Here is a 144179-nt window from a genome sequence, read left to right as displayed (position 1 = left end):
TTTCCATCAGTGTGCATTGGTCAGTTCACCATGCCGCTCATTGCGGCTGGGGTCCCAACATTGACCGTGCCACAAAACGCTACACAAGTGAATGCCCCGCTCCCTCCAGTGGTGGGCGCAACCTTCGCTGAACCGTCTGTGGTTCCCCACGGAGTCGGGCAATCCCAGTTCGACGACCTGGTACACTGCATGCGGACAATTCAGGTCCAAATGCAGCAAGTCCAGCAGTTCCAGCAATACCGGCAGCATGTGTTCTACCAGTACTACTAGCAGCAGTTCCCTCCACTGCCGCAAAGCCAGCAGTCGGTTCCACCCTGGCACCCAGCAACTCAGCAGAACCGACCTCGCGTGCAGAACCTCACTCGATCTCCCCACCAAGGTGAGGAGACTTTCCAGGTCCCACTTCCTCTCGGGAGCCAAGTCTCACCTCGTGGCAGGAGAGACGGACAGATCACCCCGCCTGCTTCACAAGGCAACACCGGAAACAGGTCCGGGGACACTTAGCCCAACAGAGCCATTCTTCCTCGGCGTTCGCATCAAGAAGGCAGATCACTCGCAGGTAACCGGTTCGGGGTTCTGGCCGCAAACTCAAGGCAAGGTCTTTCCATCTGCGACAGCCAGCCCCAAGATCCCACAAGGAACCAGGAGATACCTCGCGACAAAATAGTACCAGATCATACAGAGGTTAGCAGCATCAATGCAGAGCCGATGAAGAAGCAGCAATGAAGGCATCGCAAGGAACGCTGAACTTCAGTCCAGAACAGCCAGCTCACGAGACCAAACCAACAGGAACAGGTTAAAGGTAAAGAAGAGGCGAGTTCGGTAGCTACAAAGATCGCTCCTCTACTCTCCGGGTCGTCCCCTCTGTCTCCCGAGCTCTTGGCGACCCCGATGCCCAAGGACTTCAAGATGCCTCCCCTCGATAAGGATGATGGATACTTTGATCCTAACGACCACGTAGACTCCTTCCAGTCCCAGATGCACCTAGCTGGGGTTGACGAGTCCTGCATGTGCGTAGCTTTCTCTACCACATTCAAAGGAGTAGCTCGCACATGGTATCGTAAGCTCGCGCCGGGAACAATCAAGAGTTGGGCGTAGTTTGTGGAGTTATTCACCTCGCACTTCATCACCAGCAAGAAGTGTCCGAGGTCCCAAGAGAGTCTCCTTAATGTAGTTCAAAGAGAAGGGGAGTCCATCAGAAGCTACATCAAGCGCTTCAATGACACCTACCTATAGATCCCCAACCTAGACCCAGCGATGAGACTCACGGTAGCAAAAACGGGCATAACTCACAGGGAATTCAAATGGCATGTGGTGGCCAAAAAGCTGAAAGACATCACAGAATTCCTCAAGCTCGCCGACCAGTTCATCGGAACCGAGGAAGAGATGAACCCGAAGACCGACAATCCAGCTAAGAAAAGAAAAAGAGACGATGACAATACCGGTAACGACAGTCACAAGAGAAGAAAGAGCAAGTCCCCGAGCAGGGGAGGAAACAAGTCTGGGAGTCGATCTCCTTCGCGATCTCACAAGTCAGATCAGCGCTCCAAAACCCCACCTGTTGAAAGGACAAGCTACACACCCCTCAACGCTAAGCGAGGTGAAATCCTGATGGCCATCAAAGACTCCTCCTTTGTCAAGTGGCCACCTAGGTTGAGGGGAGATCCTGCAACCAAAAACCGGAACGTCTACTATCACTTTCACAGAGACCACGGATACAGTACGGAGAACTGTAGAAACCTCCGCGACGAGATAGAAGAGCTCATCCGCCGCGGGTATTTGAAAAACTTCATACAACGAGAGGGAAGAAGCTAAGCAGACCGCCAACCAGACCGGTAGGGGGACCAGAGAAAGAATGCCCCCAAGTCCAGCAGTAGACAGAGCGAGCAGCCGCCATGGCAGTTGCCCGAGGAAAGGCCGATCCGCGGAGTAATCAATATGATTACTGGCGGGTCCATCATCGTGGGGTGCACTCCAGCAGCAAGTCAAACTTCAGCCCGTGAACTAGAAGATGAGAAGCAGAACACGCCGAAGCGACCTAGAATTGAGGAGCCGATTTATTTCACGGAGGATGATGCACGCGGGATCCAGTATCCTCACGACAACGCCCTGGTGATAAATCTAAGGCTCAACGACTTCGAAGTCAAGCGCGTCCTAGTGGACTCAGGTAGCTCGACCGACATACTGTTCAAAGACGTCTTCGACAAGCTGCAGCCTCAAGAAAGCGACCTAAAGCCGACAGATACTCCCCTGGTAGGCTTCAGTGGCGAGGAGGTCAGACCCCCAAGGCGAGTTTCAGTACCCGTGGAGGTCGGCACGTGGCCAAACATAGCGAGGTTCGAGCACACGTTTCTGGTAGTCGCAACTCCATCTCCTTACAATGCCATAGTAGGTCGGCCCATTACACACGGCCTACGTGTGGTAGTATCCACCTACTACTTGGCAATGAAGTTCCCTACGGACTATGGAGTAGGAGTTGTGTGAGGAGATCAACTCAAATCTCGCAAATGCTACATAGCCGCCCTCAAGAGGAAAGCCAAACTAGCGGCTGACATCGAGTTCGAGTGACCTATGGAGTATGCCGAGGAGCGAGCTACACCGACAGAGGAGACGATTCACATTCTGGTCTCGACTAATGATCTAGCTAAGACCCTCTAGATTGGCGCTTTGATCGAGGAGCCACTTCGTTCTTAGCTGGTAAGCTTTTTACTTCAAAATTTAGATATATTTGCTTGGTTTGCGGCAGAAATGCCCGGAATAGACTCTAAAATTATAACTCACAAGTTAAATACCGATCCCTTAGTCATGGTAGTTAGACAGAAAAAGCGCAATCTCGCCCCGCAACGCTGGAGGATAGTCGATGAAGAGGTCGGGAAGCTCTTAGTGGTAGACTTCATCAGAGAAGTCCATTACCCGAGCTGGGTAGCTAACCCAGTTCTGGTAAAAAAGGCCAATGGTAAATGGCGCATGTGTGTCAATTATACCGATCTAAATAGGGCCTGCCCAAAAGACTGTTTCCCGCTGCCCAAGATCGACCGCCTAGTGGATGCGACCTCAGAGCATGAGTTGTTGAGCTTTCTGGATGCATACTCTGGTTACAACTAGATCAGAATGGACCCCACCGATGAAGAAAAGACAACCTTTATAACTGAGCTCAGATTGTACTACTATAAGGTTATGCCCTTCGGACTAAAAAATGCCGGGGAAACTTTTCAAAAACTTGTAAATAAGATTTTTGAGCCGTTAATCGGCAATAAAGTTGAATGTTATGTAGATGACATGGTCGTTAAGACCCAATTTTCAAAATTTTTATTAAATGATTTGCAAAATGTTTTCAAAATTTTACGAAAGTATAACATGAAATTAAATCCCAACAAGTGTATTTTCGGGGTCACCTCAGGTAAATTCTTGGGCTACATAATCAACCGACGTGGCATTGAAGCCAACCCCGAAAAAATAAAGGCCATCTTAGATATGAGACCACCCTGCAAACTGAAAGAGGTTCAGAGGCTGAATGGTCGGATAATCGCTCTGAGCCGTTTTAGGTCTAAGTTGGTAGATCGCTGCCTACCTTTCTTTAAGGCTATAAAGAAGAGTAAAGACTTCAAGTGGATCGCGGAGTGTCAGCTTGACTTCGACGAGCTAAAAAGATACTTAGCTAGTACCTCGGTTTTGACCCGACCTGAGGAAGGGGATATTTTAAAGCTGTACCACTCCACGAGTGACGAGGTGGTCAGCTCAGTACTGATCAAAGAGGTAGATCGGGTCCAACGACCCATCTACTATGTTAGCAAGGTTTTGTAGGATGCTGAAACAAGGTATCCGGAGATCGAGAAACTGGCGTACGCGCTAGTCATAGCAGCTCGGAAGCTTCATCCGTACTTCCAAGCCCACACCATCGTTGTCCTCACCAACAAGCCTCTGAGACAGATCCTGCTCAAGCCCGAGATGTCTGGTAGATTGACAAAATGGGCTATCGAACTCAGCGAGTACGACATCCGATACGAACCTCGGATGGCAATTAAATCCCAAGCCTTGGCCGATTTCATGGCAGAATGTATGTTCAGTACTACAACTCCCGATCTAGTCGAGCTCGAGCACACAGTGGAAGCTTCAACCAGTGCGGCACCAGTCCCGGTTGGAGCAGGTCCGACCTGGGACGAGGAGCCCTAGATCCTCCACATTGATGACTCATCCAATCAACAAGGAAGCGGTGTGAGAATAATTCTGTACGGTCCAAGTGGGGTGAAGCTGGAATACGCGCTTCGATTCAGGTTCGCAGCATCGAACAACGAAGCACTAGTCACCGAGCTCACTCTAGAAAACGAAGTGAAGGCTAAGCATCTTGTCATATGCAGTGATTCCCAGCTCGTGGTCAACCAAGTCAGCGGCGAATACGAAGCCCATGACACCACCATGGCAGCTTATTTGGCCAAAGTCAGGGAAATACTGTGCGACTTCATCTCCTACTTCATTAGGAAAATCCCGAGATCCGAGAACACTGAGGCCGACGCCTTGTCCCGGTTAGCTATCACAAGCAGCAACAAGCAGAGCCGGGGGGGTAGGAGAGGTCTCTCCTATAGCACAAGCAGAGCCGAGCTGGATTGACCCGCTCGTGAGTTATTTGCTTCACGGGACCCTCCCTGCAAAACGCAATGCGGCCCAAAGGGTAGAGCGCCAGTCGACTAAGTATGTCATCATAGACGAACAGCTGTACAGGAGATCTTTCACGCTTCCCTACTTGCGCTGCTTGTGACCCTTAGAGGCCAAGCTCGTTCTCTGCAATACCCAGGAAGGTTTGTGCGACAAACACTTGGGGGGGCAGGGCTTTCGCCCAAAAGGCATTGCGACAAGGTTACTACTGGCCCACGATGAAGGCAGACGCACTCGAGCTCGTTAAAAAGTGCGACAAGTGTCAGAGGCACGCCAACATCCACCACCGACCTACTACCGACCTCAAATACCTCATCAACCCATGGCCCTTTGCACAGTGGGGAATCGACATACATGACCCATTTTCACCAGCGACTGGTCAAAGGAGATTTCTGGTCGTAGCAGTGGACTATTTTATGAAGTGGGTGGAAGCGGAACCCCTAACAACGATCACAACCCGCAACATACAAAACTTCTTTTGGAGGAACATAGTGTGTCGCTTCGGACTACCTCGAGTACTCATCTCCGACAATGGGAAGCAATTCAAGGATGTCAAGTTTCAGAATTGGTGTTCTGAGATGGGAATTCAGCAAAATTTCACCTCGGTAGCACCCCCAGGCGAACGGGCAAGCGGAAGTCACCAACAGAGACATACTCCGTGGACTGAATGCTCGCATAGCTCGAGCCAAAGTGTTGTGGGTAAACAAACTGGCCAGTGTGCTCTGGGCGTACCGAACCACTATCAAGACTGCCACGTGTGAGACTCCTTTTAACCTCACTTACGATATAGAGGCGGTGATCCTAGCAGAAATCAAGGTGCCTACACTACGCTTGGAGGCCTACGACGAGGAGACAAATAATGACGAGCTCCGTACCAACCTAGACCTGGTGGAAGAAGTACGAGACCTAGCATAACGCCCGGGTCAAGAAATGACACTTCCGTGTTGGTGACCTAGTTCTTCGGAAGGTTATGGTACCTGAGCCCGGTGTTGGTAAGCTCGGACCGAACTGGAAAGGTTCGTGCCAAGTAAGATGGGTATTTGGGGAAGGTACGTACGAGCTTGAGACCTTGGAAGGGAAGCAAGTACCTCGAGTGTGGAACGTCGGCAACCTGAGAAGATACTACTTGTGATCGCCGAACTGGAGAGAGGACTGCGAGTCACTCCCAGAAGCCGAAGGGCCACAATGCCGAGCTGATATATGACCTCGGCACTACGAACAAATCCCAGTCGCCTCTTCGGCATGAGTAGACAAGTCCTAGTCGCCTCTTCGGCATGGGCAAACAAGTCCTAGTCGCCTCTTCGGCGTAGGCAAATCAGCCCTCATGCCAAGGCATAGACAGTTCAGGTATAAACCTCACAACGTCTAGCCCATCTTGGCATAGAACAACAGGTTGATCCCAATTGCTCTAAGGGACAACCGACACCTAAACGAGTAGCCCGTGCGCAAACAGGTCGGGTATATACCCTACAATGTCCACCCACCTCGGCGTATAATATATGAAGTTACCCTTACTCTTAGTCTAGCTCATTAGCTCGATAGTTTGGGGTAACCTACACTTAGAAAAATTTTATTTCGGTTATCCCTACTTGTAGTCTAGCTCGGTAGCTCGACAATTCGGGGTAACCTACACATTACTCCTACTTGGTTTAGTTCGCCGGTTCGGGAGTTATGTACACAGAACATTTTTGTACAAAGATTGTCAAAATGTTTGTATTTCATTGATGAAAAGTTTTTGAGTACAAGCAAAAAAAAAGGGGAAATTTCCACTATGGACCGAGCTCGGAGGCTCAGGGTATACAGTATAGAAGATTGGGGGGTTTCTAGTCGTCTCGGGGCTCCTTTCCCTTGTCTGAGGCTTCAGCAGGAGGGTCCTTCATACAACTCTCATTAGCCCCGGTCTCCTCGATGTCATCGAGCAGGTCGCTGTCGCTTTCCGCTTCGGAGTCCGAATCCTGAGTAGCTTCGGCGGCCATTTCTTTCGTAATCCTCGAGGTGGTAATGGTATTGAGATCGAGCTGGGGGAACTCACGTTGGGTCAACCACCTACTAAGCTTAAAGCCTTTGCGATAGCTCGCGGTTCTCACTTCGATCATCTCTCGCCGGTACTCCTCCGAGGCCTTGTATTCCTCGATGGCCTTGACCTTGGCCTCCTCCATTGTTTGAAGGAGTATCTTAGTCCGCTCCTTTACGTGGGCCTCGAGGTTCTCCACCTCCCTCTTCAGCGCTGCCTTTTGCTCCGCGAGCTCCTCCTTCTCAGACATCAGTAGCGTGATCAGCTCCTTCTTAGCCCGCACATCCTTCTTCAGCTAGTTAACTTCATTGCGGGCCAAGTTTAGCTCGGCGTGAGCCTCGCGGGAAGAAGACTCAGCTGCGAGAGCCCGCTTCAAATGCACCTCGGATTGGTAAGTCAAGGCGTGGATAGCGGAATTCACCTGCCAAGAGAAAAGAACAAGAGTTAGCACAAGAGAAGCTAAGTACAAAATCGAAGAAGTTAAAGTCAGAAAACCTACCACCATGCAGTGGGTAGTCGCTCGTGCTCCGAGCTAAACGACCGGTAGTTCGACCCAGCTAGCAACCTCCTCGGCATACACTGCGCTTTGGCTCTTGAGAAGGCTATATTTCGGAGTCAGAATACTCCGAGCTGCTTCATCGCTGCCTAAAGAAGCGGAAGCTACAGGGGCAGGCTCCGAAGACATTGCCTCCTCGAGCGCGCTGGGCGGGGAGAGCTTTCCGGATTCCTCCTCGACTAGGTCGATCACGGGAGGTTGCTCGGCGGATGAGGGCTGTTCGGGCTCTGGAACGGCAGCATGCAGAGACTCAACGTGAGCTCTTTTCGAAGCTCCCTTGTTCTTCCCCTTCTTCATACTTCCAAAAAGCTCGGTTGCGGGGATGTCCATGACAGCTGCAACCAAAGCACAGTTAGAAACAATACCAAGATAAAGCAAAGGAAATACAACAAATGACGACCTACCAGGACTCAGACCGGCCTGCACGAGCTTGTCCTTGGTCACGTAGTCCACAAACTTCAGACCGAGCTCCGCCCAAGATCAGAGCACTTCCCTTGTCTTCAGGTCCAACTTGACACCGGGGTCTTGGATGACCGCCCTCCAGTGGGTCGGGAAAGTCCACCACTCAGTGTTGCGGACCACAAAGTAACGCTTTTTCCAGGTCGGGACCTTGTTTGGGAGCTCGTGCAAGAGTTTGTAGCCTGGACATGGGGACAGGTAGTAAGTTTGCCTGTGTTCGGGCAGAACACAGGACAAATTCTTCTTTATAGAAAGAATGGAAGTGAAGATATCAAGATCGAGAGGAAGGTTGTAGTCGTGGAAAAGGGAGATGGTTCCTACTACATTACGAATGGAGTTCGGGTGTAGCTGGTCAATGGTAATGTTGAAAAGCTTTATGACTTCGACTATCAAGGGGTGAAGTGGAAGATGAAGACCAACTACGAGGTGCTCCTCGAAGATCACTATCTCGTCGTGACCATGCTCCCAAGGAAAGTTGCCTAGGGGGATACTATAGACTAAGTTGTTCGGAAGTCTATATCAAGCTACTAGGGACAGTAGCTTGTCCACCGTCATTGTCGACGGGCCAAAGTTATCTTGCTGCCGACCTCGATGTGAGGTGGACGCCAGATCACCTGAGGCCTCTCGCTCCCCCTGGGGTGATTCCACCTCAGGAAGATCGCGGACCACATCTTGACCCGAAGTAACTTCTTTGGTATGGCGATCTATGACTTGAGCCGAGGTACCTACCTCGGCCCCAGCAGATCCACCACACCCATCTAAAAGACTATCAAAACTAAAGCTAGACATGGAAAGACACGGAATCGAAAAGGAGAGCTAGGGAAGAGTCACCAAAGAGAAACCAAACTAAAGGAAGACGACCCCGGGAAGACACCGAGCTAAAGAACTTGAGTGCGACCTCAGACCGAAGGCTAGCGAATTTTTGGCGAAGCAAATGAGTCTCGGGTCCCCTATTTATAGCCGCTGTGTCCGAGAATCAATGGTCGAGATCGAAGTGATCCAACGGCTCATAGGAAAACCGGTTGCGTGACCCCCGAGGTTGAAATCGGTTTAGCGCGTGTTTTAACGTCTGCGGAGTTTATAGATCGTGTGACGTCCGCGCGTAGACTAGACGCGACCTGGGTTATTCTTGGTTGAGTCGGGTGGCCAAATAGGTCCGACCAACGATTCGCCCGACAAGCCGCTTGGACCTCGTGCCAAATCCACCTGGACTCGTCATGAACTCCCCGCACCGAGTCGGGACCCTTGGCTCGGGGAGTGGGGGGCAATTGATGAAGGGTGATTTGGCCCGACTTAGTAAAAAGGGGACATGTGGACACAACCTGATCAAAAGATGCCAACTTAGCCTGACAAGTTCAGTTCACAACAATGGAGCTCGCGTATTCAGTCACCTCGGCACAAAGGCCACCTTGGCTTAAGGATCACCTCAGAGCAGGGCCACCTCGATGCAGGTCTCACCTCGGCATCGAAGTACCTCGGTATTCAAGCTAGTTCGGGACTAAAAGGCCGAAGTACCAGTTCGGAACCAACAACTCTAATCGACACATAACCGACTCCCGTGTAACCAACTCCAGAGGTCTCTCCAATGAATCCCGAATCCCTCGAGATCACGATAAGTTAACAGACCCCGACTTTCTGAGATCACGATAAGGACTTATCCTGACTCCGCCGAAATTGGTAGTGGAATGAGATAAACCTTACCTGTATGCTGCTCCTTCGGAAGCGGAGTGAACTCTATCTCCACATCCCTGATATCCCGAAACTCTTTCATGTGCCCCACGAATACTCAACTTTATAAAGACTCCAACCCCAATGGCATAAGGTACGCATGATTTTTCTGCTCTCTAGCTCTCTACACTCCCAAAGCTATTCAGCTTGCATCAGATTACTAACTTAAGCATCAGAGCGACCTTGCCGGGATAGCCACCCCGGGTTCTCTGATCTTGTTTAGCAGATTTACTTAGCTCGCCATCCGACTGGAAGCCGAATCATCCTCCAGCAGGGAGCAGTCAGATTGCGCAACATCACTATGCTATGGAAAATTCCTCTCATTATCATTCTAGTTATATTATATAAATAGTATTCATACAAATCATTCCAAGACTGACTGGTTGATGTATTAGCTGGTTATTCCAGCGTTGATGTGAAATCAAATTCTGCAACCAGCATTTTTGAAAAAAAAAAAGTCTGGGGAAGTTATTAATAAAAAATAGTATGCATACTTAGCAAGGTAGTATGACATTAGATGAATAAGCCATGCGATAATATAGGTTCGACTATGACATAAAAAAGATATGATATCTGAAAATTTTCTGATCAATTAACTGGAATCATAAAAATGGTAACCAATCAGATGTTATTTATCAAAATTCATGGATGGATTTTGATTGATCAAAACTCTTCCCATACCATATCTTTTCCACATCATAGATTTTCCCGATAACATATGATATATATTTTTTGTATATATGTTCATAGTGCAAAGAATGTTAAAGGCTTATAGCCTCATAGGACATGGGCTAATAGCATCTAAGGACTAGCTATATCATCTGATGTAAGTGGTTTGGAATATCATGATGTACCTCCAGACTGGATGAGAAATTTATTTTGCACTCACCTATTCCCGGAGGAGCTTTGTAATCTCTTCAAGTATGAAAATTCTTTTTTGTTTTTTCCCGAAAAAAGAAGTCCCAAGTTCTGAGATAGTCGACCTATTGATTCTGTTGAACATTCTAAGTTGCTCAAAAGATATACAGGTTTAACTCAAACATGTCCATGTGAGTATAAGTTGATTTTGTTTTTTTGGTAAAGATAATAAGTCCATCGAAACGTGATTGGTGTATGTGTTCTTTGTATTATATGTTATATGTAGGGGTGATGCCAAGTCGATTCGAGCTTAATATTTGGCTTAATATGAGGTTCATCGAATATTCGAGTGCAATTCGAGCTTAATATTTGGTTCAACAGAAAAAAAATGAGGTTCATTGAGATTTGATTCGAGTTCGATTCGAGCTATAAATATGTAAAACATTATAATTTATACATATAAATAGCAAAAATATTATACATAATATGAGTTCAATTAAACTTGTAAATTTCACAAGTCGAGTTTCATTGGATTCAAGTTCAGCTCAAATAGCGGACAAGCCTATATATTGGGTTTGAGTTCAGTATGAAGCTTAGTTTAGACCAAATTGAATCAAGCTTTTCATGAACCAAACTTGAATATTTCATGAAAATCTTGATTGGTGTAAAATATTTTTATATTTTACCAAAAAAGGATAAATTGCAGATTAATACACTATACATTGAGGATAGTCTTACTTTAGTACCCAAATTTTAAAATGCACCAATATAGTATTTGAACTCCTGAAAATTACCACTTTAGGGTGTGTTGTTAGTACTCCGTCAATTGTCTAATGCATGCGATGTCACATGTGACTTGAAACTTTCAAAATCCCAAAATTACCTTTTAAAAGAAACACTTTTCATTGTCTTCTTTTGAGATTAAACCAAATTAGTGGTGGGCAGAACCCTAAGTGGTTGTTTGGCATTATTGCCGTTTCCTGGAACAACGGCACCACACCGGTGCCACATAGGAAAAAATGGTGCTTCAGGGAACAATCATCTATTTGGAACCGTTTTTTCATAGAAAACGGTGCTCCAAGCCACACCTTAGAAATCGGGAAGGCTTGGCTTGGAGCAACGTCAAATTTGGCATTTCCTAGAACTGCAGCTCGTTGCTGCCAATAAGGACAATGATGTGGCAGTGATGTAGCATTAGATAATGGGTAGAAGTGCAGAAAACGTTTCCTGGAGCATTGATACCAAACAGAAAAAGTTGTTGGTACTCCAAGAAACATCCTACCTGGCAGCAACAATTCCAAACAAATAAAAGACACCATTTTTTGAGAAAACGATGCTTCCAATCCACAGCTGCAACTGTAGCATCGATTCCAAACATATACTAAAAATCTCATCCTAGTCTACTTCCTCTCGAAGATGCTTTGATGCCATCTCGAAATCATAGTGAAGAATTCCTTGACCCGGGATGAAAGCAAATGAGTCCCCTTGATACAGGTAGCATGTGAAAGGGACTAAGTTTTCAATGACCTGCCAAATACGAGGGCACTCCATGCTCCTCATCTGCCAGCATATGAAATAGACTAATTTGTATATAGGTCTATAAATGTATTTGATTGTATATAACAGTAAAGGGCATTTTGATAATTTTACTACCCACTGGAATGGCCATTAACGATAATTGAGTAAAGTACCAATTTTCAGGATTTCAGGTACTATAATCTATAGTGGTGCATTTAAATGGGGTATTAAAGTGAAATCACCTCAAATTACATGATAGCATAGTAAATAAAAAAAAATAGAATACTCGGATAATATCGAGATTAAATCAGCCCCCACAAGATTGTCCCTTACAACATCCTATAGCACATTCTCTCCTTATATTAGGAATATCTCTCAATGATGATATTATCATTTCTGGTATTATCGTTAGAGGACTATGTTGTGGAGGGCTGATTTGAACTCCATAATAGCATATAAATAAAGAAAAAAAGAAAAATAGAATACTCGGCTGAACTATATTGGGAAAGGTCTTGGTTGATACAGTTGTTCCACATGGTGTGTTGGATGATGACGACCCACCCATTGGCCCATAGCCCACCCACGAACAACAACTAGGCGAGCTGTGGCGTGCACTCGTCCGTGTCCGAGTCCGTGAAGTATGGTTTTTTTGGGGCGGAGTTTCTACGTACTGTCTCTGGACTCTGGGGCCTGGGGATGCCGGTACCTGGTGGCGCTTGCGCAACGAATTTGCACTGAAACAATCTTATAGGAGGCTGATTTGATCTCTTGGCCTTGGGCCTTTGCCAATGCCAGCTTGCATTATTCATCACCAACCATAAATCAAATCAGGTTAATTACATTAATTCTATGTTGATTACATTATTAATCGCCAACGCCAATAAGTATGTTTGATTACAAATCAAATCGGATTGGCTACATTAATTCTATGTTGATTATATTTATTCATTGCCAACCTCAATAAGAATGATTGATTACAAATCAAATCAGGTTGATATATGGTCGCCTCATCGACCCTGGCGTTTTCTTAATTCTATGTGGACTCCACGGTCGTGTAAACCTCATTCATTAAATTTTGATTTTATTGGCTTAAGAAAATTGGAGGTCCCAAAAAATTGGTTGCCCGTTAGTCGGTTGATTCCTTTTCACAGAAAATAGAAAAAAACAAAGTATTATTATTAAATTAAAGAGAAATAGCAACCATACTTATATGTTATGTTGGCATTGATACAAACAAGAAAATGCTGATTTTCGAGTAATTGAGTTGTTATTATGTGGTTGACAAGCGCTTCGCTCGTTAAATTATGAGCTGTTGTATTTAATGAAAATGAAAAGAAAGGAGAAGGAAGAAGAAAGAAAATACCTTAGACGTATAAATTAGTTTGGAACGTTGCCGACAGCTTCGAAATGAATAGAAAATAAAGTTTAAATGAAAAAGAGATGATTGGAAAAACAACCAATTATAGTATCAACACATTTTTCTAATATTGTATGATGAGTAGAGGGACAATGGCAAATTACACACATTTGTGGGTTTTTCCTCTTTTAAAATTTCAGTTATAAACTTATAATTTGAATAAACCAAATGCTAATTGCTATATGTCGTGGTCTACGTAAAGGTAGCTTGGTCAGTCAGTTGCTCTCACTAGTCATGACTCATGAATGTACTGTCTTCACGGCTTTCCTTAAAGTTTTAACCTAGCTAATAGAAATAGTAATAGGCTACAGTTGGGTGACTTGTGTCGGTGGGGGACTGGAGAGGGATGCTAACTGACCGCCTATACTTAGTTAATTATCATTTGGCAGAAGGAAGGGAGTGCTCGCTCTCTATTATCTTATATTATTATTATCCTTCATCTTCATTTATGTAGAATAGAGAGCGAAAGATTGAGAAATTCATAAATTACGGAAACACCAGGAGCAAGTAACGACGACGCTAGGCAGCAATCATTCGGGAAAAACGACAAAAACACTTGACAAGTGAGAACACTATCATCTATCATTCACGATTTCACGTATTGTATTAAAAACTGGACTCCAATTTTATATTTCATTTTTCTTACCGCAATTTCCAACAAAATTTGCTGTCGGAGTGGCAAGTGTCAGACCATCAATAATTTCAGCTTCAGTGGCCCCAACCTCATGATAAAAAGATACCACACAAACACATATATAAAAAAACCCTTACTTGTTTCCCAATATTACATCTTCTACTCCCACCTCCTCTCAACTCTCAAGTCTTGAAAGCTGGAATTTTCTTTCGACTTTCCCCTCCCCCTCCCCCTCCCCCTCCCCCTACTCGCTACACAAACTCAAACCATCTCATGTTTAGTTATTTACGGCTCCGCCTTTAGGCAATTAGTTAGGCCTATCTACTAGTAGTGGTGTCGGATGATTATTTGAGATTCGATTTTATTTCGTCGAATTCGGATCTTCGGATAATAACATTTGATTAGAAATTATTATATTATTTTTAATCTGTATCTGATTTGATATAAATATAATATATATATTTTTATATTATTTATTTTTTATAAAAACACATATATGATGAAAATAATTAAAAAATATCTATATTTTTTTTTTGTTTTTATTTTATTCGAATTAGTGTATTTTATTTTTCTTTTAATAATTTATTAATTTTTAAAGAAAATAAGTCAATCAGATCAGATCCCAAGATCGAATTAATCAATATGATTCGAATTCAAATTGAATCCTATCAAATCTTTGGATCAATTTATATCCAAATCAGATTTGAATATATCTGATTCAAATCTCATTCAATCCATTTACATCCCTACTACCTAACCCTTGAAACTGTTTCCATGGTTAAAAAGCCCAAGAGAGCCTATTTACAGTATCGGCCACTAGTTATCGGATATTCATACCATACAACATTGGCCAATGCAGGCTGATTCTTGCTGTCTAACATCCGTATCCGTGGATGTGATGAATTTTTATTTATATATATATATATATATATATATATATAATTATTTGGTAAAATCAATAATTAGCAAGAACGAATATATAATTTAATTGATAGAAATTTATGTAATAAATCTATTAAACTATAAAAGCCAGCAAACAAAAAAAAAACACCATGTAAAAGGCCTCAATTTCCATCCTGATTTTACAAATTAATGTTTTTATACATGAATTGCAACAAAACCTCTTTTGTTTCTTACTTCATTCGAGGCTTCGAGCGATGATTCATACTTCATAGTGCTGTACTGCTGCTTCAATGACTTGACTGGCACAATAGGTTTTAATAAACCCACGAGAAAATTTTAATGACTTGTTCTATGAAAAAATTTTGCACAAAGTGCAAGTGTCCGCGGGAGTGAGAACTGAGAGTCTGAGACCCATCGCCCAACAACATTCTCACAAAATTATTATCTATGTAGTAGGCCGTTACCACTTACTGAGATTCCAAATCTACAGTGGCACTTTCGTGATTTTAACTAGACCCAAGTCCATTTATATATAAAAGCAGATTATCACAAAATAACCCGCCCAAGGCCCTAGGCCAGATATTAAAAGCAAACGCCACTCAAACGCGCTGTCTGTCTCTTCTGTCCGCCTGACAGTCACCCCCAGCGCTGCGCTGCAGTACTTGGAGTTTGAGACCTCCGATAGGACCAAATACCGTCGGAACTCCATGAGGAAGGAGGGAGCACCGGCGTCCGTCTCCGGCATTTCAGCCGGAAAATTTTCCTTCTGTTTTGAAACTAAGCCCTTGGTCGCTACATTGCTTGCCGTAACCTTGGTCATGGCCATCTGGAATCTCCAACCCTACTACGACAACCTTCTCTCCGCCACTACAACTCCACCGGATGCTTCCACCCGCTTTCCTGAGAAAAAACTCTCTGCAGCAGGGCCCGTACCCAACACCGACCCAAACAAGCGTCTCTTCTACGCCTACGGCAACGCGGCCTCTCTATTTGTCCAGATGGGAGCCTACCGCGGCGGCCCTCGGACCTTCGCCATCGTCGGCCTCGCCTCCAAGCCCCTCCACGTATACGGTCGTCCTTGGTACAAATGCGAGTGGATCTCCAACAACCGTTCCTCACCGTCTCTCAAAGCCAAGGCGTATAAAATGCTACCCGATTGGGGCTACGGTCGCGTATATACGGTCGTCGTCGTGAACTGTACATTCTCTGTCAACCCTAACGAGGACAACACCGGTGGAAAGCTCGTGGTGTACGCCTATTACGGGGAATCGCCAAAGAGGTATGAGAAGATCATAGCTTTGGAGGAAGAGCCCGGGGCGTATGACGAAACCAGGTATCGTCCTCCCTATAAGTACGAGTATTTGTATTGTGGATCTTCGTTATACGGGAACTTGAGTGCCACGAGGATACGGGAGTGGATGGCATACCATGCGTGGTTCTTCGGACCGAGCTCGCATTTCGTGTTTCATGATGCGGGAGGAGTCGGACCAGAGGTGAGGGCGGCGCTAGAACCATGGGTGCGAGCCGGGCGGGCGACGGTGCAAGACATTAGGGCTCAGGCGGAGTTTGACGGGTATTACTATAACCAGTTCTTGGTGGTGAATGACTGTTTGCACCGTTACCGCTACGCTGCGAATTGGACATTTTACTTCGATGTGGACGAATATATATATTTACCGGACGGGAACACGTTAGAATCAGTATTGGAGGAATTTTCCAATTATACCCAGTTCACGATTGAGCAGAATCCCATGTCGAGTTCGCTCTGCTTAAATGATTCGACACAGGATTATTCAAGGTAAGCACCTCCCACTCCTCAAAACAAGTGTTTTTTTTTTAATTTGGTAAAGCTCTTCAAAACAAACTTGCCGACGCAGAAATATTTCTTTTTCTTTTTCGACACAGGATTATTGTTATTTGTGTGTCGGCACTGCATTCATTAACAGGCCAGAATTTTTGTGGGCATTTTGAAGAATTAATTCAGGGATTCTAGACGGATTTTTGTTTTTCTTTCTTTGCGTTGCCTAAAATGGAATATTGGTTAGATGCAAAGACGAAATTTGCAGGATATTTTAATTTTTGCACGGGAAGGAGGGGAGGGAAATTATGGGGGGGAATTGGTGGCTGGATGAGAGTTTGGATTAACAGTTAAAATTGGGTTTATTTTAATAAAAATTTTGCTGTGAATTTTCAGACAATGGGGATTCGAGAAGCTGATTTTCCGAGAATCGCGTACCGGAATCCGGAGAGATCGGAAATACGCGATTCAGGCAAAGAACGCATACTCTACAGGCGTCCACATGTCAGAGAACGTCATCGGAAAAACACTACACAAGACGGAAACAAAAATCCGATACTACCACTACCACAACTCGATATCACTAGAAGGGGAGCCGTGCCGGGAGTTTCTCCCCATTTCAGCGAAGAATAATGTTACGTGGGTAGACAAGCTTCCATATGTTTACGACGATAACATGAAGAAGCTGGCGGATACAATCAAACAATTGGAGAAGAAAATGATCGGAGACGTACATTTGTAGAGTAGAAGAAATTGCTGGATTCATGACTAAACACGCGGATATCCTGGTGTGTCGGTGGGATGAAGATTGAGGAAAGGTGGCCATCCGTCCAATTCCAAAGCCCGAACAAGGAGCCAAGGAGGAACCCGGGATCTGACCCACCGGTTGGAGCCTTGGAGGGACAGAAAGAAGGGATTGTTTGATTGAAAAATAGAAAGAAAAAGAGGGAAAGAGAGTGGGAGTTGGTCACCATTACCAGGCACCAGTTGGGTTGGGGGGTGTCCCCCCATATCACTTGGATTTCCTCATGTAATGATGTAAAGGTGTGTTTTTCCTCGTCGGTATAAGTTTCTTTTTTTTTAGAAAAATAATAATTATAAAATTGAATATCCTGTCATGCATGTATGAGTGAAATTGATGATTTATTTGTGGACAACTTAATTAACGGGCAAGAGAGAGAGAGGCCCACCGACCGCCGTGCATTTATGGTAGCATGTGATTAAGACGAGAGAGAGATGGAAAACTATAAGAAAAGAGATGAGATGTTCATATCTCTCTCTGAAATTTGAATGATTTGGTTTTGCTTGCGCGTCTGTGTGGCAGGCCCCTTTGATGTTTGGGTGCAATTACGGTTTCATGTCTTTTTTATCTGCTTCTTGGTTTTTCTAATAAATCAGTACTCAATACAATAATAAGAGCGCTCTCTCTCTCATGTGTCGGTAGCTTTGGTAGGGCTGTGTGGCGAATTGATGGTCAGCACTCAGGTAGTTCAGGGACGAGGTAATTTGGCTGGTCCGGTAAAGAAAAAGTCGACTGGCTGAGTCGAATGTTTCAGTTAGCTAAAGGGGACCATTAATAGGGTCTGGATCACCGGAGGGTTGAGCTTACATGTTTTTCCAACTTTCTTTCATTGTTTCTTTACTATTATTATTTACATGATGATCATGAATATTATAATATTATTATATAAAGTTGGCTACATGAATGGAGTGTTGCGGTCTCTCGGGTAGAATCTGAGATATGGTCAATGGTCATAAAAGAGTCAAATTCAATTCTATATATAACAGAATCTTTTCCCTTTTTTTTTTTCCTCTCTTTTTGTATACATATATATATCCTATTGTATCTTGTTTCTTTTATGAAAAGAATCCGATGGGAGCCCAACTTTCCTTACAAGGTGGAAAATAAGTTATGTATTACTTATTGGGCAGAAGAACTTACCTCTCTTTCAATATAGCTTCCTACCATATATTTGGTTTCATGGTGCTACTACTGTCACAGATCCAGGTTGCAGTTGCAAGCTGCAACTCCGCTTCGGTCCTCGCCTCCGGGGTAAAGAAAGCGCCACAAATTAAGCTGGTTTGCCAGTTGCGTTTCAATCGAAAGTGTTTACCCTGTAATTAATTACAGGGTGTCAATGGACCGGTTTTGGATTGGACCCCGTCCAGTTCAAAATCAATTTGGACGGATTGGATGGACCAATAAAAGACATATTTGGATTGGACTAATCTGGTTCATAATATTTACTAGATTGGATTGGATCTAGTCCGTCCGTAATAAATTTATATTGGATTGGGTTGGATTAACCCAATATCTAGTCCATTGATATAAGATAAGAATATAGGTGTCAATAGACCAGGTTTGGGTTGAAGCCAATCTAAATCAAAATGAATTTGAACAGATTGGATGGTCCAGACATTGAATTGGATTGGTCCAAAATGGTCTTAAGTATTCATTAGATTGGACTGGACCTGGTCCATTTATAATGGACTCACATTAGACTGGATCGGAGTGGACCAAATACAGTCCAATTGACACCCCTAAAGGTAACGCTAACACTCTCTTGCAGCATTCATCACTGTTGTATCACACTAGAGTTTAACTCAATTTATAATTTAAGTCTTTATTATGATTCTTTTATATGAACCAAAAAAATGAATTACAAAGATTAATATATTTTAAAGTGGATGCATTTTTAATAAGTAATCATAGGGAGTGCATATATTTTTCGTATTTCTATGAGTAGATTGTTTAAAGTTAGAATTTTTTTATGAATGGAGTTTTAATTTTTTTTTTTTAAGGCTATGTTTGGTTCCGTATGCATTTATTGAAAAAATGCCATCACATTAGTGTCACGTTGGCGTTGGTGTTTATTGCATATGAAACCATTGTTTGGTTTTACTATTTATCAAATAAACACTAAAAACTTGGAAATGCTTTAATTTATCTACATCGGGCATTTGGAGAAATGTCAAATTCTCATTTCCCCTAACGCCCAATGAAATGCTTATGTGGCATACTTTATGGGGTGTTAATCTAAGGTGGAAAGTAAAAAATGTTTAAATTAATGCCTAACCAAACAACAAAAGCAAGAAACGTTTAAAATAAAGCTGTACAAATAAACGTTTGAGTATGCGTTTGATTCCGTTTATGTTTATTGAATAAACGTTTATACTTTATTTAATAGTAAAACCGAGAAATACAATAATTACAACCGTTTATGACAAGTAGGTGCCACCAGGCTCCACATCAGCATAACAGTGAAAAACGCCTGACCATTTGGGGAAGCTTTAAAAAATAACTTCCACAAATGGCTGACATGCACATAAACCAAAGTTGATTTTTTTTTCATTTTCGATACATGCAGAAGAGCAAAAGAGAGAAATTGCTTAGATGACATCTATTTAACACCCTTAATAAACATTTACTGAATAAACGTAAACAGAACCAAACACCCTCTAAAGCAATAGATGGCCCATCTATAAACGCCCACCCGAACTAAGTGGGTAGATACATGTACAAGGAAGTTTATATTTAAAAGTGGGAATAATCATACCTAGACAGCAGCATCTTCAAATCAATGCCCTCGTAGGCCTACCTATGACCCAACAAATAGGGTGATTATTCTTGGCCCAGCCCAGTATATAAAGAGTAACTTAAAAAAGTAGTTTTACACTTACAAAATGCGTATAGGACAAATATTCACTTTGTTACCCGTGATAGCATATTGGCTGTCATAATATTTTAAAATCCCAAATTTGCCCTCTCTTTTTATTCACCATTGAGACCATCTTCTCTTCTTATTTGACTTATACTCTTTTTTTTAGTCTGGCTTTGATCAGTACGAGCCTGTGCTCACACTTCTTGCAACTTTGTACTGGGAATATCTTCCCATGAAATAAAGTATATAAGTTTGTTTCAATCTAAACTTGGTCTATTAACACATATATTCTTATCTTATATTAATGAATCAGATATTAGCTTAATCCAATATAAATTTGTTAGAGATGGAATAGGTCTAATCCAATCTAATAAATATTTTGGACCAGATGTTGGTCCGTCCAATCCGTTCAAATTGATTTTGAATAGGATGGGGTCCAATCCAAAATCAGTCCATTGACACCCTTTTAAGGTTATATTGCAAAGCATTTTTTGCCCTTGACTAATCTGAAAATTTTCAAAATGTGCCTCTCCCATTTCGTGTGTTCTCCAACAATGCATTGGCACTTGGCAGTCAACAGTAACACAAGGGCCTGTCTACATCTCGGGTGTTTCCGGTTCTTCTTCCACAATGGAAGGACGATGTGGCAGATCCCAGCCATCCATTCAATTGGTGACTTTATGGATACACCAAGTTCCAAGTTGTGTTGTCCTTTTATGCATCTAATATCAATCCTCAAAAGTTTCAACTTTCTAATTAAAAAACAGGTTCTCACACAAAAGGATTTATTTTACACTTGGCTAGGGGCCTAGGGCTGTGAAGTTGGACTGTTTCTCATGAATACAGTATACAGAGGTATTTTAGGTAAATTACAGATTACTACCATGTAGATGTAGGGTAGTGACAGTTGGCCCCCCAACAAAAACCCTTCTGATTGTCATGTACTTTGTTAAACTTTCTAAATAGCCGAGTTACCATTTCCTTAATTTGTAGACTATTTTTCCTTTCTTGTACATATTTGTTTAAGCCCTTATGGTGCTTTCTTCTTTCTCATCCAAGGTGGGAGAGAAAGAGAGAACGTTTCGTATTGCCCATTTTTGTCATTTCGGAATGCCATCCTGTTGTCCGCACAAATCTCAAAATGGAATTAGGGTAAATTAACTTCTTTTGTCAATCCAATTGCTGGGGAGGGCCCAAAGTGTTGGAATCTAAATATTCAAGGGGTCTTTATTGCAAATCAATGCTCTGCGTGCTAGGTGCTAACTATCACTACCCAAAATATAGGGTAAGTAATATGTAATGTACCCTTCTTTTTTCTTCTCTCTTTTTTTATAGATGAACTAGCGGGGACCTGTGCGATGTACGGGATTTATTAAGCAAAAACTAAATAATAAAAAGGGTCATTTACTAAAATACCTTTTATAGTTTTATGGATTTACTAAAATATACTATATACTTAAAATTTTACTAAAACACCACTTATAATTTGCAATGGATTTAATCAATCTTCCATTAGATGACAAGAGAAAATGATAGTGTTGACCCTAATGTTCAATTAAATAAATTTAATCAAAAGAAAATAAAAATAAAAATTCCATTTTTGCCCTTTATAAGACAGACAACCACTCTATTGGCTATATTTGGTTGATTTTGTTTTCTGTACAAAAAAAGTGTTAAGGGTATTTTTGGAATAAAAAATCATGGGCCTAATGGCAAAATAAACACTCCTTAATGAAAGGTTGATTAAGTAAATAAGTTGTAAAATATATGGAATATTTTAATAAAATGAAAATTATAAGGTAGGTTTAAGTAAATATGTAAAACTATAAGATGTGTTCTAATAAATGACCCAAATAGAATCACATAAGAGTATACAGTTGTTTTATATTTTCAATTTTTTAAATAATTAATAATTATTCATATTTTATATACTACTTTTAATAAATTTTTATAATACAAAAATAACAATAATTAATTTCAGTTAGGTTTATTCATCAAACTGAAGAAACCGACCAACCTTATCAACTCGACCTGAGATGGTCGATTTTCTAGTATTTTAGGACGGTTTTGGTTCAAAAATTTCCCGACCAAGTTGGATCAATTTCACTTTGGCCATTTGTAAACCAACAAAATCAAACGACCTAACTATGGATATATATTAATATTTTATATTTTAAATATAATTTTTAATATGAAAAAGTGGGAAATTTCCCATATTTCTTAGTCTAAAATGTTTTATATCATAAATCTAATTTTTAATTTTTTTTAATAATTACACTATAATTTTCTAAATTAAATTAAAATTTTAAGTTTAAATCTTTTGAACCAATTGACCAAATCAAAAAGTCGACCCAAACTGATACAACTTGAGTGGATCGGTTTCCACAAAAGGTCAGTCGGTTTCAGTTGATCAACTCCCCAACCTGACCAGGTCAATTTGGTTGGCCAAATAGCCTATGACCGAACCGAACCAACTCATGAACACTCATAATTTTAGCTAAATTAATAGTCTCATCTCTGATAAATAACAATAGTTTAGTCTCTAATAATTATTGAAAATTTATAGCAAAAATACACAATTATTGAAAATATATTGATAATGAAAAATACAATAATTACAAAAACACAATAAGTACTAAAAATATATTAGCTTAGTCAATAAACAGTAAAATCTCAAATAATACTTTAATCTCTAATAAATGTTAATCAATAAGTTATAACAAAAATACAATAAATACAATAAGTACAATAAATTAAATTTAAAAATTTAACTAATAGTAGTTTAATCTCCAATAATTATTGAAAATTTTCTATTAAATAACAAAACAAAATAAATTTATACATAATCATTGAAAATACATTTATCACAAAAATAATAAATAATTACTGAAATACAATAAATATTAATTTTAGTATATATAATTATATAATAAATACAAATTAAGAGTTTAAAATTATTATTAATAAATATTAATTTTTTTCAAAGTTATTTCTTGAATTATCACTTGATATAAGTGAAATTAGTTATTTACAATATTGTGTAAAATATTAAATTATTATTATTATTTTCAATGTTATGTTATAATTATTTTTCTACTTTTCAATTTTTTTTTTAAATTTATTAGATAATTTCTTTATTTTAACTATTTAAAATCTATTTATGTTAAATATTTTGTTATTTAAAATACCCAGTTATTTAAATGCTTAAATAATATGTAAAATATTTAAATTTTAATAATTATTTATGGAATTTAATTATACATAAAATCATAATTTATACTATTATTACATAAATTCATTATTAATTTTGTAATATATTAAATTATTATTAATTTCAATATTATTTTATAATTATTTGTCTACTTTAAAGAATTTTTTAAATTTATTACATAATTTCTTTATTTTAACTATCTTAAATCTAGTAATTATAAATATCTAGTTATTTAAATATTTAAATAATCTATAAAATATTTAAAATTTTTCTTATTTGTATTTGATTTATTTAAATCTATTATATATTATCAAAATTTTGAAAAACATTTAAATTGATGATCCGGAAAAAGATAATTTAAATTGTTAGCACATAATTTTGTGATGTATTTTGTAAAAATATAAAATTATTTATTAGATAATTTTGTTATTTTAACTATTTAAAATATAGTTATGATAAATATTTAAATAATCTATAAAATGTATAAATTTTTTGTTATTTGAATTTTATTTATTTAAAGCTATTACATATTATTAAATATTTGAAAAGCATTTAAATTGATAATCCAAAAAAACATAATTTGAATTGTTAGTACATAATTTCGTGATATATTTTGTAAAAATATAAAATTATTTTTGTGTTTGTAATAAATATTTTAAAGTTATAATATAATTTTGTTAGAATATTTAAATAGTTTTTTAATTTTTTAATCCAAACTTTCTTTAGATAGATATAGGTAAAAAGTAGGGGAGGGGATAAATAGGAATTAGAGATAATTTAGGAGAGAAACTCTTACTAAATTAGAGATAATTGTGGAGATAAATAGGAGTTAGAGATAATTTAGAAGATAAATATGAATTAGAGATAATTCTGGAGAAAGTGGGGGAGGTAGTTTAGGATAAATTTTAGGAAAAGAGATTATTTAGGTTAGTGGGAAAGTACATCTCATTTGTTGTTTAAAAAATGACATGTAATAAAAAAACAAAAAAAGAAAAAAATTTCTTAACCGCTTTGTTATATATATATATATATATAGTGATCTTAAGGATTGAAATTCTAGAGCCTGTTGTGCTATAAATCCTAACTGAGCAAATGCATACCAAAAAGTTTAGTTTCTTAACTGGGTTGTTCTTGTGGATTTGGTTCTATATATATATAGTATTTGAAGTTTAATAATTAAGAAGCATATATGGGCCTAGGTAATCAAAATTTGTGCTCATCCAATAGACGGACAAAATGCCAATGCTACTTGGGCGCTTGCCTTTTTTCTAATCTATGGATCTTGTATCAAATTTTAAAAATCTGGACTCTGAATTCTTTAACTGAGATTGTGTATTTGTGTTTGCATTTGCATTAGTTTTGCAACTTTTCCCTGTGCCTACTGTCAGAATTTCAAAACCAATTTTGTTATCTATTCACGATTATGAAGAAAGAAGAGATTGGATTTCTCTATCTAAATGGTAGTTTAATTAGTTTAGGTAAGAACTCCAAGGAGCTGGAATTAAGCTTGACAAGATTGTATGGTCAAGCTGTCTTATTTTAGAGATTTCCATGTTGGGCAGTGATGAGGGGTAATTTGGCATGACCTAGTAAGTAAAGGTCACGTGGACGTGATCTGCCCATAAAATGACAACTTAGAAAGGGGAGCCTAGTCAGCAGTTTACAAAGTTCGGATGTTCCGCCACCTCGGCATAATGTCACCTTGGCATAATGCCACTTTGGCATAACACCAACTCGGCATAAAGTCACCTCTGCATAAGGACAACTCGGCATAGAGTCACCTCGGCGCCTAATCAAGTTTGGGGCCTAGGAACCGAAGTGACACGTAATCAATTCCAGAAGCTTCCCAGCAGACTCCGAATATCACGGGATCACGCTGCATAACGGCAGGCCTTATCTTCTCTCCGCCCTGATCGGGTGGCAACGATAAACTTCATTGACTGATACATTACTCCTAACTAAAGCAGAAACAGATCTCATCCACTTAGACCGCAGATCCCGGAACCGTTTCGGGAGATCCATGATAGCTCAGCTATATAAGGGCATCAATCCCTTCAGGGTCCAGGTACGCACGATTACTTACATTCAAGCTCTCTAGCACTCAAATTTTAGCTTGTAACCACAACAAGAATACTGACTTAAGCATCGGAGCGACCTCCCCGGGTCATCCACCCCGGTCACTCTGATCCCTGTTTTGCAGTTTGATCCAACTAACCATGCAAGTACGCCCAGACAATCCTCCAACTAGGAGCTCCTAAATTGCGCATCATCATGCAGGAAATATCCATTGCCATAGTTTATAAATTGGATCTGGATTTCGAGTCTCCATCCCACTAAAGAATAGCTTAAGACTAAGAATCATTCAAGCTGAAACATATTCAACCACAAACCAAGGTCTAACTTGTCAAGAACGATCCTCATTTGTAGGAATGGAATGTCAATCCATTACTAATTAGAGTATATATGAACCAATGTTGTCAGACGCGGAATGGATAGAAGATGGAAGTGCTCACTCATGTCATGGTTTTTTTGGTAAATTGGCCAATTTGTCCATTCGAACTGTAAAATCTCGAAATGATCACCGAGTCACCCAGTTCACTGTCCAGCCTGGTTCAATTTATTTTTAAGGATAATATTCAAAATTTGCATGATTTTTTCACATTTCTCTTATACTCATCACAAATTTTTGAAACTTCCACAGAGTTTCTTGTACAAAACTTTTTTTTTTCAATCAGAACACAAGTTGTCCATATTTAAGCAATTTATACAACAAACTACCTTGAACGGATAATTAATCTTATTAAATGTTTTTTCATGACGAAAGAACAAGATTATCAGATAATGGTTGTGGTATTCTTAATAGTCGACTTCTTGTATGATACTACAGGCCGTCGAACAGATGCAGCTCAGGACATGTTATGATGCTTGGAAGTCCTACTCATATGCTATTTTCCATAGGTAGAGGAAGAAACAAAAGAGGTTTTATTCAAGAATTCAGTCTTTACGTGAGGTTTGAATGCAGGATTATAATTGATTCATAACATCTTTTGGCAAAAATGAAGGAAAGAAAAAGTACATGCCAAAATTGAAAAAAAAATGGAAAGCATGTCCAGATCACTACTTAACCTTTGGCTCCAAGCTTGGGCAATTGGGTTTTTCCAACAAAGCCATTTCAGAAATGAAATAAAAGAAAAGGGAAATGAATAAAATAGATCGATCTACGTTTGTTCTCTCTCTCCTTTGTTGCAACATTATTGCAAAGCCTTGTTGTAAAAATGTTGAATTTCTCTTCTGAACTCGGACTCTCTTCTCCCCTCATGCGCTTTGAGCATCAAATGACAACTACATTGTGAACTCCCAATAGTTCATGGCCGGTTCAAAGAAATGGAGTTGCCACCCATTTTTTAGAGGAAATGGGCTTTCATTTTTATATTCGAAAATCGATTTACTTGCTTTTATAGTGATTCTATTTTCCACAGGAAAAGACACAACTAAGAGATTCTAAATCCGGAAGGATTGGGAGAGGGAGGGTATTAGGCACCCCTCTCTCCAAGCTACTGTAACAACCCAATATAGGAGTTGTTCAAGCTTGATTTCAACAAAGAAAAACAGAAATAGTTGTAGGAATTTCTTAAATCTAGAGGTACATACTTTCAACTTCTCCTAAGACCGATTTTGATGTAATGTTATCGAGTCTTAGGTACTGATTTCCCTAAGACCCTTGCCTCTTTGCCTCTATTCTCAGTCAAGAAGAAATTGCAAATGATGATTCTCCAACATTTCAGAACTTTAACCTAGAAAAAGTAAAAAAAATAGAGATTATGAAATTAGGTTTAAAAATTAAAATGATTACCTTCCGTATGTACCTTGTCAAAAGTTTTCCAACAGCTAGGGATGAGATAAAATGAAGTTTAAATGGGTTCTTGAGCCATGGAGTGCTACTGGTTGCAACAACTTCTGCTTGAAAATGGAGAAGGCGAGATTGGAATCTGAGGTTCGGAGTACCTTCGAATTTCGGGTGAATAGAAGGCATTATATGGGCTGGGAGAAAGTTCTCTTCTCTCTTCTCCGTCCTCCTTTCTATCTCTCTCTCTCTCTCTTTAGGGGCCTCCTTTTGTGCTCAAGTTGGATCAGTATTTATAGAGAAATGGAGAGGAAGAGATCTGGAATTCATTCAATCACCGGGTTTGGGCTTCAAGAAAGCTTTTTCACAATAATAGGTAAGGATTCTTCAAAGAAAAAGGTGTTCGGTCAAGATTTCTTCTTTGGTGAAATGCTTTCTTTGATTAGGGGTGGTTTTCATGGGTTTTGTGTGTCCAATGGAAGCTTGGGGCATGACTATCATGGCAGTCTCGTATTTGGGTCTATCAGTGGCAGAAAATGTAAATTTGATGAACTTTTTAAATGTGTTTTTGTCTTTTCTTAGCTTTTAGTAGGGGCTTCTTTGGGTTTTTAGGCTTTTGGGTCTATTAGGCTCAATTTCATTGATCCAGGTGTTTGAACAGGTTAAGAATGGGTCTAACATCATCCATCACTCTTTTGAGGTTTTAGGTTGGGATAGATGAGGTGGTGATTTAATTTGGTACGTTAAAATGACATCTTCTTAGTTTAACGGTCGAGCGGGTGAATTAATGCATGAAATTTAACATATTGGGTTTTTTTTTGTCTTTGAACATAGTGGTGAGCTCTGATTGGCCGAATAGGGTCAATATGATAGAGATCTATGGATAACAAATTCAAATCAATAATATTTTCTGAAATAGAATCTTTACTTGATGAAGGGTCAAACCGGTGAGTTTTGGGATGAAATTTGGTGGGTAGGCATTTTTGAACATCCTAAATTTGATGGAAGTGATGGATCTTAGATCAAAGGTGTGGATTGACAGATTTAGTTTAGGTCAATGGTTTATCAATTAACCAGACAGACCAAAATGGAATCTCACTTTTTTAATGGTCAAATGGAGGAGTTTGGTCATGAAATTTGATGTGCTTGGGTTTTTTTGGGTCTTTAAAAAATAGTTGTTAGGTCTGATCAGTCAAATGAAGCTATAATGGTGGATGGTAAGCTCTAATCAATGAAATTTGTTGAAATAGGATCTAGGCTTGATGGCGGGTCAAACAAGGGAATTTTGTGATGAAATTTAATGGATTGGAAAGGATCAAGATGAGGAGTTAAGTGGATGGTTCTGATATGAGAAAGAAAGGGTTAATCTAGGTTTTCTAGTTCTAGTTGTGCAGGGCCGTCAAAACAAAATTTGGGTGCTTTTGAGGTTGATTGTTGTAAACTTGTAATGGGATTGTATCCTAGTGATCTTGAGGCAATGGGTGTGTTGGATCAGGTCCGTTAGAAAGGAATTTGGCGTGATGAATGGTGAATGTGTGACCAATTTATAGTTTACTAAATTTGTAGACCATATTTGATTGGATGTCGATGTTGGTTTTAAGGTTTTCATTTGTCCTATGGATTGTGTCAAAAGAGGATTTTTTTGGTTTTGTAAAGTCTTAATTTGATCTAGTTGTGATTCCAAGTATTGGGGTCTTAAAGGAGGGTACAAAGAGGTAGGGTGAAGGGACCGAGCAAAAAATGGGTGCTGACATACATCTAAGGGAAGTTCACCCTTTCCTCCCTCAACCATAAGAATAGAACAATGGGAAAATGATATAATCTTACACCAAGAGTACTCAATTTCTCAGCCTTCCTTTTTTCCCTCCAACAACACATAATGAAAAACTCTCTCTCTAAACCCTAATAAAGAGGAACGAGGAGAAAGAGGAAAAAAAGGGAATAGGAAAAAAAATGGGATGAGAGAGAAAGAATGGTGGACAACCTCTAGTTCTCTCAACATTATGATCTTCAACTGAGAATATTTGGATGGGTAGTATGGAAAAATGACTTCCCCTCAAGATTGGCAGCCTTCTTCCCCAGTTGCTAAAAAGGATAGTACCCTAGTTTTTTGGAGTAGTTATTAGGAATCATGTTGGAAGAATAGTGGCTCCTTTTTTGGGCATGTAACTGTCTCATTTCCAATCCAAGTTGAAGCTGTTAAAATGTTAGAGAGTGGATTTTTTGCCATCTTTGAAGGTCTCTAAGGCTGTTGTGGCAAGCAACTATGTTGGAGGGTGTGGAGTTGTTGCCATCTTTCAAGCAAATTATTCCATGTTTATTTGCAGGGATATTTTGGAGTGTGTAAAAAGCTATGTAACCTTTAATTTTGTAAATAGATCTCTAAACAGGGTGGCCCATGAGTTGACCAAGAAGGGATTGAAAGAGTGTGGCATTTATATGCAAAATTGTCCACCTTGGATAGAAGAGTTAGTTAGGCAAGACTCTTTACCAAGAAAAAGAAAAACAAACATCTTATAAATAGGGAGAAAAGGCTTTACTCCCAAAGTTTTTTGTCCCTTCTTGTTTTGAGTATAGTTACATGTAGACCCATTAACGGGCTAGGCTTAGGCTTGGCTTTTGCCATATTGTGAATGGGCCTAATCTGAAATAGTATAAAACCAACCCCAAAGCTAGGTCTGTGAACATGTATTCATGAACAAAGACCCTATCTCTATATCACATTTAAGGTAAACTACATATTACTATCTTGTATTTTGAAGGCAATGGAAATTACCCCTCTCAATTTTTAAGTTCCAACAAAGACCCTTTTTCCAATAATTGTTGGAAATTACCCTTTATTCGACAATTTTTTAGGTTTTCTTCTAAGTTTCTTGATCTTCCATCATACAACTTAATAGAAAGGGGATCTTTGTTGGAATCTAAAAATTCAAGAGGGTAATTGCCACTACCCGTACAAGATAGTATTAGCAATTTACCCTTAAATTTATGCTTATTCCAAATTGTTGTAGTCAAAATCTTGCCAGTAGATAAAAAGGAGGAAAGAGGATGAACATAGGTGAGAGCCAAACCAAGTTGCTTCCATAGACTTGCAAAAGGGGAGAGCCTTAAGGTATGTCCCTGGGGTGAACTCTCTAATGCTTAAGTCAAGGAGCAAGGGGTTGTTGTGTTGAGCTAAGGAGGTTGGTCAGCGAAGAAAACAAGGAAGCAGGAAGCTAGAGTTTCGTGTATTGCGTACCTTTTATTAAAAGAGGTCCTACAGGGAGTTGAGTATTGGACCAAATAAGCAATTGGGCTAATTTTGGTCATTAAGAATTCTTTGGTTCATTTTGGAACATGTGGTAGCACAAGCCTAGGCGGCATATATGGGCTTCATCATTTTGCACCCCACTTTTGAGACCAATGTGATCATCTTTTTGCTGGGGCAGTGGGAGGCCATCTTGGTCAAGGAAAGTAATGCTGCTGGATCATAGAGATTTGAGTCATGCATCATTCTGTGCAAAGGGAATAGTTTCCTTGTATGATACATGGCTTGTACGTGCCATCTCAGGGGTCACATTGCTTCCACTTGTATAGTGGGCATAGGTGTTGGTCATTAATGTGTCGCTTCAACTTCGGAGGCATATGTCAGAGCGACCCCTAGATCGAGGGACACATGGTGTAAGTATATAGTGCTCACTCAGTCCCTCAAAGCACAACAAACACTGCATTGATACCACATGGATGCTTGCGATCAATCTGCAGCCAACCCTCCCTCAGCGATGAACCCACAATGCATTGCAGGCCTACGATGCACCTACAACGCGCATCGTAGGACTGTGATAAACCCGTGGTTCATCGCACGCTCACGATGTGCCCATTTTTTTAGCTTGAGCCAAAGAAAACCGTGTCTAGATGCCACCTACGCGTGTAATGTCGAAGGGACGAATGTGACAAAGCGCCACGTAAGTCTAATGAGACTTCGTCGTCCAGATGGTGACATCACTAGCGCCATGTCAATTAAGTAAGGCGCACAAAAGGTAGTAGCACATGTGAGTTATGAGGATCTCCGAGTGAAAGGAAAGCCGATCCTCGGAAAGATCCCCATAGGGACACGTGGCGAACCCTAGCAGTGTCCTTAACAACTGACAGCGAATCCAATATTCCCTTTCCTTGTATGAAACGGGCACCTCTAGGTCCTTCCTTTCAGGATCTTGAGATCTCCCCCATAAATAGAGATCCTCATCGTAATGAAATTCATTCAGTCAATAAGTATCTTCATTACTGGTTCCCGACTCCATCACCCTCTCTTCTCTCCCTAGCCTTGGATTCAACATCCTTGCCTACGGTCTTTATCTGCCTTTCAAAGAGACCACCTCCTTAGCCTAGCAACCACCTTACCTACACATGGCATTGGTCAGATCTGAGTGGAATCTAGACTATTGGTGGAAAACCAATCTAGGCCTTTAAGGAGCATTTATAATGAAGAGTCTTGACCAATTGAGACTTTGCCTTTTTCTTCTTGAGCTTAGAGAAAGTAAATAGAGGTCACCTAGCGTTTGGCTTAGTGCTACTTGGTGTTTGTTGACATCTAGGAGGTCAGTATCTCCTTATCCAGTTCTAGTTCTAGTTATAGTTTCAATTCCAATTTCAGTTCCAATTCTAACTCGATGATGGAGCTAGCTAGTGACTAAAGTAGCTTGGTTGAGCAAACCATAATGTCCATGGTTAGAGAAACCCAGTCCTATAGTTATCTATTTGGGGATAAGTCTTCTTTCAAAATCAAGTCTGAGGAGGCCAAGTTTCGAAGATCGATGTGAATGACAAGCTCATAGCTAAGGAGTCTAAGGATGAGGGAGTTGAGGTGAACATATATCGTGTGTCCAATGACCAAGGACGATGCTGGGGAGTTGTTCGAGGAGGGTGCTCAATTCATCAAGAGTGCCCTGGGGCAATGAGACATTGCAATTATTGGATGAAAGTACCATATATCTAAGGAGTTCAAGATGAGGGTGCCGAATGAGGAGGGGAGGGCTTGTGAACCCCCCATGGACTAGCTATGCGTATATGAAGATAACCTTAAGGTCAAGCTATGGTTCCCGATAAATGATCATGTGGCTGATATCCTAATGGAACATTGAGCGATTGTTTATCTTCTAGTTTTCAACTCAGTGAGGTTCCTTATATCTACAACCTGTGCGGCTCGAATCCATCTGGGTGGTCTGTCTAATAGGGTCTTCAAGGTGCTTTTTTTGTGTTGAAGAACCATAATCAGCCTAATAGGAGGAAGTACTTTGCTGCCTAGAATAAGGGCATTTGGTTTTCAAGGGCTCCTTCTGACCACACTTGAAGGAGCAATTTTTCTATGTGAATGGTAGGGGCGATCATTGTTCGATTAAAATCAAAAGACCAAACTAAAATTTTCAATTTTGTTTTCTTTGGTCCAATTACTTTGGTTTTACAAATTTTCAATTTTTAGGTTAGGAAATTCAGTTGAAAAAAAACCAAACTAATCAAACTTTATTGTTTATATAATATATATTAATATATATATCTTATATATTATATAGAATATCTATATATAATATAATATATATTAATATTTTAATGTAGATTAATATATTAAAGAAGTTCAATTTTAATCGAAATAACTAAAAGTTGAACAAAAAATATTGATTTCAATTATCCATTATTCCTATTTTGGTTGAATTTTCCTTTCCAAATGATGAGTTTTATAATCTGGGTTTATTTGGTTTTGTTTTTAACTGAATAAACCAATTGCTCACCCCTAGAGAACGGGCAAGGGGAGTATAGGTTACCAGCGAGATTTTTAGCCCTTGCAAGCAGCTTTAAAGATCTTGAGCTGGTCAAGAAAGAGCTCAAGCTTTTCACGAATTTGCTCAGTGCTAAGGTCAATGTCAAGTAATTCTTATTTGAGGCTCCCTGAGCCGACCAAACTTGTGTCCGTATTGATGTTTGCTTTACTTGATGCATGTATGACCGTTCATCATAAGCTGCTAAAAGGAAGCATGCCTAGACAAAGTCGAGGTAGGAAGTGGTCACCAAGGTAGTCACTCAAGAACACATCGAGATCCTAGGCGATGACCATATCGAGATAGGGACCTGCAAGGTTGCTCCTCTAGTATTGGGAAGGAGGTCATTTGTGCCAGAGTAGCCTGCCCCTATCGCTGAGGTTGACTTCATGAGGAATAGTCGAGTAGCCAAGGCATTAGCTCGAGAAATTTACCTTCTCATGGATCTGGAGGAATCCAACTCTACCAAGGTTCTTTAGCGCTACACTTACATGTTGGCAATTGAGGTTGGTACTCTTTCCTTCTGTTCACACTATTTAGTTTGATTTTTCCCTACCATCCTAATTAACCTTTTCTTGCATGGCATCTTTTCTATGAACATGATTTGTGACTGTCTCGCCTAGATGTCATTTAAGACAAAGACGAAGAATGAAAGGCTAAAGGCCAAGGCGAGGTAGGGGTAAAGAGAGCACAAGTGATAGAGGAGAAAGCCGAAGAGATCGAGCAAAAGGTTGCCAAATTCAAACCCTGATTAACTATGGAGCCCATTTTGTGGCTACATATAAGGTGTCAAAGGACCATTACGAATGCCCTTAATGAGTATGGGGTGATCACCTTCATGGGCGGTTCTCGATGTGTGGGGTGAACATTGTCGAGCATAACCCTGACCTTAATCTCAATTTTTTGTACGCCGAGGGTGCCTTGGTGGAGTCTCTCACTACTAAGGAGGTAGCCGCATTCTTTTTTTTTTTTATTTTTTGTTCTTCTTATTCTTACTCATAGTCTCTGGGAGTCTAAGGCGACTTTTTGAATAGTAATGAAAATTTTCTTTTGGCACTAAGCTCCTATGACTATGAACCAATTCATGCCTAATTGTTTCCTTAGTTTCTTTGTGTGATAACCAAGGTGGCCTGTTTGAGGTTGTTACACCTATGCATGGTCGAAAGCTAAGTTGGCATGACCAAGCCGACTTGTCGTAGTGACCCATTTAGGGCCTTTGCAAGTCAAGTCAGGTAGATGGCCAAAATGTTTCTACTCTTTAGTGTGGCTGTGTTGGTGCATCAAGTAGACTGATGTGAGGTCCCTTTTGTTTGAGTCGTTCAATTCCTCGATTGGACCTTCTTTCCCTTCTAGGTAAGTTGGACTTGTATCAGTGACTAAGTCTTGGATTATTGGTGCGACCATTGCATGAATAAAGTCCAACTTGACGACTTAATTGCTCGACACCATTCCCTATTGAACCTAAATCAGTTAGATCTTTAAGTGAGCCATACTTGGTGGTGGCTTGGTCATCACGATATCTCTGTCGTTTTGATTAGGGGCGATCACCCCATTGCTCCGTCAAGTGTCCTATGTGGGTATACGCACCTAAGGGTTTGTCTCGGACTTTGAGTTGGATCTGCATCTAAGAAATGTTCAGAGGGGTATAATTAGGATCATTTGGGGTTCAAATGTGGTAATTGGCTTAATATCTTTTGCATACGTGGAGTCCGTTACTAATCATGTTGGCTTTCGAACGATGGGCTTGATTATTTGAGGCCCATGAATTATGGTTATTTTGAGGTATTTGTTATGGTCGACTACCATTGTAGTTGGACTAAGTATTCATGTGGTTAGAGTACCGTCAATTCTACTACTTGTTTTGATAGCTCAAGTGATGTGTCTGCTCGGTTCGACTGCCGATGCGGTAGTAGTGGCTGATTGGATGCTTGGAATCCTATCTTATTGCTGAGATCTTCCTTGGTTACTAGACAGCAAGGTAGTAAGGTCGTTGATCCAACATTGAAGGTTCTCGACTTGTTCTTATGTGCCAAGTCTAACCTCTAGAACGAGTTGCTTAAGATCCGATGGAGGTTGGTTTTTAGGTCAGCTTAAAGCAAATGTGGACACCTATTGGGAGAGGGACTGGTTTCAAGAGTCCATATTCGCATTGGTGTGTGTGTGTATATGTCTTCAAAAACCATGGTAATGTGGGTTCTCCATTCGATTCTCACAAATGGTGCCATGTTGCACTCAAAATCTAGTCAATAGATAAAAGAGGAGGAAAGAGGATGAAACAAAGTAAGCAGTTGAATCTAGCTACTTCTATAAACTTGCAAAAGGGGAGAATCCCAAGGTTTGTCCCTAAAGTGAACTCTCCGATGCTTCAGTCAGTGAGTAAGGGATCATCAAATTGAGCCAAAGAGGCTGATTGATAAAAAAATAGGAAAGCAAAGATGTAAAGAATGTTAGTCTCTTCAGGCTCCACCGCATTTCAGATAAATTATGCTCTATATGCAATTCATAGGAGAAAACGGTTCAGCACTTACTCTTGTACACATATCGCCTAATTACTGTTGTACACGCGTCAGCATTCACGCGTGGTGTTGACTGTTTAAAAAACGGCAAGTTCACACATATGACATTTGGGTATTACGTATTAGGATCCGTTTCCAAGTGTGTATATATGCATTCAAAATTTGTATTTAACAAATCACACGGTTGAGAATGCATATCAGCTTTCGTCTTTTAACGAGCCATTGCCTCGTTAGTTCATACTCCACCTCTGTAAGTGTAAGGTACTGTTATTATATTAATTAACTACCTCAAACAAAATTATTTAAAGGATAGGGGAGTGGGAGCAACCTCAACACTCTCAACTTTCAATTTTCCTTTCTCTCATATTATATTATACTATTATTCAAATAAGACATATATACTTTTCTAAATTTCTTTTTTATTTTAATTTTAATTTTAATTATAAAGCCAAAATAACCGTGTCAGCCAGGCATCTGACACCAGAAAAATCTGAAACCGCCGCCTGTTTATTATACGCCATTCCGTAATATGTACAAGTTTCTTTGTGTCACGTTTTTCCTTCACGCTTCACACATACATATTACAAAGAGTTTGAAGGAGGGAGGTACTAGGGAGAGACAAGGTTCCATCATCTAAATCTAATCCTATCCAATGAAATTCAGTGTTTACTCTTTTTTTTTTTTTTTTTTGAGAAAAAAAATGTTAACCTTTTCGAATGTAATAAACCCACTATAATCTATAAAGAGGGAATCCCCTTAAAAATAAATTAAATATTAAATATTAGAAATCTTTGCGAAATATTTTATATACATATATCCGACGGGTAAGAACTTAGAAGACAGAATCTTGCTTTGCTGTCTCATTCTGCCTCGGTCGATTAAAAACACCACGCACGATGAAAAATTTCAGCGACCGGTCGATTAAAAACACCGCCTTATATATTTTCCTTGTTCTAACCAGCCTATCCTCTTTAGTCCCCTTCCTTTCTCTCTTCTCTCCTTTTCTGTCCTAATAGTATCGCATCGCCCTCTCTTCTATGAATTCTATCCATCCTATCAAAATTTCTCGCCTCTGTGCTAATTTTTCATTTTCTGAATCATCGTCTATCAAAGGTATGGCTTTGAACACTTGATTAGAACCATGCTACTATTTTTTTACTGCTGCAGCCCAACATTTTATAGACTGAAAGTTGCTGCTTTTCCACTTCCTTTCTCCCAATCTCCTTTCCTTTCTAATGTGGCTTATTTTTCCCCCCAGCTTTGGTTACTAGGGTTTTCTGCTCTGTTCTTCTATAACTGGACAAGCTGGATATCGAGAATCAACAACACGCTATTGGGGTTGTAAAGACCAAGCAAAAGAAAGTCATGGTGCGCTGTTGGATATTCGGTTCTTCTTCTTATTCATTCTCTGCGGCTCTCTTTTTGAATTTTGATGAATTTGGGTATTGTATGCTCTCTCAGGTAAGGCCAATGGTTCCAATGGACGACGACGATTTGGGTCCGCCGTGGTTGAAACCTATGTTGAAGGCCAGCTACTTCGTTCCCTGTTTAATCCACAGAGATTCCAACAAGAGCGAGTGCAACCTGTATTGCTTAGACTGCATGGGGTATGCTATCTGCTCTTATTGTTTGGTCCACCACAAAGACCATCGCGTTGTTCAGGTATGTTTTCCATCTTGCTGGACTCTGTTTTTCTGTTGTTTCTGTTTGGGCCCGTGCGCAAGTCTCTATAACGATGGATTGGTATTCTAATTCACTGCCTTGGGGATACCTTGTTGAATAGATAAGGAGGTCTTCATACCACAACGTCATTAGGGTTAATGAAGTTCAGAAATTCATCGACATCTCCGCCATTCAGACCTACATTATCAATAGCGCGAAGATCGTTTTCCTCAATGAAAGGCCGCAACCAAGGCCGGGAAAGGGCGTTACTAACACTTGCGAGATTTGCTCTCGAAGTCTTCTGGATTCTTTCAGGTTCTGCTCACTGGGGTGCAAAGTAAGATTCTCTACTCTCCTGGGGAATACCCATTTCCCGTTTTGGTGATTATTAGTTATTCATTGAATTTAGCATTTATAGACATCACTTGCTTCTTCGTTTGTTTGTTTGTTTTATTGTTTATCTGGCCTCTGGACTTGTTATAGATCGATATTGTGAATTTATTTATTGCCCTGTCGTGTTTTTCGTGCATCAGTTCAATCCCATGTTTTTATATATCGTTCTATCTTCGGGTTTCTTACTGAAACTATCGGTTTTCACTTTGTTTCTATGGGCTGGAGCACCTGCCATATTCATATATGCAGAGTAGATTTTCAATAAGTAGGGTTTCTAGTTTCTACACAAGTACACCAATTTGGACCTTTTCCAATAAGATTACAAGATATGACATATAAGGAAATGAAATTTATTTTTATTAAGCAGGAACTTTCTAAGTTGCTCTGTTTTGGTGTTACTGTTACGATTTCTCCACTTGAGTTTTCTTCACCGCTGCCCGCTGCCCGCTGCCCCCAATCTGTTACTTGACCTTGCTTTTGCTTTTTTTTTTTTTTTTTTTTTATTATTATTATTATTATTTCCTTGTGGTTTGGCACCTGCTCTGTTATTTGTAATTTGTGATTTGAATTCTGGATATTTTGGAAAATTGGGATTCCCATTCATTCCGGCGCTGCCGCAATGGAGTTGGACAACCAAATGACGAAAACATCCTCGTTCCTTCAATTGTCAGCTAGGAGGCATGAAGTGTGGTAACCCGGATCTGACATTTACATTGCGGTTGAAACACAATCGGAATGTGCTTCATGGCTCTGATACGGACGATTCGTCGACCCCCAAGAAGCTTAAGAAGACATCTATTTTCAACCGTTTCATGGACCCAATATTATCACCCGACGGGGAAAAGGATTTTGTGGAGAAGAACACGAGTTCAGGTGATGAGGGGGTGAAAAATATATGTCCGGCAACTCCGCCCATCGTCAATTACCGTACGGCTAGAAGAAGAAAGGGTATCCCTCGTCGTGCTCCCTTCTGAGTTTTGACTTGTCAAGTGGAGGGAACGCCGACCGAACAAGGAGGGAGAGGGGGTGTGGGAACTCTGTAGAAAGGAAAGCCTTTGCTTTAGAGGAAAGCAAAATAAAATTTACAAAAGTAGAAACAAATCTAAAATAAATATATAGGCAAAGGCGGAAAAAGTGACACTCTAGCGTTTTGGGTTTTGGTGTAAATAGAAAGAGCACAAGGAGTGTTTTGTTAATATCTCTCTATCTCGACTTTTATTTTTTTTGATACATGATATGTAAATCCTAGTTTAGCATTGTACAGGTGATATATTAATGTAAATAGGTGTTAAGAAAGTAAAAAAGAAACACAGGGTGAATGGCATTTTCGTATGTGCAGAGAATTATGTCTAATAATTAGTTCCTATACTTTTTTTGTTTTTATCTAAGAATGAAATAAAATGGTGTGATTCAGTTTATTTATTTATATTCTTTTCATTCATCCCCTTTTTCCTTCCATGCGAAATTGTTAAAAACCCAATAAAAAATCCCTGGATTGAACTTTAAATATCTTAATTAATTCATTGATTGATTGATGACGTTAGTTGTATGGCTTTGTAAAGGCACGGCATTTTTGGGGAGATCTTGGATGAATGAATGAGGGAGCTAGCAAATACACATTATTAGTGAGTCATCGTTGCAGGGAGTGGAGTTTTATATCGGTCTATATTTAAATATTTATACCGAAAACGAAAACAAATGCGTAGTTTTGTATTTACACCGAAAATAAACGCAGCCATAAGGTATAAGTAGGGCTAAGGCTCTGAGGAAGATTCCTCTACTCGGTGTTGGGGATGCTGATGGTCTAAGATCATGAGAATATGAGACTACGCAACGGAGAGGACCGAAGGTGGAAGGGCTGTAAAAAACTAAAAATTATTAATTACCAATATGTAAGTAAGAATAAAAGAGGAATTGAGTGTTGAGCCCAATTTAATTGATTCCGCGCGATTGGAAAAATGGCAATTAGCGCAATCAAAAAGCACGCACGTACGCTTGCTGATTGCAGGGACTTATTCTTTAAAGATGGGAGTTTTGAGTTGAGACTTGAGAGGTCAGACCTCAGAGGTGTGTAATGTAAAGTAGTTTTTGTCCACCTCAGCCTAATTCTTTCTTGTCTAGTCTTTATCCCTTTTTTAGAATTTTGTAATGTAATTTTTTTTTAATAACTAAAACATGTGATTCAATCTTCATTTTATTATTATGAAATCTGTAATCACTCCCCTAATACAAGTAGTCATTTTCTAATACTAGCTACTTCATGCACCTCACACGCACGGGTCTCTTCTAGTTCTATTATAAAAGACAAACAAAGGCCGCATAAGCCAGTTACCATATATGCATGTAACAACTCATTAGGTGGAGTGCCAGACCCTGGACACTGGATTTTGCTATTTATTCGGGTAAATACAGTTATGTGGGTAAGTTTTTCGTGAAAAACACTTATTCAAATAAATATATATAAACTCATGTTTTTTTTTCTCATTTAAATAAGAAAATGTCTATTTAAGCCATAAAAATTTATTATTAAAAGGGACATTTTTGTCTCATAGAAGTGTTGACAACTTCCTCTTAGGTGGAAAAGTTATTTACCCACCTAGGAGATGGGTATCACTTACCATACTCAAGAAAATAAACTTTCTCTAGTCCCTATATAAATCTGAAAAAAGAAGATGGGGTTCTTTATCAATGAGAACTAAAACCCCATTAACGAATTTTCCCCCTCTCAAAATCTAAAAAAATAAATACTCTCAAAAGAAAAAAATAAAATAAAAATTGACTAATTTAAGATGATTCTACTATTAAAAGAGGATTGAGGCATCCAGTTTAGGTAATCCAACTGAATTATTGGTTATCAAGTTCTATACAGTTTAACAGTTGAACAACCAACCATCAAGAATCAAATCAAAGCAGTGGACATTACTTAGGTGACACGAAAATCCACACCCATAAAAGACGACTACACCCTCATGGGCTGATGATGCCTGATCCCACCACAGTCCACAACACTGACTCACTGAGATAGAGAGAGCCGTAAGGAATCTGGATTGCAGCATCATCCACTTGGACCACTTCCCATGTATACCATTTTTTCCTTCTTTCTCTTTTCAAAATATCATCACACATCAATTATTTACATTCAATAAGGCAGTGGCCCTAGTCATCACCGCCCCCACAACCATCACCATTTAAACATTTTTTAATTTAACAATGAAGCTAAAATGCTTTTAAGATCTTAAATACAAAGCCTAGTCTTGTGCTTTTAATTTTTAAAAATACAAATACCAAAGTTTTTCGAAATACAAGCTCAATAACATCATTTTGATTTTGATTTTTCATTTGTTTACATATCAGCACTAAATAAACAAATAAGTTTGTTTTTGAAACCATTGAATGGTTTTTAAAACACAATCAAATTTTGGAGTACAGAAAGGACACGTTTTTGTTTTCTGTTTTTTAACACACATACAACCAAGAACAGGTTATTCATGTTTTTATTTTAAGAATTAATTTGTTTTAAACCAGATTCTCTTGATTTGTTTTTGGATTCATGACAAGAAAATCAACTTATATTGAAGAACACCCCCTAAATTTTTATTTTGGTTATTTTGTATTAGGGAAAATTTCTGATTAGTATCCTGTACTTTGGGTCTATTGCCATTTGGTCCCCGAACTTTAAAACATGGCATTTCATTATTCAAACTTTCAAAATGTGTCAATCCAGTACCTACCGTTAACCAGCTGTTATATAATTAACCGTTAAATACTTTTAAAAAAGATATAAATGCCCTTCGAGTGTAATTTAATTTTTTTTTATCAACCACCCAAGCATTGAAAAAAAAATTAACAGTCATAAATCCTAGCCTGTTTTATTCAAGAAAGTTGGGGGTCCAAATTGCCCACTAAGATGTGCCCCCAACCTTATTAAATAGAAAAAACAAGAATTTAAGATTGTTAATTTTTTGTCAACGTTTGAATGGTAGATAAAGAAAATTAAATAACATTGGAAAAACATTTGTGTCTTTCAAATGCCACTTGATGACTGGTTAAAGGCAGGTACTGAATTGACACGTTTTAAAAATTTGAATATTAAATTACCACATTTTAAAGTTAAAAAACCAAAGTAACATTAAGCCCAAAATACAGGAATTTTCCCATTGTATTATTACCAAACAAACATTTTTATAACAAAAGCTATGATTGACCGTTGTAATTAATGGCGAAATATCAAGCTGATGGTTTGAAGTCCATTCCCAAGACCCTACAGAGCTAAGACCAACATTGTTTAATGGCATATTTTCTATTAGTTCTTTGTTTAATTTTTTTATAGCACTAAGGTTGGTTACATATTCATGAACTAAAATCAGTTATTTTCAACTAAAGAAAACGAAAATCATGCTACACTCCCTTTTCTTGTCCATAAGGAGTTAAGGACTAATATAGTCCAGCGGAGAGTGGAACCAACGCAATCAAACCTTTCTTTTCCTTTTTTCTTTTTTTTTTTTCTAAAGCATAACTGACAAGTTTTCATCTAATTGCTGAATGCAAACTCTTTTTCCAATGCAAACACATAAAACTTTTTTTATTTCAAATCGAGATAAATAAATATATATATATATATATAACTTTGTTAGAAGTCAAAGAAAAGGATGCGACTAAGGTGTTGGGGGATTGCAATGGAAGGCTTCTCTAGTCGGCAGTGCTGTGATATCAAAAAGTATTAAAAGTTTGTAATAAGATAAACTGAATTTAATTATCTAAAGTGTTGAATCTTAAAAATCAAATACCAAAAAAACTTAAAAGCATAACTAGATTCTTACAAAACGAACTATAAATTGTCAAAACTTTTCAAATATGCTCAAAAGAAGTGATCTGAAGCACAAAAACTGTGGCGGCATTTCTTGTTGATGTTTTGTACAGGTCTGAAGCTATTAAAAGCAACAAGCTAGTCTGACAATGACAAAATTAAATCAATAGATGACATATATAAAAATTCTATAAAGATACAACAAGCAACCCCTAAATAAAAGAGTAAAAAGTACCCTGTAGAAAACGAAAATAAAAAAGGGATAAGTGAACTGCAATCGATTGCAGTCCCGTTCTATTCTATTAATATCACCCCTATAAACCGCATTCTGCCCGTAAATTTGACATTAATCCACGGGTAAGATTCATTTTACACGTAGAAATCTTAGCTCCACCCTAGGGGTGGACTGAACTATAAACCCCCCCTAAAAAATAAAAAATAAATAAACATGGGAAAATTGTAGCCCGTAAATTTGTACCTTTTTCTTTTTTTTTTTGTTTTTGGATATTTAATGGTGTTTGCACTTGTATCATTTACTTTTGCTTATGTGAATAGGGAGATTACAATAGAGGTGTAAATCAGGCCATGTTGGACCAGCACGGCATGGTGTGGGCCAGGCTGAGCCGTGCTTGCTACTTTTGGGATACTTCATAAGTCAGGCCCAGCATGAGCCTAGGCGGGCGTGGGTTGGGCCAGGCCAGGCCCTGAGAAGCATTAAAAAAATTAAAAAAAATCATGAAAATTTTAAAATAAATTAACAAGATAGACAAAAAAATGAGTAAAATATCTTAAAATTTTATTTTATATGAACTTTAATGTATACAACTGTTTATATATAAAATAATAAAATGAAATTAAAAAGTTACAATACAATTGAAATAAAATATTATAATAAAATTGAAAATTAAAATATATATATTAATATATTATATGTTATTATATAATTATTATTACATATATAAATCTATACTACCTATAAAAGAGTGAATGCCCTTTTTTTTCTAGAATTTTCATTGGACGTTTTTCTGTCCCCCTGTCTAAGAATACAGTCTAAGAATACAGTGGGCATAATAAGGCATATATGTCCTTTACTTTCACTTTAAAAATTGCCTATATATAACTGTTTAGAAACTGCCCACGTGTAATCGTTCAGAAATTGCCCATAAATTATAAATAGTTGTTTTAGAGATTGATGATGCGCAATCCGGTCGATCCTAGCTACCGGTTACTTCGCCTCTGATGGAATTGGAGGTGCTTGAAATAAGGAAGAAAACGGAGACTTTCGGGGAGGAACCCGGTTGGAACACTCCGAAGCTCTAGTTAGTGCTCTTGAGAAGGCAAGGAAAATGAAGAACTTCAAGAAAGCGCAAGAATCACATACCTCCTCCTTTGGGGGAAGGGGGCTTTATATAATTACCCCGGTACACTCACTCCCATACCTCTGCCAGATCGGACATCATTACCTCCGCCAGATCGAGTGTCATCATCTCTACCAGACGCCAGTTCGGGTGTCATAACCTCTACTAGTTGCCAGTTCAGGTGTCATAACCTCTGCCAGTTGCCAGTTCGGGTGTCATAACCGTCACTGTCTTCCTTGTCAGGGCCGTCTCTGCCACGTCTGAGATGGCGGTGGCAGGTGGCCGTTGGAGGGCGGCTGTCATGTGTCGGACCCCTAATCAGTCAGGTGTGCTGCCTCTATGTACGGGCTTCCTGGGCATTAGGTGCGGTTGTTCAGTCAGGCGACTTGGAGCCGAAATGGTGTATGAGGTGAAGTTTTGAGTTTGGATAGAAGTGTGGCCCAAACTGCCCCTGGGTGGGCAGTTCGGGTTTTTTGCCTTTTGTGCTCCTTGTAAGGCTCAGGACCTCCAAGGGAGGGCTGGGTTCTTCCTTGGGGAGCTCGGGTCGTAGGTTCCTCCTTTGGGGGAGTTCGAGACTCTTTTTCTCGGAGCTTGGGTTGTAGGTTCCTTCTTTGGGGGAGCTCGGGACTCTTTTTCTCGGAGCTCGGGTTGTGGGCCCGCTGCCGTGCCGAGCTGGCGCTTCAGCCAGGTCACTCTCGGCTGCTTCCACGTGTCGCATAGCCATGGGGTCGGGCCAAATCTCCCTCCATCAGAGATACTGTCACGTCCAAATGCACGTACATATGTATATAATTATATAATTATTATTATATGTGATGAGGGCAGATTTGGCCCTCCAGTGAAATTGCGACACGTGGCACCTCGTGACAACTAGGCAAGCCCCCAGGCAACAACTTACCAAGTTGGTCCCCCCCGGGCACCGGTCTGGCGCGGCCTGCGCGCGACCTGGCCGGATCAGCCTGCCACATGCGCCGACCTGGCAACCTGGCCCGGACACAGGCGCCGACCTGGCAATCTGGCCCGGACACAGGCGCCGACCTGACAACCTGACCCGGACACAGGCGCCGACCTGACGACCTCACCCGTACACAGGTGCCAACCTGGCAACCTGGCCCGGACACCGACCCGCCGACTGACAGGCGCCGGCATGGCAACCTGGCCTGGACACCGACCCGCCGACAGACAGGCATCGGCCTGGCAACCTGGCCCGGACACCGACCCGTCGACTGACAGGCGCCAACCTGACAACCTGGCCCAGGCGCCGACCTGGCCGTCTGGCACAAGCGCCAGCCTGACAACCTCGAGGAGTTCATCACCGTACCCCGGTTCTGACGAGATATGACGTCTTACCATTTGAAGGCTTTTCACCCACCTAACCCACGAGGGCACCACTATATAAGGACTTCGACCCCCAAAGCCAAGAGGGAAAAAGGAAAAAAAAGTATGGTAACCCCTGCTCTCTAGCTCTCTCATTTCTCTCCAAGCCCTCTGTAATCAGAATGCTAACTTAGGCATTGGAGAGTCCTCGTCGGGAAAATACCCCCGGGTCCTCTGATTCAGTTCCCGCAGGTCCCTCAGCTCCCGTCGTCTACAAAGGAGAGAGAATCACCTCACGCGGAGGGTAGTCGGGTTGCGCTGCACCAGGGAGCTCCACCATCCTGTGAGTTGTAGACCGCCTAGGAGCAAGTCAAGTGACGAGTTCGCCATCAGGCAGTTCGCCACCAGGGAGCACTGCCGGGCAGTTCGCCACCAGGCAGTTCGCCATCAGGCAGTTCGTCACCAGGCAATTCGCCATCAGGCAGTGCCACTAGGCCGTTCGCCATCAAGCATTTCGCCACCAGGGAGCACTGCCGGGCAGTTCGCCACCAGGGAGCACTACCAGGTAGTTCGCCATCGGGTAGTTCGCCACCAGGCAGTTCGCCCCTAGGCAGTTCGCCACCAGGGAGCATCACCAGGCAGTTCGCCACCAGGCAGTTCGCCACCAGGCAGTTCGCCATCAGGCAGTTCCACCAGGGAGCACTGCCGGGCAGTTCGCCACCAGGCAGTTCGCCATCAGGCAGTTCGCCATCAGGCAGTTCGCCATCAGGCAGCGCCACCAGGCAGTTCGCCATCAGGCAGTTTGCCACCAGGGAGCACTGCCGGGCAATTCGCCACCAGGCAGTTCGCCACCAAGGAGCACTACCAGGCAGTTCGCCACCGGGCAGTTCGCCCCTAGGCAGTTCGCCACTAGGGAGCATCACCAGGCAGTTCGCCACCAGGTAGTTCTCCCCCAGGAAGTTCGCCACCAAGTAGCTCATCACCAAGGCACGTCACCACCAGGTCAAACACGAGGTACTTAGCCAAAAAAATTTATACATCACAAAAAGTGGTACGTGACCAAAAACGGTTACATCAATATGTATAATATATAATTATATGTTATATATATGAACCGTAATGGGCTATGTTGGGCCATGCCATGCTATGGGCCGAAGTCAGCATGGCCTGCCTTGTTGTGCTGTCTCGTGCCAGCCTATAGGCCTGAAAACCTAAGCCTGGCATGGCCCGTATGCTACAGTGATGGGCCAAGGATGGCATGGCTCTAATTGAAAGTACAAAGGAGATCGGGTTGACCACATAATTCTTACATTGTGTGCTATTGGAGGTTAGAGGAGATCGGGTTGAACCAGTTTGTGAATGAATTATATAGGAGTATAGGAGAGAGTCCATGTCTTCATGATTTGACCAATTCAATACACCTTGAATTCAATCCGGTTCAACAAAGTAAATGGTGTTTGGGTATAACCCAAGCAACTCATATTTGGGAGCCAAAACACGTTCCAAGCCTCTACCAAGTACCAACAAGATCTAACACAACACATTTTACACATGGTTTTTAAAAACGAGTCAGTGATTGAACCTGTCAGAGGTCCCGTTATCGGTTTGAACGGTCCGATCGTTTGATTTGAACGATTAGCCCATTCTGACAAAAAAATAAAAATGTTTAAAAAGTAGAAAACGGTTAAAACTGTTCGAACGATTAACCGATTGATTCAACGGTTTACTGACCAAAATCAACAGTTTTGGGAGAAAAAGCAGTTTTAGAAGAAAACAGAACCGGTTAAGCGGTTCCCGATTTTTCCGGTCCGATGGTCCGATCCGGTTTTAAAAACAGTGATTTTACATGAAACTGGGACCCACCATGTACGAGATGTGCGGTGTGAGTTTCTAGTTGGTAGGGGGTTTGAAACGTGTTTTGCTGGTAGTTGATCCGGACTCTTCTCCTCCCATGCACATTCCCACACTCCAAAATATCTCATCCGGTTGACGGCAAAGTTTCAAATGAGGAAAAACACTATTCATCTTCCCCAAGAACTGAGAACCAGAAGCGGCAAAAAGAATCTAACCGGTCCTCCATGTCTCTCTCTCTTCTTCTTCTTATCTTCTCTCCCCTACTACTGTAATACGAGACCTTTCTGTCACTTGCAGAGACCACCGAACTAGGACCACACTTTCTTCTATATCAGAACCAACCACCACCGCCACACTATCGAGCCAGACCTCCCCTTATCTCCGCTGCCACTGCAAGCCTGCAACTTAGGACCAGTCCGTCCTACCCCGTTTTGTTATAAAGTGAATAGGTCCCGGTACCTACATCACCGACATCACTATCAACCCTCATTACGTAACTATTGAGGGAGGAGATAGACCACCGTTGTCGTCAATTGGTTCTATAGTCACTGGCAAGAAAGAGGCAACATCATCACCATTGTCACAACGTTCATCCATCATCCTCTCAAACCGGCCGGATCGAAAAGCAGGATCAACCCACTGGATGTAATATCAAGTGGAAACCAACCTTCCTCGGATCGTTTGTTCGGAATCCCATCATTCGTATATTTAATTTTGGAAATCAGTCCCAATTTTCTTCTTAGATTTTCAGCCCATACTAGTACTTAGGCTTACTCTTGTTGATTTCTGTTACTTTTAGTTATTGTAGTTGTTATCTCTAGGTCTGTGTTAATGTATCTCTCTTTTCACATAGTTTTCTTATTTCATCACTTCTTTTCATTTTTAATACTCGTAAAAACGATTGGTTTCCTTGAAACTCCATTTCATTCTTAACCTGTTTGCAACACTGTAGTCATCTTCTAACTCGTAATTTCCAGATGAACATCTATCGGTAGAATAGATGAGTTTGTTTCTTGGTTAGTTAGTATTGACTGGAATTGTTGTTTTACAAAATTAGTTAAAATGGACTTTTACAAAACATCAATAGCTAGCGAAAAAACTTTGCCTACTTTATCCCGTGGGTGAACATTACCTGCCTTCTCTCCCGGGTGAGTATTTTAAGGGTGAGTATTTTAGAGGAATCTAACTGAGGTAGTGAGGCTCAGTTAGGTGGATAATACAAAGTTAAAAGATATTTCAGGAGTATTTTAGTAAATTTATATCAGAAGAGTTGAAAGATATAAGGGTAAAATTGGTATTTTCAAAAGCAAATCCGATTTTGGGAGGTAACGGCACATTTTGTATCAAAACTACAGGGGATGTTTATGTTAAAGTGGAAACATAGGAGGGGGGGGGTATGATTGTGCGAAAATCCAGGGCAGGTAACTGACTCTATGTGCTGCTCTACCAAATACCAACTATCAAATCCAATAGAAACTTAATTTCGGAAAAAACGGACACGTAATCAGGATTGAACGTCAGCCCAAACTCCAAACAGATAACAGAGCGCAGTTTAGAGAGAAATAGAATTGAAGAGGTGAAATAGACAATATTATTATACTCACAAGACGTTAGTGATGATGTATAAAACCCAGGAAACAAGGAGATATGAGTTGACTAAGTTCATCACACCAAAGTTGAATAGCTGAAGAAGAAAAATAAGGCTTGGTTGGTTTGGCCTTGTGCAAGGCAAAGATAATTACAGATATTATGGCAAAGACGGGAACAATACAATTATGGCAAAGATGGGAACAATAAAATTATTGATATATCGTTTTGTTTCTGCCATCATTGGTGACGCTCGAAGACAGTTACCTCTAAGATCTTTTGTCCTTTTATTGTTTTCCTTAATTTTGCATTTATTAATAGGCAATATTCATGATGTCGGATACATTCTAAATGCAATAGACATTGACATTGACATTCTAATGCCTATTAATTAATATATAGTTCGTGGCACACGATAAATGCAATAGACATTGTATCGGAATATCTCCCATGCTCACACCGTCCTAATAACCTCTTACAACTTTGTATCGGAATATCTCCCATGAAATAAAGCATATGAATAGGTAGTTATTTCTAATGTTAAGTTGTAAAGATATTTTCAATGTAAGGTTGTAAAGGCTGTTTAAACGAGTGTTGATTTGACTGAAATCAAATTCTTCATTATAGTGGGAGTCTGGATCACTTGTCAATAAAACATGTTCCAACCTTGTATCAAAATAATTTCACACCGTGCATCTCATACATGGCAAGTCCCGCTTTTATAGAGGGTCCTAATTTCATGGTGACATGTGCGGTGTTAGATCAAGTTGCTAGAGGGTTGAAACATGTTTTGTTGGCAGAAGATCTCAACTCTTATAGTGGCATTTTTGGAACATCTCTCCATGAATAATAAGTGAGATGTTATCAATGTGGAATCAGTAGCACTCATGCCCTTTTTCTTAAGTTGATTTGAGTTGATAATGGCTTACATGCTCACAAATAGGGGTTGATATTTAAAAAATTAAGAATTATAATAATTAGTTATTATTACATATAAAAATAATAATAATAATAATAATAATATTATTATTATTATTATTATTATTATTATTATTAGTATTAGTATTATTATATGTAGCTATTTGAGCTCGACTCACGAGTCTCATAAGCCGAGCTTTATTAGGCTTGAACTTAACTCAATTAATAAACGAACATATAAATTGGGCTCAAGTTCGGTTGAAACCAAGCCGAGCCAAGCTTTTCACAAGCTGAGCTCAAGTAGGTCGTGAAGAGCTCGTTTCGTGGTCACCCCTACTCACAAAAGTGAAGTGCTCATCTTCTTGGAATGAGGCGAAGGAGAAAATGCTCTCTATCTTACCCTAAGCACTAGTTGATCGATCCACATGAGTAGTGGTTAGGGGTGCAAGTTGGGCAGGGTTAGGTCAGGTTGAGGTAAACCCTTGCCCAACTTAGTCAACCCTAACCCTAATCCAACTTAAAATCTCTTAACCTTAATCCAACTCAAAATTGGCTTTGGGTTGGGCCCAACCTATTTCTTATTTTGGCATTTGGTGATCTGCACCACTAATAACCCCTTTCCCAAAGTTAGTGGATGTGGGAATCAATTATGCCTATGCTGGAGCAAACTAGTTGATATACCAATTGAGTCACCCCTTACTTGGCACCCAACTTGACTTATTTTCCATGTTAAAATCTCAAAAAATATTTCAAATTCTCTTAACCTTTAACTTAGATCTATATAAAGGTTGTAAGTCGGGTTGCCTGCTTTTAAGAATTTTAATTATGTTAGGATCAAGTTAGGGTTTTGGCCCAACAACAACAACAATAATAATAATTTCTATAAATATATATATATATATATATATAAACATAATTTATATATTATACTATATAAATATATATAATAATAAATTTTATATTTTTATTTATTTATTATATATAAGTTAAAAAAGTAATTAATTTTTTAGGTTTTTCCCTATTCAGAAAAGGAAACGGAGTCGGATTAAATTCGAATCTGATCTGAGTCCGATAGTATTCGAATCCAATCCGAAATCATCAAATCTGATCGGATTTGTTTACTGCCACAAACCGATTATACAAATCTCTAGAGTATTCCTACTTCCACGGTTCCACCCTCATGAGTTGCACAATCCCGCTTGAGTTGTAAGCTTTCCGTACGCACGGTCACACCTGGCGGGCTGGCTGGCTGAATGTGTGTCCTTGAGCGACAAGCCAAAGAGTTTACAACCCTTTACTTCCTGCCTGGAAGGCTGGAAGTGCGAACGACTCGGTGCAGGTGCGTGCCACGTTACAGGGAGTCCGTTCCCCACAGCTCAAAGTCAAAACCATCAACGGAATGACGGCTTCGCTGACGTCCGTTCCCTACTTTACTCATTTTAAACATCAAGTCATCGACCACCTCCTCCCCAAGCCATTGGGTTTCATTTCATTCTCTCCCTCTCTCTCCCTCTCTCCCTCTCTCCCTCTCAATTTGAACCAACGTCAACACACATTTTCCTCTAATTTCTCAGCTCCAAATCACTCACCATGGGTTCCTGCTTCTCCTCCGAATCAAGTAAGTCCTCTGCTCCTTCCACGGCTAAAGTCATCTCAACCAATGGTAACCTCCTTGAATATTATGTTCCTATTACCGTATCCCAGGTGCTCCAAATGGAAAGCTCCTCTTCCTCCTCCTCCTCTCCTTTCTTCCTCTGCAACTCCGATAGCCTTTACTACGATGAGTACATTCCGCCGCTCGATTCCGCTCAACACCTCCAAGCGGGTCAGATCTATTTCGTCCTGCCTTTGAGTCGGTCGCACTACCGCTTATCAGCTTCCGATATGGCTGCCTTGGCGGTGAAAGCCAGTCTGGCCCTCTCTCAATCGTCCACCAAGGATGGCATCCGTCGTAAGAAGATACGAGTTTCGCCTGTCTTTGATGTCAATTATACAACGAATTCTATAGAGGATGACGATTTTGTCGGCTTCAAGAGTTTTCAGAAACCTAAACAATCCGGGATTACGAGATCTGGGTCTATGAAAAAGTTACAGAGGAACGGTTCTAGACGAACTAGGCTGGCCATGCGCTCATTTCGATTGAAATTGAGCACTATCTACGAAGGTCGCGTCGCTGAATGGTAAATACAAGCAAGATTTATTAATTTGTTCCTCGGTTAGCCCCCTCTTTTTTTTTGGTTTTCTGTAAAAACAAAACAGGGGATCGAAATTCGAATTGAGTTCTTTTTTTTTTCTCTTTTTCATATTGTCCGGTCTTTAATCTCATGGAAAAAGCAATAGGGATTCGGGGTTATCGTCCCTTCCTATTCTTTGATTAATTTTTCTTAATTTGTTCATCGTCTGCTGTTTGTCATTTTGTTCGTTAATCCCTCATTTACAATGAGAAAAACAGAAGTAGGAAGCAACTTACATACGGAATACGGGGAACCTTATACGTTCATTTTTTTAGATGGATTAATGAAAATCGTACGATATGCATATAAAAATTCAGATTCAGTCCTCACAAAATTTGTTCTTACACCGTTACACGGTATTCGCAACACTTGCAGCTCTGCCCAGAGAACATCTTCGTTTGGATGAAAACATATGAATTCTCACGGGTAGATGTTCCTAATATATACGCTGAGATGTGCATGTGGAGTGGGTTCTGTGTGGTGCCAATCTGAATTAAAAAAAATATTAGTGCATAAATGTTTGCTGTAAGTATTGTGAGGATAAATTTTGTGACGATTATGAGACAAGTTCAGAGGAGTCTGGATCTCCTGCCCATAAGAACTCTGCTTACGTTTATCGCACTCATTCACGAAGAACATCTCATCCTTGCATATTATGGAGGGGGAGATGTTCCCAATTCGGAGTCGGTTCTTCAGAATTGGTTGTGAAGAAATAAAATGGTATGAAAGAGTGGGAAAGGGGATAATTTTATGCAAAATCGGATAAATGTGAAATTGAGACTGAGAGGAAGAAAAAAGTGAAAGTGAAACGAAAAGAAGTAGAAAAGAAAAACAGAGGACGTTACGGAACCAAAGGAAAACTGCAACATCTAGAATGAACACATTTGGAATATATCCAGAAATGGAAGCATCGCGTCATCTGCTATGGCCTATGGGCTATAAAGTCGATGTCATATTAGAGAGCAACCTTGACTATGGGGTAGTGCGCTCCTATTCTTTTCAAAAATCGGAAATCAGAAATTTCCTGGGAAAATCAAGGGATGTTTCTTTGTGCCCAAGAAAATAACGATGTAGCCCGGAATCTGCAGCACCTGCACTTCCTTTGCCCTTGGATTATGCATGATGTCATTAGACTTGATGGAAGTGCAGCATATTCCGAATTGTTTTTGGTTTGTCGGCACTTCATTCATTTGTGCGCCCTAATTTAGGGATGGTATTTTTTTTTTCATTTCTTCGATCTTCGTAGGGATTGGTTCTGAATGGAGAGGGATAGAAAGATTTGTACGGATGGAAATAGAGAAATTTTCATTTTTGTAAGTTAGGATGAGATGGGGACGGGGAGAATACTTTTCCCCTCATCGGGACCTCAATTCCCACTAATATATATATATATATATATATATATATATATATATATATAATTGAATATGCTTGAATTTTTTTAATAAAATTATAAATTTTAATTATTTTATTTTTATTTTTAAATAAAATAATAAATAATAAATATTATAAAATAATAAAAAATGGAAATCCTTCTGGAATAAAGATAAGCTTATTTCCATTAGTGAGGACAAGATAACGAAATGAAAATTTTCACGGGAACGAGAATGGGGAGAGGCTCCACGTCTCCATGCTCCGTTGCCATTTTTAGCTTAATCCGGCAATTAGGTTATTAGCAGGTGCAAGGGGATTTATGGGGATTCGGCAGAAACAATTTCTGCCCACAAACTCCGGAGTCCGGAGTCCAGATCGAATTTTGTTTCTTCGCACCGTCCTCGCTAATCGTGCACTGAGAAAATCTTCCGTAATAAATGAAACTTTCATATAATACATTAACAACAAGGAAGGAAATATTTACAAATCAATGTATGCTGCAAGTGTTGTGAAAGCCAATATATGAACGAAATCCGGATTTAGAGACGAGTTATTTGTTCCAGGAGCGAAAATTCACGGATCAAAAACAGTGGATTCTCTCCGTTCGACGCACGTGGCATTCTTTATTCTGATTTTTTTTTTTTTATTAAAAACATTCTATATTGAAAACATTCTGATTTTTTATTAATTTTTATTTTTTATTAAAAACATTCTGATTTTTTTTTTTATTAAAAACATTCTTTATTCTGGTCCCTAAATTTTAAAATGCAACAATTTAATATTTAAACTTTCAATTTGTGATAATTTAATATCTTATCAGTCAGCACATTAAAAAAAGTAAATGCCTACGGATAGGTTCTTTTGCTTTAGTTCATCATTAACTTTGTTTTACGTAAATACCACACAGATTGCTGTATTCCTTCAGCTCTTTGATCGTCATCAGCTACTCGCCCAGGAAATGCCTCTCCACCAAACGCCTCCCTCCCTCCCAGAGTCCCAGGTCAGAGTCCTTACCACTCTTTCTCTCTCTGTCTTCCATTTCTCACTTCATTTATTTCCTGCACCAATGACAAAATTAATAGAAGGAAAAGGATTTAATTGTTTTGATACGTTTTATTCATAATTCAGGCAGTCGATTCTACAATGCAGTCGGAGAATTCCCTGGGATCTCCAGCGTGCCCTAGCAACCTGCAACAATAAAAGCAACCTTATGTGCGGTCATCTCCAGAAAATGTGAAGCATTCCACACAGAAAATCCGTTCTCCAGTGCTAGAAATTTCAACTCCGGTGAAAATGCTTCTTCCTCTCCTAGTGTTCAATTTCAAGGAAGGTTTACAATCCTCGTGGAAGTTCAAAGAAGTACCAAGGCTTTCTCTGGATAGCAGAGCTACTGTTGATGGAAAGGGAAACCTGTACCCGAGGGAGATCCGAATGAATGCAGCAATTTTCATTGCAACTCAATGCAGCGTAAACCCTAGAGAAGCGGCGTCTGCCGATGATAATGATAAGCAACACCATTCGCCCAGCGTCATCGCACGGCTTATGTGCCTCGAGGTGCTGCCGGACTCCAACCGTGAACCTCTTAAGAAAGTTGATCAGCCTGAGCTAAGGAGATATGCTTTAGAGTCTAGGGTGTCAAGAGATCTGCTTCAGTATCGTTTTGTAGACGAAAACAACTTCTAGATGAAGCAGTCTTGCCAAACGAATTTCGGAAGCAACGTCATAAGCAATGCGGCAAGAGATAATGCTGCTCGGCAAGATAATAATCAAACGTTAGGACACCGGATTTAATGGACTTCTGCGTCAGAAAACCGAAATACGAGCAATCAAAATCTCCGAGCGGATGCCAATCCGCATCCACATGGAAAGCGCCCCGGCAACGTAAGAGTTTTTTTTTTTATGTGCAGAATTTCTTTCCGGAGCCAAAGCAAGTGGTCTCTCTATATGGAGAGATCGAGAAACGGTTGAAGATATGAGGAATCGATGAACCAAGGATCTGGAGACGCTGAAGCAGATGCTCGAAGCTCTACAACTCAAAGGGCTACAGCATTCTAAGAAATCGGTAGAGCAACAGATCGGGCATAGGAGTTCGAGCTCTACGAGTTTTTGACTCAAGCTGAGTTCGAGCTCGTACTATTCTGCTATGCTCGAATCCACCCCTAGCCATCAACCAATTCACTTGGGCTATGTTTGGCTTGAAGGGAAAGGTAGGGAAACCTATACAAGGTTTGTAAGGTTCTGTTTGGTTGTGGGATGGGGATAAGAAAAAGAGAATATTTTAAAAGTATTCCATTTTCTCATATTTGTTTTGAGGGAAAGAGGGGGATGGGATGAGAAAAAAGTGGGATGCGTGATCCCAAAATCGGGGATTCGGGGTCACACCAAAACAGTGTGACCCTAGTGAGAAAACTCGAGTTTCCATCTCCCTCCTCCCATAAAACGACAATGTCGAAGGTCCCACGCACATTAACAGAGAAATCCGACAACACAGTCCTGTTCAACGGCACCAGCATAGGTGTCCAACACCAATGCCACCGCTAGCATAGAGGAATCGACACAACAACAAAAATCCCTCGCAACGGCCAAAATCCAAAGCAACTTCCCCGTTCGGATAGAAGAAGTCGATACTGAAAGCAACTTCTTCTATCTGTATCTTGGTTTCCAATAGTCGATTTTGTTATCAAAGCAGCAAACATGGAGCCTTGTTTATAAGTGTGAATAGGGCTGCCAACCGGGCTTCGAGTACTAGGGTGGCGTGCATCGTATCCAAGGCCGGCAACGGGGATGTGCGGGTCACGCCGGTGCTGGCCATTGACGGTTTGAGGGAAGACCGGACACCATTGCCGAGACTGAAGTTAGATGAGGTGGAAGAATTTTTTACTCCCGAGTTTAAGCATAGGTTGTCGATGTGTATGTCGAGGAAACAAAGAGGTTGAAACGAGAAGAAGAAGAAGAAAAAGAAGAAGAAGAAGAAGAAGAAGAAGAAGAAAAGAGGAGAAAGAGAGTGGGAGAGGGGTGGGAGATGACGGTGGTAGCTGTCACCTCTGTTCGTCTTGAACAAAGGAGGAAGGTGAACAGTGCCATTTCGGTCCCCTTTCACACTTTCTCATCCTATCCCAATAAAACCAAACAATGAAAACTTAAATTTTTATACCTTCCCATCCCACCCATACCTTTCCACAAATCAAACGGAGACTAAAGGTTTCCTTACCTTTCCCTACTTTTTCATTCAAACCAAACATAGCCTTTATTAGTGGACTAGAACCATGCAATCCTTGATTCAAATACAAATAAAAATTGACTAATTGTAATGTGATTGAAAGAAATATGAAATTAAATGAACAATAGAATAGAAATACAAGTTACAAATAAGGAAAATTATAGAAATACATAGAAAATGTTAAGATTCTAGAATGCCTGCGTGAACGTAACTCCTTTGAATAGTACTTAGACAAAAAGAAATTTATTATGCCAATAAATTCTTGCCAGTATACAAATTCATATAAAAAACATTTAATTTTCATGGATCCAATTTTTTTTATTTTTCTCATTTGCCTTTTCCAGGTCTATTTTTATATTTGTTTGATTTTATGGAGGTTATATATGTAGACCAAATGATGTAATTTGCAATCGAAGGTTGGGATGGTCAAATATTTGATATTTGGATAGCTTTTGGGAGTGGGTAATAAACCTGTTGAATAAATGGATTTCTTAGAGAGAATCTTTTGGTCGGTTTTGATAAGCATACTGCAAACATATAGGCCTGGTTGTTGTACTCATATTCATTAAGGCTGCTTATTCTAAATTGCATTTTGCGTTTTGACCTGCTGAATGTTAACTATTGTGTTGTTGAACTGTCTGGTGTGGAACTGATCATCAAGGAGATTTCTGCACTTGAGATGGAAGTTGTGTTTGGAACAGCATCGATTGCTTTTGATCACTATATATATATATCGATCAGAAGGCTTTAATTTGAACACCATATGATATGATCTAGCCACATTAACTAACTACTTCTGCTATCGTGGACAGGGGCTATATGAGTACTCCTGCGACCAGCTTTTGCTTTTGCTTTGTATTCATTCATCAAATATAAATATACGTTTACATATTGTAACTAGCTAGTAATTAATAGGTATTAGTTATATCTATATATATATATATATAGACGCATATTGTATCAACAGTCTGAAAGCATGAAAATTATATTGAGAACCCAATCACAAATTCACAATGACTAGCTAGCTGCTTGGTTGCATATATAAAAAAGTCATTATGCATGGTAGTTGCCACTTACAAATTAAGGGGCAAGTGATTGGAATTTATATATTGCTTATTGCTTATTTAAATTAACATTAATTAAAACTACTATTTATGGTAAATGGGTGCCACTACCGGTTACCGGACCACCTAGATCCATTAGTCATTAACTATGGTATGCAGGTAGTAAGCAGCAGGTGCAGCAGCTAGCTAGCTCTCTGCTCTATGACTCTCACTTCCTTGACTACAAACATGGGCTGGGCTCAGCTGGTTGTACTGGCAATTTGGTGTACAAGTTGTAGAGCTTCTCCAGCTCGCAGTCCAGTAGATAAACGGAGCTTCCGATAATGTAGGTAGGTGAAAGGGGCGTATAGGCGAGGATGTTGGGGGTCCACGAATTCCTGTGGGGCCTCCACTGCCTCATCCTTGGGTCCCAACACAAACATAGCAATCGAGATACGTATCGCTGCTTCCTTGCATTGTACCCGGTGCTTCACATTGTGGAATCTGCCATTGCTCCACGCCTAAACACAAATAATTAATCTATACTACTTTAAAAGAAAAAATGGTCTCAAAAATATTTTTAGAATTTTTTAAGGATAATATTTAGTCCTTTATATTTATAAAAAATAAGGGCAAATAGGTAATTGGTTATTGATATTAAATGAGTTAAAAAGAGGTAATTTAAAGATATTCAATGCATTCAATCATCTCTCATTAAATCCAATATTTAAGTTATTAACTTGTATTCATCTACATTGAATCATATATTTAAATCATTTTTATTTCTTCTCATCATTAAGTTCTATTAATTAAATTCATACTTAATAAATTAATAATTCCAATAACATAAAAGCTTATACCTTTAAAATATACCAAACAAAAATAGTATTTTCATCTAAGTGATGGTAAGAAATTAAATCATTTTGGGTCAAATGGGGTTAATCCATGTTGCCACTATTAGATAATAAAATTAAAAAATAGATAAAATAAAAAATTGGGGACATTTTTAACATACATATTAAACAATAATAAGTATGTTAAATAAGAAATATTTTTATTAATGATAAAAATGGAATGTAAAATAAAAAACCAATTGGAAAGAAAAATATTTTCATATTCTCTCTCATTAAATCCTATATTTAAAATATATTTTTCTCATCATTAAATTCTTGTAATTAAATCCATAATATTTAATTTTAATAGTTTAAAAATAAATATTGTGAAAAGTAATTTGAAAACAAAACCATTTTCTTCCCTCCCAGTGGTGGGCAAGCAATTTGACCATTTGTGGTCAAATGTAATGCAATGCAAACATTTTTATTTCCAATGATGGAAATGTAATGCAAAATTTAATGTCAACGTAGAAATCAAACAATTTTTACTTTTAGATGGTGGGTTAGTGGTTTGAGTAAAATAATACCATAGACAAACAAAAATTAAGTGCGATAAGAAAAAATATTTTATATAATGTAAATGAAATATATAATTTAAAGGGAAAATTATAATCAAAGTCGGTTGTACATTTAAAACTAGGTTACAGGTTGGTTTAGAAACCAACCAAACTGTGAAAACTGACTCTACATTTCAAATTATAAAACCCCTGCCTTGTCATCAGAGGCTTATGTGGCTGTTGCCAACATGAGACTCTTATTTCACGTTGGACATAGCAGAAAACCTATATCGAAAGTAGGTTTTCAGTTTTTCTCCCACTCCCTCTATCTGTCGATCTTCCTCCCTTCTTTTACTCTTATAGTCATCTCTTGATTTCCCATTCCCTCTGTCTCTCCCATTCTCTCTTTTTTTTTTTTTTTTAATTTGTAGCCAAATCAAAACCTCTTTCTCTATTGTTCTCCGTCAATCTTTCTCATTCTTCCCCCTCACTCTCCCTCTCGGTCAAAATCTCTTTCTCCCTCAATCTATATCGTTCTCCAATTGGTGTAAATTTCATAACCAAGAGTTTCTTATAAATTTTATCAATTTGGTGTAATAATTTTTTAACCATACCAAGTTGGTCTCATGTTCTTTTATACGATCTGATTAATACTATATAAGTGTATAATAAGAAAATAAAAAAACGAGAGAGGGAGAGGGAGAGAAACTGAAGGAGAATGATAGAAATTAAGGGGGAAGGAGAAATTGATTGAGAAAGAGAACGAGAGAGATTGAGAGAGAACGATAAGTAGAGAGAAATTGATATACAGAACGCAAATATAGAAACCAAAAATCATTTTTATCTAATTCCAAATCACATAGTCGTTGAGCAAATAAAGATGACTGTGAGTGAAAGTGTGAGGAAGATTGAGAGAGAGAGAAACTAAAAACTCTTTTTTTTTTATTTTCCAATCATCCAACATTAGAGGGCAATTTAGGTATAAGTTTTTTATTATGTCCAATATGGATTAAGAGTCTCATGTTGGCAATAGCCACATAACCCTTCGATGACATAGCGAGGGTTTTTATAACTTGAAATGTAAAGCCATTTGTTAGAGTTTTGTTGATTTATGGACCAACTTGTAACCAAATTTTAAATATACAACCGACTCCAGCTATAATTTTTCCTATATAAAACTAATCCAAAAGCATTGATATTTCTTATCTAGATGGTGGGTCAATGATCCAACTTTTCAAAAAAACACATAATGTCATAATTCAATAATAAATATTTGAATTTATTTTTAATCATATTATTATTTTTTTAATTTTTAATTTCTATCTTAACTATAATATATCTAAAATTCAAGTAATTAATATGAAAAAAAAAATTCTCACAAAACATGTGCTTAATTACTAATTTAATATTAAAGAGATAAGTGGACTGCATGTGAGTGATGCATGTGACCCCAACTCAAGTGGAAATTAAGAAAGAATTAATAATAAATCAACTGGATGGTGTAGTCACAAGAAATTAAAGAATCCGGTGATGTGATATTCTGCACCTACCGTAGCGATGTCCCCGAGATTGACGAGGAGAGAACCTGGCAAGGGATCGACGGCTACAAAGGCACCTGATTTGTCCATTACTTCTAGGCCTCCAATGCATTCATCTTCCTGTAGAATGGTAAGGAATCCGGAATCTGTGTGCATGCACACCCCAGACGAGCCCACGGTTTCCTGAGTGAAGTTGTATCTGTTTATCCTAAATTGGCATGCCCACCCTTTGATCGGATCACACCTTACACCACTTCCCTCTGCCACCTTGCGCCCTATGTCCATGGCTAGCTCGTATATTGCATTTGAATAACACTTGATTATCTCCCTGCCATTACTTATTAGTGCCGCATTCACATCCTCCCATCAATTTTAATTTTATTCATCACTCGAAGCTTAAGAAGCCTCAAGGAATGGAGGGTTTCTTTTTTTTTTTATTCTATGAACTATAAAGAGAGAATTAATTAAGAGAAGAACTAGACACACCAAAATGGCAAAATCTACCCGGCGGCCGGGCCTCCTCTACCTTTTTTATTTAACATCAAATTAATCCGCTACCTTAAATTAAAAGAAAGAAAGAAAAACAGAATATTATCATCATAATTCATACGGTATGGTAGGTACCTTTTCTGTGGAGGGGTGCCTAATTGAGTACAGAAGGCATCGACGGCTTCACTGGAGGCTATGTCGTATAAACCAAAAGCTTCGTAAAGAGGGTTGTCCTCGGAAGGAGCCCGGTATCCGCTGCCGTCGATGGCGTCACCGTTGCGGCGTTTGATTTCCTTGGGAAGGTCGAACAGAGATCTGACCACCAACTTCATGTCAGACAGTAAGGTGGCCGGAATCTTGTGGTTGAGGATCCTGAAACATCCCCATTCCACGCAAGCCCGAATCAACTTGTCCAACTGGGCTGGAAAGTCGTCAAGATCGATTACAGGGATCCTAACATCATCAACTTCAAAAGCAACCTTTGCCATTGTACTTGTGTCTCGGAGTCGGACAGGACTCGGCCTCTCTTCTTCCTCTCTGGCTCTGCTGATGCACACTGAAACGCACGCACTCATTCGCATATCCATGATGTCATGGGATATATAGCCCTAGACCTTTTAGTAAACTAATGAGAGAAACCTGACGAAATGACGTGTCTGTGTCCTCCGGATTGCGGACAAGTAGGGTCACATCTTCAAACTTTTGTATCCTTACGTAATCTCGTTGCTTTTCTACCCCCAACTGCAAAACAACAAGGAAAAAGACTATCCAACAACCGAAACCCGGAAGCACAACAGTTTTATTGACTAATGGCCACTACGTGTGTTCCTGCCATTGGTATACTCCCAGAGACCACAACTTCTGGTCGTCTAGTCATGAGACAATCTCTTCACTTTTTCCGTGACCTGGGTTACTGGTCACCACGGGACAGACTGCAGTCGGGCCCACCAGACCACCACCCACAGACATATTCCCAATATCGTAATTCGTAATCACCGAAAGAAGCTTCTATCACGGCAGAGTTGATACGCGCAGCATGAAGACCCGCCACGCGTTTTTGAAACGTGTGTGATGAAAACTTGCGAGGTGAATTAAACACGCACTCCTCTCACCACTCTCGCCATACCGAACCGTTTTTACTAGAAAGTAGAAACCGTTCCAACAGTGTTTTAACAATGCTTGAACGGGGGCCTTACACTATCAGCGACAACCGAAGAAAACTAGTGGATGAAATAAAGTAAATCTGGGCCAGAATGAGAAGAGGGGAAATAAACGGATTTATATGTAAACTATTTTTTGGGGTAAATTTACAACATGGAGTTCGGTTCGTGTGGTTGGAATCGTGTAAACGGTTGAAGCATGCGAAGATGCTTTACACCGTTAATTAACCACATCGTTCTATTCTCCTCTCTTCTTCCTTGAGTGTTGCAGACGAGACACTCGTTCTCTTCTCCCTCTCTCTCCCCCATCCACCTAGTGGCTGAAGATCCCTCAAATACAAAAGTTCGTAACAGCTGGGGCTAACACACTTGTACCGATCCTCCAATATAAAACCAGAGGATATTAATATGACTCAAGGAGAAAGTCGGTAGCAAGGGTTTTTCTTAGAATGTGTTGTGTGTCAAGCTGCATTGGAAGCCCATGGGGCTTCAACGGTACAAAATATAGGGAAGGGAAAGACCCCTTCTTATCCGAGATTTTCCTAACCTCCTAGACTCTTTCTACCTCTTGGATCAAGGGACAAGGGTCCCACAAGGTAGGATTAGTTGCCCAGATTTTTCAACCACCTTGCCAAACTTTGACCACACCAAGCAAGAGTCTTGCTGACATGGCATCAGTTTGATTATCTATAAATGGGCCAAGAAAAGGAGACTAGTCAAAGATATTTACCTATTGGTGTAGGCTATGCCATCAGCGGTAGGATTTGTCCATACACCAAGGTTATTCTGAATCGAGAGCATCTGGCCACTCTGAACAACATCTCCCACTTGGCCATTTATGTCCGAGATCAGAACTAGCATTTAAGACCCATATTTAGTTTATGCCTTTTGAAGTTTTCACCTGTAATTGCTTTAGTAAAGGGGTCAACTAGCATATCTTTAGAAGGCACATACTCTACCCGGATCTCTTTCCTTTGGTAGATATCAAATAAATACGTGTATTGAAGCTCTATATGTCTTCCCAGCCAATTTCCCCATTTTTTATGGTTTGAATGGCAGCTTCATTGTCATTGTAAATAAGAGCTGAATCGCAGAACCTTTTGATCCATACACCTTCAGAGGCTGCATTAATGCATGCAATGAATTTTGCTTTCATTGTAAACTTAGCAACACAACCTTGTTTTTTACTGGCCCGCAAAATTTCTCCTCCTAAGAGAAAGACATAGCCAGTTGTTGATTTTCTATCATCAACATCTCCTGCAAAGTTAGCATCACTATATCCTACTAGTTCCAATTCACCACAAGAGTAGGTTAACTTAGTATTTTTAGTTCCCTGGAGATATCTAAAAATTCTTTTTATTGCATTCCAATGAGACAATCCTGGGTTACTTTGAAATCTGCTAACCAAGCTAACGGCAAAACTTAAATCAGGCCGAGTTCAGAGCATGACATACATAAGGCTGCTTACAACTTGAGCATAAGGTTTCTTAGACATTTTTTCCTTTTCTTGTTCATTTGACGGGCACATTTCTTTTGTTAGTTTTGTTCCCATAATTATTGGAGTGTCAACCGGTTTGCATTCATCCATTCTAAATCTCTTAAAGATGGAGTCTATGTATCTTTCTTGTGATAGGGTCAAAGTTCTTGTTTTCCTATCTCTTTCTATCTTTATTCCAAGAACAAAAGAAGCATCACCTAAATCTTTCATTTCAAATTGAGAGTTTAAGAAACTTGTTGTCTTTTCTATTAAATTCATATCATTTCCAGCAATCAAGATATCATCCACATAATGAGATAATAACATAATGGAACTCTCACTATTTAGGACATCAACACAGCAATCAAAGGTATTAGGAACAAACCAAGTTCTGTGATTGCATTGTGAAAAGTATAATACCACATATGAGGAGATTGTTTTAATCCATACAAGGACCTTTTTAATTTGTATACATTTTCTTCTTGTCCCTTTATTACATATCCTTCAGGTTGTTGCATATAAATTTCCTCCTCCATTTAAAAAGGCAGTTTTTACATCCATTTGGAATAGTTTCCAATCAAAACAAGCTACTAAAGCAAGTAAAATACTAATAGAGGTGAATCTAGCAACTGGAGAAAATGTTTCTTCAAAGTCAATTCCCTCTTTTTGTGCGTAGCCCTTACCTACCAATCTAGCTTTGTACTTTTGTATTGATCCATTTGATTTTAATTTCCTTTTAAGTATCCATTTACAGCCTATAATTTTCCTACCCTTGGGTGGATCAACTAAATCCCACATCTGATTTCTAACCATTGAATCAAACTCTTCATCCATGGCTGTTTTCCATTTTTCATGATCAATAGAAGTTATTGCTTCAATAAAATTTAAAAGATCAATTTCATAATCAATTACGTAATCAGTTTGGAAAGTATAAAAGTCTTTGTATCTACTAGAGGGAACTCTTTCTCTTTGAATTCTAGTGATTGTATCAACTTTAGGTGGTTCACTAGTGTTAGGACTATCAACAACCTTTTCTTTTTCTATCTCAAAGATGCCAACTAATTTCTTTGGATCATTTGGGTCAACTTCATCTTTTAGGAATTCAGCATCCATGCTTTCAACTAGTTCACTTGATCCATCAGATTTGTGTCTCACAAATCTATATCCTCTTGATGTTTCAGAGTATCCTATGAAAGTTGCTCTAAAGCTTTTGGAGTCTAATTTATTTCTAAGTTGATTTGGTACCCATACAGAAGCAGAGGATCCCTAAATTTTTAAATTTGTAAGATCAGGTTTTCTTCCTGTCCAAAGTTCATAGGGAGTTAGTTTATTGATTTTTGTTGGGACTCTATTTAAAATATAGACTGTTGTGGCTGTTGCTTCCCCCAAAAAATGATTTCCCAAGTTTGAATGGCTTAGCATGGACCTTGTCATATCTAGGAGGGTTCTATTTCTCCTTTCAGCTACCCCATTTTGTTTGGGTGTGTAAGAGATAGTCAACTGATGCAAGATTCCATTTTCTAAACAATAACCATTAAACAATTCAGAGGTGTATTCTCCACCCCTATCACTTCTAAGTATTTTTATTTTCTTTCCTATTTGATTTTCAACTAAGGTTTTAAACTCCTTGAATTTTTCTAAGACATCAGTTTTTTATTTAGCAAATAGATAAAACCATATATTGAGTAATCATCTATAAAGGTTATAAAGTATTCTATCTTCCTATGGGTTTTCACATTAATTGATCCACAAACATCATAATGTATTATTTCTAAAATTTCTTCAAAATTTTTAGCCTTTCCAAATGGTTTTCTATGCATTTTTCCCTTTAAACAAGGTTCACAAGTCTTAAAGTCTATATTCATTTTTTGTAACAAGTCGTTGCCACACATCCTCTTTAATATTTACATGGCCAAGTCTTAAATGCCATTTATATGAATCTAAGCAAACAGAAAAAACACAATCAATATAAATAGAAGCATTGACAATCTTATTATTAACATTCAATCGATACAAGCCATCTTCTCTAGTTCCCCACAAGAGAATTCTCCCATGTTTCCCTATGGATACTTTCTCACTCCTAAAAGTGACTTTAAACCCCTTTTCATCAAGACGAGGTACAGAAATAAGATTCCTCCTAAGGCTAGAAACATACAAAGTATCAGATAGAATAAAATTGATCTCCTCTTTTACAGGAATTTTCACAGTCCCCACCCTTAGGACATCACAATAAGAGTTGTTTCCCATAAATAATTTATGCTGGCCTGATTGCATCTCTTTCAGGTCAAGGAAAGCTTCTTTGGGTCTTGCAACATGTTGAGATGATCCGGAATCAATCCACCAAGAGCTCGAGTCAGAATCAGCTATGAATGACTCTAAAACCACACAAATTATGTCCTTGGTGTTAGTACTAGGATTTTGTTTCTTTTTAGAGCAATTATATTTGGTGTGTCCCAAGCACCACAGTTGAAACAAATCACTTTTTTCTTTCCTTTATTAAAAGTTAGTCTTTTTGAACCATTTTCCTTTTCCTTTATGAAATTTAGGTTTAGGCTTCTCACCTGATTTAGTTGGTTCAGATGGAGTGGGTTTAGTAACTAAGGCTTGAGAATTATTCTTTTTATTTCTTCTTTCGGCCTCAACAGCAAGTAACATGGGGAGATTCTGCATAGTGATGTTTTGGCCAGAGAAGTTACGAGATATCACTACTTGTTCCCAAGATTTTGGTAAACTATGTAGAATTGTAGACACTTGTACTTTGTCTGGGATGGAATTTCCTACAACTGCTAATTCTTTAGCTATGTATTTTCAACAATAAGATCATCTTCTTTTATTGCAAAACCATAAAATTTTTCTATCATAACTGAATGTAAGATTCAGTAACCTTCCTATAGGTTTCAGTAACAACATCAAACATATTTTTGGCATATTTATGTTCTTCAAATAACATTTCAATATCAGGTTTCATAAAAGTCAGAATAGTAGAACAAGCTATCTTATTATCCTTTTAATATTTATTATGTTTTCTAGTTTCAGCAAGAGTGGCATTTTCACTAGGAACTAGTGGAACTAGTTTCAGCTATATCAGGTTCTAGTTCGAAGAACAAAAAAAGGTTTTCGATTTGCGCCTGTGTCTGGTGGAAAAAAAAAAAGAAAAAAACTCTGTTCGATATCTATGGTTTTGAGAAGAAGAAGGAAGAGATCTACTCTGATTCGAAAATGCTTCTGTACGATATCTGAACCAAACTCTGTTCAAAACCGATGTTGCTTCACTGATTCTCGATCGGATCGGTTGCAGGCGAAGAGGGAACGCATTTGAAGCAGATCGGTTGCTGATCTGCTTCAAATGATGATCTGAATGGAGGAAAGAACTCCCTGTCGCCGTCCAAAGAGGGAGGCAGTCGAATTGATCTTTCGTTTCTAGGGCAAACAAAAAAAATGAGAAGAACGAGGGTTTAAAAAGGGGAGCCTCGGTGTAGCAGGGTCTATTAATATGACCCAAGGAGACAGTCTGTAGCAGGGGTTTTTCTCGGAATGTGTTGTGTGTCAAGCTGAATTGGAAGCTCATATTTATAATGGGGCTTCAACGGTACAAAATATAGATAAGGGAAAGACCCCTTCTTATCCGAGATTTTCCTAACCCCCTAGTCTCTTTCTGCCTCCTGGATCAAGGGACAAGTGTCCACAAGGTACAATTAGTTGCGCAGATTTTTCAACTACCTTGCCAAACTTTGATCACACCATGAATAGTAGCGATTTAACATCTATTATCGCTGGCGATAAATAGTCATCACTGGTGACTGTGAATAAGCAACTCCCTCAATCATCGGTTGTGGGACATCCATTTTGATGTAAATGCTACTCCCCCAACAATAAGGCTGGTTGGACTCCATTAGAAGCCCAAACACAAATCATCACCGGCGGTTAGGTAGGATCGGAAATCGAGGAGTTTCGTAGATTACAGTTGAGTCTGCTCCATAGCAAGTCACAAGATGAGACCCATCTGACTTCAAACCACAGAAAACAGGACCATTCTCGCCATAGGACACAGCGATTGAAGACATGGAGCCCAGACCAGTCACCTGCAACCATGAATCTTCAATGGCCATTGATGTAACGAAATCCGGCTGGTGGAGGTGATCTGGCTACCAGCAACGACGGGCTCGACGAACCTACAAGAGACGAACCAGAGAACCCGGGGTGGCTTACCCGGCGAGGTCACTCCGATGGTTAAGTTAGCACTTAGTAGTGAGCTTGAAGATGATAATAGATTGTGAGAGAGATAGAGAGCAGAGATTACGCCATCCTTCGCCCCTGGGGGGAGAGTCCTCGCGAGTTTGGTGGAGTAGTTCCTGGATCCCTGCTGTGATGGGATCTGTTTCCGTGTTATCTGGGGATAACGCCACCAACCAGTAAGGTTGCTCATTTCCTCCTGAATCGGGGAGTGGGTGAGCTAATACAACCATTACAAGGTACGATCTCATAAGACGCAGAGTACGGTGATGAGATCTTCGGGGTTGCCATGCGGTGGTTGGTTAGCATTGCCTGAGCTCGTGCTCTTTAGATCCGACCTGATATGAATGCCGAAGCGCCTTGGGACCGAGGTGGTCCTGATGTAACCTTGCATCGAGGTATACTCGTCCCGAGGTAGACTTGTCCCGAGGTGGACTTGTCCTGAGGTGGACTGGTTATCCGAGCTCGATCCGTTGCGGACTTGGCGTGTCAGAGAGCTGTCGGCCTGCTAGTTTAGGCTGTGTCCACGTGTCCCCCTATTACTAGGTCGGGCCAAATTACTCTTCATCAATTGCCCCCCACTCCCCGAGCCAGGGGTCCTGACCCGATGCGGGGAGTTCATGACGAGCCAAGTGGATTTGGTCTGAGGTCTGGGTAGCTAGCCAGATGATTCATGGGTCGGACTTGTTCGACCACAACCAGGAAAGCCCAGGTCGCGTCTGGCCTACGCGTGGACGTCACACAATCTATAAACTCTGCGGACGTCAAAAAATGCGCTAAACCGATTTTATCCTTGAGGGTCGCGCAGCCGATTTTCCTAGGAGCCATTGGATCGCTTTGATCTCAACCATTAGTTTTCGGACATAGCGGCTATAAATAGGGGGTCCACGACTCATTTTTCACGCCACAAATTCACAAGCCTGTTCTGAGGTCGCGTATCGGAATCCTTCAGCTCGCTATTCTCTTTGTTTTCCGGGTTCATCCTACTTTTCGGTGAGTCTATGTTTTCCTATTCTTCCTTTGTTTTTTAATCATGTCCAGTTCTAGCGTAGACAGACTTTTAGGTAGTTCTAGCAAGGTTGAGGGTGTCGTGGTGCAATCCGCGGCCCTAGGGAGGTCAGCTCGCCGTAGGGTGACTCCCCTCTTCAGTCTTTAGTGGAAGCTTCTGTTCCTAAAGTTAAGTAATCTCAGCTCGGGGAGACCGAGGTTCAGGAAGAGGGTCTGTCTTCTAGGACAGAGGCCTCGTCTTCTACCCGGGCTTGGGATCCAGATGACTTCGGTCCTTCCACTCTAACTTCTGATAGGCTAATGTACCTTGTAACTCGCTATCGTCTTCCCGATAGCTTGGTTTTTAGCCTTCCCTTAGGTCAATACCCTTGGGCTCATGATCACTATGAGCTCGCGGTCTTTGAGGAGCAGCTCGCGGCCGGGCTGCGCTTCCCGCTTCACCCTTTCATTATAGAGGTAGTTAAGTTTTTTAACATTACAATCGACCAACTACATCCGAACTCTATTCAGAATATAGTTGGTATTATCTCTTTGTTCCACACATACAACCGGCCTCTGTCCTTAGACACCTTCAGCTCGATCTGTGCAATCAAGCGAAACTCTTCTTGTCTGCGTGGGGACGTCAGACAAAGCTATTATATCTCACCTCGGCCTGGGTTCAAAATCCTGTTCGGCTGCCCGAACAAGGTTCCAGCCTGGAAAAGGAGGTATTTCATTGTCCAAAATCCCGAAGGGTGGTCTTTTCCAACCCACTGGAGGGTAGCTATCAAGGATCCTGGGGTGAGCTTGGATGCAGAAAGTAGGGCAGTCATCAACTCATGGAGGGACCTCGGCCTTCAGATGAATGATTTCTTGGCCGAGGAGAAGCTTGTGCGAGCTGGTCTGAGCCCTCCTGGTAGGTTTTCACCTTGGTTTTTTATTTTAAAGTTCTTTTTAATTCGCGGCTAACCTTTTGCTCTTGTAGTTACCATGCCGGAGGTCGATGCCGAGAACCTTCTCAAGAGCTCTCAGAGAGGGAAGAAGAGGAAGGCTTCGAAGAGGCTTCGCCAGGAGGCTGGTCCTTCAGCCCCTGCCCCATCTGAGGTCCTGGTTGTGGAGCCGATCTATGCCGAGCTCCCCGAGGAGGAGGTTCATCCTCAACCCCTCGTAGTGGACCTCGATGATGACCAAGAGGAGGAAGCTCAGCCTCAGGAACCGGGGAGCACTTCTATACCCGAGCAGGAAAACGTCCAACCTCACAGGCCGGAAAGTACTTTTGCACCGAGGCCTAGGTCCTCCAAGAAGAGCATTATGACTCTTAAGCTCGCAATGCACAAGAGCAGGGATGCCGTCTTCCCTGACGAGGTCGCAGAGTGGGCTGACATGTCCACAGCCCTGCTCGGAGCCCGAGTTGCCGATTACTGCATGGTGGTAAGTATCTTACTTTATAGTTTATTTCTTTGTTAATTGCAAGTGTACTTACCTCGGTTTTACTTGCTAGGTGAACTCCGCCATTCAATCATTGTTGTGCCAGTCTGAGATCCGTCTGAAGCGGGATCTAGACGCCGAAGAAAAGGCATGTGAGCTTGATCGCGAACTGGACCTAGCTCGGGGCGAGATAATTCGGACCAAGAATGGAGCTCGAAGCCAGCAGGAGCTGATTTTGGCCATGACCGAGGAGAAGGAGAAGTACGAGGAACTAATCTCCGTGCTGACCGAGGAAAAACTGAAGCAATAGGAGCAGATCTCGACACTAACCAAGGAGAAGGCAAAGCTTCAACGAGAGAACGAAAACCTCGAAGCGATGATCCAAGAGCCGACTACGATCTTCGAGACCACTATCCAAGAGGCGCGAGCAGAGGAAAGAAGCCACGCTATCGAACGCTTCAAGGAATCTTCGGAGTTCCACGATCTCCAGGTCGAGTATGGGTCGAGCTCCTATCGTTCCGGGTTCAAGCTGTGCCGGTACTTAGTGCGACAGAAGTTCCCTGACCTTGATCCTGGAGTCCTTACTATATCAGGCCTTACCCCCGAGGTGGCGAAGGCGGCGAACGAAGAGCCCAGCTCATCCGAGGAGGAAAGTGACGATGAAGCCGAAGAGGTGGGCCCCTCAGGTCAGGAGGACATGGAGACCGACCTAGCCGGCAATCCTCTTAAGTGATTTTTGCTTTTTCTTCTTTCTGTGTTTTGAATGTATGCCCCGAGGCCACCGAGCTCGGGTTTCAACGAAATCCCTGTACTCACACTTTTTGAATCAATGAAATATAAATTTTTTTGAGCAATCCTTGTGCAAAGTAAAAATTATATAGGTTACTTGAATTGTCGAGCTACCGAGCTGGACAACAAGGATAAACAAAGTAAAAATTTATCTAAGTGTTTGTTACCCCGAACTGTCTACTTGGACTATTAGTAGGGGCAACTTTACGTAATGTATGCCAATGTGAGCGACATTGTAGGGTATATACCCGATCTGTCCGCGCACAGGCTACTCATTTGAATGCCGGTTGTCCCTTACGGGTCCAACTTGTTGTTACGTAGGGCTTATACCCAAGCCATCTATGCCTTAGGCATTAGAGGTAACTTGCCTATGCCAAAGAGGCGACTACAACTTATCTGCCTATGACGAAGAGGCAACTAGGACCTGTGAAGTGCCGAGCTGCCTAGGTGTCGAGCTGCCTGTGAGGTGCTGGGCTGACCAGGTGCCAAGCTACTTATGAGGTGCCGACCTGCCTGTGAGGGGCCGGGCTGACCAGGTGTCGAGCTGCTTGTGAGGTGTCAGGCTGACCAGGTGTCAAGCTTCTTGTGAGGTGCCGAGCTTCCTGTGAGGTGTCGGGCTGACCAGGTGCCAAGCTGCACCTAGTTGTCATGAGGTGCCATGTGTCACAATATCACTATAGGGCTAAATCCGCCCTCATCATTTTTTGCCCCCCACTCTCGTGCGGAGTAGATTTCTCCTTTTGGCCCAAAATTCAATGAGCTCGTAAGCGCTGATTCAATTCCTTCGGCTCTGGGAGCGACTTGTGGTCCACTCTTGAATCTTGCCCATGCCAAAGAGGCGACTGGGTCTTATGCGATGATGAAGTCTTTTATCAGTTCGTCAGTTCACGCCTGGGCCAGGCCGCCAGGTTGGCGCCCACACCAGGCCACACTAGGCCGGCGCATGTGCCAGGTTGCCAGGCAGCCAAGCCGTCGAGCCGCGCCAGGGTGCTGGGTGGGCGCCTTGGAGCTATGATTGCACTACATCAGCCTCTTGATGCCGATCACCCACTCCTACAAGAAGCTACTAGGAGCTCAACCTTCGGGGGCAACACTACTAACTTTAGGTCGCCAGCTCGCACGGGAGCCTTGGAAGGCTCGACCAGCAAGGGCGCCCATGTAGTATGTTGGCCGCCAACTCCCGCGGAAGCTACAAAGAGCTCATCCTTGTAAAGGGGACCTCGCAAAGAGGACTGATGAGGTTTTATCTGAATTGAAAGTAAAGTTGGTAGAGCTGCTTAGTCTGTTAGCTTTCTGCATAGTCTTTGAGTTCATAAAAAATGAAAATTATAAAGCGAGAGCTTTCGTTTCTAAAAAGTGGGGACTTAGCTTTCTGGGAGAAGAGGACTTAGCTTTTTGTAGGATGAGAACTTAGTTTTTTGTAGTGTTTCTCACAGAACCATAGAGGGTTCAATGAATGTCACGCCGACTATAGGAAGGAGTGGCGCGTTCACTTGTGCAGTCACTTGGGGCATCGTCAACGCTGGGACCCTAGCCGCAGTAAGCAGTATAGTGAACTAACCTATGCAGACAGACGGGAACTGAGGTTGCCCCCTGGAGACGTTTCGTTGTTTTGTCCGGCGTTGCTGGAGGAAGCCACGGATTTGATTATGAGTTTGAGACTTTTGAAATCGAGGCAAAGGCTTTTAGTAGCGATTTCCTGCAGACGACGCCAAATGATGTAACGCAATCCGACTGCTCCCTACTGGAGGTGATCTGGCTACCAACAACGACGGGCTCGACGGACCTGCAAGAGACGAACCAGGGAACCCAGGGTGGCTTACCCGGCGAGGTCACTCCGATGGTTAAGTTAGCACTTAGTAGTGAGCTTAAAGATGATAATAGATTGTGAGAGAGCTAGAGAGCAGAGATTACGCATCTATCCTTTGCCCCCGGGGGGTGAGGCCTTTATATACTGGAGTCCTCGCGGGTTTTGTGGAATAGTTCCTGGATCCCCGCTGTAATGGGATCTGTTTCCGTGTTAGTTGGGGATAACACCACCAACCGGTAAGGTTGCCCATTTCCTCCTGAATCGGGGAGTGGGTGAGCTAATACAGCCGTTACAAGGTACGATCCCGTAAGACGCGGAGTACGGTGACAAGATCTTCGGGATTGCCATGCGGTGGTTGGTCAGCATTGCCTGAGCTCGTGCTCTTTAGATCCGACCTGATATGAATGCCGAAGTTCCTTGGGACCGAGGTGGTCCTGATGTAACCTTGCACTGAGGTATACTCATCCCGAGGTGGACTGGTTATCCGAGCTCGATCTGTTGCGGACTTGGCGTGTCAGAGTGAGTTGTCGGCCTGCTAGTTTAGGTCGTGTCCATGTGTCCCTCTGTTACTAGGCCTGGCCAAATTACCCTTCATCAGCCATCAACAACACTACAGCTTGGAGAAGAAAACCTACTTTCCGGGTGTCCATCTTCAAAACCCAGATGAGAAACCTTTGATCAAACTCCAGAAATATTTCGTCAATAAATTCAACCAATTATTTGAACAAAACCTAGAAGCTGCAATAGTTATTTGGAACTCCGACCAACATTACAACCCGAATAAGAATCTACCACTTTTGACATCATATTGAACGACTCTTTACAAAGAAACAAAACATAGCAAAAATTATGTTTAGAAGGAATATTTGTCCTAACTTTTGAAACTCCTCTTCTTGTTCTGTTTTCTGATGTTGGAAGATAAACCACTAAAGACAAAGACAAGGAAATCCCATGTTTGAACAACAGTAAAGGACTGGAATTCAAACTAATGTAGCACGATCTGACTGCTCCCTGTTAGAGGGTGATATGGCTTCCAGTCGAACGGTGAGCTAGGTGAATCTACAAGACAAGATCAGAGAATCCGAGGTGGCTAACCCAACAAGGTCGCTCTGATGCTTAAGTTAGTAATCTGATGCGAGCTGAAGAGCTTTGAGAGTGTAGAGAGCAGAAAAATCACGCGTACCTTGTGCCCTCGGGGTTGGAGCCTTTATATAGTTGAGTCATCGCGGGTCTTGTGGATCGGTTCTGTGATCTTTGTCACGGTGGGATCCATTTCTGCTTTAATTGAGGGATAACACTATTGATGCAACACAATCTGGGCACTCCTAACTGGCTGAGAGTTGGCTCCTAGCTGTGATGGACGGTACCTGAGAGGGAGAAGAAGGTGAAGGGTTCCCGGGGAGCTCTCCCGGAGGGAACACTCCGATGGCTAAGTTAGAACTCTGAGGAAAACTCAAAGAAGACATAGAGTTAAGAGTGTTGAAAGTGCTAGTTTCAATACCTGAGGGTTGGGGTCCTTTTATACCGGAGCTCGGTCACATCAGGTGTAACCACCATTGCCCTAGCCGTTACCGCCAGGGCAGGGGTGGCAGGTGCAGGCTGCTGCTACAGGCTGCTACTGCAAGGTACAGACTTGACAGGTGTGCCATGCTTTTCAGAGACGCCAGGCAGAACGCCGCCTGGCAAGGGATTTGAGCACTGCCGTCGAATACGGTAGGTACGGACGTCAGGCAGGTACGTATATTAGGCAGATCTCCCTGAAGTCTGCCGAGCTATTGTACTTCGAACCACCTGGGGTAGATTTGCCTTGCACCGAGGTGCCGAGGTACACCGAGGTGCCCGCACTGGAGGCGGGCCTTAAGCAAGTTCGAAGAGGAGTCTCGACGGTGCTGCCACGAGGTGTTTCTCCCTCGGGACAACCAAAATCCGGGGTGCTCCCTTCTTAGGAAGGGAGAGCTTGGGGCCCCTTAGGAGGAGCTCGGGTCCCTTCGGGTCTCAAGGGGAGCTCGGGTCCCACCGAGTCGTTTGGTCGGGCTTCGACGAGCTTGTTACGCCGGGTTGTGGCCTGGCTGTCATGCTGAGTTATCGCTTACGCCAGGTCATGTCCACGTGTCCCCGTGCTATGAGGTCGGGCCAAATCTCCCTACATCATCTATCAACTAATAAAACTTATCAATTCCACCCGAACCGGGCGGGGAGGAGATAAGGCTTGCCGTTACACGACGTGACCCTACGAGATTCGGGGTCTATTGGAGAGATTTCCAAGAGGTCGTCTAAGTGGTCCGAGATTCCTGGAGGCAACCGCCATGCATGTTGACCACCCTCCAGATCGTTCAGTACGTGGGCCAACTTTCAAGGATCGTGGGAGTGTTGGGATATGCATGCCGAATTTGTCGACGAGCACATCTCGCAGGTCGCCAGGTCGCCAGTTCGGTGCCTGTGCCAGGCCGCCAATTCGGTGCCTGTGCTAGGCCGCCAGCTGGGACACCATCATCTTGGCTAAGGCAAGTTGTTTCCGAAGTGGTTTCAGATGTCACCTAGTTGTTCCGAGATGCCATGTGTCACAATGTCATTGGAGGGCCAAATCCGCCCTCATCATTTGCCCCCACTCCCGAGCTAAAAGTAACTCGACGAAGGGAGTAGGTTGCTCATTTTGGCTTGGAATGACTAATTCGATGAGCTCGTAAGCGTCGATCCAATTTTCTTCTCAAGTCGGAAGAGTCCAAGCATTTGCAGCCTTGTGTAGGACCTCGCCATCTTTATTTTTGGGGCTCGAGAGAGAATTCATCTGCTCGAGGAGAGGTGGAGTAGGTACCCCGATGACATCTACCTGATTAGGGATGTAACCATCAAGAGGTTCTGCAATCTGGCTAAGTACCTCAAGAGTGAAGCTCATCATGCCGTCCTTAAGAGGAGGTTCTGTGTGACTGCTTTATCAGGTCGCTCCACCTAGGTAGACTTCGACGTAACATTCTTCGAGCTGGCCCTAGCCAGTGAGTTTGATGCGGAGCCTGCAACCAAGGTGGAGGCCGGTTGTGAAGAAATCAAGTTTCCATCCATCATGGTACTGAGATCGAACTAGTCTTTCCTTTGTTTTCTCATGCTGAATACGAACTGCTTTATATTTCGCCCATGCAAAAGAAGCAACTGGGTTTCACGTGGTGCCGAGGTCTTTTATCAGCCCGACACTTTAGCCCTTAGGATCTGGGAGCGACTCGTAGTCAACTCTTCTTACCCTTGATTTTGCCCATGCTGAAGAGGCGACTAGGTCTTATGTGGTGTCGAGGTCTTTTATCAGTTCAACACTTTAGCCCTTGGGCTTTGGGAGCGACTCATAGTCCACTCTCCTTGATTTTTCCCATGCCGAAGAGGTGACTGGGTCTTATGCGGTGCAAAGGTCTTTTATCAGTTCGACACTTAAGAGCTACATCTGCGTTGCATCAGCCTTGTTAGTGACGCCAATCACTCACTCCTACAAGAAGCTACTGGGAGCTCAACCTATGGGGGCATCACTATTGACTTTAGGTCACCAGCTCACACGAGAGCCTTGGAAGGCTCGATCGGCAGGGGCGTTCGTGCAGTCCGTTGGCCGCCAACTCCCGCGGAAGCCACGAAGAGCTCATCTTGTAGAAGGTACCTCTTGAAGAGGACTGATGAGGCTTTTTCCGAGTTGAAATAAAGTCAGCAGAGCTGCTTAGTCTGTTGGCCATCAGCTTCTTGCTTAGTCTTTGAGTTCATAAAAGATGGAAACTAGAAAGTGAGAGCTTTAGTTTCTAAAAGGTGAGAACTTAGTTTTCTGGAAGAAGAGGACTTAGCCTTTCAGAAGATGAGAATTTAGCTTTTTGTAGCGTTTCCCACTGACAGCCGAGTTGGGCAGGTTAGGTGCCGAACTGACTGGGCCGACCTGGGTAGGTTAGGTACCGAACTGGTTGGGCCGAGCTGGGCAGGTTAGGTGCCGAACTAACTAGGCCGAGATGGGTAGGTTAGGTGCCGAACTGACTAGAGGGCCAAGCTGGATTGATTATTGAGCTTCGTAGTTCTTTAGAGACCTGCAAGGAATCAATGTCAGAGGACCCGGGGTGGCTAACCCGGTGAGGTCGCTCCGATGCTTAAGTTAGTACTCTCATAGTAGACTGTGAGCTAAAAATCACAAAGTATGAGAGGTAGAATATGCTTACTTGCCCCCTTATGCCATTGGGGTTGGTGCCTTTATATAGGCATTGTTTGGCGTGGGCTTCACGCACCGAATCCGAGATTTCCGAGTGATCGTCTAAGTGGTCCGAGATTCCCGGAGGCAACCGCAATGCGCGTTGACCACCCTCCGGATCGTTCAGTACGTGGGCCAACTTCCACGGATTGTGGGAGTTTTGGGATATGCATGTCGAATTTGTCGGTGAGCACGTCTCGCAGGTTGCCAGGTCGGTGCATGTGCCAGGCCGCCAGTTCAACGCCTGTGCTAGGTCGCCAGTTCGGCGCCTGTGCCAAGTCACCAGGTCACCAGCTGGGACACCATCATCTTGGCTAAGGCAAGTTGTTGCCTAAGTGGTTATGGATGTCACCTAGTTGTTCTGAGATGCCATGTGTCACAATGTCATTGGAGGGCCAAATCTGCCCTCATCACAAACCAACTAAGTGCTGCTTGGATAAATCATAAGATCCAAATGCCAAATACTCTGTTCAAAAGAAGCTTCTGCGATATCAAACTCCCCAGATGCTCTTCTTCTGCAAGACCCATAAAAAAAATCCCTTCTTGCTTCTGGGTAACAACTCTAAATAGGACTTCAAAAATGAGTTCTAGGAATGCAATCTGCAACTTTGCAACTTTGGTGCACGAAATTCACCCAAGATCAGATTCTACTGATTCTACCTTTAAAGCTTCATCTTCTATAACCATCTACTAAAACAGCTTATGGATTTCCTTTTTTTCTTTTAATCTCTCTTTTCTCTTACTAAAGTTGTAAAGTTGGTAAAGAGAGGAGAGATGTTGCAGAACAAGCGAGTAGTGAAAAACTAAAAAGTGGATGGGTGAAGATGGGTTATAGAAACAAGTTCGGCTTCAGTCTAGGCACCCTCAGTCAGGTGATGGTAGCCATCCACCCGGCAGCGACTTAACAACCATTACCACCGGTGATGGTTGTGCCGGATGGATGGGGGGAGAGAGAGGGAGAAAAGAACGAGTGTCTCATCTGCGACACTCAAGGGAGAGGAGAGGAAAGGAGAGGAGAATAGAACGATGCCTTGTTTTGGTTAACTAACGGCGTGAAGCATCTTTGTATGCTTTAACCGTTTAGATGGTGTATCCTCCAAATGCACAAGTGGTGCCCTAACTGAGGGTGCCTGGACTGAAGCCAATTCAGGGATGATTGGTGATTCCTTGACCTTCTCAAACCGACTCCGGATCTGCTCCTCACAACATATTTTGGCCGCACATCGGGCACATCTCCCAATAGACGGTGAGATGTGGCTGCAAGGTCGGTGTAAAGAGTGCTCCTCACAGTGAAAGATCCCAACTCTGTCAAGCCCTCTTCACTTGCATTGCATTTGCATTGGAAATAGGAAACCTTTGGTATTACATCTACATGTTTGGAGATGATATTGGCGCCCCACACAGCGCACCCGTTGCACGCCTAACACATTCAAATTGTGCATCGGAACATCTCCTAATGATAAGCATGGGAGGTGTTTTCATTGCACACTCAAATGTGCGTGGGGCGCCAGTGGGGCACAGCCCTACAGATGTGAACCAATTTTCCTACCATTTTTCTTCGAGTCAGTGTCACGTATATATTATGTAAGGAGAATGACTATTCAGCCCACCCCATACAGGTAAGATGAATCCAACTACGGATCAATGCCAAATTCACATACCGTTTATAGAGGGAGCTACTAATAGACTATGAGGGGCTACAATTTTAAATTTCTGAGACGGAGTGCATGCAGTGTAATTCACCGTGTTATATAAACATTTTCTTTTCTATACTTTTTCTTATTTGGTTCAATGTTTCTCAGATAATTTTAAACAGTTCCAATTAACAATAAAATATGCAAAATAACAATAGGGCCTAATTTTCTTTTTCTTTTTGTTAGATTGGAAAAGAGTGACAGACCCCTTGGGCTGGCAACACCCTACGCATCAACGGCATGCCAATCCCTCAGTTGAGACCGAGTGATCATGACCGAACCCCACAAGCTAGTCCACTGCCTAGTTTGCTTCTCGAAGAGCGTGCTTGTACATAATTGTGCTTGGTTACATTTTTCAATCCTGTTTCAACACGAATGTTCCATAGTGGACTTGAGATGCCTCGAAGACCTTGGACAACAATTCTGGAGTCTCTCTCGATTATATGAGCTTGAAGATCTGATAGGGCAAGACCTTCGACAACATTCCCCATCCTATCTCTAGCTACAACCCCAATGGCACATTGATATTTATTGCCTCCTCATCTGTAGGAGTCCATCTGATGACAAGGCTCTCTTTTACGTTTTTGGTTTGTTTGGTTGTTGAGGTGTTGACCCTAACATATTCATTGGAGCAAGTTTTAGTTTTCTCCACTATCATGCGGTAGGAGGCATTTATTTTCAAAGATTTTTTTTTTTATTCCTGTTTTTTCAAATATAGCATAGGAGTGTGCACGAGTAATCCATTTTTCCCAATTTTAGTTGATTTTAACATTCTTTGCCACCAGCCCATTATGTTTTCATTTTCTTGGAGTTCAAATCAACCTCCCACAAGACTGCCTCACAGTATATCTCCGCCGTGTATTGAAAATATCTCCAGATGATGACATCATCTTTTCTGATATTATCATTGAAAGATGTTTTTAATACACACGAAGATATATTGTGGGACCGTTGTGGGGCACAGTCTTGTGGGGGGCTAAGTTGATCTCATTTTCTTGTGGGTAAATCTATTCTTGTCCTATTTCCCTCCAAATCTGTCTTGAGGCTTCACACTACAGAAAAATATGATCCACATTCTCTTGTCATCCACAGAAAGGACATTCTGCGTTTTGGCTTAGACCCCATCTATGCAATTGCTCATTTGTCATTGGTTTCTTTTTCAGAAGAAAGAATAGGAAATGAACTATCTTAGGGGAGATAGTTTCCATATCTTTTCTATTTTATTGTCTTCAATTCCTTTTTAATTCCCTTCCTTGAAATCATAGGCTGACTTAATTGAGATTACTCCTTCAAGATCCGGTCTCCATACCAATTCATCATCTTTCTCCCTTAAGGGAACGAAAATGGTTTTAATCTTGTCCCACACCTCAGTGGGGACCAAATCCAAAATTTTCTCTCTATCCCACTCTTTGAATTCTCCCGTAGTCGGGAATTCCTTCATTTTAATTTTATTATTTTCATCTTGCTGTTCTCTATGGCATTCAAGAGTACAACTTCCCACCCATTGATCTGTCCAGAAGTTAAAATTTTCCCTTCCCTATTCACCATCCCAAACCAAGTTTTAGGATTTGTCTAGAATCTAAGATCCCTCTCCAAGCCCAAGACATTCTTTTTTGGAACTGATTCTCAGAATTTCTGTTTTTTTTTTTTTTAAGTATTTTGTTGTGATTACTTTGACCCATAGATTTTCAGGTTGTGTGAGGATTTTCCATCCTAACTTGTTGTGATTACTTTGACCCCAACCTACATTTTTCTTTGATTTTACATAGCTATTACCACTTTTAGCAGTGTAGCTCATCCTGCAAGAGAGAGAGCGTTTGCTTCTTCCAACTTTAAGTTTGTTATCTAGTCTTTCCTCAATTCCTTGGGGAAGTTAATATTTTAGTGAGAAATCAGGGGAGGTTTAAATCTTTTACCCTTTAATTAAAGGGAAAATTCCTGGTGGTCAATATTTTTGGGTTTAAAATATTTCTCTACGGTACTTAAATTTTCGAAATGTGTCTAATAAGTCCGTATCATTAACAATTTATCAGTTAATTTGAAAAATATCAAAACTACCTTTTGATAGAAGCCACTGTCTATCATCTGACAAAAATGTCAAATTTGCCTATGATGGAAAGGGGCACAAACGACAGAAAGTGATCAGATGTCGGCCGTCCATGATGCAAGAAGTGATCGGTGCGCTGGCAAATGATCCGTGGCAGGATCTATGGCCGATAACGCCACCATTAATTCCACCACCAGCCCGCCGGAAAGCCCCTGCATCTGGACGCTTTTGTTTAACCTTATTGCAGGCAGACTGCGAAATTCTATCAACTGTTTGATAATTGTTTCTTAAGATATCAAAATGCCAAACTTCTTGTTTTTTCCCCAAATATGCATCTTTCATTCTGAACACATTAGGAGGTGGCAGGTCATGGGTACGGTAGTACATCAGGTTTGGTCACAGTTTTCCTTGGTTCCATCTTGAGCTTTAGCTTCTAATAATATATTCAACCTTAGTTGGGAAGCCATTACATCCATGATCTTTACTTTGTGGAAGAGGTTATGTAGCCATAGATCAATTTTAGATTGAAAAGGCTGAAACCATGGAAAGAAATATATGAAAAGAAAAATTATAATGGTGTCAAACCATTATTAAGAGATTGGACAACCACTGTAACTACAATTTCATAATACAACAGAATCCTCTTTTAATCCTTTGGTAGAACACATGCATTGATGGCCGCAATTCCGAGGAAGCTTGTGTGCATAGTAAACCAATTTGGAGAATTGGAGCAGCCGAGATGCCTCTTCTACTCTTCTTTTTTAAACCTACCCGTCAGAGATGGATCAACAACTTCATAGAGTCTAACCGATCCATAAAGGTTCCAAACCTGAATAAGAGCTAGATTGCTGAATAAGCCAATTTTTTGAAAAAAAAAACACCATAAAAATAAATATATGTTTAATAAATAAAAAGACATTACCATCTGAAAAATATTGTATGAATCCTAGTGAAGTAATCCCTACATCCTTGTAAAGCCAGTACTTCTGGAGATGACTGGCGACGTTCCCGAGTCAACCCGTCAACACTCATCAGCTACTTTATTGTCTTCGGCACGGCGTTCTTGGTTCACACAAGGCGAGGACGTTTGGGGCTGGTGATCTTGCTCTGGGCATGAATGCAAAGGAAGGAGAGGAAGCGTCAAGGGAGAAAAATGTTTTAAGTGGCACATATCATCATCAAATGACTGATGTACTGTTAATGGCAGACAGCCATTGGACATATTTTGAAAGATCAGGTGTCATAGACTTTTTCAAGTTTAGGGACTGATTTGACACCAAAACAATGAAAATAAAAATGTAATGATTAATGGAAAGGAGGAGTAACTGTGCTGCACGAAACACATGATAACGATGGGTTTTCACCAATCAAACCTCTCGGTGAATTTTGATAACTACAGCCTGACTGGTTACCATTTTTATCATATATTGATTTCATAGGTGGATTTTGATCGGTCAAAATTCTTATGGTACCATGTATTTTGGGCATCATAGATCCCCCTCCCCCAAAATATAAAGTGCATAATATAAAAACTTCCTCTACGTTGATTTGTTTTTCTCTCTCTCTCTTTTTTATATGCAAAAGGGAACCACTAAATACATCAATATCCCTCTATCACATGAGTTCAAAGAAATTACTACATAAAATATACTTTTAACTAAATAAAAATATTATTAGGTTAGGCTTGGATTAAAGTTGGGCTTTTTTGAGAAAGCTTGAGCTCAATTCAGAAAAAAAAAAAAAAAAAAAAAAACTCGAACTTAGTGTTTTGGGCCTAAGCTCAAGCATATAAGCTTAAAATCTTGTCCAAACCCAACCACCATAAATGAGTTAGGCTAAACAGACTTATTAAGCTACCCAGCATATGAACAGGTTTACTTTGAGGTTTATGAGACTCATAAAATCCTCTTCCATCATTGTCCCAGAGACTTGGAAGTTACAAGGCTGCCCTTACTTATCCGTTAGAGCATATTTTAAAATGTTAAATTCCCCATCTATACTCAATCTTTACAAGTTTGCAAAGTTTTTTTTTTTTTTTAACTCGTTGTTGTTTGATATGAAATGATCCTTTTATAGTTAAAAGTTAAAAGATCTTTCAGGGGTATTTTAATAAATCAACTTCTGAATTGATAGACACATGTAAAAATTAGTATTTTCAAAAGAAAATTATGCATTAGGCCAATGTTTTCTGTCTAAGACAATAACAATAGGGAGGCAAATGCATTTTTTTTAACTATAGAGGAGGTTCTTATTAAAGTGAAACTTTAGGGGGAAAGTTTTTATATTTTACCCAACGTAAAAAGTTGTGTGCAAACAATCTTGATAATAAAGTATCAAGGCAATTCTACGTTGATGACATCTTTCTATAAATTTAATATACATGCAAGGGATATAATTCCAAATGTGTAGCTGAATGTTTATGCACTGATTTCTACTCCAATTGATAAAAGAGGAAATGATACAATTCAGATTCACCATGGATGCCAAAGTCACCTCATTAGAAAAGTACAAAACTTTTTTCAAAGACAAAGGAGACATGGCCGTGTCATCTACCGTAAATTGAACATTTCTTCTTTTATAATTGGAGCAGTGCTTTTTTACATACCTTTTTGCTTTCAAGTTCTGTCATTCTAAGAAAACAAACGAGTGTTTATTGGTTCCTCTAATTCATAAATTTTGTATGTATTTGTACAATTGGGAATATTTGTATTTGTACAATTCAATGGGGTATTATAGCATAGGTGGGGATTTGGAACAATATATTCAGAAAACCGATAGAATTTTTTAAGGAGCAAACCATAAATTTCACAAAATGCTCTTTTTAATGGAAGATGATGCATAACAGAAGATAATGAGATTCTTAGATGTATTTAATGTGGATTCAAATGAACAATTCCTCCTCTCTAGAGTTAATATCATTTATACCCTACCCTTGATCCGGAAAATTTATTTTGACCAACTAATAGCAATGTCCCATGCATGTAGAGAAAAAGACTTAGCCACAGACTTGATGGGGGCAACTGTCAAATTATTCTTTTCTTTTTACTAGTAAGTGAGCACGTGCTTTACACGTGATAATTTTTTATGATGATGATGATAAATAATATATTTCTAAAGTTTTCTACATTTTTTTATTTATCACACTTATTCTGGTTTAATATGATAAATATACGATATTAGAGATGTGTCCAAATGTCTTCTACATTTTTTTTTGTATTTGTATACTTTTTTGTTTTTATCATTTTTAATTTTTATTATTATTTAATTATGACATCAAAACTATACTTTTTATACTATTTGATTTGCTACCAAATAGGAAAACAACTCCATCCTGGGTTGATTTTAAATTTGTATTTTATTTCTATAATCAATAAAAAACAATTATTCTTTGGCATGCTTTTTTTAATATGGTCAATTAAAATTAAGAGTTAATGCCCTAAATATAAGACTTAATGAGAGGGAATTGGAGGAGAAATGTAATAGTTCAAATTACATTTTATGCCTTCACAATTGGAGTCCAAATTTCCTACCCACGACGATTCTACCCACGATTGCTCACATGACATTGTATGTGTTTGGAAGCGTGGGCGTTTTTTCAATAAACACAACCACATAGGCACCATTTTAGCATTTCCCCTCTCATGCTCTTTCGTACAGATAGAAAATCGCAAAATGTGACTTTGGTTTATGTGTACGCCCACCATTTGGGGAAGTTACTTTTTAAAGCTTCCCCCAATGGTTAAGCGTTTTTTCACTGTTATGCTGATGTGGTGCCTAATGGTGCCTAGTTGTCATAAACGGTTGCAATTATTTATTTTCTCGGTTTTGTAAGCAAATAAAGTACAAACGTTGAATGAAAAAATGCCCATGGTTCCAAACGCATACATTGTAGCCACACATGGGGAGCATCTCATACTCTTACATGTTATTATGCATGGAGGTAGTGTTTTATGGGTAGGAGATCCGAAGTCTCACAATTAAAGAAACCAAATTCAAAAATAGGGGCATTACAATAAAGAAAATGATATGCATGTTAATGGGAGTTAATGCGTTAATAACAAGGATTTGATTGAGAAAAGTGGTTGTTCAAATTACATTTCTGTCCTTACAATGAGAGAAGAATCAAATTAAAAAATGCTATTTTAGCCAAACAAAAAGTTCCACACCTCCATTTACACTTTTAATAATAGTAATATAAATAGGGTCTTAAGTTTTCAATTCGTAAATGTTGTTCATCTGATTTACTATCTCAATTAAAGCTTTTTTTATTAAAATACAAATATGCCCCCATGGTAACTCAAGATCAAGGGGTAAATTCTGTTCAACAAATTTTTTTTGGAGCCAATTCTGCTATTAAGTTTGGATCGATTACTTTTAAGGGTCCGTTTGATTTGTGGAAATAAGTGTTTGAAATCAACCGATTCCAACTATTTGGTTTAGCAGAATTTGAACCCCATTCCCATTCCTGGTGGAATGATAATGGGCCATTCCTTCACCCTCCCTTGTGAGTGAAAATCCATTCCAGTTGCCTTCAGTTTGTGTATGAACCAAACAGGTGGGAGGAATGGGGATTCCTTGCAATCAGGGATAAGGCAAGGACGGGGTAGGATATTTTCACTCCAAGGTAGGGGTGGAGAAAGGGTGCCCCACCCTATACTTGCCTCGTTGCCCTTCCTATCAACATCCACTCTCCCATTTAGGGGTGATCATTTTATCTTGGGCCAGCCCGAAAGTTTTAAGCTTGGGCCTAGGTTTTGTGTTCACTCCTAGCTTAGGCTTGCACTAGGCCCTCAAATTTCAGGGCCAAGCTTGGGCCCAATACTTCAGGCCCAACTTAACCAAGGTTCAGAGTATCAATATGATATGCCCCATATTGGGCGTATCATATCGTATCTTTGGGTTCCCAATACACTTACAAGTGTTTTCAGGAATCCATTTTTTATTAAATAATATATATTTTTAAAACTAAAATTTGAAAAGCAAACTAAAAAAAGGTATATGGTTTAAAATACCAATACACCTCTGCCATACATAAATTTGAATTGATACTTAGAGCCATTAGGTCAAGCTTGGGCCTACTTGCTTTTATTTATGTATATGCCAATCATATATAATTTATACACATAAATTAATAAAAAATTATTAACTTAAAATAATTTTATAAATAATAAAAATTAATGCATATTTATCTAGCAATAACTAATATACACAAAATATTAATGAAATGAACAATTAACAATTATTGTTAAAATTTAAAAATCCACTTAGGTTCCATTTAAAAATAATATCAGTTTATTGATTATAAAAATAATAATTTTTATTTTAAGAACCATCTAAAAATAATACAAATTTATTTACAAATACATAACCCAAAAACAATACTTGGGTTTGACTTTGAAACCTACTTAATAAAAAAAAATTATTAATCAAATTGAATTCCATTAAATTTAATTAAAATTAATAAAATCTAATAATATTTATCTTAAAATAATAAAACTATTAAATATTATTGAAAAATAATGAATTTATGAGAGAAAAGTACATGAGCACAATAGAAATGCTTTGGGTGGATTCAATTTAGCTTGGCCCAATTAGGAATACTATAAGATTCCTTTTGCTTCAATTTTTATCAACATTTACCAAAAAAAAAAAATCTATTAACAAAGTCCATGCATTGCATGGGTCTTGACTAATACAATAAATAGGAGAAATCCCAATGAAGCTAACCTCACAAAATTTTAATTCATCTTATACTTACAACAATGTAAAACTTTTTTACACCTCTACTGGTAACATCATACCCCCTTTATTGGCATCAATTCCCCCACTATCATGGTTCCAAACTGTACGGTGAAATAAAAATTGTGGGGTGGGGTAAATTCCCACACTTGTGACCATACCCCCCTCTTAACATGCACATAGCATAAAGATTTTCGGGGCTTCGGGGCTCTGCAAATACGAGTCACTATATGAAAAATTCAGTACCCCATAAACAATTAAAAGGGGGGAAAGTGGCAACAGAAAGGTAAAGTACATTCTATCATTTACCAACACGAGATACAACTGAGAAAGGGATGCATTTCCGTGGTGAGGAATAATCGCTCCATTGGCATATCAGCTAACGTTGTTCCTTTCGGGTTGGGAGGGGAGGGGGTTTGGAACAAGCCGCAGAAAGCATCAGACTGATTCTCACGTTTTCGCCTCGCCAGTGAACAAATTCACAAATTTGGTAGATGAGCAATGTCATATAATTAAATTGCTCAACTACCCAAAATCTGTTCCAAGTCAAAATGCTGGTACAAAGTATATGCAAATGACTAAGCCAGGATGAGGCTCAGAAATCAGAAGAATCAACATATACCCCAAAATCTTAGCTTGATCCCGTACCACTAAATATTGATTCACTCCAAATTTCTGAAATTCCTCTCATACGTGTTGTCATCAATCAAGCTTGCATTTATGGAGGCATTGTTGACCAACTATTACAGCCGTATACATAAGCACTGCGAATGCAAAAAGAAGCACTGCAAGACCAGGAAAAGACACCATTAGGAAAAAAAAAAGCATTTACCAGGCACTTGGAATAGGATGTCCATTGCTTGGTAAATTGGTAAAATCTCATGCTGACAAGCATGGAAACGCACCCTTTGTATATAGTGGCACCCTTTACAGGACTGTAATGGCCAAGATGGCAACAGGTAAATGGTTTTTTTTCCTCATTTCCTGAATAGGAAAATGCAAGAATGCCATCCTAGAAAATGTTCATATCAAATTGGCCTTTTTCATAATCACCAATAAGTGAATTCTTTCTAATGAAGCACAAAAATCGGTGAACCATCTATTTGTTGGATATCCAGTGACTTCAGTAGAATGGGACTTTTCTTATGGTGAGGGATGGGTTAATCACATTTCCTTCAATTTTATCTGTCAGAGGATGTCGGTAATATTTGTAGTTTAAATTTCTATCATGGATTTTATTGTAATTTGAAATTATATTTAGGGCCTAAATGCATTCTAATTATTCATGTGGTTTGAGCAAGACCACTGCATGAGCTTATTTAAGTCATTATGTGTTTCCACTTCTGGCTGAGGGGCATGGATTTCTCTACAGGGGATAAAAACAGCTCACAAAGAAGTTAATCATAGGAAGGTGCCAGCTAGCTTACAAGTAAAAGCATCCGGATTGTTGTAATAGATGGGATTGAATCCCCACCTTCACCAGGGTTGGGGAGGGGTGGTGTAGTCTGAGCCTCTGAGGGCGGGTTACCCCCTCATTGTGTAACCCATTAAACTGAACAGAATGGTGAAACATGTAGCTGACTCCATATAGTTGGGATAAGGCCTGAATGATGATGATGATGATGATATATTACTAAAAGACTAAATTCTTTTAACCAGTTTGGTGGGTTGTTACGATGAGAAGCGATGTAAAGTGTCATGTCATCATGTATAGAGAAAGAGGTCACTGTAAAAAGTAAAATGATGGTTTGAAGGTAGGAATGGGTATGAGAGAGAGGGGGGGAGGGGAAGTGGGCAGCTTGTAGGGTTTCTTGAACCATGTTTCATGAATATATAAATTGAGGATCAAAAGCTGTTTTGTTTCAGATACACACTATCCTTCATTGAGAGATGAAAAATAAGAATAATAAAGATATTACTCTTTTATACTTGGGGGTCTGTCATTGATCCCCATAAAGGTTGAACCAGATCCTATAAACTCCTGATCAGTCAACATTATCATTGTATTCATTACTTTCTATCCAAATCAAAGATACACATCACAATCCTCCTCTCAACTCAGAACAGACTTAGAATCCAGGGTTCCGTAGCTACATGTAAGAGGTCAGCCATCTCCCTTCTGATGTCATCTACAGACATAGGAATCAGAATTCCACAGGGTCCCCTAGCTACATGTAAGAGGTCAGCCATCTCCCATAAAGGTTGAACTGGATCCTATAAAATCCCGATCAGTTAACATTATCATTGTATCCATTACTTTCCATCCAAATCAAAGATACACAGCATATCAAAAACACCACAATCCTCCTCTGAACTAATCAGAACAGACTTAGAATCCAGGGTTCCCTAGCTACATGTAATAGGTCAGCCATCTCCCTTCTGATGTCACCTACAGACACAGGGATCAGAATTCCTTATGTGTCTGGAAGTCTGACTCAGCAAGAAAGGAAAACAACTTGCAGATACATGTATAGAAAAAATCTAAACTATATTTTTTCTAATTCTAACATTACATACTTATAAAAAGGGTCTAAAACTTTATCTTTGTTACTCAATAATGGTTTCTAGAAAAGCGACATTCATTGTACAACTCATTTATGTCAAATAAGAAAGTAGATAAAGGAAAATTTTATTTCAAGTGTCTATCAAGAATCCATTAGTGTCATAATTGGATGCTTGTCTAACAAGAACAGACTTCATCCACTTAGGAGAGTCCATCAACATTGATGGTGTACATAGCATTAACAGGTCTTCCTGGAAGCAATAGCTAGGGAAGTTGGACTATTTGCTATTTATAACAGGACAAACACGAAAAAACATTTTGCCTCTGAATACAGTGCATTGTACATTCAACAAACAACAATAAGAGAAAGAAGCTACTTATAGTGTTAGATGGCTTACCCATTAAAGCACCAGAAAATAGAATAGCTAAACGGTATCTGATGATCCATGGTAGATTGACTTCAAGGGAACAGTGCCGCTGGATTTCCCCAGATTTCTTGGCAACCATATCATCTTCACCACTTTGCAACTCCAATGATGAAATATTTATACCTGTAACAGTATTTCCGTTCACATCCCTCACTTCAGCCTTCATAGTCACTGGAGTAGCATTCCAATCTATCTCAATTGCACCAAAATTTGGCTGGCCTGAAGAAGATACAAGCTTTTTTTCCTCAATAATCTAATGACCTCTTTAGAGAGGCACCAAAGTTAAGAAAAATAAAAACCATGGGCTAGCATTAAACAATAGCAAAGAAATTAGTAAAAATATGAGGCAACTTTATAATCGATAGCAAAAAGAAAACAAAAAAAGTGAATTGACAGGTTAAGTTGCTTATTAGGCCATGTTTGGTTCAACTCTCATTCATTCTCATTCTTACCCAAGATGAAATTCTAAAATGGACAAGAATGGGTAAAAATGGGTAGAATGAGAAAATATTGCTATGAACCAAACACTTTTTTCCTAAAAAATGATTTCTTTTCAAACTAGCAAGTGTCTTATGTTGTTCATTTTCATTCTTAAAAATATGTTAGCGGTCATAAATTGCCAGCCTAGGTCCAAAATTGCTGGCATAGATGTTTATCGGTGAATGGCTGGCAGTCAATGCCCATCGGCATAAGTTTCCATGACAATCTGCTAATAATATTTATGGTGGTGATTTTGTAGACCTAAGTAGGCAATTTATGACTGCTGGCATTGAGTTTCTTTAAGGAATGAATGTGAGAAAGATGGGGTATGATTATTTTTCATGCTCAAGACTACCTCAATTTTTATGCGATAAGCTGATTTTTCATTCTAAAAAGAATGAGGCCCATGGAATGAATTTTGTAACCAAACGCTCAGTTGAGAATTACACCTACAGTAATTCAGATAATGCAAAAAAAAATAAAAGGAAGAAAAGAGAGAAAGAGAAAGAAGAAGAAAGAAACTTAAGCAATAGGTTGTGGAAAAAGAAAAGAAGGGAAGAGAGAAAAGAAGAATTTTAACCTCTCTCTCTAGTCCCCTTTCATCACTTTTATTAATAATTCTAAGTCTGAGTATAATTACTTGGATGCCCTTAATGGGGTGGGTAGCACTAAAGAAATAATTAAAGAAAATAAAAGAAGGCCCATAACTAAGAAAAATAACTTTTAAACATTACTTAAAAGAAATAAAGAACACTAGGGCCCATTCGACCCATTCTCACTACTCCCCCTCAAGTTGAGCATAGATGTCAGTCATGCCCAGCTTGCTTACTTTATGTTGAAGCTTTGCCTTTGGGACTCCCTTAGTTAGAAAATCTGCTAGCTGCTCTTCAGATGCAATGAAAGGTAGGCACACCTCTCTTGAAGCCACTCTCTCCCGTATAAAGTGTCTACCTCAAATGTGCTTAGTTCTATTCATGTTGAATTGGGTAATGAGCAATGTTAATAGCAGTTTGGTTATCACAATACAACATCAGTGGCTTGTCACATGAAACACCCATCTCATTAAGGAGAGATCTAAGCCAATAACAACTCAAAAACACCATAGGCCATAGCTCTATACTCTACCTCAACTGAAGATCTAGCAACCACTAACTGCTTTTTGCTTCTCCAAGAAACAATATTTCTAGCTACAATAGCACAATATCCTGATGTGGATCTCCTACTATCCACATTTCCTGCCTAATCAGCATCTGCATATGCTTCTACCTTCATGTGTCCATGTTTAGCAAATAATATACCCTTCCCGGGGGTTCCCTTAAGGTAGCATAACACCCTTTCTGCAACAGCCATATGTGTGTCTCTAGGAGCATGCATGAATTGGTTGATAACACTCATAGCATATGAAATGTCTAGACGAATCATACATAGATAAAGAAGTTTCCCCAATAATCTCTGAAACACTCCCTTGTCAGCTAAAAGTTCTCCATCATTACCTGAGAGTTTATGATTCACATCAATAGGAGTAGAGGCATGTTTAGCACCAAGTTTTCTAGTCTCAGTAAGAAGGTATAGCACATACTTCCATTGAGAAATAAAGATACCTTCCTTGGACCTAGCAACCTCAATGCCCAGAAAATACCACAACTCCCCTAAATCTTTAATTTCAAATTCATAACTAAGAAACTTCTTGAGAGCACTAACTTCTTCTGTACCACTGCCAATAAAATATCATCTACATAAACTATAAGGAATGTCACCAGAGTGCCTTTTCTCTTAACAAAGAGGGTATGATCTGATTGAGTCTGAGTGTAGCCGAACTGAACAAGAGCAGCCCTAAACAACCAAGCACGTGGAGATTGTTTCAGGCCATAAAGTGATTTCTTCAATCTACACACCTTACCCTACATTTCCTTGCCATATATACCAGGAGGAAGGGGCATATATACCTCTTCAGTGAGATCACCATTCAGGAATGCATTCTTAACATTCTTTGTAAGCATTGCCCATGGTTGGTGAAAATTTTCTCTTTAGCTTAATTACCATGCATCATCCACAAAACATTATGAGGTTCATCTCCACCCATCTCAAATAATATAGGCATATACTCCTGAATGTCATACACACCCTGAAAAAAACAATGCAACTAAGATAAAGAGATTGTTTCTTTGGGGTTTCTATTAAAAACACTAATAAATCTCCTGAATGTCATACACACCCTGAAAAAATGATACAACTAAGATAAAAAGATGGGTTCCTTTGGGGTTTCTCTTAAAAACATTAATAAATCTTGTTTCTACCAACATCCATACATTCCATATACCATGTTAAGCCAACTTATTCTAAAATAATGAACTTAGGAACCATTAATAGTCATGTTGTGCATTTACCACCATTCATCTACAAAAGGTATATACTCAATGCATTACATTACAACTATAAACTCTTTTAAAACCTAATACTCACTTATCCCAAGCTCAACAAGTGACAACTTTAATCTTCCAGATAAAGAGATAGTGAAGGATCATATTATGGAGAAAAATACCAGTATAACCTTGTTATTTTTCCTTCATTTTTCTTATCTTTATAATTTCCTCATTTTCATATCTTAAAAGGGTTCATTATTGAACAAAATAATTATTGTTATTTGTTATCAACTAGTAGTAGTAGTAGTAACGATGATGAAGCACAAAATTATTCCCTTCAATACAATTCTTACCATATGTGCATGATTTGTAACAGCAATCTGGACCAATAATTCTCATCGTTGTTGGTGTCAACCATGCCAAAACTCTAACTAGAAAATGCAATGATTGGGGGACTGCCTTCTCAACAGCTTGAGTAAGCCCACTTGAAGTTATTTCATAGAGTGGATATCTAGATGCACAGTCATATCTTGAAATCTCTCCAAAATGAACATCGCCACTTATGAAAAAGACCCCATCTCTCTACAAATACAGAAATCATTTGTCATACCAAATTAGCCAAATGCTTAGCATCACACAAGGATTTATAGTTCTTCACAAGGAAAAAGAATCCTTCATGCTATCTAAAAAAGTTGCTTACTGCAGGACAATGAGCACATTATCAACAGTTGCGGCTCAGACTTTTACAATATCAGATGAAAGAACAGATAGGAGTTTCCCACCTTGCTATCTGCAATCAATTTAAACAAACGATCTCTCTCTTTTGGGAAACGCCCCCATGACTCCATATAGAATAATGGGCCTGTAGTTGCAGAAAGATTTGATATGACCTAGATTTTTTTTTTCAAGAAGAAAAGAAAAAGGAGAAGAATAATTAGAAAACTATAGGGAACAGAACAGAGAAAATTAGACCAAACCATGTCATACCAAGATATTAGTAGGGCCAAACACGCAAATGATGTTGAAACATTTAACTGAAATTAGCTACATAGATTAAGTAGGAAGTAACTTAATTGAACCATTGCATTCTTCAGAAAGAATTCAATTTGTAAATTTGCAATTCTCTGTGTAGAATTGTGTGAAGTGGGATTACGGGATCTGCTAGATGTTAACTTTAAAACCTATCCAACAAGCAAAGACTAGGAACATATAAATAATGATTTGCATTTATCTAACAGATTTTCTCCATATCTGACACTAATACGAGGTATCCCTCAATAGGAAAACTAAACCATAGACACATGAAGTGAGCTTATTGCACATTTGAAGAGTTAGTTCAGTCTCAGGTTCTCCAGAAAATACTGCTACTTGACAATGATCAAATCAGCTAAGTTGGAGTAAAGAGCATTCAGTCTCTCATTATAGGAAGAGATGAATTGGAGGGTCAATGCAGAAAGACAGCATAAGTAGCTGCTATAAAGCACATCTTTATGCCAACAATTTCAAACCCTCATTCTGTTGACTGTATGCTACATAAATATTTAGACATTCAGTTCAGTAGCCTTAGAATAATCGATCAACTATAAGGAAATCTTAAAGTTGCTTGTCGGAGATGACAAGTGTGAGGATGCAGGTTCAAATCTGAAAGCAGCCACTTTGTGCTAAAATTCCAGAGTCTAGATCCATATCCAGCCCACCCCTCTAAAGAACCTAAATAGTCAGGACAAGCATTGGTTCATGTCATTCTTAAACCTTAGCTATAGCAAGTTAGAACATATCATCCTGTATCGTCTGTAGAGATGTAGAGCAATAATTAGTGTTGTTATATTGCTGTTATTTATTTATTGTGGTCCCCACTGCTGCCGTTAGTTAGTTCCTTCTTTATAGTTGTTGTTAGGCTGCTGTTAGCAATGTTAGTTTTGTTAGTTATTTGCTTATGTAAGCAGTAGAAGCATTAATGTAATTGCAATATTATATTTTGGTGTTATTATAAATAGCTGAGTGGGGCGGCAACTAAAGCCAACTCTCTTTCTCTCAGCTTTCTTTCTTCTTTCTTTCTTCTTTCTTTCTTCGTCTTCTCTTCTCTGGTATTATTTTCATTGAATTGCATCAAGAATTGGACTGATTACAGTCCTGATTTGCCAACTTGGTATCAGAGGCAATCTAGGGTTTCTCATGCGTGTCTAATCCAGCCGACCACATGAGAACTTCCTAGGGCTGAAAGCTTAGAAAAGATCTGTCCATCGGCTGATTCTTGGAGGTTACCAGAAGGGTTTAGCAATTGTCCAAGGGCTTGGAGAATGTTTGGATATCAGGAAGAATCAGAGAAGATCAAGAAAGATCAAGATTAGGGTTCAGACTAAGATTGAAGTGGCAATCAGATTTTTCTGGGTTAAGTTTCTATCTTTCTTTGAGATGAGCACCAGTCAGAGGTAGATTGGACCTATCTAGAAGGAGCGGCTGAACTTTCCTTTATTTTCTCAGAGTTTTCTCTAGGGTTTTCTCTTAACCCTACGATCAGACCTGACTATTAACACCTTTTGGGTGATTCCTAAATCAGTTTCAGCATTTCAGATTGTTTTCTAAGTGATTTCTAGACTTGTTTCAGCTTCCAAATCTGTTATTCTTGGGTGAGAACTTTTTTGGGGGGATCCCTTTGCTGAGAACTGGTTTCTCCTAATAAACCTATTACAGAAATGGCAGGAGCTGAGTTTAAGACTCAAGGGGATGGTGTTTTGGGAGCTGGAAACATGGGAGAAAACAATTTTCAGATTACTACTGTTAAATTTGATGGTTCTAATTACTTGGAATGGGCTCAGTCATCCATGATGGCGATTGGGGGCAGAGGGAAGTTAGTTATGTGAATGGAGATGTAAAGAAACCAGCCAAAAAAGACCCTTCATATGCCAAATGGGTTCAAGAGAACTATTTAGTCACGACTTGGCTGTGTAACTCTATGCAGCCTCATATTAGCTGCAATTATTTGTGGGCAAAAATAGCTAAGGAAATTTGGGAAGTGATGAAGGAAACCTACTCTCAGCCACTCAATGTTGCTAGGGCCTATGAACTGAAATGTGAAGTAAATAATCTCAAACAAGGGGAGAAGCCAGTTTCGGTTTATTTCTCCACTCTGAAATCTTTATGCCATGAAATTGATCATCTGGAAACTATTGAGTGGGAAAGTTAGAAGGATGCAAAAAACTATTGAAAACAGGTTGAGACCAATAGGGTTTTTGAATTCCTAGCTGGTCTGAATTCAGAGTATGATACTGTGTGACAACAACTGCTCACGAGGGAGAGTGTGACCTTATCTCAGGCCTATTCTCTAGTGCATAGTGAGGAAAGTAGAAGAAAGGTTATGTTGCAGTTTCAGCCTATGGAATCAGCCCTGACAGCCGTAAAACCAAAATTTGGGGGTGACAAGGAAAGGGACATAAAGAAGGAGGATAAGAAGGATCTAGTTTGTGACCACTGTAAGAAGCCAAAGCACACCAAGGACACTTGTTGGAAGTTATATCCACACTTAATGCTAGCAAAGCTTAGAAATAAAAAAGAGGAATGCCAATATGGCTATTACTACTGATGGTGCATCCTCTTCCAGCACAAGGGCCACATCCCTAGACACTTTAGCTATTGTCCGAGCTGCTCTAACTTAGTTAGAGCGTGAAGTTAGTACTTCAGCCCCTTCATCTCAGCCACTGATCACATCTGCTACTCCTACTTCGACATTTTCTCATTTAGGTACACGGGCATTAGCATACCATGTTTCAGGCCCAGGTAACAATGGACCTTGTTGGGTCATAGATTCAAGTGCATCTAACCACATGACAGGCTTATATTCTCTGTTTACTACTTATTGCTTATCCTCTGGTAGAGATAGAGTATCCATTGTTGATGGATCCCTTGTTCCCATCTCTGGGAAGGGAAACATTAGATTATCGGGTGCCATCTCCTTGTCCTCAGTTTTGCATGTTCCTAAACTTAGTACTAATCTGTTGTCAGTTAGTAGCATCATTAAAAATCAAAACTGTTCAGTGACATTTTTCCCTGACCGATGTGTTTTTCAGAATCTAGAGATAAGGAAGGTGATTGGGATTGGCCGTGAGACGAATGAAATCTACCTGATTGGAGGGTGTCTGCATGGGGAAGATAAAGAAGTTGGAAGGTCTTTTGTTTCTCAGTCTGTGAGTCAGATTATGCTTTGGCATAATCGGTTGGGTCATCTGTCTTTTAAGTCTTTAAGGAGTTTGTTTCCCAGTTTGTTTGAGTTAATGCAGATGTCTAGTTTAAAATGTGAAAGTTGTGAACATGCAAAGCATTGTAGAACAATTTATTCTTTGAGCAATAAAAGAAGTACTATTCCTTTTGAAATTGTGTATACTAATGTTTGGGGACCATATCATATCACTGCTATGGGGGGATACCGATATTTTCTGTTGTTTGTTGATGACTATACTCGTTTTTCATGGGTTTATCTTATGCACTCTCGAGATGAGGTCCCTACTCTGACTCAGAACTTCTATCAAATGGTCCTGACCCAGTTCGGAGTCAAAATCACAGTTTTCAGATCAGATAATGCCAAAAGAGTATTTTGCAAAACCCTTGGCCTCATATTTCCTTGACCATGGGGTCATTCATCATAGCACTTGTACCCATACACCTCAGCAAAATAGAGTTGCTAAAAGGAAAAATAGGCATATATTGGAGGTAGCTAGAAGCATTATGCTAAACTCCAATGTTCCTATACGTTTCTGGGGGATGCTATCCATACAGCCGTGTACCTCATCAATCGGGTTCCTTCACGGGTCCTAGACATGAAAATTCCATTCAGCCTCTTATATCCCGATAAGGGCTTGTTCACTATTCCCCTTAAAACCTTTGGATGTACTTGTTTCATTCAGATTCTTGGGCCTCATCGTTCTAAGTTTGACACTAAAGCTTCCAAATGCATATTTCTTGGGTATGCACAAAATCAAAAGGGATATTGCTGCTATGAACCTACTTCTGGGAAACAATTTGTTTCTATGGATGTGACTTTCTTTGAGGATGTTCCCTACTATCATAGAGTTTCTTCTCAGGGGGAGTGTAATGAGGAGGGTTGTCACAAGTTTAGGGAGTTGAGGGTGTTTCATAGGTGGTGGAAATAGGTTGATTTCTGTCCTCAGTAGTCCAGACCAACTCCAATTTCATCTGCGGCTCCAGGTCCAGGTACCACAGCTCCCTCACATCCTACTACAAATGAGATACCTCCCATCACTGAGCCTAATGAGGTGCCTCCCATTACTGAGCATTCACCTCCTTTGGATGATCTTGATCTTCCAATTGCTGTCCGCAAAGGGAAACACCGTTGTACTTCATCTGCAGCACATTGTATTTCTCAGTTTCTAACTTATGACCATTTGTCTCCATCTTATAAGTCCTTTTTGGCATCTATCTCTGCTATTCCCATTCCTAGGACAGTGCAAGAAGCCTTGTCAATACTGGAGTGGAAGGATGCCACAAAAGTAGAAATGGATTCCCTTCTCAAAAACAATACATGGGAATTAGTTGATCGACCAAAAGGGAAGAAATTGATCGGGTGTAGATAGGTGTTTACAGTGAAACATAATGTTGATGGCTCTATTGAGAGGTATAAGGTCAGATTAGTTGCAAAGGGGTTTACACAGACTTATGGCATAAACTACTTGGAGACTTTTGCACCGGTAGCCAAGATGAACAATATCAGAGTTTTATTGTCTATTGCAGCAAATTTCTCATGGCCATTGTTCCAAATGGATGTTAAAAATGCCTTCCTCAATGGTGATCTGCAAGAGGAGGTATACATGGAGTTACCTCTTGGATTTTACAATATAGAAGCAGGGAAGAAGGTCTATCAATTGAATAAAGCCTTATATGGACTGAAACAGTCACCAAGAGCATGGTTTGATAGATTTAGACTAGCTCTTGGAAAATTCGGCTATGCCCAAGCCCAATCAGATCACACTCTTTTCATTAAGAAAACAGACTCCTCCTTAACTCTACTTGTTGTTTATGTGGATGATATTGTGGTGACAGGGAGTGATACCCAAGAGATTGACTCTCTTAAACAACTGCTTCACCAAGAATTTGAAGTCAAAGACTTGGGAGAACTACATTATTTATTGGGTATTGAAGTAGCCCAGTCCAAACATGGGCTTTTTGTCTCCCAAAGGAAGTAAGTTTTTGATTTTCTAGAGGAAACTGGAAAGCTAGGTGTTAAACCAGCTGACACACCCATTGAACAAAACCACAAGATTAGAACCGAAGGTGGAGAGCCCCTTGAAGACAAGGTTATGTTTCAGAGGTTGGTTGGGAAACTGCTTTATCTTTGCCTCACCCAACCAAACATTTCTTATGTAGTCAGTGTAGTTAGACAGTACATGCATTCCCCTAAAACCACTCACCTTCTTGCAATTGAGAGGATCCTTGCTTACCTGAAGAGATGTTTAGGAAGAGGTGTACTCTTCAAAAATAATGGTCACATGAAGATAGAAGTCTACACAGATGCTGATTGGATTGAGTGTGTTGATGACAAGAGGTCTACTTCTAGCACACGCCTCAGGGCATTTTGGGAGCACCTCCAGGCATACGCCTCCCATGTCTTCTAAAACACTGTCTGGTACAGCATGACAAAACTAAACATATTGAAGTGGATCGACACTTTATCAGAGAGAGTTGCCTCTCAAGAAGTGTGTCTTCCATATATTGCCTCTGATATGTAGCTTGCTGATCTCTTCACCAAGGCAATTACAAGGGCCAAGTTGGAAATAGATTTACGCAAGTTGGAAATGATAAATATCTATTCCCAACTTGAGGGGGAGTGTAGAGATGTAGAGCAATAATTAGTGTTGTTATATTGTTGTTATTTTAGTTATTGTGGTCCCCACTGCTGCCGTTAGTTCCTTATTTATATCTGTTGTTAGGCTGCTGTTAGCAATGTTAGTTTTGTTAGTTATTTGCTTATGTAAGCAGTAGGGGCATTAATGTAATTGTCATCTTATGTTTTGATGTTATTATAAATAGCTGAGTGGGGTGGCAACTAAAGCCAACACTCTTTCTCTCATCTTTCTCTTCTTTCTTCTTTCTTCTTTCTTCTTCGTCTTCTCTTCTCTGGTATTTTTTTCATTGAATTGCATCAAGAATTGGACTGATTACAGTCCTGATTTGCCAACTTCGTCTCTCTAAGATCTAGCAGAATATTACCTCCCCAAAACATCTCAAATTAGCTACAAAATTACCACCACAACTAACCTAAGTGTTCAAGTCTCAAAGGTTGCAGGATTCTGAGCAGGATATTAAGCTACTCCCAGTAATAGCTTATAAAACCCCTTTTCTTAGACCAGTCATGTAGGTAAAATCCTATTAAGAAGGATGGGCCTGCTGTAGAGTCCATTTAAGTAGATAGAAGGCTCTAAATTAATTTAAAAGGGGTTTGATCCCTAATAACAATTCATTACATTTTATGGGCTTGTAATAGAGTCCATTTCAATGGGAAGCAAGCACTAAGAAGGTTAAATTAGTTAAGAGAGGCTCACCTAGACATCTAAAAGCCCAGACCATCTTCTCTTATGAGATGATCCATGTCTTTAATGGGATACCACTTGTCTTCTCATAGAGAAAAGACTCTTTAAGTCTCTTTAAGTGGGGTGACACATTGCACCCTAAGAGGGGAAGGGGTGGGGGATTATCTAACCACTTTTTTTTATCAGCACCACAGAAATGATTTATTAATTTAAAAAGTCATGTACAACAAGAAGTTGTGGGCAGAAAAGCAGTCCATAGTGCCCCACTAAATACATCATTGCCACAAACAACCCTAGTGCCAATCCCTTTAATTACAACACAGCCAAAGGGTAACCCAACATAAACCTCCACTAATTAAAACGTAGCCCAAAACATAGATTGTCTTTGAAGTCCTTGTTTAGCCAGACCATTAGCCATGCTATTAGCTGATCTTCTAATCCACCTTATTTGAATCACCATGTTGGAACCCAAACACTCCCTCCGAACCCAACTATAGGAGTGGAGCAGGCCACCACCGAACAGCATTTCACTAGAAGACAGAGAGGCTAGTGTGACACGCGGCAGAGCCTCCCAGAGTTAGTTACACTCAGATCCTTCCAGAGTTAGTTACACTACCACCAGAAGATATTCCCTCCATGATTGCACACATGTAGGCCAGCTATATAAGGCCCTGATCATGTAATAAGTGGCATGAATGAATATCTCTTTTATCTCTCTCTCTGAGCCATTTTCTTCCTACCCTTCTCTTCTCCCCTTCATCTTCGGTTTCAGAAGGTTAAGCCACCCTAGAAGGGGCTTCCGAGGTGAGCTGTAACTCATCAGTTAGTATCAGGGCCAGGCTATCCAAATCCCAGGCTTCACGATGCCACAGACACGTTCCACTACCGTGGATGATAAGGTCAACCAGCTTGAGGTTGGATTCCACCAGGTGTTGAACGAACTCAAGGAACTCAAAGTGGTTGTCTCCAGCTTCGCCTCTCAGCAACAGTCTGGCGAGACCAGTCACCCAGCAGGAGCAGAAGCCTATGCTTCCAGAAGCCTATGCTTCCAGTAGCCAAAGAACAAGGTATTACCCCACCGGAAAAGTCACTAAGATCAACTTTCCCAACTATTCCGGTGGAGATCCCATTCCTTGGATCTTCCGAGTAGAAAGATTTTTCGAATACCACAAAACTCCTGCACACCAGCATGTCTCCATCGCTTCCATTCATCTAGAAGGGGACGTGATTCTATGGCTCCAGAGGTATCTCCAAAATCATCCCCAGGTAACTTGGGCAGAGTTCACCGAAGCTTTGTGCATCCGCTTTGGGCCGACAACGTTCGTGGACTACGACGAGCTTATCACTCCGTTGAAACAAACTGGAACGGTAGCAGAGTACCAGCTCGAGTTCAAGCGAATGGCGACCAGGGTACACGGCTGGCCGGAGAAAGCCTTAGTAGGATGTTTCGTGGGAGGTCTCAAAGAGGATATCCGTCTGGAGGTGAAGGCTCTCCATCCGGCGATTATCATGGCTACGGTGGGATTGGCTCGCCTGCAAGAAGAGATAAAATCAACAACCTACGCAGAGCCAACAAACCGACCTACCCGAATTTGAGGACACCTCCACGGGTCGATCAGCCGCCCATGAAACCGGCTGCGGATTTCAAACGTCTCTCATGGGCTGAGATGCAAGCCCGACGCAAGAAAGGCCTTTGTTATAACTGTGATGATAAGTTTGGACCGGGCCATAAATGCCAGGTCCAGCGGGTGTTTCTCCTACAGACAGAGGAAGAGCCGGAAGAGACAGAACCAGAGCACTTAAATGACTGTGAACTGATTCCAGACGGACCAGAACCTGATGGGGCCGATATCTCCTCACACGCTCTCATGGGCCTCAACTCTCTTTAGTCCATGCGCGTAGAAGGAAGATTGGTAGGCCGGACCGTGATGATTTTGATTGACAGTGGCACTACCCTGAATTTCATCACTTGCCGTTTGGCAAAGCAACTAGGTATGACCATACGACCCACTCCTCTCTTTTCAATCCATGTGGCTAATGGGAGTCAGATGTCATGTAATGGTGTATGTAAGAAGGAAAAAATCCTCATACAGGGCCATAATTTTGTGGTGGATCTCCACCCATTGGATTTCTCGGGGGCTGATATTATTTTGGGGATTCATTGGTTGTGTGGTCTAGGACCTGCTATATGTGATTGGGCCAAAATGATAATGGATTTTCACCAGGATGGCCAGACTTGTCATTTACAAGGTGACACTTTAGCCTCCATGATACGGGCCTCAAAGGATGCTGGCCAACCCTTATTTATGCACTTAGGCATTCGGCCCACAATCCCAATTCTGGACAACCAGGGCTGTGTTCACCCCACAGAAGCCCAACACGAGGCCTTACGATCGATACTCGATCAGTTTGGCGATGTATTCAAGGAGCCGAACCAATTACCTCCACCCCTGGCTCATGATCATCAGATACCTCTCTTACCAGGTTCTAAACCAGCCAATGTGAGGCCATATAGATACCCTTACTTCCAGAAGCTGGAAATTGAGAAGGCAGTGAGAGAGATATTGGAAAAAGGGCATATACAGACCAGCACCAGCCCTTTTTCATCCCCTGTACTCCTAGTGAAGAAGAAGGATGGTAGTTGGTGCTTTTGCATAGATTAATGGGCCTTGAATCAGATTACAGTGAAGGACAAGTTTCCTATACCCCTCATTGATGAACTGCTCGACGAGTTAGGAGAGGTACGAGTGTTCTCCAAATTAGACCTGCGGTTCGGGTATCATCAGATTCGGGTCCACCAGGCTGACATCCACAAAACGGCCTTTAGAACCCACGATGGCCATTATGAGTTTTTGGTTATGCCTTTTGGACTCACCAACGCCCCCTCCACTTTTAGGCCCTCATGAATGACATCTTCAGGCCATTCCTAAGGCGATTTATTCTGGTGTTTTTCGATGACATTTTAGTATACAGTAGGGATTGGGACACACATATGAAACATCTAAAACTCACCCTCACAACTCTAAGGGGGCACCAGTTACATGCCAAAATGACAAAGTGTTCCTTTGGACAAGGACAAATTCAATACTTAGGCCATGTGGTTGCAGCCGGGCGGGTCATGGCAAACCCAGAAAAGGTAGACGCCATCTAGAAGTGGCCCAAGCCCACTACTGTAAAGGCTCTACGGGGCTTTCTTGGGCTTACCGGATATTATAGGCGCTTCATTAAGGGGTATGGGCTTATGGTCGCCCCTCTAACGCGTCTATTAAAGAAGGATTCCTTCGGTTGGGCTAATAATGCCCAACGGGCTTTTGAAGACTTGATGCAGAAGGGGCAACCCATTGCTTATTTCAACAAGACTCTCTCAGCAGCTCACCAAAGTCAGTCCACTTATGTCAAAGAAATGATGGTTGTGGTAATGGCAGTGCAAAAGTGGCGTGCATACCTATTGGGATGCCAATTTGTTATAAGGACAGACCAATGAAGTTTGAAGTACATAGCAGAGCAAAAGGTGCACACCCCGGAGCAACAAAAATGACTTAGTAAACTAATGGGCTTTGACTACCTCATAGAATATAAGTTGGGGCCTGCAAACAGAGTAGTTGATGCCTTGTCACGAGTGGAAGAGTTAGCCTATCTGACCTGCTCTCAGCCCAGCTTTCCTTTGTTTGAAGCTATACGGCAAGAAGCCAAGTCTGATCCGCAGCTGCAGGACATTAGAATTAAGCGGAGTCGAGACCCTTCCCAAGTTGCTAGTTACCAAGTTGTGGGGCCTGATCTTTTCTTTAGGGGTCAGTTTGTTGTTGCCCAGAATTTAGCCCAAAAGCTGAACTGCTAAGGTTGTTTCATGACTCCACCTTGGGGGGGCACTCAGGGGTGCTACAGACCCTAAAGAGGCTCAGCAGCCACTATCATTGGGTAGGAATGCGTAAGGATGTATTGCACTATGTATCCGAATGCCAAACCTGCCAACAGTAGAAATACTCGTCACAGTCTCCTACTAGCCTTCTGCAACCCCTCAAGATTCCAGAAAAAGTGTGGGAAGACCTCTCCATGGACTTCATCACGGGTCTTCCTCGTTCTGCAAGAAAGGAGGTTATCATGGTAGTGGTTGACCGTCTCACCAAGTACAGCCATTTCTCTGCATTACCTCACCCTTACACCGCAGCAATGGTGGCTAACATCTTCATACGAGACGTCGCCAAGCTGCACGGAACCCTGAGATCCATTGTCTCAGATCGGGACCCTGCTTTCCTGAGTTCATTCTGGAAGGAATATTTTCGGTTGCAAGGAACCCAACTGCACCCCTCCACGAGTTATCACTCGCAGACTGATGGGCAGACTGAAGTTCTTAATCAATGCTTGGAGGCCTACCTTAGATGCTTCATAGGGGAGAAGCTTCAATAGTGGGCTCACTGACTTCCATTGGCAGAATACTGGTACAATTTGACTTATTAGTCGGCTGCTGGAATGACACCCTTCAAAGCTCTATATGGCAGAGAACCCCCTCCCATATTACCTTATGAATATGGGTCATCCAAGGTGGCAGAAGTAGAGACCCGTCTACTTGCGAGGGACGAAATTCTTAGATTGCTTAAGTTCAACTTGATAAAAGCCCAAGAGCGAATGAAGGCCCGCTATGACACTCACCACCGCCCATTAGAATTTCAGGTGGGTGACTTTGTTTACCTTAAGCTCCAACCTTACCGCCAGATCTCGGTAGTAAGACAGGCTTGGCACAAGGTAGCACCCAGGTATTATGGGCCTTATAAGGTTCTGGAGAGAATGGGCCTTGTTGCTTATCGGTTGGACCTCCCTGCAACCTCAAAGCTTCATCCAGTGTTGCACATCTCACTTCTTAAGAAGGCGGTGGGAAATCATACACCTGTCTCATCCAACTTACCCCAATTCACTGAAGAAGGGGACATTGACACGGAGCCTATCAGAGATGTGGATTTCCGCTGGGTTCGACGAGGTGGTCAGGTTGTGCCAGAAGCCAAGGTAGAATGGGCTAGGCTTCCTCCAGATGACACCACTTGGGAACCTTATCTAAGGCTAAACAAGAGGTTTCCAAACCTAGACCTTGAGGGCAAGGTCAATGCTAAGGGGGGAGGAATTGTTGGAACCCAAACACTCCCTCCGAACCCAACTATAGGAGTGGAGCAGGCCACCACCGAATAGCATTTCACTAGAAGACAGAGAGGCTAGTGTGACACGCGGCAGAGCCTCCCAGAGTTAGTTTGATGAGTTACCGCTCACCTCGGAAGCCCCTTCAAGGGTGGCTTAACCTCCTGAAACAGAAGATGAAGGAAGAGAAGAGAGGGGAAGGTAGGAAGAAGAATGACTCAAAGAGAGAGAGGTAAAGAGATATTCATTCACACTGTTTATTATATGATCAGGGCCTTATATAGCTGGCCTACATGTGTGCAATCATGGAGAGAATATCTTCTGGTGGCAGTGTAACCAACTCTGGAAGGTTCTGAGTGTAACTAACTCTGGAGGCTCTGTCGCGTGTCATACTACCCTTTCTGTCTTTTGGTGAAACGCTGATTGGTGGTGGTCTGCTCCACTCCCATAGTTGGGTTCGGAGGGAGTGTTTGGGTTCCAACAATTCCTCCCCCCTTAGCATTGACCTTGGCCTCAAGGTCTAGGTTCGGAAACCTCTCATTCAGCCTTAGATAAGGTTCCCAAGTGGCGTCATCTAGAGGAAGCCCAGCCCATTCTACCTTGGCTTCCAGCACAACCTGACCACCTCGTCGAACCCAACGGAAATCCACAATTCTGATAGGCTCTGTGTCAATGTCCCCTTCTTCAGTGAATTGGGGTAAGTTGGAAGAGACAGGAGTATGGTTTCCCACCACCTTCTTAAGAAGTGAGATGTGCAACACCTGATTAAGTTTTAAGGTTGCAGGGAGGTCCAACCGGTAAGCAACAAGGCCAACTCTTTCCAGAACCTTATAAGGCCCATAATACCTGGGCGCTAGCTTGCGCCAAGCCCGTCTTACTACTGAGATCTGGCGGTAAGCTTGAAGCTTAAGGTAAACAAGGTCACCCACCCGAAATTCTAGTGGGTAGTGGTGAGAGTCATAGCGGGCCTTCATTCGCTCTTGGGCTTTTGTCAAGTTGGACTTAAGCAATCTAAGAATCTCGTCTCTCGCAAGTAGACGGGTCTCTACTTCTGCCACCTTGGATGACCCATATTCATAAGGTAATATGGAAGGGGGTTCTCTGCCATATAGAGCTTTGAAGGGTGTCATTCCAGCAGTCGACTGATAAGTCGAATTGTACCAGTATTCTGCCCACGGAAGCCAGTGAGCCCACTGTCGAGGCTTCTCCCCTTTGAAGTATCTAAGGTAGGCTTCCAAGCATCGATTAAGAATTTCAGTTTGTCCATCAGTCTGCGGGTGATAACTTGTGGAGGGGTGCAGTTGGGTTCCTTGCAACCGAAAGTATTCCTTCCATAATGAACTTAGGAAGGCAAGGTCACGGTCTGAGACAATGGATCTTGGGGTTCCATGCAGTTTGGTGATGTCCCATATGAAGATGTCAACCACCATCGTTGCGGTGTAAGGGTGAGGTAATGCAGAGAAATGGCTGTACTTGGTGAGACGGTCAACCACTACCATGATAACCTCCTTTCCTACAGAACAAGGAAGACCCGTGATGAAGTCCATGGAGAGGTCTTCCTACACTTGCTCTGGAATCTTGAGGGGTTGTAGAAGGCCAACGGGAGACTGAGGAGTATTTCTGCTGTTGGTAGATTTGGCATTCGGATACATAGTGCAATACATCCTTACGCATTCCTACCCAATGATAGTGGTTGTTGAGCCTCTTTAGGGTCCATAGCACCCCCTGAGTATCCCCCCAACGCGGAGTCATGAAACAACCTTAGCAGTTCAGCTTTGTGGGCTGAATTCTGGGCAACAACAAACCGACCCCTAAAGAAAAGATCAGGCCCCATAATTTGGTAACCCGCAACTTGGGAAGGGTCACGACTCCACTTATCTCTAATGTCCTGCAGCCGCGGATCAGACCTGACTTCTTGCCGTATAGCTTCAAACAAGGGAAAACTGGGCTGAGAGCAGGTCAGATGGGCTAACTCTTCCACTCGTGACAAGGCATCAGCTACTCTGTTTGCGGGCCCAGACTTATATTCTATGAGGTAGTCAAAGCCCATCAGTTTACTAAGCCATTTTTGCTGCTTCGGGGTGTGCACCCTTTCCTCTGCTATGTACTTCAAACTTCGTTGGTCTGTCCTTATAACAAATTGGCGTCCCAATAGGTATGCACGCCACTTTTGCACTGCCATTACCACAATCATCATTTCTTTGACATAAGTGGACTGACTTTGGTGAGCTGCTGAGAGAGCCTTGCTGAAATAAGCAATGGGTTGCCCTTTCTGCAGCAAGACGGCCCCTACCCCTACACCAGATGCATCACATTCTATTTCAAAGGGATGAGACTAGAGGGCTAGAAACTGCTATCTCCAAGTCTTCAAAAGCCCGATGGGCATCATCAGCCCAACCGAAGGAATCCTTCTTTAATAGACGCGTTAGAGGGGCGGCCATAAGCCCATACCCCTTAATGAAGCGCCTATAATATCCGGTAAGCCCAAGAAAACCCCTTAGATCCTTTACAGTAGTGGGCTTGGGCCACTTCTAGATGGCGTCTACCTTTTTTGGGTCTTCCATGACCCGCCCGGCTGCAACCACATGGCCTAAGTATTGAATTTGTCCTTGTCAAAGGAACACTTTGTCATTTTGGCATGTAACTGGTGCCCCCTTAGAGTTGTGAGGGTGAGTTTCAGATGTTCCATATGTGTGTCCCAATCCCTACTATATACCAAAATGTCATCGAAAAACACCGGAATAAATCGCCTTAGGAATGGCCTGAAGATGTCATTCATGAGGGCCTAAAAGTGGAGGGGGCGTTGGTGAGTCCAAAAGGCATAACCAAAAACTCATAATGGCCATCGTGGGTCCTAAAGGCCATCTTGTGGATGTCAGCCTGGTGGACCCGAATCTGATGATACCCGGACCGTAGGTCTAATTTGGAGAACACTCGTGCCTCTCCTAACTCGTCGAGCAGTTCATCAATGAGGGGTATAGGAAACTTGTCCTTCACTGTAATCTGATTCAAGGCCCGGTAATCTACGCAAAAGCGCCAACTACCATCCTTCTTCTTCACTAGGAGTACAGGGGATGAAAAAGGGCTGGTGTTGGTCTGTATATACCCTTTTTCCAATATCTCTCTCACTGCCTTCTCAATTTCCAGCTTCTAGAAGTAAGGGTATCTATATGGCCTCACATTGGCTGGTTTAGAACCTAGTAAGAGAGGTAGGGTGGAGGTAATTGGTTCGGCTCCTTGAATACATCACCAAACTGATCGAGTATCAATCGTAAGGCCTCGTGTTGGGCTTCCGTGGGGTGGACACAGCCCTGGTTGTCCAAAATTGGGACTGTGGGCCGAATGCCTAAGTGCATAAATAAGGGTTGTCCAGCATCCTTGGAGGACCGTATCATGGAGACTAAAGTGTCACCTTGGGGACTAGGGGGCTGCACCCCTTGTAAATGACAAGTCTGGCCATCCTGGTGAAAATCCATTGTCATTTTGGCCCAATCACAAAGTGCAAGACCTAGGCCACGCAACCAATGAACCCCCAAAATAATATCAGCCCCCGAGAAATCCAATGAGTGGAGATCCACTATGAAATTATGGCCCTATATGAAGATCTTTTCCTTCTTACATACACCATTACATGACATCTGACTCCCATTAGCCACATGGATCGAAAAGAGAGAAGTGGGTTGTATAGTCATACCTAGTTGCTTTGCCAAACGACAAGTGATGAAATTCAGGGTAGAGCCATTATCAATCAAAATCGTCATGGTCCGGCCAACCAATCTTCCTTCTACTTGCATGGACTGAAGAGAGTTGAGGCCCATGAGAGCGTGTAAGGAGATCTCGGCCCCGTCAGGTTCTGGTCCGTCTGGGATCAGTTCACAGTCATTTAAGTGCTCTGGTTCTATCCCTTCCAGCTCTTCCTCTGTCTGTAGGAGAAACACCCGTTGGACCCAGCATTTATGGCCCGTTCCAAACTTGTCATCATAGTTATAACGAAGGCCTTTTTCACGTCGGGCCTGCATCTTAGCCCATGAGAGATGTTTGAAGGGCATAGTGGGCCTGGGCAAGATGGGCTTCTGATGATCCCAACCTGTTTCATGGGTTGTTGATCGATCCGTGGGGAAGTCCTCACATTCGGGTAGGTCGACTTGCTGGCTCTGCGTAGGTTGTCTATTTTTTCTTCTTGCAGGCGAGCCAATCCCACCGTAGCCATGACTGTCGCCGAACGGAGAGCCCTCACCACTAGGCTGATATCCTCTCTAAGGCCTCCCACAAAACATCCCACTAAGGCCTTCTCCGGCCAGCCATGTACCCTAGTCGCCTTTCGCTCGAACTCGAGCTAGTATTCTGCTACCGTCCCAGTCTGCTTCAACTGAGTGATAAGTTCGTCGTAGTCCACGAACGTCGTCGGTCCAAAACGGATGCACAGAGCTTCAGCGAACTCTACCCAAGTTACCTGGGGATGATTTTGGCGATACCACTGGAGCCATAGAATTGCGTCCCCTTCTAGATGAATGGAAGCGATGGAGACACGCTGGTGTGCGGGTGTTTCGTGGTATTCGAAAAATCTTTCTGCTCTGAAGATCCAAGGAATGGGATCTCCACCAGAATAGTTGGAAAAGTTGATCTTAGTGACTTTTCCGGTGGGGTAATACCCTGTTCTTTGGCTGCTAGAAGCAGAGGCTTCCGCTCCTATTGGGTGACTGGTCTCGCCGGATTGTTGCTGAGAGGCGAAGCTTGAGACGACCACTTTGAGTTCCCTGAGTTCGTTCAACACCTGGTGGAATCCAACCTCAAGCTGGTCGACCCTATCATCCATGGTAGAGGAACGTGTCTGTGGCATCGTGAAGCCTGCGATTTTGATAGCCTGGCTCTGATACCAATTGATGAGTTACCACTCACCTCGGAAGCCCCTTCGAGGGTGGCTTAACCTCCTGAAACAGAAGATGAAGGGAGAGAAGAGAGGGGAAGGTAGGAAGAAGAATGACTGAGAGAGAGAGAGAGGTAAAGAGATATTCATTCACACTATTTATTATATGATCAGGGCCTTATATAGCTGGCCTACATGTGTGCAATCATGGAGAGAATATCTTCTGGTGGCAGTGTAACTAACTCTAGAAGGTTCTGAGTGTAACTAACTCTGGAGGCTCTGCCGCATGCCATACTACCCTTTTTGTCTTCTAATCAAATGTTGATTGGTGGTGGTCTGTTCCACTCCCATAGTTGGGTTCAGAGGGAGTGTTTGGGTTCCAACATAGTTACACTCAGAGCCTTCCAGAGTTAGTTACACTGCCACCAGAAGATATTCTCTCCATGATTGCACACATGTAGGCTAGCTATATAAGGCCCTGATCATGTAATAAGTGGCGTGAATGAATATCTCTTTTATCTCTCTCTCTCTCTGAGCCATTTTCTTCCTACCCTTCTCCTCTCCCCTTCATCTTCTGTTTCAGAAGGTTAAGCCACCCTCGAAGGGGCTTCCGAGGTGAGCGGTAACTCATCACACCATGTCTTTAGAAGCCTGTTTGAAGCATCTGAACTCATTCCTCAGTTGCCAACTAATTCATTTCCCTGTCTTCAACCAGTTCACCACAGTTTTTGAGTCCCCTTCAACAATCAGCTTCTCAATCCCCATTTCTTTAGCTTTCTCAACTCCAAACACTGCAGCCTTCATTTCAGAAGTCACCACATCACCATGCTGAATAGGACCTGAGAACATGGCAACCAAATTTTCATTCTCATCCCTAATCAGACCGTCAATGCCCACTGGCCCCAGATTTCCCAAACAGCTTCCAGCAAAATTGAGTTTCTTCCACCCAGCATCCGGAGGGGACCAGGATTCAATTACAATAGATTTTCTAGATGCAGTGTTTGCAATTGTTCCCCATGATCTGAAAAAGTCTTCTATCTTAAAATCAGCAAACAATTTTAGCGTTTTCACCCAATGTGCCACCCTTAGAGTTATCACTTCAATCACAGTTTCTTTACTCCTCTCTTTGTTATCAAATATCCTCAGATTTCTTTCTTCCCAAATTGTCCATGCTATAGCTGCCCTAGTGCATCTTCCCATGAATCTGCCTCTCCTTTTAGAACACCTGAATAAGTGAGAGTTTAAGAAGGATTCCAGATTAGTAGTAGTCCAGCTGCAACCAAACAAAGAGGAAAACCACTCCCAAATGAAGTTAGCAAAAGGATAGGAAATTAAAAGATGAAAGGCAGTCTCACCGTGCAGCTTACATAAGGAGCACCGATTTGTAGACAAGCACCAAGTTGGTCTTTTTCTCTGAAGCAGATCACAGGTATTGATGGAATCATGGAACACTTCCCAACAGAACGCGCTGACTTTAGGAGGGATGGGGCGAGTCCAAATCTCCTTGACAGGGAAAGAAGGGGAGGAATCAGAAGCAACTAGAGAGTTAAAGAAGGATTTGCAAGAGAAAGACCATGACTGATTAAGTGCCCAAACTCTAGAGTCTGAACCACTGTCCCCCAAGATCACAGAGTTCAGAAAATTAACCAAAGTAGAGACACTAGAGAGACAAACAAGAGGAGAAAGTTTGGTGTGAGGAACAAAGAAGATGAATGAAGGTAGGAGTTGAAGTGTTCCTCCTCCAGCTCTTCACCATGATATTCTTGCAACCTCCTCTACAGTATAGGATGTAGAGATACTTGATGTAATGTTGTTCTATGGTCCCTGTTGTACCATAGCATTTTTTTTCTTTCTTCTCTTTCAGCCCTCCAAGGGCCTCTTTGTAATTATTCCTTTTTTATCTTTAGCCCTTCAAGGGCCTGTTTGTAAATACTTATAACTAATAAGATATATAGGCTCTTTGGGGGTGGGGGTCGAATATACTGTTTGACACCCCTGAAACTCTTGGTGTTCTCTCAACCTAGAAGATTGGCATGGTATCAGAGCAGGCCATATCCTTTAGCTGCTGATTGATTTGAGTTTTGGGGTGATTAGTAGACTGTTTAAGGAGTATTTCAATCACTCTCAAACCCTACTTGAAGTTTTTTAAGTGCTGCTGTGATCAGACGAAGCTGATATCATTTTTCCTGGAAAAGACACCCAGCAGGTCAGATTTTCTTCTTTTTTTTTAAATCGGCTGATTCCATCAGCCTAGAACTTTGTAGTTGGTGTGCCCAGGCCTTCTTTATCTGTTCATCATTCTTCTTTGAAGTTTGGATCAGTTTTGATAGGGTTTCAATCCCAGCTTGTTGCTGACAGTCCTGAAACTTACCATTTTAGGATTGAAATTGATACAGCCCTCTTTTTGAGATTTCTGCAGCAAAGTCTCAATTTCCTTTGGTGGAGTATTATTTCAATATTGTTGTGTAGTTGCTACTGATTTTATTTGGGTGATTAATCACCAGTTTCTTGGACTGTTACCCTTTATTGAAATCTGCTATCTTTTTTTGGGCTTCCAAAATGTCTGAGAAGGCTGATATCATTCCCATAAAGTTTGATGGAACTAATACAGCATGTGGAAGTTCCATTTTGACTTCTTTGTTGAAGGAAAAGGCCTAGAAGGATATTTGGATGGGAAGATTACTAAGCCCGATGAAACTGGTATCAAAGGATATGCACAATGGAAGTTGGATAATGGGAAATTAGTCTCTTGGATACTCAGTTCAATTGTTTCTCACATTGCTGTACCCATGAGAAGGATGCGTACAGCTTATGAGAAGTATGCATAGTTAAAGAAAGTGTACCATCAACCCAGCATGTCCAGACAGTATCAGATTGAACCTGAAATCTTTTCCCATTGTCAGGGAGATAAGAAAATTCAGGAATATTATGCCGGTTTTATTGACTTGTGGGAAGAGTATGAACTTGCCAATACAGATTCTTCAGATCCCATAGAATGTGTCAAGTATCTCTAGCAACACTTTGAGAAAAGAAAAGTGAATCAGTTCCTTATGAGACTTAGGCCCGAATATGAGATTATCAGGTCCAACACTTTGGACACGTTGCTTCTCATTGTAAGAAGAATGTTTGCACCTACTGTAAGCAGCATGGTCACATTATCCTAGACTGTCCAATTAGACCATCTAAAGGTGCACAAAAGAAAGACCAACCACATGCATATCAAGTGACTGAGGGCCAAGCCACTGATGCTTCCTCTTCCAAGGGTGATTCTTCTACCAGGGGTGAATCTCCTGCATCTCCTACATCTATGGATGAAATTCGGCAACCGGTATCATTTGCTATTTCCTCCGCTTTTTCTGCCATTGGCTTGTCTGGTGAGTTTTCTGGTTACTTTCTTCTCACTCTCATATTTGGACCATTGATTCTAGAGCAACTAATCATATGAGAAGAGCTTATTTGGAACCCCCAGATAGCATTCCTAAATCCCATCATAGACATATCATTACTGCCAATGGTGTAAAACTGAATATCATTGGTAGCAATGACATTTCCCTTAAGCTATCATCTACTGCCTCTTTTCCTCTTACCAAAACCTTTCTTGTACCTAAATCTTACTGCTAATCTGATTTTTGTCGGTCAGCTTGTTGATGAAGGATATATACTTACTTTTTCTCATGATGGTTGTTTGATTTAGGACCGGTACACTGGGAAGGTGAAAGGGAAGGGGCGTAGGCTAGGCCGTTTATTTGCATTGGAGTTCGAGAATCCCAAAGAACCAGCATCTTCAGCATATCTTAGCTCATTTCCTTCTGAATCTATTGTTGGACAAAGGAATAATGTTTGGGATTTATGGCATAAACATTTGAGACATCACTCATTTTGAAAAGTTGAAATTTTTGTTTGACTCTGGTTCTATTAAAAATAAAATTCCATTTTTAAGTACTTTTGATATCTCATGTGTTTCTTGTTGCTTAAGTAAAAGTAGCACTCTACCCTTTTCTCACACATCTAAGCATGCCACCTCACCATTTGAGATCATTCATAGTGATGCTTGGACTTCACCTATTATTTCTTGACTTGGATACAAGTACTTTGTCTTGTTTATTGATGATTGCACTAGGTATACATGGATTTATTTTCTGAGACATAAATCTAAAGTATATCCTACATTTCAGCTTTTCCATACTATGATACGAGTCTGGTTTCAGTCTCATATACGTATTCTCCATTCAGATTCATGGGGAAAATACACTGATGGAGACTTCTTAACCTACTTGAGAAGTCATGGGATACAAGTTCAATGAAGGTGTCCAGATACACCTCAACAGAATGGAGTGGTAGAGCACAAGAATGGTCATGTGCTCTGTGTTGTGAGAACCCTACTACAAGAATCTCATGCACCTTCTTCCTTTGGGTGGAAGCTGCCAGTATTGTTGTTTTCTTGATTAACTATGTTCCCTCATTAGTTCTAGCTAATATATCCCCTTTCCAGAAACTATTTGGTCGTTCACCAGACTTATCTAGCCTCCATGTTTTTGGGCGTCTTTGCTTTGTTCGTCTTCCTCTTCGTGAACGTTCTAAGTTAATTGCTCAGTTAATTATGTGTGCCATTGTGGGATATAGTCCAGATCACTAAGGATTTCTTTGTTATGATCCCTCTGCTCGTCGTATTCGTGTTTCTCGAAATGTTGTTTTCCTTGAGCATCTTTCCTTTTTTGCTATTGTTGCAAAGTTATCTGCTCCATCTGGTTCTGTCTTGCAGAATTTTGACTTATAGGATGCTTCTCCTCCTACTGGTGTGAAGGATTTTCTTGTCTTCTCTCGCGGAAGATTATGTGCCCCAGATCCTATGCCTCCAACTTCACTTCCTCCTAGCCCAAATCCTCCTCCCACTAATGCTCTTGTAAGTGATGTTCCTTCAGATTCTCTTCCTTTCACATATCTTCGTCGTTCCCCTCGTATTTCTCAACCCCCTGACCACTATGGCTTTCTTTCAAACCATAGCTCTTTTTCTGTTGTGTTATCTATCATAGAGATTCCCCGCTCATATAAGCAGGCCATTACTAGTCCTCATTGGAGAGATGCAATGGATGCAGAAATTCATGCCTTACAAGAGAATGACACTTGGGATTTGGTAGTCCCTCCCTCAGATGCTCCGATTATTGGAAATCGTTGGATTTACACAGTTAAGTTGAAGTCAGATGACTCGTTGGACCGGTACAAAGCTAGGCTTGTTGCTCAGGGATACACCCAAGAGTATGGCATTGACTATGAAGAGACATTTGCTCCTATTACCAAGATTACTACAGCCTATATCTTCTTAGCTTTATCTGCTACACATTCATGGGCCATACATCAGGTAGATGTGAAGAATGCTTTTCTTCATGACGATTTGAAGGAGACAGTATACATGAAGCTTCCTCCTGGATACAGTTATGATCCCTCAACTCTCTTGTTTGTTGGTTAAAGAAATCCTTATATGGTCTCAAACAAGCTCCCCGTGCTTGGTTTAAGAAATTTCGAGATGTTGTTGTGGTTGTTGGCTACAATCAGAGTGCCTCTGATTATTCTCTTTTCATCTGTCAAAGACCTCAAGGCATTACCATCTTGTTGTTGTATGTAGATGATATGTTATTGACAGGGGATGACGAGGTTGGAATCCAAGAACTTAAGTCTCTTCTCCACAGTTCCTTCCATATGAAAGACTTGGGTTCCTTTACTTATTTCTTGGGGCTAGAAGTACATCGTAACAACCGTGGTTACTTTGTTTGTCAACACAAATATTCATGTGACCTTATTAAGCTTGCTGGTCTTACAGACACCAAACAGGTTGATACACCTTTGGAACTCAATGTCAAGATGTCTAAATCTGATAGGGCCTTGCTTCCTAATGCTACTCTATATCAACAATTGGTTGGGTCTCTCATCTATCTCAACATGACTCGTCCGAACATTTCCCATGCAATTCAGGTAGTTAGTCAGTTCGTTTCAGCCCCACATGACTGTTGTCCACCGGATTATCCGTTACGTTCGTGGCACTCTGTCTCAAGGACTGTTCTTTTCTTTTTCATCTCCTCTTCAGTTGAGAGCTTATGCTGATGCAGATTGGGCAGGTTGTCCTAACACTAGATGGTCTACTACCAGATGGTGTGTTTTTTTGGTAGACTCCCTTATCTCCTAGAAATGTAAGAAATAACAGACAGTTTCTAAGTCATCTACAGAAGCTAAATACAAGGCTATGTCATCAGTATTCAATGAGATTGTTTGGCTTCAATCTCTCCTTGCTGATCTTGGTATTCACCTCCCTATGCCTATTCCTCTCTATGCTGACAACACTAGTGCTATCAATGTTGCATCTAATCCAATGTTTCATGAGAGAACCAAACACATTGAGGTGGACTGTCACTTCATCAGGGATCTTTTTCTTATTGGCTCTATTTCCCTTCCTCGTATAGCTTCCAACTTACAGATTGTTGACATTCTCACGAAGCCTAGTTTGTGGGGGAGTGTAGAGATACTTGATGCAATGTTGTTCTATGGTCCCTGTTGTACCATAGCATTATTTTTCTTTCTTATCTTTCAGCCCTCCAAGGGCCTCTTTGTAATTATTCCTTTTTTATCTTTAGCCCTTCAAGGGCCTCTTTGTATATACTTATACTAATAAGATATATAGGCTCTTTTGGGGGTGGGGGTTGGGTATACTGTTTGACACCCCTGAAACTCTTGGTGTTCTCTCAACCTAGAAGATTGACATAGGAGGGCTATGTTTTTCCTTCTTTATACTTCTCTCATCCTTCATTTCTTTATGCTTTTTTTCTTTTCCTCCTTGTCTCAAAATTAATCTCATGTAAGAGAAATGAAGATCTCCAGCCTTGTTCATGAAACTTGACTGATTATAGCACCCTAAACAATATTTATTTAACACTTTGTATAGGGTATATAGCCATCTATAACCTTGTTCAAGAAACATGGCTGAGGGAAAAATAATTGTATTATTTTCGGGGCCGATTGGATTGGGTGACTCTTTATGAGCAGAAGTTTTGGCACTAACAGCGGGAGTACAAGGAGCAAGAATTTGGATCTGAGGAAGCTAACCATTGAAGGAGATTCCCAACTAGTAGTGGGCTGGATACAAAGTGAGGAGAAAAAATGTGGGGCTACAAAAATGAAAGGAAGAAATTCAGATGGCTAACAAAAGACATGGATGTGAGTTACAATAAGTTAAAAGAAGTGCTAACTCCTTGGTAGATTCTTAAGCTAAATAAGGGATGGGGAGAGATCAATTGTTTTGGACTCAACTGTAAGATAAAGAAAACTTTTCTTGGGGAGAGATAAGAGGGTTTATCTCTCACTGTCAGTTTGTTCGTATTGTAATCACTATTCCTGATTCTCTTAATGAAACTTGCAGTTACTGATAAGAAAAGGTTCCTAGAACCATACTAATTCATAAAAACTCCTTCAAATCTTGATTCTATGTAGGGGAAAAGATTATGTATAACATTGTTTTATGAAACCTGGCTGATTGTGGTCCCTATTTAATTGTTATATAAAAAAAGTTATCTATTTATTTTTCAGGTTTCTCTCAAAACTAAAGAGGGAATATACACCAGAGTTTCCAAAAAAAATCTGAAGTTAAGTTCTACTTAGTTTATTCTATCCATTTATACTTCCAAATCATAATTCAAAGGTTTTCTCTACCTATAGCAGATGTATAATTAAAGGAATATTTATGTGATACCTAAACGTGACTTACCCAAATACAAAAAAAAAAAAGTCATTAATCTATTTAGGTGAATTATATTATGTGAGAAATCCTACCAAATACTAAAAAGCCCATTTCATAATCTTGTTTCCTACTTTGACAAATTCTTGACCTTGTTCAGTAAGAAAATAAAATAGAAGTCACTAACTTGAAGAATTTAACAACTAAAATCCTTGGCATTGCTACAATTACATACACTGCAATTTTTTCAACAAAGAATCTTATAATAGCAAAACATCAATACCCTTAAAATACCTGAATAGAAGATCCAATAATGGTAAATGTTGATGTAGGGTCATTCAACTCTTTCTCTAACCATGCCCATTGAGAACTGCCCAAAATGCTTCCATCACTGAATAGTGGGTCTCTATGGTATCTGGTATCCAAGAGAATAACCTGAAGACGCATATTATTTACATTTCCTCAAGACACCCTTGTATGTACGACAATATCTATTGCCAATATGGTTTGCTAGTTCAATTGGACAACAAACTCTTTGTAGTCCTGTGCATTTGTGGGAATCCGGTGGTAGGCCTAATAAGTTGCAAGATGGAGGCATCTCAGCCAAGATGGTTTATTCTTGTGCATTGAAATACACCTATTGCCCGAATAAGCAGTAAGGAGTGACTTGATAAAAGGTGAGAGTTCAACAGAACTTTTTCTTTTGCCAAGAAAAAAAAGGACATGGCCATTTATAGGGTGAAATGGTTAAACAGGACTTGCATGTCCAACTCCAAATAATGGTTAAAGTAAAAAATCGAAAAATTAAAAAACTGTCCACTTTCACACCTTGATATTTTTATCCTTGGGGCCAAATGTATATGAGGCATACACACCAGCCTGTTTACGCCTGCGATAAAGAAAACATCATGAGAAGTACAACTGCATAAAGCCTTGCTTTTTATGGACTGCTTTTATGTCTCACCCTCACAGACTTTCATTAAATTTTTTCAATTTCAAAGTTCTCATCATATTTAACAAAGTGTATAGTGTAGAACAATTCAAAATATGTATGGTTGTGAAGCTTATGTTGATCATTTCATGGTAACTACAAGTCATTTTTATTAAAATTGACCACTTCATAGTAACTAAAGAAAGAATGAGCCCCACCTTGGGCTATCTTGGGGTTCATCTAGGAAATCTAATAGAAGCCTTTGGTTAATTTCCTTTCTGCTAAATTCTTTCCCTGCATCATTTAATCCATAATCATGGTCATCCCATGTGCCAATTACCTGCAACATTGAAGCAATGGTGACTACCACAAAGAAAAGAAGTTAAAAATCCAAAAGAGATTAGTAAAATATAAATGAAAAACAATACAAACTATTTTCCATTAACATGAATTAACTAAATGAGCATGTACTTCTTGGATACATTCAAATTAACAAGATAGAGCACCTGAGTTTTCTCTCGTAGCTGAGAATATCCTGGATTGCTCTTAGCTTTCTTATATCTTATCTGCATTTCCTCCTCAGAGACTGGAACAAACCGTTGGACATTCTTCCATGGCCCAAATGTTCTTTCTTTCCCAAATAGTTTAAAGGGTCGCCTAATGTCTCCATATATATTATCCCCCATCCAAATAAAAATTTGGGGATCAAAGTCAATTATGGCTTTCCAAATGGGCTGCAAAAAAAAACTAAAATTGTTAGTGTTATGCATGTTATTCTACCTATCTGAACAAGAAAGAGAGCACAAGATTCAGGGGTGTCAATGGAATGAATCAACCTCCATCCCCAAAGAGCCCTATATATATTAATAATATGTACAACCAAAGTTCAAATTTTCGATATGATGCACCACGTGTCAGGCGTATCGTATCGTATCTTTTGGGTCCTGATACGCCTGTGTACAAGCGTTTCGGGACCCCACTCTTTTTTAATAAAAAATACCTCTATTTAACTCCCCAAAAACCAAGTTTTGAAAAAAAAACTATAAAAACATATTTCCGCATGCATCTAAGTACCGATACGCCTCTACCAGTACACAGAGGTGTACCGATATTTTGAACCTTGTGTGCAACTACAATAAAGCCCTTACAGAGCTGAAAGAAGAGAAAATGAAATAAAAGAATATATGTAAAAGCACAACAAGGACTATAGTATTACAATCCATCAAGACTCTCCACACTCCCCCTTAAACTGATGTGAAGACATAAGCATCACTTTGCTTACAAGAAAGACATGTTTGAGTCTCGTCATAGCCTTAGTAAAAAATACCAATTAATCTGCATATTTGAGGCTACATGTGGAAAAGAGATAGAATCAGCAAGAAACAAGTCTCTAAGAAGTGACAATCCACCTCAATGTGCTTAGTCCTCTCGTGAAAAACTGGATTAGATGCAATCTTGATAGCATTGATGTTGTTGGCATAAAGAGGAATAGGAGTAGGGAGATGAACACCAAGGTCTACAAATAGGAGTAGGGAGATGAACACCAAGATCTACAAAGAAGGTCTCTAATAAAGTGACAATCCACCTCAGTATGTTTAGTCCTCTCATGAAAGATAGGATTAGATGCGATCTTGATAGCGCTGGTGTTGTCGGCATACAGAGGAATAGGAGTGGGAAGAGGAATACCAAGATCCATGAAAAGAGACTTCAACCAAACAATCTCGCTACATGCAGAAGACATAGCTCTATGCTCGGCTTCAATAGAAGACTTAGAGACAGTTTGTTGTTTCTTGCACTTCCAGGAGATGAGAGAATCACCCATGAAGACGCACCACCCAGTAGTGGATCAGCGAGTGTCAGGACAACCAGCCCAATCAGCATCAGCATAAACCCTCAACTGTATGGATGATGAAGAAGAGAAAAACAGTCCCTGAGAGGTTGTGTCTCTAACATAATGGATGATGTGGCGAACAACAGTCATATGAGGTTGCCGCGGAGCAGAGACAAATTGACTGACGACCTGAACAGCATGTGAAATATCAGGCCTGGTCATAGTAAGATAGATCAAAGAGCCAGCAAGCTGACGGTACAAGGTAGCATCAGGAAGGATGAGGCCTTTGGATTTAGATAGCTTGACATTCAGCTCTAGGGAGGTATCAACATGTTTCTCATCAGTAATTCCAGCTAATTTGACGAGACTAGAGGCATAATTTTGTTAACAAATGAAATACCCTTGACTGCTATGATGAACCTCCAAACCCAAGAAGTAAGTAAGAGGACCCAGGTCCTTCATGTGAAAGGAGTTATGAAGTAAGGGCTTCAGCTTACAAATGTCATCATGATCATCCCCAATTAAAAGCATGTCATCAACATACAATAGGAGGATAGTGATACCCTGGGGTCTTCTCTTAACAAAGAGAGAGTAGTCAGAGGAACTCTTATTATACCCAGCTGCAACATCCTGGAAGCGCTCAAACCAAGCCCTAGGTGCTTGCTTCAGACCATATAGAGACTTCTCTAGGCGACAGACATGTGAAGGGTCACTGCAATATCCAGGCGGAGGTTTCATGTAGACTGTCCCCTTCAGTTCACCATGAAAAAAAGCATTCTTCACATAATTGGTAAATAGTCCAAGAATGAACAGCAAATATGGCCATAAGAGTTTGAACTGTGGTGATCTTAGCAACCGGGACAAATGTTTCTTCATAATCGATCCCATATTCTTGACTGCATCCTTAGCCAACTAACTGGGCCTTATATCGATCAAGGGAACCATCTGACTTTAGTTTGATCGTATAGACCCAACGGCTTCCAACAATAGAAGCATCTGGAGGAGTTGGCACAAGATCCCAAGTACCATTCTCGTGGAGGGCTTGAATTTCGGCATCCATGGCTTCTTTCCACTAAGAATTTCTAATTGCTTGCTGATAAGATCTAGGGTATTTGTGGAAGAAAGTACAACAGAAAAGGAACTATGGTTTGAAGGAAAACCATAGCAGTCAGGGGGTCGAGAAATACGGGTAGAACGACGAAGTGGAATAACTGAACTATTATCTGAAATAGGAGGATCTTGGGCCAAAGTATCACTTACAGGGGATATCGGAGATGGATGCTCTGGACTAGGTGAAAGGGGGGTTGTAGGCACAGGGACCGGGACACGTAGCCACTTGCAGGTGAAGACGAGAAAATCTCTCTCAGTCGAGGAAATAGTAGTATCATCTGAATCAAAGTCCTGCAAAACAGAGATGGAAGGAGCAGACAATCTAGCAACCCCAACAAAGGAGATATGTTCAAGAAACACAACATTCTGGGAAATCCGAATACAACCAATAGCAGGATCATAGCACAAAAATCCTTTGTGGTCAGGACTATATCCTACAAAGGCACACATAGCAAACTGAGCAGTTAATTTAGATCGTTCACGAATAGGAAGATGTACAAAACAAAGACAACCAAAAACATGAAGACTAGAGTAATCTGGGGGATGACCAAAAAGTTTTTGGAAGGGAGAAGTGTTGCCTAGAACAGAGGAGGGAAGAAAATTAATCAAATACACGGCTGTATTGGCTACTTCTACCCAAAACAAAGTTGAAGTATGAGATTCCTATAGTAATGTCCCCACAACACTAAGAATATGTCCATCCTTCTGTTCAGCCACACCATCCTATTGTGGAGTGTCTGGGCAGTTGTGTTGAGACTGAATTCCATAACTCCTCAAGTAAGCCTGAAAGTCTCCGTCTCTATATTCCCCCCCTGAATCTGAGCGGAGGATAGTCACATTGCACTTGAATCGATTTTGCGCCATAGTATGAAATAATTTAAATGTGCCAAAGACTTCTGATTTGTGCCGCAGAAAATAAATCCAAATATATCTAGTACAATCATCTATAAACAATACAAAATATTGGTATCCCAATCTTGAAGTAATAGAAGTAGACCAAACATCACTATGTATTATCTCAAAAGGTTTAGTGGCATGTTCAGATGTATGAAGAAAAGGTAAAACATGACTTTTACTCAAACAGCAGGCAGTGCAAGAAACATCAAAAGTATGAACAGGAGGAATTTTATTCTTAATCAAACCAGAGTCAAACAAAAATTTTAATTTTTGGGAATATGGATGACCCAACCGTTTATGCCATAAATCCCAAATATTATTTCTATAACTCAACAGAGAATCAGACAAAGAAGAACTAAGTAAAGCTGAGGATGCTCCTGATTGAGATTTCTTGAACTCCAACGCAAACAAACGGCCCAACCTACGCCCCTTCCCTTTCACCTTCCTAGTGTACCGATCCTATATCAAGCAACCATCATGAGAAAATGTGAGAACATTTCCTTCATCAACAAGTTGGCCAACAGAAATCAAATCGGTAGTAAGGTTGGGTACTAAGAGGGTTTTGGAGAGAATGAAGGATCTAGTTGGTAACAGTTTAAGGGACAAATTATTGCTACCAATGATGTCTAACTTTTCACCATTGGCAGTAATAATATGATTATGGTGAGTTTCAGTGGATGGATTTGGGTGATTGAAGTAGGCTCCTGTCATATGATTGGTGGCACCTGAATCTATAATCCAAGCATGTGAAGGGGAAGAACAATATGAAGAGGACTTACCAGACAAGCCAATAGCAGAGAAAGCAGAGGAAATAGCAGAAGATACCAATTGCTGAACATTTTCTTCATCCATGACACCTATTGAATCACCTTTCACTGAAGAATCACCCTTGGTGGATACAGTGTTTGTTGCTTGTCCATCTATTGCCTGATAGGCCCGGGGCTGAGTCTTTTTCTGAGAACCCTTAGCTGGTCAGACTGGACAGTCTGGAATGATGTGACCATGTTGCTTGCAATAGGTAAACACATTCTTCTTCTTACAGTGAGATTCAATGTGTCCAAAACCCTTACACTCATAGCACTGTGTTTTCGAGAAGTCCTTGGAGGTTGGCTTCTTACCCCCATGAGCAACAAAGGCTGTTTCAGCCCCAACTTCAGCCATCTTCCCATCAAACCCGGCTGCAGTGAGAAGTCTAGTCTCTTCCCTCAGAAGTTCCCCTAAAACATAATCCATATCTGGAAGTGTTCCCCTACTTAGAATGTTGGACCTGATTATCTCATATTCAGGTCTAAGTCTCATCAAGAACTGGGTCACCTTTCTCTTCTCAAAGTGTTTCTGAAGATATTTCACACACTCTGTTGGATTTGAGGGTTCAATGTGAACAATCTCATACTCAACCCATAAATCAAGACTAGAATAATATTCCTGTATCCTCCTATCTCCTTGGTTGTAGGAAAAATTTCTTATTCTATTTGATACTGTTTAGATACGTTGAACTGTTGATAAACTTTTTCCAGATACAAGTACATCTCATAGGTTGTTTCCATTATCCAACTTCCATTGTTGTAAAGCCTTGGCCTCGGTCTCAGCTAGTTTAGTGATTGTTCCATTCAGATATCCTTCTAAACCTTTCCCTTCAACACAAAAGTCAAAATGGAACTTCCACATCCCATAGTTCTGTCCATTCATCTTCACAGAAATGAAATCACCTGTCTAAAGCCATTACAACAAGAAAATAGCACAAAATAGGGTTCGGCTGAAGTTTAAAGGAACTAGACTGAAGTAAAACTTGATCAAAATGAGTGAAATAAGCTGTAATCGAATCCAAGAGAGTCAAAAAACTGAGAAAGAAACACCTTACTTTCACTGGAGATTGTTCAAGATCCAGTAGAAGAAGAAAACTGAACACACAGTCCAGAAAAGGAAAGTCTGGGCGCAGCCGCCTAGAAGAGAAGTCTAGATCTCTCTCAAAACTCCACAGATCTCAGTGAAACTTTCAGAGTATGTTGAGAAGGGCTAGGCAACAACTTTTAAATCTTGCTGCAAACAAATGTCAAACGAGAGAGATCCAATGAAATCTCTCTTTCTGGATGCGTAGAAAATAGAAAAATGGTTTCTAGAAAGATCAAAACAATCCAGGACCAATCGGCAGAGATGCAAGTTCTCAATGGATCAAGAAAACAAGGTGAACCAAAGAGAAAGAAGATCAAAGGGCAACCTGCTCTGATACCATGTGAACCGAATTGAGAGCAAGAAGAAAATAGAATTAAGGGTGCCAAGAATAGTCGACCCCCACCTCAAAGAGTCTCTTTTATATTAAGGAGATAAAAGATATGTACAGTTACAAGAATGCCCTTACAGGGCTGAAAGATAAAAAGAACAAATAAAATAATAAGAATACGATACTGTACAACAAGGACTATTCTAATAATGTACATCAAGGTATATCTTCACAATGTGAGACTAACAAGGGGTAGAAACAACTAAGAACTTGAACCACATGAGAAATGTTAGGATGAGTCATGGTAAGATAAATGAAAGACCCCACAAGTTGTTGATATAGAGTGGCATCAAGAAGTAAAGAGCCTTTGGACTTAGAAAACTTGACATTCAGCTCTAAAGGGGTATCAACTTGCCTGTCATTAGTAAGGCGAGCCAGTTTAACAAGATTAGAGGCATACGTGTGCTAAAAATGAAGTATCCCCAATCACTATGTTGGACTTCAAGTCCTAAGAAATAGGTAAGAGATCCTAAGTATTTCATCTAAAAAGAATTGTGGAGAAAAGACTTAAGTTCCTGAGTTCCTTCCTCATCATCTCCAAACAACATGTCATCAACATACAACAAGAGGATTGTGATATCTTTAAGTCTTCAATGGACAAAGACAGAGTGATAAAATAACTTTGACTATATCTAATAGCAATCACATCTAAAAATTTCTCAAACCAGGCCTAGGGAGCTTGTTTTAGGCGACATAAAGATTTCTTTAGATGGTAGACAAGAGGGAGATCACTATTGTACCCAAGAGGAGACTTCATATACACCGTCACTTTTAGTTGGCCATGAAAGAAGGCAATCTTCACATCTAGCTAATAAATGGACCAAAAGTGCACAACAAATAGAACCAAAAGAATATGGACTATAGTAATCTTCGCAACTGGGGAAAATATCTCTTCATAGTTAATACCACATTTTTGTGTGTAACCTTGAGCAAAAAGACTAGCTTTGTATCAATCTAGGAACCATTAGACTTCAATTTGATAGTTTAAACCCAATGGCTCCTAATAATAGAAGCATCTGAGGATCTAAGTACTAGGTTCCAAGTGCCACTCTCATCTAAAGCATGAATTTCTTCTTTCTGGTGTGGATTGTTAATGGCTTGTTGGTATGGCTGAGGAATATCCATGAAGGATAAGACAACAGATGATAAGCTATGGTTTGAAGGAAAACCATAACAATTAGGAGTAGAACAACAAAGAGAAGTAGTAGAAATAGAAATAGAATCTGAATAGGGGATATCTGAACAAGGAATTTCACTTACAAGAGCAGTGGTAGAATGGTGGTCTGAACCGAGAGGAAGGGGGGTCGTAGGCATAGGATATGGGACACGTAGTCATTTTCGAGAGAAGACAAGGAAATCCTTCACACCAACTAGAGGAGAGACATTCCATGAATCAAAGTTCTGCAAAACAAAAACAGATGGTGCAGAGGATCTAGCAACTCCAACAAAGAAAGGGATATGCTCAAGGAAAACAACATTGCAAGAAACATGAATCCTACAAGGAGATGGATCATAGTAAAGAAATCCCTTGTGGTCAGGACAATATCCCACAAAGGAACACATAATAGACCGTGCAGATAATTTAGAATGTTTACAAGAAGAAAGATGTACAAAACAAAGACATTCAAAAACATGAAGATTAGATAAGTCTAGAACAAGAATAGGCAAGGGGAATTCAAGAACAAAAACACCCTTCTCACCTCTCTCCCCTTATTTTGAAACCTCCAGATAATAAGAGGTATCCTCAAAGAAGGTAACATCCGTAGACACAAACTGAGAGCCAGAAAGAGGATCACAGCAACAATATCCCTTTTGATTTTGTACATAGCCGAAAAATATGCATTTGATAGCTTTAGGATCAAATTTAAAACGATGAGGTCCCAAAATCTGCACAAAACAAGTACACCCAAAGACTTTAAGAGGGATGGCAAACAAGTCTTTGTCAGGGTACAATAAGGTGAAAGGTTCTTTCATATTGAGAACACGGGAAGGAGCTCAATAACTGAGTAAGAATCATTTGATGAAAGGCATAAGTCAAGGTAGGAACCTCATCACGAGAGCGCATAAGATAAACCCAAGAGAAACTGGAATAATAATCAACAAACAACAAGAAGTACTTATGTCCCCCCATGGTAGTAATATGATATTGTTCCCAAATAGTATGCACAATTTCAAAAGGAATAATGCTTCTTTTATTACTCAAACTATAGATTGATCTACAATGGTTTGCAAGTTCACAACTCTCACACCTTAGATTGAACAATTGAGTTGATTCAAACAAACTAGGAAAAAGACTCCTCAAACACCCAAAAGACAAATGACCCAACCAATTATGCCAAAGCATAATCTGACTCACAAACTAAGAGATAAAAGACTTCCCAACTCTTTTATTTCTTCCAAGTGGATGCTCAAGCAAGTAGAATCCAAACAAAATCAGTGTTACCTGGAGTCGAGGCATGATGTGTAGTAGCTCTTGTACCTGAGTGTGCAAAACAGCAAAAGCTGAAGTGGAAGTAGAAGTAGAGGCAGACTGAGGTGGTCCTATAATGCCAATTTCATTCTCCAACAGTGCCAGAATAACCCTAACTACAACCAAGGCATCTAAGGAACAACCCTAACCGTGTATCTCTCACCTACAATATGCTAATGATACACTAATCTTCGTAGATGCTTCAACAAATCAAATTCTAAACTTTAGAGCTATCTTAGCCAACTTTCAAATGCTGACTGGTTTGAAGGTGAATTTGGAAAAAAAAAATGTTCACTAATAGGAGTTAGAAACCTATGTATTGAGGAAGTGAGGTATGCAGAGGTGTTGAAATATAAGGTAGGGGAGCTACCTTTCATCTATCTTAGGCTGCCAATGGGATCAAAGGTAGTAGTAGTTAGTATCTGGAAACCTTTAATAGAAAGAGTGGAGAGGAGGTTGGATAAATAGAAAGCCAAGTATCTATCTTTGGGTGGGAGAATCACACTCATAGAGTGTTCTGTCCAGCTTACCAACACTCAGAGGAACTTTCTATGGGAGGGGGTGGGAGGGACCAAAAAGTTTCATTTGGTCAAATGAGAGAAGGTTTGTAGATCAAAGGAGGGGCGAGGCTTGGGGCTAAGAAGGGTAAAATTATTTAACAAAGCACTTTTAGGGAAATGGCTGTGGAGATTTGGCAAAGAGGAGAGAGGGAGGCATTATGGAGGAGGGTGGTGGTAGGAAAATATGGAGTGGTGAGGTTCGGGTGGGAATCAAGGAAGGTGAGGAGCTTATATGGGATAAGTGTGTGGAAAGGAATCATGAGTTTTAATCAAGACTTCAAAAGTTTAGTTAAGTTTAAAGTGGAGGAAGGGCTTAGGGTAAGGTTTTGGCAAGATGAGTAGAAGGGGTGGGAAAACTGTGCGAGGTGTGCCCTAGACTTAACAAGCTGAGAGATCAACTAGTATCTATTGAGCAGTGTTATGAGTAGAGAGGGGAGCAAGTGATTTGGAACCCGAAGTCCAGAAGACCTTTATTGGACCAAGAAGTGGAAGAGTGTATTCTGTTATTGGAAAAGTTAGAAGATGCAAATATTTCTGGAGCTACAGCAAATGGATTATGGTGGAAAGAATGCAGAGAAGGAAGATTCTCAATTAAATCCTTTTACAAGGCTTTACTGAGAGATGGTAGGGATTCAGACCAGATAAAAGGAGTGTGGAGTAACCCAGTACCCCAAGGGTAGAAGCTTGGTTGGTGGCGCATGACAGAATTCTAACCTCTGACCACCTGAAATCCAGAGGCTTATAGTTACTAAACTGCTATTATATGTCCAACCGGGAGGAAGAAACAGTCCATTTATTCTTCTCATGCAATGCGGCAAACTTCATTTAGAAGTTCTTCTCCTACCTGTTTTGAGAGAATGCATTTCATCCTTTGGTTCCAGCAGAGATTTTCTCCAAATGGCCGAAAATCAGAGGAAGCAAGAAAGCTAAAATCCTATAGAGCTGTATTCCATTCGAGAAACAAAAGGGTTTTAGAGGACAAGGAAAAAATATTGAATATTTGATAGCAGGAGTGGGCAATCTGATTGCAGCTTGGGCTCTCAATCTTCCAGAGTTTGACCAAGTGAATAAGTCTGATTTGTTAGAGAATTTCGGGGGCACTCTGGAGTTGAATCCTTATAATTTTGATTTCTTTACTGTTTGATTTCTGATTTGTATTTGGTTTGTCAACTTGGCAACCATCATTTTGAGACGTACTGCCTTTTTTTTTCAGTTTAATGAAATTTTCTTTTTATCCTTTAAAAAAAAGGCCTTAGTACTAGTGGCTACATTTGCATTCCCCTTCTTATTCTTAATTCTTGCAGGCACCAGATGAGGACGAAGCTCCCAGCAAGTGTTTTTGGTGTGTCTAGGTTTCTTGCAATAGTCACAGATCACTTCCCTTTTTTCTTCCTTTTTTTGATGAATAATAATAAGTTTATTGATTCAGAAGCAAATTAGAGTGAGTTCATACATCATCCCAGTGAGAGGCGCGAGCTGCAGCCCCTCCTTGAAACTTACAAATAAACTAGGAAAGAAAAACAAGAATCACAACTGAGCCCAAAATAATTCTTCCCTATTTACCCCTTGCTTAGCTAACACATCTGACAAGGTATTTGTTGATCTCCCCACCCACTGTACAGTGACCAACATATTCCTTGTCAACCAACTAAATTTCTTCATTTCATTCTTGTATCGCCACATAGCCTCTTCAGAATTTTTCAACCAACCCACCACCACTTTGGAATCCCCCTCGATTATTAGTTGTTGTACCCCCAGCTGGTTTGCAAATTGGACCCCTTGTACAACAGCTAAAAGCTCTGCCCTGATGGAATTCCCAATTCCCAAAGGACCTGAGTAGAGCAACAAAACCTCTCCCTTCTCATTTCTCAAAGCACCCCCCACTCCGGATAATCCTGGATTACCCATGCTGCTTCCATCAAAGTTCAACTTAATTGAGCCTTCGGGTGGAGGAGACCAGCTTGTAATTGATTTGGCCTTTAAAGATGAACACCTTGCTACTACTGACCAATTTCTCCAAATGTCATTAAAGGAGAATTGATGAAAGATTTCCAAGGTCTTCAGCCAATGTATTGCCCTGTTTAACACACAGTCTTTCAAATCCTGGTTGTTCCTTTCCTTATCTTGAAAAATTCTGAGATTCCTTTCTTCCCAAAGAGTCCAAGTCAAAGCAGCACGAGCACATCTCCACATAATTCTCCCTATTTTTGTAGGCCAATAAAAGGTAGAATGGTTGAAGAGCATGTGAACTTCTGCTGGTAGACTCCAACTACCCCCAAACAACGAAAGTAGCCAAGCCCAAAGGTCTGCAGAAAAGGGACAAAATACAAATAGATGGTAACAATCCTCACCGTGAGCTCTACAGAGGATACATCAATTAGGAGAAATACAGAGAACAGGTCTTCTCTTTTGTAGGTTGTCTAAAGTGTTTACTTTCCCATGGAAAACTTCCCAACAAAAAGCCATAATTTTTGGGGGGACTAGCCTACACCAAATTTCTTTTGACGGAAAGGGTTGGTGAGTAGAAAGTTGAGAGATGGACTTGAAAAAAGAAGCACAAGTGAAGGTTCCATTGGGTCTAGGAGTCCAAACCCTCTTATCTGGCTTGGAGGGATCCAAACAAACCTGATTAAGACACCCAAGCAAAAAAGAAAGAGACTCAATTTCAGCATCCCTAAGTCCTCTACGAAAACCAAAATCCCAAGTAGGGTCTAAGGGTGTTCCCAAGGGTGAGACAAATTTTGAGACCACCTCTTTTTTGTACAAAGAAATAGAAAAAAGCAAGGGGAACGAAACCTTTAACGGTGAGTCTCCTACCCAAATATCCTCCCAAAAAAGGATAGAGTTGCCAGAACAAACTTCATACCTGATAAAATTGAGGAATTGAGGAATTGAGGAAGGGTGTTGTGAATAGCCTTCCAAGGTGCTGCTAGGTTAGCTTGCCTTGATACACCAGCATCCAATCCATTCTCTGACCTCCCATGAATGCTTCCCACCACCTCATGCCACAATCTCTCTCTTTCCAAAGGCCATCTCCACAACCATTTCCCTAACAGAGCTTGATTCCTTCTAGTTACCCTCCCAATTCCCAAACCCCCCTCTTCTTTACTTCTGCACACAATTTCCCAATTAACCAAGTGATCATTTTTCTCTTGTCCCGGCTCCCATAAGAAGTCTCTCATCAACTTCTCCAGCTTCCTAGCTTCCCTAACTGGTATCCTAAAGACAGACAAATAATAGGTAGGTAAGTTAGCCAAGGTAGCTCTTATTAGGGTAATTTTTCCTCCTAAAGAGATATAGTTCCTCTTCCATGAGACTAATCTCTTCTCAAATTTTTCTAACACTGGGGTCCAAAATCTACTCTCCCTAGGATTTGCCCCTAAAGGAAGCCCTAAATATGACATAGGCCAAGCAGAGGTGGAACACTCAAGACACTCCGCAATAGCCTCGACCTCCCCTACCTCCAAATTTATACCTGCTACGCAACTCTTTTCCAGATTTATTCTAAAATTAGAGACACTTTCAAATCCTTTTATTAGCTCTTTTAGGTTTGCTACCTTTTCACTAAGACCTCCTTCACAAAAAATCATTAGGTCGTCTGCAAACTGAAGGTGGGTGACGGGGACTTGGTGTCTCCCTATTCTCCAACCCCTAATGGCATCTTCGCTGTCAGCCTTAGTAATGATCCTACTAATCACATCAGCTACTAAGGTAAAAAGGAATGGTGAAAGTGGATCCCCTTGCCTGACACCCCTGCAAGCCGGAAAAAAATCCCTTACCGTACCATTTACCAGAAGAGAGTAGTGACAAGTACTGATACACCCAAAGATCCAACTACACCACTTGTCCCCAAATCCACCATTTCGCATAACCTCTAATAGAAACTCCCAGTCCACCAAATCATAGGCCTTTTCAAGATCCAATTTACAAATGAATCATTTCCTACTAGACCTTTTCATTTCCTCCACACACTCATTCGCAATTAAGATCTGATCTATTATTTGATCCTCAATGAGAGCACTTTAGCCAGAATTTTATAGATGCTTGTCATCAGACTAATAGGCCTATAATCTTTTGGGTGGTTGGCATCAATCTTCTTAGGTATCAAGGCCAAAAAAGTGGCATTAATTCTAGGGCTTATAGTGTGATTGTCTGCAAATTCCTTAAAGACTTCAGCTAGATCCTCTTTCAACACCTCCCAACAGTCTTGATAAAAACCCATTGTAAAGCCATCTGGACCCGGAGCCTTGGATCTATCCATTAGAAAGACAGCTTTCTTAATCTCTTCTTCCTCGAAATCCCTTTCCAGCCACCTTGCCACTCCTTCATCAATTCTTGGCCAATCCACCCTTTCCATGACTGTTCTCTCTCTCAAAGGCCTTCTATAAATCGATTTGAAGTGGTCCACAAATTGTCTGGCTATGTCATCCTGGTTGGTAATCACCTCCTCTCCTATCTCTAGCTTGGTCACAAAATTCTTTCTTCGTCTCCCATTTGCCAAATCATGGAAGAATCTAGTGTTCCCATCGCCTTCCTTAATCCACTTGTGTCTAGATTTTTGTCTCCAACTGATTTCTTCCCTCAATAACACTTCTTCCAACTCCTTTTTTAATTGTCTCCTTAACACTCGGTCAGCCCATTGTGAGATTCCTTTACATCCAAATTCTCTATTTGAGAGATTAGGCCCAATTTTTGCTCCTCAATTCTACCAAACTAATCTATATTCCACTCTTTTATTTTGGCTCTCAACCTTTTTAATTTCTTGTGGAACTTGATCCCCTTCCATCTTACCCCCCTCTCCTCCTCACCCCACCACTCCTTCACTTTTTTCACAAAATCTGGATGGGTAAGCCACATATTTTCGAATCTAAAAGGTTTGGGTCCTATAGGAAAAGACTCAGTTCCTATTTGGATAGGACAGTGATCGGAGGTGACCCTGGGTAATGCCCTAGCAACCAAGTTTTCCAAACTATTCTCCCAGGCAAGGTTAAAAAGGAATCTATCCAACTTCGAGCACAAAGGGGTTTCCTGAAGGTTGGACAAAGTGTAACTGGCTTGCAGCAGAGGTATTTCCTTCAGTTCACAATCTTCAATAAAACCATTAAATTTCCTCATGCTTGTTGAGATTACCTGTTGAGGATTACTGGTTTCATCAGAGAATCTAATGACGTTAAAATCCCCGCCCAGGCACCAAGGACCATCCCATAGCCCCTTAATTGCATATAGTTCCTCCCACATCTCATTCCACTCTCTATAGGAATTAGGGCCATAAACATTGGTTAAGACCCATACACACCCATTTTCTACATTCTTGCACTTAATGGAAACTGAGAATCTGCCTATCAATTCTTCCACTACTTCCACCACATCCTCCCTCCATAGTGTTACAATCCCCCCCGAGGCTCCCTAAGAAGGAGACGAGCTCCAACCTAAACCTCTAGACCTCCAAAAACTCCTCACCCATCTCCCATCTAATTCCATCAGTTTGGATTCTTGTAACAGCACAATATCAGGTTTTTCCCTTCGGAGTAGGTCTTTGATCGCCCTTCTCTTCCTTGCACTCCCTAACCCTCTTACATTCCAGCTAATAATTTTCATCGATACAAAATAGCAAAGGAACCCAATAAGAGGCCATATTCTCCTCATTTTAGGCCCTTCCTCCTATCCCCTCTACCACTGAATTCTAAATCCCCCTCAATGTCTGAGATTAGCCTTTCCACTTCAGATCTTTTTTTCTTATTTGTTCCTCTTTTCCCCCCCCTTCCCAATTTCTCCATCCTTTCCAGCCAATGTTTGAGAAAGAATTTTACCCTTCTCACACTTATTTTTGCTACAGCATCTTTCTACGAGTCCTTCCTTTTTATTTTGTTCCTCCATCATTGTACAGATCAACTCCCAAATTCTATCCGCCTCCCCCTTACTACTTCCTTCCAACACCCTCTCTCCTCCTTCCACTATCACCCTCTCTCTTGCATCAGAAACTCCTAGATGGGAAGCTGGGATATCTGTTACAGGCATAGCAAACAAGTCAGTACCTAAAACAGAATTGACACCCATACCTGATAGAACGGGGGTAGGACTAGAGTCACTGAAAATGACTTGCTGACAGGCGGCACATGGTTTTAAGGCCTTTCCCCTTTTTGGACAAGGTTGGGAAGTAGACATGGTGAAAGAATCACTTCCTGACGACCTACCCACTTGGAAAACCTTTCTCTGTGTTTCCAACACTGGAATACCCGCATCCATCCTCACGGTCGATTCTTGTCCCTCTCCACCAACATCCTGTAATTCATTAGACTCAGGGCCAGCTCCCTCGACGAAGGGAGGAGGAGTTTTCACAGCTTTAGAATCAATTTCTTCACCAATCCTAGTCTTCCCGCCACCTGCCTCTTCAGTCTCTTCCTCTAAGAACAACTCTGTATGCAAACTTTCTGTTCAAGAAGATCATTGTTGCTTTTCGAAGACAAGCTTCACAGACTTAGCGTTTCGTCTCTATCAGAATCGTCATTGCTGTTTTGTTCACTCAACCAATCTTCAAGCCCTGTTTTGTTCTCATCACTAGGCTTCATGTATCTCGGGTTGCGCCTATCTGGTGAGAGACGGTTCGCCAGGTTGGATGGGACCCACTGTAGAGAGCCTCGAGACTACGAATCTTGAGACTTTTTTGCGCCTGAACTGTTCGGTCGAGAGGAAGGGTTCAAGGTTGAAGAAGATAGACGCTTTATCTCGTCTATCAGCTCATCCCTCCTCCCAGTCACGTGCTTACTTAACATGTCCCTCGGCCCATCTGTCTTATAATGGGCCTTGGGCTCAAGACTATAGGAGCCCGACTTTAAGTCCTTTACTTGAAAGGCCTTCTCCGACCCACCATAATAGGGATCCACTCGATTGGGCCCTTCTTTTCGTCCCACGTGACCACTTAAAGAGTCATGCCCCCTTGTTTTAATGGTTGAACCAGCAATCTTCCCTGTCTGAGATTGCTGGTTCAGCCTTCTCCCTTTCGACAGTAGAAGCTTTTTGTCTTTTTCCCCTGACACCACCTGCACAAAGGATCTGCCATTTGTCATACCCTCTTCTTGCTTTCTCCAGGTTTGACCTTCCAACTGCCCCAAAGATTTTTGGCTTCCCAGAATATGTTGGCCCTTTTTAGTGAAACATCCCTTCCCATTTGAATTACCCAATCTCACAAGTCCACGTAGTGCTTCTTCTTCCTCCTTCTCCCCTCCTACCAACCGAGCCTCCTTCCACAGCCCTGCTTCAATGGAGGAAGCTAACCACACAGAGACAAAGCTCCCCTCTGTTCGTACCTCTACCTTTCGTGGAATTTCTTCTGGCTTCACACCACTTAGCAGGATTGCTACTGAATAGAGATCGCCCCAGAAAGCACCTTTCAAGATTCCTCCACACAACACAGCTATAGACTCTACTATTTCTTGTTTCCATAGATGGAATGGCAAGCCTATTACACGCACCACCACACCATCTTCAACAAAAAAATCCTTGGAGTTGGATGTTGGATTCCATTTGAAGACTGTGAATGATCCGAACTCAGCCTGAACATTGATAGCTAATATTTCCAAATCATTCTCTAATGGATCTAGGATGGCTTTACAGTTATCGAAGGGGGTTACTATGAAAACACTCTTCAACTTCAACCTGGTTGCCAGTAAGTCGGCTACCCTCCTCCAATCATTAACCTTTTCCTTGGCTTGTATCACAAACTTACTATCCCACTCCTCTCTCTCTAGACCTCCCACCATTCTGCAATGGCCTTTTGTTTTTGCCATGACCACTGGCCCTTGTTGTACCCTGCTGTTACTGAGATAAGCCTTCTCCTCCCTTATGGAGGCTTTTTTCTCATTTGCTACTCTTTGAGCTAAGAACTCTTTGAGCAACCAGTCTACTTCCCCCCAGCCTTGGTTCTGTTTTCCTGCTGGTAGACACACCAGTTGCCTCTGTCCCTTCCCAAAAAATTCAGTCAAAGCTATGAAGAACCCCTTTCTATTCCTCTTACATTCAACAACATATCTTCTCCCTTCTAGTGTACTAAGATCCTGCCAGTTTATCTGCTTACCTTTTGAACAGGCTCCAGCTATGAACTTTCTTAGCCACTCGATCACTTTTAATCCTTCCAGCAATATTGTACCCTTTTTCGCTTCCCTTACCTTCAGGCTTACCTTCCCCTTGATTCTCATCTCTTCGAACAGGAGATTTTTTGCTTCTATTATCAAGGATCTCCTCCACTGACCTGCCTGCACGAACTCCATCCCCTCCATTTTCCCTCCCATCTTAGTTCCTCACCCTCTCACCAAGACAAGTTCACATGTTCCATCCCCTTTTTTCTTCCTTCCTCGCCTCTTTCTCCTTATCACCACCATGCTTTTGCTTCATTGCTGCTAAGGCTGATTCTATTTAGGAATTTTGTAGCATAATTTTCCTTATTTCCTCACCATGGACCAGAGAATAGGCTTAGGGCAAAGTAACACTTTCCCTAGTGAGAAGTTGTTGTCTTACAATATCATACTCAGAGTTCAAACCCACTAGGAATTCAAAAACCCTATTTCTCTCCACCAACTTGTTATAGGTTGCTGCATCCTTTTGACTCTCCCATTCAATTGTTTCCAAGTGATCAATCTCATGCCATAGGGACTTTAAAATTGAGAAATAAATTGACACATGTTTCTCCCCCTGTTTCAGATTTGCTACTTCAGTTTTCAGCTCATAAGCCCTAGCTACGTCAAGGGGCTAAGAATAAATTTCCTTCATATCATCCCAAATGTCCTTAGCTGTCTTTTCCCAAAGATAGTTTTACTGATATGAGGCTACATTGGTTGGCTTCCTGGGATCACCATTTGCATACCCCAACTTACCCCTTCCTCCAATGGCCATCATGGCTGATTGATCCCACTCAAGATAATTTGTTCCATCAAATTTAATTGTGGTAATCTAGAAAGAGTTGCTATCTGTCACACTACCAGCCCCTACAAGTCCTTCCCCAATGTATTTAAATTCATTCCCAACATTCTCCATGCTGAACTAAGCAAGGTATCACACAGCCCAACTAAAAAGGTCTTCAAATGACTGTACAGAAACCAAGCTGTTCACAGTTCACAGTCAATCAAAAAACTGGTTAATCCTTAAAGGAAAAAACCCTAGAAATAACTTGAAGACAAGAATACTCCAGCTGCTACTTCCAGAGACTTCTAGAAGCCCTCCTCCTGCTGTCAATCTTTAGAAGAAACAAAAAGCCACCCAGAAAACACTGAGCACCACCTTCAATATGAGGTTTAACCCCTAAACTTCAATCGAAATAGTTTCTCTGATCCTTCCTAGTCTCTGGGCAAAAAACAGAGTTCGGAAAATGCTTGAACAATGCATCGATCTCCACTGACCTCCAAGAATCAGGCAAAAAAGGATATAAAAATCCAGCCCTAATAGTCTTGTGTGACCGGCTGGGTTAAACATACATGATATCCCAACCTAAACCTAAACCTGCTCTGATACCAACTTGGAATAGCTGCTGTAACAGTTTTAGGTTTAGTGTGAAATCAGTCCAGAAAGATAAAGAGAAAGAGAAGAATAAACAGAAGAAGAAAAGGAGAAGAAGAGAAAATGGGAGAAAAGAGAGAGCAGAATGAATGTTTCTGCCACCCCCCATATTGCCATTTATATGATTCAATAAAAACAAGTGACAAAGACCAAAACACCCCTGTCACCTATAAGAAAGAAAAAATAACATAACAGTGGCTTAACAACAGCCTAAAACAATAAGAAAAAGATGGAACCACATATAAAAAAGCATATAAAAAACAACTAGGGTTCCTTTGCTATATCTCTACAATATGTTTTTTCCTTGAAAAAATCCATCGCCTAGGCGACAATGCACTCCAATGAGAGAGGCTCTTTATATTAATATTAAAATCATCCAAATGGGCCATATTACACCATACTTCAGTGGCAACTCCCATCGTAATCCCAGCCCTTGAGAAGGGTAAGGGGAATGGGGATATTTACAAAGATCTCTTTGATGTAGGATAGGAATGTGGTGGGTGAACAATGGAAATTAATGATTTTAATTATAAGACAAAGAGGTCCAGATCTGAAATAGAGAAGAAAAATAGATTTAAAAGAGAGAGTAATAATGCTGGCCGCCCTCTTCACTATTATTTATAGTCTGAAATAATAAAGAGTACAAAGACAAATATGCCCTTATAGGGCAGCTAACACATAAAATAACATAAAACAATTAAAATAACTGCTCAAAAAGGACCCAACAAGAGTGATGTGGTCCCCACTTCCTATCTAAACAATAAATAATCAAAAACTACCACTATAGACTAGACAATTTGTCTAAAACCTCAACAAGAAACCTATGAGTACTTCCAATGGGTGATAAAATGAGACAACATAATTTAAGATGGTATGGTCGCGTGCATAGAAGACCATATACAGTACTTGTTAGGAAAAATGATCTATTAAGGGGATAGAAGAGCTAGAGTAGAATGAAAAGTACTTGAGTGGAAATAAGAAGAAATGATTTAAATGCCTATAATTTAACAATGGATATGGCATTGAATAGACCAAAATGGCGAAGAAGGATTCATGTATGAAACCCAACTTAAACCTAATGCTCTAATCCAAGGGCCACAGTAAAACTAATTTTACATTTAATTAATACTATACATTATTAATAAACAACAAACACCATGGAACCTCCTCCTAACTATGTTTAATTAATTCATCCATGACTAGTGTATATAAATAAGGATTACTAGGTTGGGACCCATGCAATGCATAGGCTTTATTAAGTGAAACTAAAGCAAAAGGACCCATAAGACATTTCACTTTGGGCCAATCCGGTCTTTGTCCAACCCGAGCATTGTTTTTGGGTCATTTACCAATTTATGATGATTTTATTATTTAATTTTAGAATTAAAATTGTAATTTTATTAATATTCAAATGTTAAAATATTAAAATGTTATTAAATTGAAAAATTAAATTAAATGTAATTATTTTAATTAAATTTCATTTTATTAATCACATTATCATTTTATTGAATAAATATAAAATTTCATTCTTATTAATTAATTGTTAATTTTTATCAATTAATGTTAAAAGTTTAAAAATTTATTATTTTTCATTAATTACTTTTAAATTTTAGTTTGCTAAAGTTGCAAATGTAATTTTAATTATGATTACAATTTTTTAATTAATATCCCTTTATAATACATATAATCCTATATTAGCATTCACATTTTCCTTTACTTATTTATTTATAACTTAATTAATTATTGAAATTATACATTTTGGTTGAGTTAATATACATGTATTTATTTATTATTTATATTTGGTTTTATTTAACAGATAAATAAATACATTTTGTAATATTGTTAATATTAATTATGTGTAAATAAATATATAACTAAAACTAGTTTTATATCTTAGTTAGGTTTATTACTAACATTATAAGTCTTGGTTAAGATTATTTTAATTAATTTTTCAAAGTAATAAAATAATTAAATACTAATATAATTTAGTTTATTTACATTAATTGCTATTAGTCAATTTAAAACTCAATTTGGATTATGTCCCCTCCCTCGAAGGCTTCATTTCCTTAGTTATTTCTCTTGTCTATCAACCGTGATACATGAGGCCATTAGTATCATGTTCTCTGTCATCATGGCTACTATCGATTGCAACTGGATGGGTCCCATCTTTGGAAATTGAACATTTGATGCATGTAGATCCATTAAGGGTGTGGCGGGTATTGCATACCAGCAATATCCATTAATTAGCATTAATTAATTAATCTGTTCCCATAAAAGAAAATATGCAGACCCTACGCCCAACAGTATAATTGAAAATAGGTAATTTAAGACCAAACAAAGGCTATCTTCTTTACCCAACTTCGTAAAACAGATTACACAAAACCTGAAACAATGCAAACGGCCAAAACTGAGCAGTTGTTTGGTTAGAAACAAACCAAACAACTCCTCGTCCATTTCTAACAACTTTCCGATGGTTTCTTGGTTGGAAAAGTATGAAGCAGAACCAGGTTTTCTTTAAATGATATGCTACATCTTGAAATGCCTCTGTCAAGTCCAACTCTTGCAACAAAGAATCTATTGTATACAATCTCTTTTCCTCTTCACCCTCATCCTGCCATTGCCATTGCTCCACAACTACCAATTGGCCCTCTCTTCATATGCAAGTCTTCTTGTTCTTTCTCATTCCTCAGCCCTTCTAGCCTCTCCAAAAAAAAAAAAAAAAACCATTCTGGAGCTCTCTACTGTTGTAGTGGAATGCCTGTTGTCTCTCTCAAAGGGAGCTAGGCATTGGAAAATGAAACATCCTATGGTTGATGGATTAATGACTATTTATTTTTTATATATAATTGCAACTATAAAATCTGATGTCTCTCTTGTAGGTGTTCTAACATTGGTTGTTGCAACCACATACATATCCAAGGAAATCAATGAATACCATATGAAAATCTCTCTTCTTCTATTTAAACATTTTGTTAAAACTGTCGTTAGTTTATGCTTTAGTTCCATAGGGGCACTTTTGTAATTTTTCTCTTTTTTAAAACTGCCAGCCTAACTTTTTGAACTCCAAATTTCTGTTTTCTCTCTTCTCTTCTTCCTTGTCTCTCTTTCTTGCTCTCTTCTACCATTTTCTCCCAAGACTTCATGGTACTAGAGCAGGGATCTTGGGCTTGAAGACTGTTCAATCAAGGATTCTTGTTCTCTCTTGCTGTTTTTCCCTCCAGATCAAGGAAAGAATACTCCAGCAGCTGGTTTGAGGGGATTCACTTATTTTTCTCTTGGTCATGTGCCAAGATATAGCTTGTACATGTGGTGATTGAATGCAGTGAGGGTGTTTGAGGCGTATTCCCTTCCCTTATGAATCGTGCAATCCTTGTGTGTTCAGGTGAGTGGTTTGTAGTTCTGGAATGACCTGTACCTGAAATTACAGCAGGTTTATTTATTGTTTTTTTATGAAAGTGTAATTGTGTGCCCTAGAGGAGGGGTGTTTGATGTTCGTAGAGACTCTGCAGACCATTCTCGATCTGTGTTTTGTTATTTTTTCGCTTCCGAAGCAGTTCCAGAAGTATTCCAGTACCTGCATTATGTGTGGACAGTGGTCAGTGGTGAATATTATTTTAGGCTGTTGTATAAGGCTGAGCTGGTGCTTGTTTTTCCTCCTTTTGCCTACTGTGTAGCTGAACTGTAACAACAGTCCTTGTTAACATGTCGTCTAAGGATTTAGCCACTTTTGGTGTGTCTGCTAACCATGGTTTGAACTTTCCTATAGCTATTGTTCCCTTAGATGGACTAAACTACCTAGAATGGTCAAAGGGATTAAAGTTCACATAACTGCAAGGGGGAAATTGACTACATAAATGGAAAAATTAAGGAGCTGAAGTCTGGGAGTGCAGAATATGATAAGTGGAATCAGGAAAATAGTATGGTGATGCCGTGGCTCTTAGTCTTCATGCTGCCACAAGTGAGGAAAAGTTTTATGTGGGCAGAGACAGCCTGTGAAATTTGGGAGAAAGAAAAATCCACATATTCTGATCAAAGGCATTATGCAATAATCTACCAACTGTAGGATGAATCTTAAACTTGTAAACAGGGGGAGCAGAGTCTCTAAGCTTATTACTCATATTTGACATCTATCTAGAGGGAGTTGGATCACTATCTAAATATGGACTTGAAATGTGATTTGGATGCCAAGGCTGTCTTTGGTTTCTCAGCAACGAGTGTTTTCCTTTCTTTAGGGGTCAAATCCTATGTATGAATCCATCAGAGTGTGTATTTTAGGAAGCAAAGACCTTCCTTCAATTCAAGAAGTGTATGCCTTGGTGCAGTTAGAAAAGAGTAGGAGAAATGTGATGAATTCCTATGAGGGGGAGCCAGTTGCTTTGGTAGTTAGGGGAGGTGCAAATGCAAGTAGTGGAAGTTTTGTTAAGAAGGGGGATTGCGAGAAGAATGTGAATGACAAAGATAAACTTTGGTATATCCATTGTCAGTTATCTAGGCATACTAGGGACACTTGTTGGTATCTCCACAGGAAGCCTAAGTGGGCTCATGAATTAATTAAGAAACCAAAACAAAACAATAAGCCTAACCAGCAAAATCAAAAGAAGTATAATTCAGCAAACATGGCCTCTCAATTCTTTTATTTTTTTTTTGATAAGTAATCTATTGGTTTCACTATGACTCATGAACATCCTTCTAGTTTTGATCCCAAGGAAGACATCATCAAGTCATTCTGTGACTATCTTGAGATATATGGTAGAACAATTCGTTAAATGGATTTTAGCCCTACCCCCTTGACTTCATTTGGATCTACATCAATTCGTCAGACGGATTCTAGCCCTACCCCCCTAGACTTCATTTGCATCTACATCAGGTAGCTCTGCCACAGCTTTCCATGTGTCTTCTCATTCCTCAAGATTCTCCTTGGATAATAAATTCTACAGCCTCAAATCATATGACTGATAAGTCAAATTGTTTTCAGTCTTATCATCTTGTATCTGGCAAGGACAAGGTGAGACTAGCTGATGGCTCGTTTTCCACTATAGCTAGTCAATGAACTATCTCCCTTCCCTTTGCCTATAAACTTGTTTTTCTGCTATTAGTATTACAAATTCGTTAAACTGCTCAGCAATCTTTTTTCCTTCCTCTTATGTGATACAAGATTTGACCTCAAGGAAGATGATTGGTAGAGGTAGTATAGTAGATGAACGATGGTGTGCTTCCATGATTTGTGCATTACTAGGGTGTTTTTGTGGATGATGATGTGCTTCCATAATTTTACTCCATTTTTATTCATCATTTACCATGTATGCATCAGAAATCCACGATGATATATCAAGTTTGATTTGAAAGTCAACTAATTCACATAAAATGGCTCTTTAACCTACATATAATAGAAAACAAATTCAATACAATAAGGTTTCCAAATAGGTCTTAGGTAACCTAAATATATCATATTCTCATAAGGGTTTCAAAACAAGAGTCCCTTGAAAAAAAAAAAAAGAAATGACAAGGTAGATAACTAGGTCTCAATTGATGATACGAATGGTGAATTGTATCATAAATCATAAGCTTTTGACAACTAAGTTTGTGCATAATGAAAAAGAAAAAGAAAACTCCATCAAATCAAGTTCATGCATGCCCACATGCACAAACACATCCAAGTGCAGCATTTGCAAGCATACACCACAAAATTTCCAAATTTATTTCTTCTTCATAAAGATAAATATCATTAAGTAACTAATCACTCCAACAACTATAACAAGGTTCACGTTAAATCCAGGTCTCAACCAATCATCTTAAAATCTACTTACTTTTCATTGGTTAATGTTTGTATTTTTCAAGTTTAACAAGGTGTAATTACCATCACGTTCAACTAATCATGTCTTTTGATTCACAGTGCAGCTGATGCACCAAAGATTTTGCCATGGGATTAAGAATTTAAGACCGTTGAATCTCAACTGAAACGAAACAGAAAATTGAACTCCCCAAGACTGAATATCAAAGAGAAAGCAATCCGAACTTTTACCTCAAATGGGCAAAATTGTCAAGTCCAATAAAATGCCAGTAGATATTTCTTTCATGAAAACTATTTCAAAGGAGCAACACTTATCTACCCGATGTAGGACCTGAGGGCCTTCTTTGGTTTCTAGTAATAGAAAGGATGGGTGGATAGGTTGTAGGTATGGATTGTTTAAGGGTAATTGGCGGTTTGCAGGTAAGGGAAAGAGGGTTCACAAGGACTGGTTTCATATAGAAAATTTTCCGCTAAAAACAATCAAATCGTAATTTTATTTCTGTGTTTTCCAGAACCAATTAGAGTAGAAAATAAGCACGCAGTAGATTTGTAAATAGAAATTTCCCATTCAAGGCGTATTACACATATGAATTGCAAAGTTAAGGAAGATAAAGAGCCCTGACCTGAGGAGAGCTCTGGTTAGAACACGACCCGAAGGCGATTCGAGAGACGAGACGTTCGTCTGAAGCTTTACAAGGAAACCCAGCAACCAAAAGTAGCAAAAGAAGGAGGCATGTGTTGATTGCCATTAGAGACGACTGAATCAAAGAAACAGCAATGAAGAGCTCTGAGTTAGTTAAGAGAAGCAAAGGATGAAGATTTGAAGTAGGGTGATGCGTAAGCAAGTACAACAACAACAAAGAAATGGACAAGGTCTTACAATGAAAAGGTAGAATTTGTTCCCTTCTGTTACGGATTACGGATTCGATGCTTTTCAGCTCCGCAGTGGTGTCCATCAACCCAACATGCATGGTCCCAACACCCACGGAAAGAAAATGGAAGTTGAAAGGCATATTATCTGGAGCACTCTATTATATCTTATGCAAAAATGGCAAAAGCTACATTTTACCGATTTGGATCGGAATCGGATTCGTTTAAGCCGAATTTGAGTCTGTTCAGCAATACATCGGATTGGATTTGAAAATGTACCCATAATCCCCACCCACTAGACCTGTTCATGGGCCGGTAGCCCGATGGCCCGGCCTGCACCCCGGTCACGCTTGGTCATGTAATTAGGCCCGCGGGATGTAATTAGGCCCGCGGGCCTGACCTCGGGCCTAACACAGTAAGCCTGACTGTGTTTCGGGCCGGGCTCGGGATTTGTCAAAAAAGCCCGGCCCGAGTCCGACCTGGCCCGACTCAGCATAATATATTTTATAAAATATATAATATGTTTTTTATATATTATA

At 40.5% G+C, this 144179-nt stretch overlaps 4 protein-coding genes and 1 long non-coding RNA gene across 7 annotated transcripts; 3 read left to right on the top strand and 2 right to left on the bottom strand.

Moving 5' to 3' along the window:
• The first annotated feature begins 15300 nt into the window (after positions 1 to 15300).
• LOC104603843 (galactan beta-1,4-galactosyltransferase GALS1) lies at positions 15301 to 17648 on the top strand. The gene is made up of 2 exons (XM_010268004.3): positions 15301 to 16538; positions 16935 to 17648. Exons 1-2 carry the CDS (start codon positions 15448 to 15450, stop codon positions 17278 to 17280), a joined length of 1437 nt encoding a protein of 478 aa, XP_010266306.1. The 5' UTR covers positions 15301 to 15447; the 3' UTR covers positions 17281 to 17648.
• Positions 17649 to 36535: 18887 nt separating this feature from the next.
• LOC104603844 (protein RGF1 INDUCIBLE TRANSCRIPTION FACTOR 1) lies at positions 36536 to 38960 on the top strand. Its single transcript, XM_010268005.3, has 5 exons — positions 36536 to 36676; positions 36822 to 36931; positions 37025 to 37225; positions 37347 to 37562; positions 38290 to 38960. The coding sequence occupies exons 2-5, from the start codon at positions 36929 to 36931 to the stop codon at positions 38590 to 38592; spliced, it is 723 nt and encodes a 240-aa protein (XP_010266307.1). The 5' UTR covers positions 36536 to 36676; positions 36822 to 36928; the 3' UTR covers positions 38593 to 38960.
• An 11737-nt stretch (positions 38961 to 50697) lies between these two features.
• On the top strand, positions 50698 to 51847 carry LOC104603845 (uncharacterized). Its single transcript, XR_016076601.1, has 2 exons — positions 50698 to 51077; positions 51164 to 51847. It is a non-coding gene; the product is annotated as an uncharacterized LOC104603845 (long non-coding RNA).
• Positions 51848 to 57253: 5406 nt separating this feature from the next.
• On the bottom strand, positions 57254 to 61337 carry LOC104603846 (2-oxoglutarate-dependent dioxygenase DAO-like). The gene is made up of 3 exons (XM_010268008.3): positions 60883 to 61337; positions 60271 to 60586; positions 57254 to 57851 (listed from the first exon to the last, which is right to left on the bottom strand). The coding sequence occupies exons 1-3, from the start codon at positions 61332 to 61334 to the stop codon at positions 57591 to 57593; spliced, it is 1029 nt and encodes a 342-aa protein (XP_010266310.2). The 5' UTR covers positions 61335 to 61337; the 3' UTR covers positions 57254 to 57590.
• Positions 61338 to 86214: 24877 nt separating this feature from the next.
• LOC104603847 (Calcineurin-like metallo-phosphoesterase superfamily protein) lies at positions 86215 to 143815 on the bottom strand. Of its 3 annotated transcripts, none has more exons than XM_010268009.3 (10): positions 143651 to 143815; positions 143394 to 143528; positions 118788 to 119015; positions 118500 to 118621; positions 118179 to 118239; positions 117645 to 117785; positions 92875 to 92982; positions 92446 to 92674; positions 89220 to 89468; positions 86215 to 87103 (listed from the first exon to the last, which is right to left on the bottom strand). In XM_010268009.3, the coding sequence occupies exons 2-10, from the start codon at positions 143517 to 143519 to the stop codon at positions 87021 to 87023; spliced, it is 1347 nt and encodes a 448-aa protein (XP_010266311.1). In that variant the 5' UTR covers positions 143520 to 143528; positions 143651 to 143815; the 3' UTR covers positions 86215 to 87020. The 3 variants fall into 3 exon arrangements, with proteins under 3 accessions (XP_010266311.1, XP_010266312.1, XP_010266313.1); XM_010268011.3 differs by lacking the exon at positions 86215 to 87103 and adding an exon at positions 88354 to 88532; XM_010268010.3 differs by lacking the exon at positions 143651 to 143815 and having other exon boundaries at positions 143394 to 143628.
• Between the last annotated feature and the right edge of the window lie 364 nt (positions 143816 to 144179).

This window comes from Nelumbo nucifera, chromosome 5, assembly GCF_055504915.1.
Source record: "Nelumbo nucifera cultivar China Antique chromosome 5, China Antique-T2T, whole genome shotgun sequence".
In the NCBI taxonomy this organism is placed as follows: domain Eukaryota; kingdom Viridiplantae; phylum Streptophyta; class Magnoliopsida; order Proteales; family Nelumbonaceae; genus Nelumbo; species Nelumbo nucifera.
The sequence above is the reverse complement of the archived record's forward strand: the minus strand, read 5'-3'. Positions and strand labels throughout refer to the sequence as shown.

What these genes read in the sequence shown, in the direction of transcription:
- LOC104603844 (XM_010268005.3), top strand. An exon ending in AAGACCATCGCGTTGTTCAG is followed by an intron (nt 37,226 to 37,346) that starts GTATGTTTTCCA and finishes CTTGTTGAATAG; the next exon opens with ATAAGGAGGTCTTCATACCA. An exon ending in TCTGCTCACTGGGGTGCAAA is followed by an intron (nt 37,563 to 38,289) that starts GTAAGATTCTCT and finishes TTCAATTGTCAG; the next exon opens with CTAGGAGGCATGAAGTGTGG.
- LOC104603843 (XM_010268004.3), top strand. Translation starts at nt 15,448, where the DNA reads ATGAGGAAGGAGGGAGCACCGGCGTCCGTCTCCGGCATTTCAGCCGGA. An exon ending in TCGACACAGGATTATTCAAG is followed by an intron (nt 16,539 to 16,934) that starts GTAAGCACCTCC and finishes GTGAATTTTCAG; the next exon opens with ACAATGGGGATTCGAGAAGC.
- LOC104603847 (XM_010268009.3), bottom strand. Translation starts at nt 143,519, where the DNA reads ATGGCAATCAACACATGCCTCCTTCTTTTGCTACTTTTGGTTGCTGGG. An exon ending in AGCTACGAGAGAAAACTCAG is followed by an intron (nt 118,622 to 118,787) that starts GTGCTCTATCTT and finishes TCAATGTTGCAG; the next exon opens with GTAATTGGCACATGGGATGA. An exon ending in GAACCCCAAGATAGCCCAAG is followed by an intron (nt 118,240 to 118,499) that starts GTGGGGCTCATT and finishes TCTTTATCGCAG; the next exon opens with GCGTAAACAGGCTGGTGTGT.
- LOC104603846 (XM_010268008.3), bottom strand. Translation starts at nt 61,334, where the DNA reads ATGGATATGCGAATGAGTGCGTGCGTTTCAGTGTGCATCAGCAGAGCC. An exon ending in GGCACCCCTCCACAGAAAAG is followed by an intron (nt 60,587 to 60,882) that starts GTACCTACCATA and finishes AAGTAATGGCAG; the next exon opens with GGAGATAATCAAGTGTTATT. An exon ending in ATCTCGGGGACATCGCTACG is followed by an intron (nt 57,852 to 60,270) that starts GTAGGTGCAGAA and finishes ATTTGTGTTTAG; the next exon opens with GCGTGGAGCAATGGCAGATT.